The sequence below is a fragment of the Thamnophis elegans genome, chromosome 8, assembly GCF_009769535.1.
Source record: "Thamnophis elegans isolate rThaEle1 chromosome 8, rThaEle1.pri, whole genome shotgun sequence".
Lineage (NCBI taxonomy): Eukaryota > Metazoa > Chordata > Lepidosauria > Squamata > Colubridae > Thamnophis > Thamnophis elegans.
This window is the reverse complement of record NC_045548.1, coordinates 50,405,232-50,549,410: the sequence shown is the minus strand read 5'-3', so window position 1 is coordinate 50,549,410 and position 144,179 is coordinate 50,405,232. Positions and strand designations below refer to the sequence as shown.

Here is a 144,179-nt window from a genome sequence, read left to right as displayed (position 1 = left end):
CTCATGTAGATGTTAAATAGGAGGAAAAAAACAGCAACCCAGGGAGTGCACCACATATAGGGGCCAAGGGCAGAATCTTTGTTCCCCAATCATCACCAACAGGAATTAACCCTGAAAACCAGCAATACATCATGCCACTGTCTCTCAGTCTTTTGAGTCAATCCAGAGAGATACCATGGTTGATGGTACTGAAAGCTGCTAAAAGGTCAAGTAAGGTAAGAATGGATGCACATCCACCATCACACCCATACCAGAGATCATCCAAAATCGCAACCAATGCTGTTTCCATTCCACTCCCAGGCCTGAATCCTGATTGAAAAGGATCCAGGTAATTAAAATATACCATTATAAAGGAACATGAAACTGAAAGGCAGGAGCTCAGAAAAGCATGTGTTGCTGGGCTGATGCCATGGCTCTTTCCTTCTGAAATTTTTCTCCTACATTTTTTTTAAAAAAGATACTCAGTATAAAACACAAGCCAAGATAATGACAATGTAATTCTACCCCATGTCCACTTCTGTAGTCAGATGAGAATGTCTACTTTATTAAGATTTCATTTCCCTATTTCAATGTCAAAGTCAATTAAGAGAAATGCAACCAGTGAATGAATTTATAGGCAGAACTGTACAAAAGCATTGTGCACTTCATCCCCAAGGCAAGCACCAAACAGGATAAAAGTCATGTGATATGGATTGACCCACTACTATGGCCTTCTAGCTATGGAAAAAATATTTGAATTTAAAAAATCAGTATTTCCAACATATCAATAGAATTCTTCTCTCCATTTGCACTCAATTGAACTGCCAAGAGCTATCATTTCACAGAACTGCTTCCTGCACAATTAGGTCTCTATGTATTGCATTTTGTTTTAGATGCAGTCATGAGATTAAGGTTAAGGTTCCCCTTGCATATACATGCTAGTCGTTCCCAACTCTAGGGGTGATGCTCATCTCCGTTTCAAAGCCAAAGAGCCAATGCTCTCTGAAGATGTCTCCGTGGTCATGTGGCCGGCATGACTAAATGCCAAAGGTGCACGGAATGCTGTTACCTTCCCACCCAATAGAAAAGTGGTGCCTATTTTTCTACTTGCATATTTTACATGCTTTCAAACTGCTAGGTTGGCAGAAACTGGGACAAGTAATGGGAGCTCACTCCGTTATGTGGCACTAGGCATTCGAACCGTCAAATTGCCTACTTTTCTGATCGACAAGCTCGGCATCTTAGCCGCTGAGCCACCATGTCCCTTTTTTCATGAGGTTACCTAAGTAATTTCTAAAATACTCATAACTTCTCTTAGTACTTATGTCTAATTTTTCACATTTTGATGCCATCATTAGCCATCTATACATCTTTGCAATTATGATTTACTGTGGACTAACTGCCACCAAATTTCCAAAATGTCAGTGACTATCCTTTTTGATGACTTGCTTAAATCTCCCATTAGTTATATGGAAGATTTCTTTTCTTTTCTTTTCTTTTTTGCTTGCTGCTTCTTTAACAGGGAAGAAAGATAAAGAGGCAGCCTTGTGACTTTGTGCTATCTGAATAGAAAAATAACATGGCATCTTCTATATGTATACTAATTCCAATAGCATACACCATCTATTAAATCTGAAGGAAACAGACTATTTTTCAGGGGTATATGCAATTACGTTATCATACTTCTTGCTGTCTGTCACCGGAAGCAAGTATTCCACCTTGCTCACCAATAGGGCCAGCCTTGAAGAGAACAAGGGTAGAAGGGCAATTTTGTTTCAATAGTTCCTTTACCAAGAATATGGAGCTGTGTGATCTGTTTCTTTCTCAATTTTACAACTTTCAAAAGTAAAATAAACAATCCACATGTGTCAAGCATATAGAGATTGTCCTTGCAAACTCAGTCAATGATCATTTCAAGCTTTTATAAAATTGTCCTTTGAATACAGATGAGCATGGTTTCTGGCGGTCCAGTCTTAGATTTCCTTTTATTGTGTTATTATTTTTTAAAGAGTATAAAAGTATCCTTTAATGCATCATTAAAGAAAATTATGCAAATTATATTACATGCACATTTGAATTTATAGTGTATAGGTCTAAGGTAAAGGTAAAGGTTCCTCTTGCACATACAGTATGTGCTAGCTTTTTCCTGACTCATCATTTCAAAACCGAAGAGCCAGCGTTGCCCAAAGACGTCTCCATGGTCATGTGGCTGGCATGACTAAACACCAAAGGCGCACAGAAAGCTGTTACCTTCCCACCAAAGGTGGTTCCTATTTTTCTATTTGCATTTTTACATGCTTTCGAACTGCTAGGTTGGCAGAAGCTGGGACAAGTAACTGGAGCTCGCTCCGTTACGTGGCACTAGGGATTTGAACCGCTAAACTGCCAACCTTTCTGATTGACAGATTTGAACAGTTGATAGAAAAATACATTCACAATATTGAGTAATGCTGAACCAAGTGAATGATATGCCTGTTCCACATGCTATCCAGATGTTAATCATAATAGTAATTGTCAAGGTCAATCCACTCCTGTTTATAGGAGGTAAGATAAATAGTCCTTCATACAGAAGATGTCTTCAAACAGCAGACTATTCTCTGTAAAAAATAAATAGGCAAATACTCCACTACAACGGTTTGTCAAAGCTAAGCCAATTTGATCAAAATCACAGAAAACCCAACATCATACTGTAAGCAACAACTCTATTATGCTAGGACCTGCAACTTCCTCATTAACTCATTTCACCCAGTTTTAAATCCTATTCAGTTCAATTCAGACCTGCAGAATTCACTGATATCCAATGTGGTGGTAGCCACCAATTTAGACATTTTTAAAGGAATAGAAAAGATAGGTGTATAAATGGGTATTTTATTTTCTGATTCATAGGCAACATACTTGTAAGCCTGTTGCAAAGGAGACATGGTGAAAAAGTACTCTTCTGTCCATCCTGTAGAGTTGTTTAATGTACTTGATTGGCTATTATTTATTTGTATAAAAATAAAAGTCAATGCTCCATTCTTCAGGCATGGAATAAATGCTATTAATAAATGCTCATCTATTGTCCTCACAGCAAAAGAGAATTCAAACATTTTTCTTAACTGCAACATTATTATGACAATAGTCTAGGTCAGTAGTCCCCAACCTTTTTGGCACCAGGGATAGTTTCATGGAAGACAATTTTTCCATTGAGGGAGGGGGGTAGGAGGAGTGTGTAACCTAGATCCTTTGTGTGCACTTTACAGTAGGCTTTGTACTCCTATGAAAATCTAATGCCTGATGATTTTAGGTGGAGCTAAGGTGGCGATGCTAGCATTGGAGAGTGGCTGTAAATACAGATGAAGTTTTACTCACTCACCTGTCACTCACCTCCAGTTGTACAGGCCCATTTCTAACAGCTCACGGACTGCTAGTGGCCTGGGGGTTGTGGGACCTCTGGTCTAGGTCACATTAAAAAACAATTTTTTGAAAGCCGTGTTTTTTAAACTATAGTACTCTAGTTCAGAGGGACGTGGTGGCTCAGTGACTAAGATGCTGAGCTTGTCGATCAGAAAGGTCAGCAGTTCAGCGGTTTGAATCCCTAGCGCCTCATAATGGAGTGAGCCCCCGTTACTTGTCCCAGCTTCTCCCAACCTAGCAGTTCGAAAGCATGTAAAAATGCTAGTAGAAAAATAGGAACCACCTTTGGTGGGAAGGTAACAGTGTTCCATGCACCTTTGGCATTTAGTCATGCCGGCCACATGACCACGGAGACATCTTCAGACAGCTCCAGCTCTTCGGCTTTGGAATGAAGAGGAGCACTACCCCCTAGAGTCGTGAACGACTAGCACATATGTGCGAGGGGAACCTTTACTCTAGTTCAGTCAGTTCCTAACAAAAATGTACAACACTGAATAGTATTGTGTGAGGAGGACCTTGAAAATTCATTATTTAAAAAAATCCTTAGTACATTGTGTTTTCAGTGAAGGGCACAATATGCAGATCAGGAAAAACAATTTTCAATCTTAGATACCGGCAATCTTTAGTAAAACTAATGAAAGCCTCTATGACCAGCTTATAGAGCAGTATCCCTCTTCAAATATAATTGAGTTTTCCTTACAAATGGGATATTCATCAATACATAATTGACCAAGCCAGGAATGTTATCCCTCTTCACATAAAGTTGTGGGAAGGCCACACTATATTGATACAAAGGTTTGAAAAGCTTCATATATTGTCAGGTTTTCAGCGACAGGTGACAATCACAAGTGAAAACAAAGGAAGTTCAGCCCTCCCCTAAGTACAAGTGAGGGTTTAGCAGTTTTGTTTTATGATTTAAAAAAAAAAACCAGTATAACACAGTTGGCCATGTCAATAACAATGCAATTAACAGGTTCAAGAATAAATATGCCGTTGGCATGTTCTTTGAAATAACGGACAGTAAAGTCAGTTATGAACATTGGACAACGATACGATGGACTTTTCTGAGATGAAAATGCCTAACTAAAATACTGCTCATTTTCATAATGGCAAAGAGTGCCATTTATTTCATGAATTCAGGTCATGTTGAATTCAAAGAGAAGAGATTATTCCAGTGTAGCATTCTGGAAGCAATCTCAGTTTTGACCTAAAATGCCCCTGCCCATAAGTTTTAACTCCAGGCCTCCAGTGATACTAACCACACATTCTTTTGCAGCCTAAAAAGGAGAAAGCACCCGACTCCTGTGGGCAGAAAGCCGATCGCTGCCGCAATCCCAGAGGGCCTTTGTTTGAAGCAACATTCAAGTCCTTTGACTGCCAGCAATAGCATGGAATTCCAGAGTTAATGCTACCGCAGAGCTCAACCTTTTGTGTCAGAGTATTGCTGGTCTCTCATCAGTGATTAATATCTATGTACTCGAATACCCAAGGATAAAAGTATGTTAAGGCATAGGGCAAAAGGCTTAGCTTTGTCTTTTCTTTAGCTGGCATTGTGATGTTGGCCAACTCAGAACACCATCTTTCCTTTTCAGTTTTGGAATTCTGTTCATTTTGATTGGGATTATTGAAGCACCCAGACAAAAGGACATCATAATCAATTAAATGTAACAATGCAAAAAAAATCCAAGGACTACAATACATGAAAAATGAATGCGTTCTGTTGCAGCCATACAATGCAAGGAAACAAGCGAACAAAAAGGCACATGGTTTGTTCCTTCTCACAACAGCATGAATAGTAGACACTCCAATGAAAAAGATGCAACCTTATAGCCAAGAACTACTCCAACAAGAGAATAGATAAAAACCGTCAAAGAGAACCATCACAAAATACAAATATTAAATTGGCACTGCAGCAACACACACACACACACACACAAGTAAGTACATTTCTGTACTGTACATGAGTGCGAGGAGGTTCTAAACATTTGAAAGCAATTACAGTTCAGGAGAACTGTATCTTACCTGTGCTGTTAAAACAAATCTTAAAATCGTATCACTACTCCAAGTATGGTCTGTGTTCCTACATTTTGTTTAAAAGCAAAAAGCTGCTGTTCTGCAACTCCTTTTCCATTTTCTGAGAAAAGACTATTGTAAAAGACCCTATGCTAGGAAATGAAAATCAACTTCATGGAAAATTCCATGGGCTAATGAGAACATTTTGATATTCAACTACGGATGCACATGGAAAGAATCGTGCTGATCACAGTAAAATGTCATTCTTGTAATCTGTTTTCATGTGAATTGCAAGTTTAATCCAATCAAATACTGTGGCAGCAAAGCAGTGGTGGGTTTCAAATTTTTTTAGAACCTCTTCTGTAGGTGTGGCCTGCTTTGTGGGAATGGCTTGCCGTCCATGTGACCGAGTGAGAGTGGCTTGCCATCCATGTGACTGGGTGGGCGTGGCTAACTTGTAAAATGTGGTGAAACTAACTTAACAATGCTCTTGCTTAGCAACCAAAATGTTGGCTCAGGAACTCTGGCATTGAAGCACATAAGTCTTAAATCTGTCAAATCATAAGACCCCTGCACCCCTAACCCTTTAGAAAAAAAACCAGGGGTGTTCAAACTTGACAGCTTTAAGACTTGTAGATTTCAACTCCCAGAATTCCTCCTCTCACTCTTCATCTTGATGATGTGTGGATGGGTGGGGGGAGGGAACTGGAACCGGTTCTAAACGGCACTGTAGATTTGTGGAACCTCTTCTATAGAAGAGGTTAAAACTGGCAGAAATCCACCCCTGCAGCAAAGACTAACATCCCCACTCATCTTAAAGGTTTTTAAATAGTTGAATGAAACGATTGGAAATATAGAGTAGGATTCATTCCAAGCAAGCAGAACCTGAATTTCCCCTAGAAGTGATATACAATTTGGCTGTTTGGAATTTTTGCTGACTAGGATTGTTTATTGCATTTATCTAATTGTTCACTATAAAACTTATTTTATGTTTTTATTTTTAAATTTCTTTGTGCCCTGGTGACTTGTTTCTTGCTTTATGATTGCTTTGTAAGCAGATTTACCCTTTTTTGGATAGAAAAGTGATTTATTTCATTTCTTTTTGTATAAACAAATTATATAAATTTCCATGAGGAGAAAAAGGAGAGAAAGGAGGTAGAGACAAGAAAAAATATATAGGAAAATTATAATTGATAAGGTTCTAATTAAAAAGGCTGGAAAAGGTAAAAAGAAAGAGAAAAATGACTACCAAAGGTGAATGGACTCAGTTACAAAAGCAATGAATGTAAGGAGATAATGAATGATCAGATTAGGGACGGACCATCATCAAGGGAATTGAACTATGCAGTTGCTAAGAGTCAACAATGACTTTATGGCATATTATCAATTAGCCTGACTTGGTAGCATAACAACCAAGTACAGTAATGCTTATAGAAGAATGCTTTTTGATAAGATTGATGGCTAGTGGCTTCCTATGTGAGTTGGTGAATGGGGAGTTGGAGCCAGTTTTTGTATTCCTGGTAACTGTCTGAATAAATCCCTGCAGTTTTAAAGTGGTTTCCCATTGTTTCCTTCCTAGAGAGGAGAACTGGTCCCAGGTCACCTAACTTGTTTTGTGCATAAGAACTCACATTCTTAGGGTTTCTAATCTGATACCTTAACTACTAACCATACTGGCTCTTTACTTTAGGTAAAGGTTCCCTCACACCTATGTGCTAATTGTTCCCGACTCTAGGGGGCGATGCTCATCTCTGTTTCAAAGCCGAAGAACCAGCGCTGTCAAAAGACATCTCTGTGGTCATGTGGCCAGCATGACTCAACACCAAAGTCACACAAAACGCTTTGGTGGCCTTCCCACCAAAGTTGGTTCCTGTTTTTCTACTTGCATTTTTACATGCTTTTGAACTGCTAGGTTGGCAGACGCTGGGACAAATAACAGGAGTTCACTCCGTTAAGCAGCACTGGGGATTCGAACCGCCGAACTGTTGACCTTTCTGATTGACAAGCTCAGTGTCTTAGCCACTGAGCCACAGCATCCTTTTAATACACTTCAACTCTTAAATTACATGACTGACAAATACTTTCCAGCATGATCTACCCTTCATGTGATCAGATTGGGATGCAAAACCAGGAGGACTGCACCTATCATTCTACAACAGAATAAAGACTGAAGAGCAAAACAGTAACAAAATCCCAACTTTGCTGAAAAGCATTGAGTTTCAAAATGATTGCAGACTTTCTGTAAATTGGTTGTTGACATGGATGGCATATCTCTCGAAATTGGAAGAATATTCCGAGGGGCAGAGGAAAGTAAATAATCCAACCAGCACAATACGCAACAAATCACTCATCTCCCCCCAGCTGTTCCTGTGTTCAGGGAGATGAAGCCTTCCTTAGAAGATCATTTCACAACAAGGATTTTGTAGGCTTAACCCTGATTACTTTAGGCTTACAAGTATATTTGCAAACATTTACCAAAGTAAACTTACCTGAACGATCAAAAGTATCATCAAATGCAATCCGCAATGTTTTCCCGGTGTTTCTTATGTTCTTAGCTGCACCTGGATCGTAGCCGGTAAACCAAGGCAAAAGAGCAGGATCTTTGAAGGTATCTTTGCTAAGAATTGCAACAGGTGACTGATTGTTCCCTTTGGCTAATGGGTAAGATGTATGCCAGGTATCAGGTCCTGGGAGGGAAACATGCCAAGGCAAAGGTGCATCATATCCTGTGCCATATGACAGCCATTTTCAACAAGTTGCCCTTCAGCTATTTTGTTTTTTTAACCCCAGATGCCCATTCCAATACCTGAAGGATATGAGGCTGGAAAAGTCAAATGAACAATGTTGAGCCCTACCTGATCCCAAGATGATTTAGTCTTTTTGAATTACTTTAAATTACCTTTTAAAGAGTCTTTAAATCTTGGAGGCAAGGATTAGTGTTACAGTTTCAACTACTCTTTCTATTCCTCATTAGAAAACAAGAAATTAAAACTAGCTCTGAATTTAAAACATAGCCCCCAGTCCTGCATAACCTAACAGAAAATCTCACCAAATTCAGTGAGGTTACCTTCATGTATAGATTCGTGTAGAAAAAAAATTAAAAGCATACAGTGCTATTGATAATTTTGACACTGCATAAACTTTTGCTAATTAGAAGCAAAATGGGTGAAGTTGCTAAATATATTCCACCAACTTTCTGCTATAGGAAAACTTTCATTTATTTAAACTTCAAAGAAAATCGTTAAGGCTGTATGACCCTCATAGGAACTACAGACTATAAGGATTCTGCTTAGATTTCTTCCTCAAGCCCACTTTTTATAGTAAAGTTAAAAAAATCTGTTTGGAAATCAGTTCTGTATCTATGCAGTACAAAGTTCCAAGGTGAGTCCCTGGAAATCTTAACACAACAATCTTTTGCATGTCTACTATAAATAGGTCACATTAAAGCCAAAGGGGCTTTTATTCAATTGCCTTTCAAGTTATTTACTTTAGAACAGGTAGGAAAGCAAAACTATATATTTCTAAGAAATGGCAGCGTTACTATAGTACCACTTAATTGTAGGCAGAGGCACAGTGTTATACAAAGCTGTGAATCATGTTTTTTATTGCTCTATATCTCAAGCCTGGGATCTAAGGTTCTGGGATGTCATTCTGAGTGCACAGACTAATTCTACTCCTCATGGGGTACCCTTCAGAGATTTTTTCCTGCTGATTGAGAATGACAAGAGTGCTACCAGAGTGGATAAAGGTGTTACGTATTCAGAAGAGTTATTATTGGGCAGGGAATGATTAACTGGGGAGAATGGAGTTCCCACATGGAAGATTTTCTGCCTCTTTTTAAATTTAAACATATCTGCCAAAGCCACTTGCATCCCCTTCTCTCAGGAACAATTATAGCAAGGGGAAAAAACTTATTTTATCCATCAGGCAGTTGCCACAATAGACCTCCTGAAAGCCTTTTCTATTTGAATTGCATATATTGAATTCCAGACTCATAAGCAAAACAGGGTCCTATTTTTCTTTCTTTTTCTTTCTCTTCCAGTTTTACTCCGTTATTTGAGTCCATGGAAATTTATATAATACCAACTGGAGATTATTGATACTCTCATATTTAAATAATTTAAACTTTTAAAAATAAATTTGTTTATATCAGTATTAATTATCATTTCTAAAATGCCCATCCTGATACCAATACTGTCATAAAGTTGTTTAAATTAAAGCTGAACATCGTATTAAGAACAAATACAAAATACACCAAACCATTTGTTATACATAGCGTAATGTATATTATATATGTATGTAGATGTTTCTTATGCATAGCATTAAGTATTAAGCTTCAATCTTAAACGTAATACTTGAATACTGCAGTCTCCACTGTGTTGTTACATATGATTATTTGAGCAAGACTGTTTTTCTTCAGTACTATTCAGACTTTGAAATGTTAAAGCACTCTACATTATTCTCATTAATTTATACTAATCATTGTTAAAAACAATAACAACATAGAATGCTTTTCACATTTCAGGCATATTATTATTAATAGTATTATTCTACTAACAAAAAGAACAAAAGCAACCGTACTGGGATATACACCCTCATTTGCACCTGCACACAACAGGGTTAGGCAAGTTGAACCCTGCATATATTTTAATCTCCAAATTGCCATGAGTCTCAGCCAGCAAGGGCAACAGCAGGGAGCCATGGAGATTATAATCCAACAAATTTGCAACCATTTTAGGGGGGGGGGGGGTGTCACACTATATATTAGTCATTCATAAAAAATATGGTCTGCTCTTAGATTTCAACAGATTACAGCCTGAAGTCTTTCCTTCCACAGGGAAGGAGTCAGAAAGATGGCAGCCATATCAAACGATCAAAAGCCCGTCTTTTTTTACATGGGTCACGATGCCCATAAAAAGGGGGCAAGATTTGATTGCATGTTTGTGGTCACTATCTTGTCTTTTTCAAGACACGTGCATGTGTGCACCCCAGCTACCCTGTCTGGAACATATCACCTCTTATAGTGAATGTACTGCTATAGGATACAGCAGGTGAATGACAGGAAATCTCTAGTGTGTCCAAGCACTAGAAGAAAGCTGTGATAAGCACATTGATTTTTTAAGAAACTAGAGTCTTCTGTGCTTTTCCTACGATAATAAATAAAAATAAAAATTGTTCTTCTTCCAGCCAGGAAATTTTATAATGAATGCAAAAAGGGGCTATTTTCAGTCTTTGGTATCCTCAGTTACTAACAAGGATGAGGCAACGAACAATGAGAGTCTTCCATCAAAAATCCAGAAAAGTCCAAAATTCAATCCTGAGATAGATAAGCAAACAATCTGATTAATTTGGCTTCCCAAATACATATTCAACCTAAGGAAGAATCACTTAGCCTTGCAAGTTGCTTTCAAGTTATCACCCCCAGAAACATTTCTTAAACATCCTTCACTGCAACCCTCCAGATGTGTCGAGCAAGAATTCCAATAAATCTACAGCCAAGTTTTCAGTGGGGATGATGGGAGTTGTGGTCCATCATACCTGCAATGCATCCCAAAAAGGAAAGCCTGATGGGGGGGGAAGTATATTTGAGAACTTATGCCCTATTTGATAGCATCAAAAAAGAATGGAATGACCAGGTAAGGCGGCCTCTCGGAGACACATGAATCCCACGCCCGAGAGTTTGGAAAAACGCTTCTTCCCCAGTTCGGTTGAATGCTGCGGGGGACCACGGAGCTGCGAGGGAAACTCCTGCCCCAAATAGCCCTGCTCGATTGGGATGTGTGCGCAGTTAGAGGAGCGAGGCAGGATGGCTGGGGACTTCTTCCCACTCACCATTTTCCTTGCTATAGCCCCAGGTCAGGGCTTCGCCGGTGGACTGCTTGCGCATCGTCCTCTCTCGCGGGCTTCAGCACCGCTGGCCGCGAACTTCTGACGCCCGAGCCATTTATAAGGCTCAGCGGACTCCAGCCTTGGGACAGCCCGGCGTCGGAGGCGCCCAAAGATCATTTACAGCCGGAGGCCGGAAGGGGGAGCTACGCACCAGCGCGGGTTTCCCCTATAACTTGGATCGTCCAGCCGACAGATCCGGCGGCTGGAAGAACGATCAGCTTAAGAGAAGTGGAGCTCACCCGATTTCTCGGTATCTTCCTTATGATCCGGATCTTAGAAGTTGATGCTTGTCAGATAGTGGTTCCTCATACTTTTCCATATTCCGTGTCAGAATTAGTTGACATTTGCACATTGTGGAAAGGATCCTTTGCTTCCTTCCTTCCTTCCTTCCTTCCTTCCTTCCCTTCCTTCCTTTTCTCCCTCTCTCCCTTCCACATGTATATGTGCTATTGAAGACTAACACATGTATGGCCATACTAAATTTTGTAATTAAAACACTTGATGAAGTTGATTTTATTTCAAGAGACTAACTTCCTTACCACTCTGGAAACAGAATTAACATTGGGATTGGTGACAGATATATAGACGGTACTCTTTGCTTATTTCCAATGGGAAATTATACCTTCATGAAATATCTCTAGCACAGTTAGTGCTTCCTTTATAAAATCTATATAAAATGTAAAGAGCAGAATATATTGCAAGATAATATTGTACTTATGATATCACTTTAAAAACATTACTGAAATACAAAGAAACCAAATAATCCTCTTGGTCTTGATGTACAGCATTAATATTACTTTATCACTTTTTCAGCTTTTCAATTAATTCATGAACACATTTCAGAGAGTCCGTTTGGTATAATGGCTAAGACATCAAGCTAAAGACTAAGATACTGCGAGTTTGAGTCCTGCCTTAAGCACAAAGCCAGCAGGATGACCTTTGGCCAGTCATTTTTTCTCAACCCTAGGAAGAATGCAATGGCAAGCAACTTTAAAAACTTGCCAAGAATATCCCAGCAGGATTAAGTCACCTGGAATCAAGACTAACATGAAATCTACATTTATATTTACATCTGTCCATATGTATGTTTCTGAGGTCATTTGAGTGAATTTAGCTACTTTGTAGGTTAAAACCAAGGACATGGTGCCTCAGTGGCTAAGACCCTGAGTTTGTCGATCAGAAAGGTCGGCAGTTCAGCAGTTCGAATCCCTAGTGCTGTGTAATGGAGTGAGCTCCTGTTACTTGTCCCAGCTTCTGCCAACCTATCAGTTCAAAAGCATGTAAAAATGCAAGTAGAAAAATAGGGACCACCTTTGGTGGGAAGGTGCCTTCGGCATTTAATCATGCCGGCCACATGACCACAGAGACGTCTTCGGACAGCACTGGCTCTTCAGCTTTGAAACAAAGATGAGCACCGATCCCTAGAGTCGGGGACGACTAGTACATAGGTGCAAGGGGACCCTTTATCTTTACCTTTAGGCTAAAACAGATCAGTCCCTATAGTGCAAGCTAAAATGTTGCAGGGCAATTATGCATCCTTGTTTTAAAAATAATGATGACAATAAGCAACACAGCAGTGCAATGAAACAGAGAAAGGGGTCAAATCAGAAATGACTTCTATACTGTACTTGGATAAGAGATGCCTGTCATTCACCTGGGTACAAATACTCTTCTCACTTGCCTTTTAACAGCAGCACAAACTTTTCCAGGCATTTTTTTCCTCCTATGACCCCTTGATAATTGCCCTTATCTCTTCTACAGCCCTTGAGTGATCGAGACAGGATTATGTCATGCTTAGTTGTACCTCTGTTAAAGTAGTTTTTTCCCTCTGAAACACGACACCATTCCAGAACAATCTCAAGGTATATAAAAAAAATCTATTAGACTTTGTCACCTGTTACCTTGGAGGGAAGACAAGTGACCCACAGTGACTGGAAACAGGCAATAAAAGCAACATAGCAGCTACCAGTGACAGGACAGGAAAGTTCACAGTGATGGTTTTCTGATTCAAGAATGTATGGAGAGAAATTTAACTCAACTGCCTTACGTTCTACTCTATTTCTTTTATTTATTTAGTTAGTTAGTTTGTCAAACATGTATGAGATAACAGGTATAAATATAAACATGGACATGAACAAAGGAAATGAGTACAAATAAATGGGGGCAGTAGGACAGGGACACTAGGCATGCTGGTGCGCTTATACACGCCCCCTACTGACCTCTTAGGAAAGGGCTGAGGTTCAGGCTATACAGTTTAAGGTTAAAGTTACAGGGGTTTAATTGAATCACATAAATTTACAGTTCCAAACTATGTATTTTATATAAATGTAAATTTCATTTTAATTGTCTCGGTCTCAAGAATAGAAAATCTGACATCCATATCAATCAGTACCTTCAGGCTTTTTAATTCCTTTTTAGCACATTGGTTTAATTAATGTCGTAGGGCAGAATGAAAAAGGAAATTGTAACAATCTTCTCTTCAAATGAATAATCCTTTTTGCTGCATTTCCAGACAGATTTACATATGAATAAGAATAGAGGAACAAATGTGTGCTCCTGTAACTATTAGAGGCATGTTAATCTTATTCCAATTGAGCATGTTTAAGATGATTTTTGTGACCTTATTATATGTTCCACTCATTTCCTGCTATTTCTTAATTTGTCTATCCAGATTTCATTTATTCATTAATAATAATATAATTAATAATAATTTATTGAATTTATTGAATTTATATACCACCAGACCCCCTCCCCTCCCCCAACAACTCTGAGGGAGTTCAATTGTTAACATTGTTAAAATATTTTGAAAATTGAGACTACTACTAAAAAAAACAAGCACAAAACAAAGGAACAACTACAAAGAAAACAAACTCAGAGGAGAACAGAAAGGAAGAAAGGAACATTTTGACAGATTAAAACAACCTTCCAAATTTGATTCCTTCCAAGAGTGTTGGATTAAGATGACCAGCACTGTAGGCCAACTCAATTATAGATACTGGACTGGGAATATTGCTAAAATTCAAGACGTTTATTTATACAGTATATCACAATTGTATGGCACATAATTTTCTCTTGACATCAACCACCTACAGTAAGCTTGTCTTTGCCATGAGCATCTGTGAGGACAGCAGGCAAGTGACAAAACAAGTATGACAACATAAGCAAACCAATGCCTCTGCTTATACCCTTGTGTCAGATGTTGAGACACAAGAGAAATATTTGCATAATGAGATCATTACTCATCTGTTGCCATTTTGATATCATTGGGGTTTGCTGTGAGTGCCGCTGATCTTGACCTTGAAATTTTTGGAAATTGTTGATTGAGAGTCATTGCCAATGAGAGGTAATAGGACTTACGGAAACAAACTTTCACACAGGAGACAAACTTGGCATGGAATTCTCTTTCTAAAAAGCATCATCAGGCACAGATTTGTTTAATCTATTTTCTTTCCCCCAACCTGTGATTTTGCACTGTTACACTTTTAATATTCTTGGAAAAAATGTTCCATTTTGTGCAATGTTTTCTTGCAATTAACTTCCTTTGTTTGTTTTAAAAGAAGTTTCAGTTATGTTCTTTTTAGTTTAAGCAAAAGGTTTTTTGATTGAGAGAAGCTACTTTACTGGCTGCAGTTTGCAGCTGAAAAATTCGGCCCTAAAATAGGTTGCAGGGAAATTTGTGAATCTACGTCAGGTGGAGCTAAACACAGCACTTGGGGTGACTTTAGAAGGGAAAGAGGTGAGAAAAATCTCTGGTGGAATCTAACCTTTGTCCCCTTTCCTCAATTTACCTGGCTAAAGAATTCAATCAGGATCAAAATACACTCCGCAGAACTTTTGAATAATTTTTAAAAAAGCATTTGCTATGCAAAATATCCTTCAGTGTTGTAAATAGTGGTTGATTATAGTTGGTCAGTTAGGTTCTTTTTTTTTAAGTTAAAGCAATGCTTCACATGATCATTTACTTTTTCCACTCCCTGATCAAAACGGTTGTATCTATATTAGTTTTTCCCCTGTCCGGAATGTCATCTGATGTCATGCCGCAAATTGACAAGAGTTCTATGATTGCAATGCAAAATGACTCAAGCCATCACCAATATATCCCATAAAGTGACACTGACACCTTTTGTCCCACCCAGCCCGGCCCTCTTTTGACTACTTCATGTCCCATGAAGCAACAGCAGCACCTTGTTAACCACTTCCTTCTTTTATTCAGAGCCCCAAATGATATTATTCTCCCGTCTTTAATGACAGCTGTCCTTTTCATTTGTCTTGTGTTAACAGGAGACCAAGGGAGATAGACAATAGAGAGGTAGTTTGAAACCCCAGCACTGCTTGTTAGCTTAAATGCAAGGAGTGTGGAAAGAAAAGCATGGTAAAGTCAGCTACACGAGAAATGTGATTAACAGCCCAGACCTTCGGGGAAAAGTCCTCTTTGATTTATCAAGGTTCACTCGCCAGAGAATATAGTTAGGCTTAACTGCCTAAACTCACCAAAGATCACGTTACATAATGAAAGTGTTTCCACATTTTGCAGTAACAAAAACATATTAGAATAGAATAGAATAGAATAGAATAACCAAGTTGGAAGAGACCTCCCTACACAGGCAGGAAACCCTATGCCATTTCAGACAAATGGTTGTTCAATCTCTTCTTAAAAACTTCCATTGTTGGAGCATTCACGACTTCTGGAAGCAAGTTGTTCTACTGATTAATTTTTCTAACTGTCATTAAATTTCTTCTTACAGTACTTCTATATTGCTTTTCCCCTTGATTCGTTTCCATCCATTGCTTCTTGTCCTGCCCTCAGGTACTCTGGAGAATAGATTGATTCCCTCTTCTTTTGGCAACCCCTGAGATATTTAGGGGCTGTTAGGGACTGGATGAGGGCTAACAAACTCGTGCTCAACCCGGATAAGACCGAGTGGCTATTGTGCTTCCCTCCCGCCAATTTGGCAAGTATTCCATCGCTCAGGCTGGGGGGGGTCCAACATTACACCCCTCAGACAGGGTCCGCAACTTGGGAGTCCTCCTGGACCCACAGCTGACTTTCGAACACCATTTGTCACCTGTGACCAGGGGGGCATTTGCCCAGGTTCGCCTGGTGCGCCAGTTGCGCCCCTACCTGAACCAGGAGGCTCTCACAACGGTCACTCGTGCCCTTGTGACCTCTAGGCTGGAGTACTGCAATGTGCTCTACATGGGGCTGCCCTTGAAGAGTATTCGGTGACTTCAGCTAGTCCAGAATGCAACCACGCGAGCGATTGTGGGTGCACCTCGTTTCACCCACGTAACACCTATCCTCCGCGAGCTGCACTGGCTACCTGTCGATCTCCGGATACACTTCAAGGTGCTACTTGCCACCCATAAAGCCCTCCATGGTAGTGGATCTGGGTACTTGAGAGACCGCCTACTGCCGATCACCTCCACACGACCTATCAGATCTCATCGATTAGGCTTCCTCCGAGTTCCATCCGTTGGCCAATGCCGATTGGCAACCACGCGGAGGAGAGCCTTCTCGGTGGTAGCTCCAACCCAATGGAACAATCTCCCCGTGGGGATTCGTACCCTCACCACCCTCCAGACCTTCCGCACAGCCCTTAGAATCTGGCTATCCCGTCAGGCCTGGGGCTAAAGATTGTAACCCGCCCGAATGGTATGAATGTTGTGTTTTAATCATGTATTGTTTTATATGTAAAAGTCTGTTTCCCCCCTTTCCTTTGGATTGTGAGCCGCCCTGAGTCCCCCCAGGGAAAAGGGCGGCATATAAATAAACCTCTAATCTAATCTAATCTAATATTGGAACACTGCTATCACGTCACCCCTAAGTCCTTCTTTTCACTTAACCAAACATACCCAATGTCTATTTGTAGCATAATGCTGGAAGTTGCTGTAAAACTGGCAATCAGTTACACAATACATAGTTGTAAAAAGACCATGCATATTGTATATCTAGATTAGATATGTGACCATTATAAGTGGTGTCTGCCTTATGGAACATTCTTCCTCCAAAGTGAGATCATTTTCGTCTCTATTTATTTTCTGGAAGCCCCTCAAGACTTGTGTATGTCATTTGGCCTGGGGCCTCAGGGGGCTGGCGAAATCTCAAAGTGCCTCCCTTTCTGGTCTAATCTGTTGTGGTTTTTATGCTTTTAAAACTTTTTTTTTACTGCTTTTGACATGTTACTGTTCTTTTTTCTTTCTTTTTTTTTTGCTGTACGTTGCTGGAATAATTTTTTGTGGGATGGGTGGCCATATAAAGTTGATAAATAAATAAAAATATCCAGTGTGTGTAAATAACTTAAGGCCTGATAGTGGATTCAGCAGTTTCAGAGATTCGGCCTATTTTTTGTGTTATTTCCTATGAAGGACTATAATGCTAATTCTACTACAGATCTGAAATGACAGGTAGCAGTAAGAATAAAACTTCTGGGTATTGCATATGTGTTCTTCTGCAAGTAGATCTCAGACCATATAGTATTTTAAACAGTCACAGTAAAATTTGCCATCTACTATGATTATTATTGATTGTATTTGTATCCTATCCTTACAACAAAGATGTACTTCACCAAGGAGACAAAGTCAATACCTGCTCCTCAAACTCAATTTCATTGACGGCTGCATTAGGGTTGTGTTTGACCTTGGGGAATGGACTGGGTGTGGCCAGGGTGGGTGTGTGGCCACCTCAACATCACCAAGGGCACCTGTGGTGGCCCGATGCTCTGCCAGCAAAAACAGATTCCCAAGTTCCATTTTCAGCTGCAGTGGCTTCCTGCAACCCTCTGCCAGTCACTCACAGCCCTCCTGAGCTCCCGAGTTTGGTTTTCACTGGCAGAGACACCGTGGGCCAGTCCTTCACTTTTTCCAGGCCCCACAGGCCAGTTCTAAGCACCCCATGGGCCGGATCCAGCCCACAGACTTTGAGTTTGACACCCCTGCTCTAACAGTTGCAGCTGTATATCAGATTAAGCATGATCTTGTGTCATTTTGTTTTTACATTTCCCAAAAAATGAAGATGTGCATTTAAAATATGAATATATAAATAGAATAAGATATACCAAATCATATTTAAAAATATTTGAAGTGCAAGGGATATAATAGTGATGTATGTACAATTATTTTCTACTTTTCAAATATTTGACTGCAGTTCCGCTTATGATCAAACAGCTTCATAATTGCTTCACTCATCAGGTGGGTATCATTGACAATTTTAAGTTGTGTGGCACGAATAGATCAGCCAGAAGCCTATTCCAAATATGAAAGCTTGAGTTACACAATATGCTTTTATGAACTCTGGCATAGTGTGGCTCAAAAAAAAAAAAAAAAACCCTGCAGGAATGAAAATCTGCCTTAAGCCATTTGCTTTTATAACCTTGAGGTGTGTCTCCACTGAAATTCCCAAAGATTGGCAATTCATTCTTGGCATCAGATGATCTTCTGATTCTGCTGACCTTGACATGCTGACCTAAGGTGAATGATCAAATAATGAAAAACAACTAAAGTCATAGAGTAGAAAAAGTAAAGGTCGCTACTGAAAGTACCATATAAGATGAAGTCGCTGAAATTCCTGCTGATGTTGCTATTGTTATTGATCCTGCGGATATTGATAATTGATATTGAGATGTTGCTAGTCTTGAAGAACCACAAAATCATTGTGATTTTTGCTTAATCAAATAAATGTGATTGCTTTACAACCTCCATCCACAAAATTTTGCAGTGAAGCAATTTTGCTAATCCTGATAATTTCTGTTAAAGGGAAATATATGGTTTGGTACTGGAGTATCTGCTTTCTATGGAACAGTCCCAAGTCTGGCCAGATAGTACTAAAGAAAAGAAATGATAATATTAAATTGGTATGACTTGGATACAGTCCTCTGTGCTGTATTTTACTGCTGCTGGTAAGGCCTACAAGTTAGGGAAGGTAGGATAGCACAAGGAATAAATGGGGTTGTAGGCCTTGGTTGTAACATCCTGGGAAGTGGTAACATTTTATATACATTCGAAGATTTGGGGCAAGAAATAAACATAGGCTGATAAATGGGGCAGTTTGATGTAAAGCTGCTAGAAAGGTTGAAAGCGCCAGTAGAACGACATTTGTTTATTTTTTCTTGGAAGTACAAAACACATAAGACTGCCCAATTTTCTTAGCAACTTATAAGCCATCCTATGTGTCCAACATTTTCCTTACAAGATTTGGGACAAGCAGCAGCTTTAATGTCCTATCTTGCTCCAGTTGGGAATTGACTATCTATGCGCCCACCTTTAAGTCAGTGTTGATACCTAGCAACTGCCTGAAGAAGTACCTGCAGGTATCTTGGCAAGATTTCAGAAGTGATCTGCCATTGCCTCCGCCTTCTCTCTTATCTCAAAGTAATAACTACTACTACAACAACTTGTGAGCTTGTTGACTAACTTTCTATGTCAGTGTTCGAATTCAGGAATTCAGAGTCAGGAGTTGTGGGTCATGATGAAACCACGATTCTAGTGCTATGGCTTGGCTTCACAAACTGAATATGTTGAAAATTGGTACGGCTTTTGCTTGTTTTTGTGTCCTTTTTTGGTTGAAGTCCCATGATAAGAAGTTAATGAATATGACAATTGCTTTTAAGTGAATTCAATAGTAATCCTGCATGCCAGCTAAGGAACTCCTCTATCTCATAAAAAGTCTTGAGATATGTCCCAATGAATCCAGGGGTGGGTTCCTACCAGCTGAACAATCGGTTCGCTTCACTCATGTGCATGCCAGATGTGCGCTGTGTGTACCTGCACAGTTTAGCAAAAATTGAACTTCCGCATTGCAAACAAGGAAAGGAGCAAGGAAAACAGATGAGGGGCAGCAATTCAATCTGCCGCCACGGATCTTCAGTGAGCTTCCAGGCTTCAGAAGCAGAAATAAAGGTTGGTATAACTCAGGGGCGGGCAGGCGGGCCCACTTTCACAGAAACAGAGAACCGGCTCGCTTGTGGCTTGCACTCAGAGCTTACAGTTCATCCAAACCGGTCCGGACTGGTAGAAACTCACCACTGAATGAATCCTATGGAATCCTAGTGAGAGTTCTTTATTCTTTCATTCTCCTAGGTATCTAGAGTCTATTGTGGCTGCAAACTACATGAATATTGATAAATGTGCAAAGATCTGTGGGATTCTCTGGAACATAACTGAAATCTGTGGAATTAGTGTACCACAAAATCTAAAAGCAGCCTCAGCTATTTAGGCCAAATGGGAATGGGTTCAGAGAAAGATGCACGCATAACAGCAAATTAATCATTGTTGGAAAGATGTAAAATATTTTCTAGTGTATTTAATCTCCTAGAGGGATTTTAATTGAGAATAGGAGAAAATGGGATTAATGGCTTGGTATCTCACAATATTAAAGCATGTAGACACTTTGGAAAAGGAATGCAAGCACAATGAGCATAGTATACTTTAGCACTATGTTGCCTATTCAGGAGATGGTAACACACTAGTCCCCAAGGAAATATTAGACTGACACGTTTTAATTTAAGAGGAAATAAACACTCCTTGAGAATAATTCCAGACATATAGCATAACAGATGAATATGATAAATATGTAGTACCCTATATAAAGTTAAGTGAAGCATAGGAAATGATGCTATTTATCCCAGCTAAACTGTTAATTTAATTTTCTATGGGGGAAGCAAGCAAAATGGAGATGAGAAAGGCTAACACAGCTGTAAAAATCAGACCCAACACTAGATGGCAGCAAGGAGAGTTTTCTATACTTGTCTATTTCTGTGCTGGCAATACAGATTTTAGTCACCCAGATATGGTATCTCTAATTCACAGCCATTCCTGAAATTCAAACCCCAATCCTTCCTACATCTCTTTTCTTTGCAACATTGGCATTTTCAGTGTAGGGAAACCTTTAAAGGCTGAAAGGAATGAAGGATTTTGCTCCCTAAGCTGAGTACTTCCTTTCTGATTTTGAGGAGAAATCCAATCAGCATTTTTTTTTTTGCCTTCAGGCAATTGCCCATGATCAATAAGATTGCAACTGTATCCTGCATTCAAATATTTCTTTAAAAATTATTTGCCTAGTTAGAAACAAAGCAATATGTGTCAAAGCTTTTTTTTAAATTATTGGTTTGCTAAATCAATGAATCGATGAAACATTGTGCCACTTGTGTCTTTACAAATATGGATGTAGAAAGCTATGGCTTCAAACTCTTGCTGTGTTTCATGCAGAAATAAGAAATGGCAGGGGTAACTTAGCCAGTAGTGGGTTCCTACCGGTTCGGACTGGTTTGCCAAACCTGTAGTGGTTTGGCGGTCTGGGTTACTGGAACCGGCAGTGACCCAGGCCTGCCATGCCCCTGAACCGGTCCTCTAGGCGGCGCTGACAGTGGTGCCATCTTGTTTTTCAGTTCTCCACATGCACAGAACAATTTTAATTGTACTGTGCATACACACGCATGCGGGCCACGCACATGAGCGAACCGGCAGTAATGCCTGCTGGAACCCACTCCTGAACTTAGCTACAGAACACATCTGCAAAAACTGAACCTTTAATCACAGATGTTGATTCTGCAAAATATGAGACAGGGAACAAAATTTGGTGGCATTTCACCTATAACATGACTTTCAGTATATTTGAAAACATGTTGTGCTGTGTTTTGATCGGAGGATGCCAAGATTTTGGTGGTAGTTTGCAGCCAGAAAGCACAGCAGAGTGTCACTTCACAATAGTGCATTCCACTATGACAGGAAGCATGGTTAAACATCTACATGAGACTGTTAGGTGAAATGATCTGATGGTTTGGGGCAAAGTACCAAGATTCAATTTAGTAGTATTTTCCGAAGTTACTACTGAGATACACAACAGCTTATTTATAAAACATCTTCTCAATTACATTACACAATGATTTTCCTATAGCCATTTTTACAAGCACATCATTGGAAGTTACAATTATGAAAATTCTCACAAAAGCTTTTTAAAATTTGTTGGCATAGAACGCTAGAACCTAGATATTTTTTTTTCATATTATCTTGTCTAGATGCCATATAACATTCCATATCTGTGCATTTTTATAGAAAATCACCAGTTGATATGAGGTTTATGCAGTTCAAATCTTTCTATTTAATCACAGCTTTGAGATTTGGTATATAAAAACCATTCTGCTGGTCATTTTTTTCCCCTTGTCTTTCCTTCCACCTTTCTCATCATTATGATCTTTTATAGAGAGCTAAGTCTTCACATAATAAAAACACTTCTAAAAATAGTTGTGGCTACCTTTTTAAATACAAGTCACTAAGTACTGTCATTCACTGTCTTAAAACTGCATTTTCACTACTGGAGTTACAATCCCACTGGTGCAAGGATATATTGAAATTGTTCATAGTTAAAAGGTCCTGGTTAAAACTTGATGACAACTGGGGATTCATAGCAACAAAGATGATTAGGAGACTGGAGGCTCAAACATATAAAGAATGGTTGCTGAAACTAGGTACGTCTAGTTTAATGAAAAGAAGGACTTGAGTGACATGATAGCAGTATTCCAATATCTCAGAAGTTGCACTCAAAGAAGAGTGAGTCAAACTATTCTCCAAAGAAGCAATGGGTGGAAACTAATCAAGGAGAGAAGCAACATAGAACTAAGGAGAAATGTCCTGAAAGAACAATTAATCAATGAAACAAGTTGTGAATGCTCCAACACTGGAAGTTTTTAAGAAGATGTTGGATAACTATTTGTCTGAAGTGTTGTAGTGTGTCCTGCCTAAGCAGGGGATTAGACTTGAAGACCTCCAAGTTCCCTTCCAACTCTGTTATTCTATTTGTGATTCACCAGACTTTATCTAGAAGATCTCAAAGGCTGTTCATTCTGTCCTTCTTATCAGAAAAATGTATTTGTATTACAGGCTATGTTAATTACTAGGCATATTGATCTCTACAATATATATTCCATGAAATTTTTCTTATACTTAGGTCGTGTATTCTGCATTAGTATTCCTCAGTAATCATCAGAGGTAGTCCCACATATAATTTATTTCGGTAACTGAATCTGGATGTTATCAAGGCATGGATACGAGGGCTAGGCTATTTCTGTCCATTAGAGGATCTCGGTTAGCATACTGGCCTTAGTTGGAAAAGGTTTTTCATGCCATAAATACCATCTAGGCAAGCTATCTAAAGCCAGAAGTAGATCTGATGGCACTCCAGTCTATGGAGTTTTTTTAAAAATGAGAATATAACCTAATCCTAAATGACATAAACAAAATTTATTTGCCCAGATGAACTGACTATTAACTAGGATCTCTCTAAGACCCCGCTTACAAACCTCTAAACACAGACCCCACCACCTACCTGGGAAAAACCACCAAATCCAAAATAAAAGCATCTCCCATCAGTGAAGAGATCCAGCAAAGAATCATTCAGAGAGAAATGTTCCAGATGCCCCAAACTCTATGGCCTCCCCAAGATACACAAAGAAGGAACACCACTCAGACCCATAGTCAGCTCCATAGGCTCACCTCTACAGAATCTTGCCAAATTCCTTGCCAAACAACTCCAACCCTACACAGAATCCATTACCTCACACGTACAAAACTCTCTCCACTTCATAGAAACAATAAAGAAACAAAACTTACAACCCAGCTACCTACTCGTGAGTTTCGATGTCATATCCCTCTTCACCCAAGTGCCCATAAAAGAAGCCTTGACAGCTATCCAGAACAAACACAACCTCCCTAAGCACATCCTGGATCTGACCAACCACTGTCTAACCAACACATACTTCATCCATAATGGACAAAGATACAAACAGATAGAAGGAGCACCCATGGGATCACTCCTCTCACCTGTCATCGCAAACTTATACATGGAACATTTTGAAACTAACGCCTTAAATAAATCTGAACACAAACCCAAACTCTGGCTTAGATATGTTGATGACACTTTCATGATTTGGTCACACAGGAAAGAAAAACTGGACAACTTCCTCACACATCTCAACAGCCTACATCCCAAAATACAATTCACCATGGAAATAGAAGCAAACAACCAACTTCCCTTTCTGGATGTCATAACCTACAAAAAACCCAATGGCTCCCTAGGACACACCATCTATCAGGAAAAAAAAACACCAACCGCTACTTAAACGCACAATCCCATCACCACCCTGCACAGATCAACTCTGTAGCCAAGACCCTCATCTCCAGAACCACACACCTAGCTGACAAAGACCACCTGAAAACTGAATTACACACTCTCACAAACGTATTAATCTCCAACGGATTCCAAAGAAAAACAATTACCAACCTAATCCAAAGGGAGACTCCCTCCAAAAAACGAGACACAAAACAGGACAACGGCATCACCCTCCTTCCTTACATCAAAGGCACCACAGATAAAATCAGCAAAATTCTCCACAAACACAATATCAAGACAGCCTTCAACACTGACCAAAAAATAGCCAACATCTTAGAAACCTCAAAGACAAAATCCATCTAGAAAACCAAGGAGTCTACGAAATACCATGCAAAATCTGCCCTGCAACATACATGGGACAAACGTACAGGAGAATAAATGCATGCATCACAGAATACAAGAATGTAGTAAGAAAAAAGAAAAAACTTCCTCCCATTTCCAGCACCTTAAAGCTACAGGACATGAAATTAATTTTGAAGGAACCAGGTTAATTTCCAAAACAGAACACTTCAACAAGATAATAATTATGGAAGCTATCGAAATAGAGAAACACCCCCACAACATGAATAAACGTGACGATACCTCCCACCTACCAGACAACTGGAAACCAGCCCTAGTCAACAAATGAGCCCAACCCACCACCCAGGCCATTACAACATGAAACAACAATAGACACACAGCCAGCACCAATCAGCACCAATCTACCAATCATGATACAACCACACGACCAATCATTCCACTTACTGAAACAAAGCCAGCACTCCACACACACCCCACCAAGATTTATAGAAAGATCGCAGCTCCGATCTCACTTTAAGCCCAAAACCCAGCCTGAAGATGGCGAGTGAGACCTCACTGAAACATTGCATAGATGGGAACAACTAGATTTGTCATTAATGGGAAGAATTTCAGTAATTAAGGTGAACATGCTCCCCAGAATGTTATTTCTTTTCCAAACCATATCTGTATTAATTAAAGATTCTCCTTTTAAACAGTGGCAGAAAGAAATATCCAAATTTATTGGCAAAGCAAAAAACCAAGAATAAAATATAAATACCTACAGGATGCTAAAGAATGAGGAGGTCTGAGTTTGCCGGATCTTAGAACGCATATAAAACCTGTTATTTGGTGTGGTAAAACATTGGATAACATTGAAAAACCCAAAATTATTAGGTCTTGAAAGTTCTGATTTGAGATTTGGGTGTCATGCTTATTTGTGATGTAATAAAGTAAAAGTTAACCCTGGTTTTAAGAATAGTGTTATTAGACAATTGATTGGGCATGTATGGTAAAATCTAAAAGAAGATTGGGTGAAAAAGTGCCTCTTTGGTTATCATTCGATGAAGCACTGCACAGAAAAAAGATACTATTGGATTCTAAATAGATGACATATCAAGTTATACTGTTATTTGAAGAAGAGGGGTTTAATATAAAAACAAGAGAACAATTAGTAAGTGAAGAATTTATGATTGGTTTAATTATTATAGAAATTTTGAAAGATTTAAACTTGATTTTAAAAAAAAGTTTTGTATTTGCAGAAGTTAAATCTGACCTGAATTTATGTTCTGGAGATAACCACATATACACACAAACACACATATAGTGTGTGTGAAGAAATGTTGGATCGATTCAATTATTAGATAATTGTTACTTTATTAGAAAGCATGCATAAGCTCACCATCCCTGTCTTACTGTCCCTATTTACTTGTATTCATTTCCTTTGTTCATGTCCATGTTCATACTTATACCTGCTATCCTGTACAAATAAAATAGATTTCCACATCAGGGATATTTGTTTATGTAATATGGCACTTTTGTTAAATATAGCTGGAAAAGTTTATAACTATTGTAGACACATTATGAAAGGGGAGGGGAAGATATTAGATTTTTGATGTATCTTTCAGCATTCAGCCAGGGTAGGTTCTTTTCTTATGTTTCATGTTAAATGTATTTATATTTGAGGAGGGGGTTGTACACCTCATTTTTTTCCTTTTTGTTGTTAGTGTTAGGTGTTTGTTAGTCTATTTTTTTATTTTTCTTCCTTTTCTTTGTTTTGTACTTTATCTTGGGTGATAAAAGAATAAATGGACATGTTTTTAAAAAAGGAAAAAAGCAGAGTGGTTCTTTGTTTTCCTGCTAATTATTCTTATTATACATAGACGGTTACTATGATTAATCTCTTCTGTTCTCACAGCCCAGACTCCAGAGCATGAGGATTCTAAATCAAATTGAGATCTTTACAGCGAAAGGAAGGCCTTCAGTTACAAGTATGAACAATAAGAAGACCCATGTTGAGCAGGAAGGTGGCATTCAGATAAGAGAAAAAGACAAGTATAGCAATCTTATTTGGACTGAATTTTATTCACATATCACTTATTTCAAACATCTGTTCAAACATCATTCATTGTATTTGAATTTTCCATAAAATAAGTGAGGGCATTTGATATCCATTGGCAGAGCTGGTTTGGTTGGTGAGGGAGTAGAATTGAGAAGTCTCTATGGTTGTTGGTTATTCATTGTGATATTTTAGGCTTTGTACACAGTTTACAGTTTATTAGGATTTTTATGCCGCCCACTCTCGAGAGACTCAGGGTGGTTTACAGATAACGGCAGGAAGGGGGAACATATAAAAATTAAAAAGAACAGACATTAAAATTTTACAACATTCATATAGCTTAGAATGGGGCTGGATAAATCAACAGCCCCGGGTCTGCTGGAACAGCCAGGTCTTAATCGCTTTGCGGAAGGCTGGAAGAGTAGTAAGGGTCCGGATCTCCATGGGGAGATCGTTCCATAGGGCTGGAGCAGCTACAGAGAAGGCCCTACCCCGGGGAGTCGCCAGCTGACATTGACCGGCAGATGGAATCCGGAGGAGGCCTAGTCTGTGTGATTTTATAGGTCTCTGGGAGGTAAAAACAAGTTTTTCTAGGTTAGTGATCTCATTATGGTGAGAACTATACCTTCACTTTTTAACATCATGGTCAAAAGAACTTTTTCCAGACAGCAGAAATTGTACTGAAAGATTAAATAGGAAATGAAATAATCTGTTGGTCCCAAATTATAACTCATATAGTCATACAGTGTGTCTAGATTTTCCCCCCCGCATTATGTTTAGTGGTAATCTGTACACATATAGGCTTAGACCTTTGCACAAAAATGGTTAAACATCTTTCCCAGGGAGTTTACAAGTATCTCATAGATTACTAGGAGTTATATATTACTTATTCATAGGCCATCACAGTTAATAATATAAGTAGTTAAAATCAACCTATGTTTTTAAACCAACAACTAGACGCGTAAAGGTTTGCTATTGTCAGCCAATTCTGACTGTATTAAAAAATCTTTTTCTTCATGTTGATTTTCTTTTAATTCACTGTCTATGGAGATTCTTAGTCATTCAGGCCATGGTTGTCCCAAAGGTGCTTTTTTTTCAAGAGGCAACTGGACTTTCTGATTTTTCTTTGAAGACATTTCACTTCTCATCAAAGAAGCTTCTTCATCCAGTCAGAGCTAAAGAAGCTTCTTGGATGAAAAGCGAAACATCTTAAAATAAAAACCAGAAAGTCCAGTTGCATCTTGGGGTGGGGGGGAGCACCCTTGGGACTTTTAATTCACTATTACTCACAGATAAACTGGACATACTTTCACATTTATTTTTAATATCTCAATTATGATCGCATGATTTAATTCAACTCTTCTTATACATTATACTTAAGTAGCTACAGTTAAGTAGTTATATATTATGTTTAAGTTTAAGTAGAAACAGTCAAGAGAAGAAAATACAGTCATCCTTCTGCCTTGTCTGCTTACTTTTCAAGAGCATTCAGCCACACCCAATGTTCCACTTAGAATGGTTTGGTTTCCCCATCCATGTGCACACAATGTGGCTATGATGATCACACGGAATAGCTGCAATTCCCATGTAATTCATTATCTTAATTGCCAGATTAAACAATCCCACTGGTTTTACTGGCAGTCATTTACACGCACTCTGAAAATACTTTATTGATTTATCTCCGTGTCTATTCTTGCCTTCTTTCCCATCGAGACTCTCTTCAGAAATTCCATTTTTAAAATTCTACAAATTTTCTGCATCTGTTCAGGAAGAGTCCATGCTGTATTCCATGATCCCCAGCATGGAAAGCATTCATTCTGAATTTGTTCCTTTTCCCACAGCCGCATGAACTCAGGATTTCAATTATAGCACTTACGCAAGTTGTTGGGCAACAAGTCAACAGCTGGCATGCCTTCCTCTGTGAGCTTGCAACATTTGTTTAGCCATAAATTCAGAGGTGCTGCAGCTGGTGATAGGCCTGCCACATAGCTCTGCTCTCCTATAATAGGTATGCTTTGATGAGGCATCCCCTTCTCTTGGGTGGACTTTTTAAACAAAGACATTAAAGTGCACAAAGAAGCTTGCAAAATCAAAGTGCACAAGAAGGACTGGCATCCTTTTGAATCCTGAATTAAAGGGATTTAACAGTCACTGAAAAGCATAGCAGATCTTGGACTGGCTTTTCAGCAAAGCACAAATGTCCTGAGTGAAGGAAATATATATATATAATTTCATTGTGCAGTCCTTGAAATCCCACTAGGGAGACCTATAAGGATCATCTGAGCAGTTTTGCTCTAGTTGCTATGAGTTCTTCTTTGGTCAGTGGTGAAATCTAACTGATTATGTGGGTGTGGCTTGGTGGGGGTGGTCATGTGACTGGATGGGCATAGCCATTTTTTTTTTCACCTTCAGCTATTTTTTTTTTGCTTTTTAAAGCATTTTTCCCTGCCGGTTTGCCTGAACCAGCAGAGGAGAAATGCTTTAAAAAGCGGGGGGGAAGCTTCCGACAATTGCGCGGCTCACAACTGAGCTGCACTATCCTCTGAAGCTTTTTCTTTTTACTACTGGTTCGCAAAACCAAGGACAGTCGTTTCTACCGGTTTGGACGAACCAGGCTCAACTGGGCCAAACCAGGAGGATTTCACCCCTCCCTTCAGTGGTTCAGATTCAGTCTTCTCGAGGTCTCTGTCCATATCTCTGCAATGTTCTTCCGGCTGTCTTGAGTTCTTAGTTTGTTTTTTTAGAAAGCATTCTGTATATGTTGACAGCAATAAGTCTATCGTATGCACAAAAATGGAAGGACAGTTCGATCCCTAACATGGATGAGTGGTTGCAGAAGCTGATGGACTTGGCTGAAAAGGCAAATTTGACCATTTTGATTAAAGAAAAGAATATAAGTACTTTTCTTTCCACATGGAGACCGCCTCTCAACTTTGTGCTTGAAATGGAAAAGAATGAAATTTTGATTTTGGCTTTTACCAAGTAGATTGAAAGATCTTTATAGAAATAGCTAGTTTATATTATAATGTAAACGCAAAAAGTTGTGATTTGATGTTAATGCCTTATATTAGTGCAACGGAGAGAGTCAGAAGTCAATGTTTCTTTTTCTTTTTTTCTTATCTTCCCTCACTTCTCTTCCCCCCCACACCATTTTTCTATTTACTTTCATATTTTGTATCTTATTTTATTTTATAACCCAATAAAAATGTTAAACTCAAAAAAAACTCACAAAAAGCATTAACGCACATCTTTCAAATGGGTTTAATATTTTAAATGGTTTTTTTTAATTTATTTTTAATATTCCCTTTTTTAGGTAATGGTAAAGGTTCCCCTTGCACATATGTGCTAGTCATTCCCGACTCTAGGGGGCAGTGCTCATCTCCATTTCAAAGCTAAAGAGCCAGCGCTGTCCAAAGATGTCTCAGTGGTCATGTGGCTGGCATGACTAAATGCTGAAGGCACACAGAACGCTGCTACTGTCCCACCAAAGGTGGTTCCTATTTTTCTACTTGCATTTTTACATGCTTTCGAACTTCTAGGTTGGCAGAAGTTGGGACAAGTAACAGGAGCTCACTCCATTATGCAACACTAGGGATTCAAACTGCCAACCTTTCTGATTGACAAGCTCAGCGTCTTAGCCACTGAGCCACCACGTCCCTTATTCCTGGTTTTAACTTGGGTTTAAAATTTGTATTGTACTTTTATTTTTTATCATCACAACTGGGTGACTGAAACCTTGCTTTTGAATATCTGTTGCATACAATGTATGCATGTACAAAGGGAATGGATTTAAATTACCAGACTGTGTCCATTATTTTGATGTTACTGACTCCTCCCTGCACAGAGAGAGACAGAGAAAGAGATTACATGATTTGTGTACCATCTCAAAATCAGATGCCTTCCTTATGACCAATATTTCCCATCCCCAAGATTCCAAAATACAATGCATAGGAAAATAGTTTGAAACAGATACAGCTATGAATATTTTCATACATTGCTTAGCACGTAAGCAAGTTGCATAAGTGTACCTTGCACATATCTGAAGTGTTTAAATTAGAAGAAAAAATAAATGATGTGTAGGCATTCCTTCTGTGCCAGCCTGCTCACATGCACCATAGAAAAGTCTAGTTGCATATTAACAATTCTCTTTTTGCCCACTTCTATATCTCTAGGATACATTTGCCTTGTAGCCCAGAAGCACTAGCTTAGGGTGGTCACCATCTCCTGTAATCATTCCTCAAAAGTTATGCCAACTTTGATCCAGCTGCCCATAGTCACTTGCCACTGAAAAATGTCATCTCCCCATCCCTCAATGCCCTGTCCACCATGTCATAAACATACATTAGAGATAGGAAAACACATATATTTGCTTACTGAAAAAAGCAGGAAAGGATTATTATACTGCTTGAGCAAAAACAGAAATGATTTCCCTCCTATACCATTTCCTCCAGATAAAGTACTAAAAGCACATTCAGGCAGGGGTGGGTTCCTGACAGTTCTAACCTCTTCTATAGAAGAGGTTCCACAAATCTACCGTGCTGTTTATAACTGGTTCCAGCTCCCTCCCCCCTAGCCGTCCACACCACGCTTGCCCCGCCCACCGCTCACTGATTGGTTGGCTCACTAATCGCCCCGCCTGCCTCTAAGAGTTCTATCTAAACCTTAAAGTCTTAAAGCTGTCAAGTTTGAACATCCCTGAGGGTTTTTTTCTAAAGGGTTAGGGGTGCACGGGTCTTGTAACTTGCCAGAGTTCCTGAGCCAACGTGACTGGAGGAGGAATTCTGGAAGTTGAAGTCCACAAGTCTTAAAGCTGTCAAGTTTGAACACACGGGGTTTTTTTTTCTAAAGGATTAGGGGTGCAAGGCTCTTGTAATTTGACAGCTTTAAGACTTGCATACTTCAAATGCCAGAGTTTCTGAGCCAAGATTTTGGTTGCTAAGCAAGAGCGTTGTTAAGTGAGTTTCACCACATTTTACAAGTTGGCCACATCTACTCAGTCACATGATTGCCAAGCCACTCCCACCCAGTCACATGGCTGGCAAGCCACTCCCACAAAGCAGGCCACAACTGCAGAAGAGGTTCTAAAAATTTTTGAAACCCATCACTGCATTCAGGTAGTTGTTTTTGTTTGTCGAGTCATCCAAAACATTTAATGGTATTGGCTATTCATACAACAAATGCATTTTGGTTTGGTTTGATCTGATTTGTATGACTGTCTATCTCACCTAAGTAATTTTTGCAATTATAATTTAGATCTATAATGACATCTGATTTATCATATATATCTGCACATACAGTAAGCACATATATGCATACACACACATATTAACAAATACATTTATAGAATATTTAGTATATTAAAAAGAAAGCAAGTTTGATGATAATATAATAGCCAATAATACTTAAGGAAAAGGGATTTACAAGATCTTAAATTGCCTACTAGAGATCACATTATACTTTACAAGATTCCAGACTGGATTATCAGATATTAAGTACTGCAAGCAAAGAATGTGCAGGAACTCATATTATTCATTGTCTAAATACTGTAGGAAAAGTTTGTGATGATACATAGAGGTCAAGTCAATGTAATATTTAATATCAGCAACCAATTAGAAATGGAGAGGAGAAATCTGTTTCATTTCCATTTGTTTGCAAGCAGAAAGTCCAATACATTAATTGGACTTTATTATTAATTGAACTTAAAACTTTTCTGATTTTTTTTGTTCATACTTAAAGCCTATCTTTCCTTCAGGAATCTGAGATGTCATACATGGTACTCCTTCCTCCATTTTTTGTCACAACATGAAGGAGAGTGCAAGGAGAAATGATTGACCAGTCATCTGGTGAGCTTCTATGGCTGAGGGTTGGCTTTAATCTAGACCTAGTGATCTAAATCCAACCACTTAAGGCAACTTTCTTCTGCTCCCTTCCATATGGCATGTTCTTTTCTTTTGAATATATCAGCCATTGATAAATAGCTATAAGAAGAATTTCACAGGTTGCAGAAAAACCTGACTCCATTAAAGATGATGACAAGGAGACAGGATCAAGCATTCATTCAAGACAAACATTCAATCCCACTATCTTCCATGAATACACACACACACACACACGTACACACACACACACACACACATATTTTTTTTAGATTTCAGTCCAAATGTGAATTGCATGTTATAGACCACTTAAACCCAACATTTTGAAGGCTTATCCCAGCTGGTAGCTGCCTGGAATTTGTTCTGTGATTATTTAAGTACCTGCCACTTTGATGGATTGTTCCTAATACCTGCCAGGGAATGAGGTAGGAACATAAATGTGGAAAGATTTTTATTTTTTTTTATTCATTGAACTTTCTGACTCCAGCTACATAGCTATCAAGGAAGGGAATTAATTAGGCATTCATCTTACCTGGATGCTCTGTTCTCCATTTTTTCCCCTTTGAATATGGTACTGCAAGGAAGCATTCAGATGCTAGTATTGTTCTGGAAATGATTATTTCCTAAAGTGCCCTAATACTTCTGTTCTAGAAATAAACTTGGGTGTGCAATATTTTTGAATTGGAACTGAATTTGCTCCCTTCCTACGAATACATTAGAAAACTTTAAAAATTGGGTTTATTACAAAATTGTAAGAACTTGTTTTTAATTGTTGGCTCATTGGGGGATAAATAACTTGTTTTACTGTCAGTGTGATTGAGTTCCTACGGTGTTCAAAATCATGGTTTGTTTTATCATTGTTGGTATAACCCACCAAATATTTGGCTGGGATCAAAGGAGCCAGAGCGTCTGTCTCATTCTTGATCTCCTGACAATCCATTTCTTTCTGCTAAGGTCCCTTCTTCTATTTCCAAAACACTATATTTTCTATATATATGGAAAAGGAGTAACTATCGTTGTTCAATTCCAGTGATAATAATTATGAAGCTAGCATAACTAAGGAATCAAATCCATATCATGGATTTTAGCAACTTTAACAAATTGCAGTCACACGAAAATGACAACACATATAATTGTATGATCATGCAAGTATAAAATGACATCATTGTCCATAAATTATTGTTTTCCTTCCACAGATACCTATGGATTGAGCATTGGTCAAAATGCACTAAGATTTTTTCTGATTCCCTGATTAATGTCTTCAACAACTTCACTTCACAGCAATAATCAGAAATTAGGCAGGAAATAGAAATTCAGGTGTAAGTATTCAGCCAATGTATATATGTATGCATTCAGATAAAGTATGGATCATGGTGATGATATCCTATTCATAGGGAAATGAAGACCCTGAAATGTCTCCCTGCTTGACAATATAGTACACATGTGTAACCATACTGAATTCCAGAGAAGGAAGCAATGGGCTGGAACTTTGCAACAGCCTATTGTCACCCCTCTCCCAAATTTCAAATATATGATTATGCTGATGAATAGAATTAAATTATGCTGTAAGTATGATGCATAAAAAGTAAATGTTTATAACAGAAGTGGGTTGCCAATTTTTTTACTACCAGTTTGGGCGCACTGCTGCTCATGCATGTGATGCTTCTGCGCATGTGCAGAAGCGTCCAGGTGGGTTGGTGGAGCCTCCTGACACCGCTACTACTGGTTCGGTTGATCTGGGCTGAACTGGCAGCAACCCACCTCTGGTTTATAATCTTGAAATTGTTGGGCTTCAGCATCCTGTATAATCAAATATTCTATAAAATGGAGAGGTTTTTTTTTTTAAAAAGGAAAACATACATCTCAGGAGATAGCAGGCAGTAACACACACCTCTCCTAAGACTTGCCAATCTCTGTCACAAATGAGAAAACACGCTGTGATTTGCATACTTCTGTAATTGTGAATCCACAGTGTATGCTAATCCTAAATGGTATTGGAGACAATGGACCACGGATTATTATAGACCTTTGATGCAGGATAAGGCTCTCAGTAATTACTAGTCGTAAGCCTGTTTCCAGTATGTTTAATCATAAATTACTGAGGAAGATGAATGGCAGAATTTTATTGTGCTCTTGCATCATCATTTTCCTGTAGTGTACACCCACAACAGCTTCCTGCAGACCCATAACAAAGTCACCATTGCACAACACAATCCTGAGAGTTTCAGTCTCATCCAGCACAGAACTTCCTAAGATTTTCTATTCCTTGCGTGAATATTAAAAATTCCAAGGAATTATATTGGTGTCAATTCTGTTTAGTACTGTTACTATGCTACTTCCATAATATTATAGTTGATTTCAATTAATCTAAATAATGCTTTCAAAAGCGGGGTGATGAATGTGATGTTTGGAATGAAATACCCAAACTGGTGCATAGATGGTGGAAAAATTAACTCCTTTATTAATGATGCCTTTCCAGAAACGATGTTACTTGCCAATACTAATGTTTTAAAAGGGAAACAAACTATATGAGAATGAAAAACAAATATATTAATTTCATTCTTTTAATAAGCTCTCTCACAAAATGGTAACTAGAAATGTTGATGTTTCATTCTTGCCAGTGGTGGAATTCAGGTTTTTTTTTTACTACCGGTTCTGTGGGTATGGCTTTGTGGGAATGGCAAGGAAAGGATACTGCAAAATCCTCATTCCTCTCCACCCCACTAACCTGCTTTCCAGCTCTGTTCTCCTGTTCAGGGCAACAAAAGAAGATCGGCTAGGAGGCTGGGAGGCAGCAGACCGGGGCCAGCCTATTTGCCAGTTCTCTGAACTACTCAAAATTTCCGCTACCGATTCTCCAGAACCTGTCAGAACTGGCTGAATACCACCTCTGATTCTTACGCTGTAAACAATTTTACTTTCATGTCTTTCTTACTTTTCTACTCACTTTCTTCCTAGCAACTCAGGGGAGCCTACAAATTCTTCTTTATCTTCATTAAAAATTCACAATACAGGATGAGATGAAAGAAGACCTGGTCCAGAATCTCCTTGTGAATGTCCTCGTAGGATGGAGACTTGAACCTGGAATTAACTGCAATCCAACATTCTAACCACTACATTTGGATATTATAGATTTATAATATAAGTTTATGATGTATAATATAGAAAAACTACTAGGATATTTCTTCCCTCTGTCACATTAATTGCAATTTTCCCCAATCTGATACATTACCAAGGTCATCATCTGCAGCCAGCAAAGTTTAACTGAATGTGATTTGGTAGAAAGAGCATTTAGGGAAGGGAAGGTGGGGTTTATCTTTGCTATTCTGCCTTCCACCTGCTCATATTCTACCCGGTGCAGCCCAGGACAAATTACCCTGTGGGTTGTCTAAAATGAGCACGTTGTATATTAGATAATTGATTCTGAGAAGGCAATCAACCTAAATAATATCCCTGTCCCACATTGTTCAAAAAGTAATTGAATACTGATTTCTTAGCTCACTCTTATGCAGTGGTGGGTTCCGGATCCCATTGCAACCAGTACAGTTGCAAAGGGGCCCAGCGTCCTCCACATGAACACACGCAGCATGCGCACATGCATCCTACCTTCCAGCGATGCCTCCGCAAGCCTCCATGACACTCTAGCTGCTCAGCGGAGCATCATACAGGCGCTGTATGCACCATGTACATGCGCAGAAGCGCTGAAGAGTTTAAAGACAGGTAAGGATGATGGGTGAACCCTTCAGAGCACCATACCAAAACAGTACCCTGTGCTCCAGGCAGGCACTGGTACGCCCGTACCAGGGCATACCCCCTGCAACCCATCACTGCTCTTATGGCAAGAGAATATCATTAGCCAAACATTTCAGCAAAAAGAAGAAAGGTTGAATGTTGCTGAATTATTGGTAAGTGAAACCTTACATAAGATATTTCAGCCGTATCTGAGGTCATCTTCAGGGGGTTCAAAAAGGTCAAGATAGCAGCTATCGCCACACAATTGAAGTCATGTTCTTTAAATGAATGACGTGTAATAAAGATTGTGATTTTGATGACGCTTGTCATCATCTTAACTTCACTGACCCTGTCTCCCCGAGGTTGCTCCTGGTCATGTGGTCTATAATACAAGGTGAGTTTATGGTGAAATTTTCAAACCTGATATATTTTGTGGCTGAGATGTGTGTATGTCCCTTTGTACCAATTAAGAAACAAAGGACAGTTATTTTCTTTTGCCCTGATTTTTTATGGAGAATCTGACAATGTTCTATCTTCCACTCACTAGCATTGAGTTGCTTTCTCTTTTGGATGGTATAACAAAGGAATGTATTGGGAAAGGTTTATTGGATCAAATCAGCTTCAGATCTTCAAGGCCATAATCACAAAGCTCCATATTGCTGGTATTGCTGTAACTATGGACAGAACTGAAACAATGCACTCTGTCCCATCTAACAGCACATCTTGGGAGCCAATTGTTTGAAAACAAAGTAACAGCACTTATCAAAAGGTTTTATGGACACTGTGATGAAAGTGAGGCATTTCATAGGCAACTTTAACTATCTGCAGCCATATTTAATCCAATCTGTACAAAAGCAATGCTTGCATTTATTTAGGTGGGGAGGGGGGAAAACAATCTCCCTGGGCTGCTCTGGGAACAAAAGTGAGGGAGGTCTCCATAGCAGCCTTCTTGACCTCCTTGACAAAAGGGAGGATGTAAACTTAATATGCAAATAAGTGTGATGTAACCTTACCAATTCTGAATAGCCTAGGTCCCAAACTGTGAAAATTATTTCTAGAAAGTTGACTTCCACATGAATCTCCAGAATCTTGTAGCTTCGGCCTAGTTAAACTAGTTAACCCTGTGCTACTGAGCTGAGTACTTAGTGTTCATGTGTATTATTCATTGCTTTTTTTTTTGCATTTATATCCAACTTTCTTCTCAAAACCTCAAAACATGGTAGTATATGTAATTAATGCAAACTAGTGTAACATCATCCAAAGAGCTTTCTGGCCGTAACAATCATTTAGAATTATATCTTTATATGAATTAGTGCCAAACTATAACCATCAAGAAGTTGGTTATATAGAAGTTGCCACAATTTTTATGTGGCAACAAAACTGGAAAGAATAATGATGCCATCCTTTCAACAACAGACCCAATAGTACCTAAAAACCAACATTTAATTCAAACTATTATAAAAACCTATAGTGGTTTATTGCAAATGCCCTGAGTCACAGTTCACAAGACTCAGGGATAGAGGTAAAAGCAAGAAAGAAAGAATGTAGTTTGGATAGATGGACCAATGAATTATTCTGAAAAGACATGGATTTATTTTTTCATTTTCTGAGGTCCTTAAGCTATGTTTGAAATAGAGTATTTCTATTTCAGCTACTATTTCTTCCCAATAAACACTAGAGGTCAGTATCTACCACTGAAACCCTCCGACAGTATTGTTCTGGTTTTTCTAACTATTTTAAACTTTTGAGAAAAGGCATGATTTAAACAGATTTAAACACTTTAAAAAGTGGCTCTGCCAGTCTAGCTGATACAACAATGAAGTTAGTGCTTTGTTATTCCAACCAATAAATGTGATATTTATAAACATTTAATAGTTTAAGTGTTTAATATACTTTTAAATATTTCAACAACAGGACACCTTGCCAACATAGTCCCTGTTTTTCTACTTGCATTTTTACATGCTTTCGAACTGCTAGGTTGGCAGAAGCTGAGACAAGTAATGGGAGATCACTCTGTACACGGCACTAGGGATTCGAACCACCGAACTGCCAACTTTTCTGATCGACAAGCTCATTGTCTTAGCCACTGAGCCACTACCTCTCACTGAATATTAAGGAGGTACTAATAGCAAAAGAAAACATATTATGCATATAGGGTTCTTTATGTGACAAAAAACATGTCTTATCTAAAAGTCATTCCTGATATGATGTCCCGCAAATGTGTTGGGTGCACAACATTTACTATCCCCATCTGCATTGCTATATAGTCCAGTTAAAAAAAGAAGTAGAAATAAAAACTCCCATAGGTAGTTAAATCCTAAATCCAATGTCTAAAATTTCCAATCATAATAGACATGCATAACTTTCTTTTTTTAAAAAAAAAAATATATATTTTATTCATTTTCACATTCCATTTTACAATCACTTATATACAGGGTATTTGCTATAAGAAAAAAAAAGAAAGATAAAAAAAATAATAAAACAAAATAAAAAAGAAAACACAACTCATCATTCACAACCCCACCTGGCACTTCCATCCTCCATACACCCCATCTACCCCCTCCAACTTTCCTTTCCTCCCTCTAACACTCCCCTCCTACTTCCCTTTCCCCTCAAACCTTCCTTCTCCCCTTACTCCCCACACGCCCTCCTTACATTCCCCTTACTCCTTCCTTACTCCTCCCTCTTCTTTCCCTCTACCTCCCTCCTTGGTGTATGCCTTTATTCAAGTGTTGTTTAATCTGATAAAAAGTAAAATAAACCAAGGAAAAAAAATATAAAGAAAGAAAAGAGAAAAAAAAAAGGAAAAAAAAAACAACCGTATATAAGTGCATTCTTGTTCTTATTGAGACTATGTTAACACCCACCCACCCACCCCCCATAAATCCCCATCCCTAATCCTCCCGACTTCCCAGGGCCCACACCTGGCACTGCCTTCTATCTAAAGTATCTTGTGTTCGTATGGATTAAAAATAAAAGTAATATAATAAAGGAAAGAAAAACAAGAAAAAATAAAGAAAAGAAAAAAGAAAAAAGAAAAAAGGAAAAGGAAAAAAAAGAAAAAGAACTCTTTGTGTTAAGCTCTTTATCTATGCTTAAATAGTGCACGTCATTCTATCTATATTTTATTCTCGTCTCTTGCTTCTTTGTTATTTACCCCAACCTCCTGTAGACTCTCCCGTTCCTCTTCCTTAACCTTGTATTCAGATAAACATTTATACAAATTTGTATAGGCATCAATATACAGTCTAACTCAAAAGTAATCCCTACCAGTAAAATTTAAGCAGCGTGGATCATTCCACATATTCAAATATTACTTTACAGAAAAATAATCAAACTTTCCCTTCTAATAGGATTTAAACAGCGTAAATAATCTTTCTTAACCATATTTTCAAACAGTAATTCAAAATAATCTAACCAAACCTTCCCTTCTTAATAAAATTTAAGCAGCGTGGATCAAGTATTACTTTACACAAAAATCAGTTTACATTCTATCTTAAGATGATCCCGACCGGCTTTCCCTTCTAATAGGATTTAAACAACGTAAATCATTCCGCATGCATTTTACCCTCATCCCTTGCTTGTCTGATATTTACCACTATCAAATTTATGCAGACATTAGTTTAAGATCTAGCTCAAAATAATTTCACCAAACTTTCCCTTCTAATAAGAATTAAATAGCATGGATCATTCCACATATTCAAATAATACTTTCAACAAGAATCAGTTAACCTTCTGTTTTAAAAAAATAATCTCGTCCAGCTTTCCCTTCTAACAGAATTTAAACAACATAAATCATTTTGCATCCTTTTACATATATACATTCAATATCACCCCACCAATATACGTAAATCATTCCGCATGCATTTTACCCTCATCCCTTGCTTCTCTGATATTTACCACTATCAAATTTATGCAGACATTAATTTAAAATCTAACTCAAAATAATTTCACCAAGCTTTCCCTTCTAATAAAAATTAAATAGCATGGATCATTCCACATATTCAAATAATACTTTCAACAAGAATCAGTTTACCTTCTGTTTTAAAGTAATCCCTTCTAACAGAATTTACACAACATAGATCATTCCGCATTCATTTTACATATATACAATCAGTATCACCCCACCAATAAGTTCCGCTTTTTCTACCGGAGAGAGGTCGCAAACCCCCATTCAGTCCACAACTTTGGCAAATATTTTAAAATGTCTAAATCCTCGATCTCCGCTTTTCTGCTTCTCCGAGGGAGGAAAAGCTACCCCCTCCATCTTGCAGCCATGTGGTCTGTTGCTTGCCTTCTCCTTCAGCTTGTCTCTCCTCTTTCCCAAGTGAATCAGGAAGTCCCGCCTTCAAAGTCTTGTAATAGAAATCTCGAGCCTCCGAAACAGAGTTAAGACGAAGTCTTTGATTCTCAAATGTGACCGTAATGCCGGCTGGGGCCTCCCATCTATATTGAATCTGTTGATTTCTAAGCTCTTTTGTTAAAAATGCATAGTCTCTTCTTGCTCTCAACATCTGGAAAGGTATTTCTTTGAAGACAATCAAGTCCTGGTCATCAACTCGCAGACTGTTATGAAACTTTTGCATAATCGCGTTTCTGGATTCTTTTGTGGAAAAATATATAATTATGTCCCTCGGGAGCTGTCGCTGTTCCGCTACCAACGAGTTCTGGCGATAGATTTTCCAAATCTGCCAATCAAAGTTAAGTCCCAGGCTTCCCACCGCATGGCTGAAGGCTTCAACAAAGGTCTGTTTCAGATTCTCTCGCTCCTTTTCGCGGAATCCTCTGACTCTTATTGCGAATGCCTTCTTATTAAAATTTATCATCACGAGCTGTTCTTGAGTGTCTCTAATTTTTTGTTGTAATATTTGAATATTAGTAGTCAAATTAAAATTAGCCTCCTCCAAGCTTTCCAATTTATTCTCTATTTCAGCAGAATAATCTGACAGGGCAGACACGGCTGCAAACGTATTCGCCTTCATTTGGTCAATTTTAGACTTTAAATCATCATATAGCTCCAATACAAATTCCTTAATGTCTTGTTTAAAATCATTAAGCATTTGAAAGAAAAATTCCTGTGTTAAAAATTCTCCAGTAGAGGGCGTAGGAGACAAGGGCTGCGATTCCAGTATAGATTCTTTAGATTCTTTAGGCACATTTGCAGAGAGACGCTTCGATTTTGACCTGGGTGCCATTATAAATAAACAAATAAACAGCGCTTTCGCTCCCCTCTGTTTCCAAAAAAAAAAAAAAAAAATTATTTTGTTAAGGAGCGGTCTGCAGGAAGGTAAAACCGGCTAAGTACATCCCCTATCAGTCACCAACGGAGAGAAATCGCCATTTTGAAGTCTGTTTAAACAAAGAAGGCTCTAAGACAAATGGTGCTGGTATTTAAGATAGTAATAAAAGCATAAATCTCACAGGAGTGGGACCCGCCCGTATTAATCCTAGCTTCAAACAACTTTGCTTTGTCCTGGGGGGGGGGGCTCGCCTGTCTGGGGCTGCAAAAAAGGCAGCTGAGAAGAACTGGCTGGAGATAAAAGCTCCGCTCACGCTGGGTCTAATCTCTGTCCACAGCCAAAAAAAAAGAGAAAGGCTGTGGATTGCGAATAGACCCTAGCACACAGAGCTACTCCCTGCCCCTTTCTTAGCCAAAAAGGGGTGATATCTATGATCTTATTTAGATATACAGACCAGATCTCTGAGAGGAGCTCGGTTGAGCCCTCCTCGGCAACAGGCTCCGCCCCCCCGGCCTCGACATGCATAACTTTCTTCATTGGAGACTGCACTTTTAAAAATCATGATTAGCCTTCTAAGCACAGCTTGGAGTATAATGGTTGCATGTGGTCATCACATAAGTGAGAGAGTCCAATATTTGGGGAGTTGGTCCCTCTCACTTGTGTGCTAACCGCTTGTAACCATTGTGCAGAGTGAACTGAAGACAAAATAGGTGTGTTAAACAGAGCACAACTTCCAGATCTTTTGTAATGGCTTGAAGTGAAAGTGATTCTTTTTCCCAATTTCTATTTAATAAAGTTTACTAAAATGAAAATTGTAGTGATTCAAGAATTCCAGTGTATGAATTGCTTTCAATTTAGAATCAATACTTCTATGTGTACCACAGACTGCAGATTCTTGAGACTTTTCTCCTAGCCTCCTTCTACTCCAGGCAGGAAGCAAGTTTCTTCTGTAGTGAAGAAGAGGCCCACAGCTAATAATGATCTCCATTAATAGTTGCTTGAATTCAAGGCCCCTTTAAGCCAAAGGCTTAAGTGCCAATGGCTAGAGGGTACTAATGCTATCCTACCTTTTGAATCACTCTAAAAATGCAAATTTTCCTTTTTGTGATGTGGCACCATCAGTTATTGTGTCCTAGGGCACCATATGCCCTGGAGCCTGCATTACTTGAATCCATATCAAAGTGAGAACCAACACTTATAAGAAGTTTAACGTACATTTTATCCCTTGGCTGGATTTTCACAACAGATATAATCAAGGGAATTAAAGACCTAGAAGCTATATTTGACCACTTGCTAAGCTTAGGTGGGTTTAGCCCTGATTAGTATGTGTGTTTGTGACTGACTTAATATCATATGCTAATGGGGCATGATTTGTTTACTTATTGTTCAATATAATTCAGTACAACTACAAATCGGTTTCGATTTGTTATGCAAACTCAGGAACTGTACTGTAAAACTGTTCTGTGGAAAAAGGAAAAACGCTCAAGCAGCAGCAAAAATGATGGTGTTGGTTAACCATTCCTGACTTAGATGAAATGGAAGTTTGGGAAATATTTCTTATTCGGGATTAGGTAGATCAATTTCATCTGATATACTGTAGCTTTTAAGTTACACGTGCAAATTTCATGAACCATAGATACACGGTGGTGTTGTGAGACTGTTCTGACCTGAATGTAACAGTTCAAAGCATATCCTTTTCCTCTCTTTAGACAGAGCAAAGATTGCTACTGGATTGTTTGCAAACGTTGGATTAGGATAAAAACAAAAAAAAAAATATCTCAGAGGGCAAAGTATATCAGGGATGAGAATATGATGCAGTTGTTTTGCTTTGGAGCAAACAGAGCAGTTGTTCCATCACTCACAGCAACCCGAGAGAGTCCTAGGATTACTTAAAACCTTGGCAGACAAAACCTAAATGTGCATTATTATAAAGCTGGTTATTCCCCCAAGATCTTTCACAGAGCCAGCAGGATCCTCACTCAGAGTGAGCAAATAAATTGATACCAGAAATTGCCATCCGTTGTGGCAAAGTACACTGAAGTATGTTTTTGCAGATTATTTTTCCTTTTCATCTGTTCATTAGGATACAATTTTTTTTAAACTGGATCTTATTTCTAAGATTGTTGGTCATTATTTTTATTAGGAATTAAAAGTAATCTACCTCACAACTTTTTGCCTTGTATTGTGTAACTGCGTATTTGGATCATATCCTATTGGAATAGGTTACCAAAATTGCTTTAACAGATAATTGACTAAATGCCTTCATTGATCTAGATATCAAAACAGGAACAATAAAATGTTGAAAATGTTGAAAACCTTCAAGAAGCCTCTGTTAGCAAGCTATCTTCAAGTTTAGTAGGCCAGTGTAATTTTTCCTAGTTTTGCAGTTTCTGATATACTTTATCCTTTTTTTTAAAAAAATAGTTTGGCTGTAACACCCATCTTTTTTTAAGAGTTTGGAAAAGGGATAAAATTGTAAAACCAATGCAACAAATAATGGATTTTTAAAGTAATTGAGATATCTCAGTACATTACAATAGCAATTACTATCAATACATTACGAACATTCATTTTTAATATGAGTTTGACAAAACTATCTATAAACATATTGAAATGAATCTGGCCACTCACTTGGTTAGATTCATCCAGTAAGCCACTAAAACCTCAGTCAGGATTAACAAAACACAAACACACACAAATTGCTTTGCTCTAACAGCTAAACAGAAATTAATGGGATCACTTGGTTACACATCCTGAGCCATAAAACAACACATCCTTATTTATGAAGTCTAACATACTGCGACAAGGGAATTATTTGAGTAGTTGTGTATTTGTATCTAAAACTTCCATTTAAACAAATAAGCCCATACCACATCAGGTACGATTGAAAGATTCATTTACTTATTTGACTTTCTGTCAGAAAACTTGCTGTTGAATTTTGAGGGTGTAATCTTTGAAGACTCCAGAAAACACACAACAGGGCCTTGTCTAGAGAAGTTGGCCTACTTGCCAACTATTCATTCCACTGCAATTGTCAGCTCTGCTTTTTGTAAAAACATCTTTGGTCTACCATTTCTTCTTCTGGAAATCCTTTTATCCTTTTATTTGCCCATCCTGGTAATAGACAAATAATAAACATAATAAAATGTCCTGGCTTAAAAACATGACCCCAGAAGAAAGAAATGGCTCCATCATTTGCTCAAAGAGTGGAATATGTTGTAGGGCAAAAATTTGTCTCCCAAAAGGCACTTTCTACTTTTAGCTCACAATATTATTAAACCATATTAAACAAAATATAGCTTGTATTAACTCTCATTTTAGGATTCACCTAGTACTTTTTATATGACTGAATTAGAGAGAAAAACCTGCTCCTTCCTCTTCCTGAATTCCGAACAGGATAACTTTTCTGATCATGGAAGTTTTGTAATTGTTTTGTATTCTTTCTGGAGTTGAAAAGGGGGCAATTTTGTTTTGTACATCAGTTCTCTAGAAGGCTAGAGGACAAAAGGCAGGAAAAATACAATTTCAAAAATAAAAATAGCTCCTGCCTGTCTGTCAAAAGAAGTGCTTGTCTTTTGCTTATAAGGAAGGATTTGATTTAAAAAATGAAAGTGATAGGTATTTAGATTTTATATCCAGTATTTTTCTTCTGGATCACAATGCATGTTCAAAAGAGACAGAGCACATGATTATGGCTAACATCTTGACATTTTTACTCCTTCCTTGCAGACACCTCTGGCTTATATATTTGGACATGAATTTTGTAGAATTTCAAGGTCATTGAACTATGTCAGGACACAATTAAAGAACATTTGGTACATTTTAGGAGAGTACATGTACCCGAACCCACGCCCACACCCCACCCTCAATTTTCCTAGGATGACGACAAATCCTGCTCTGGCTATGATACCCAGGGCTATATCTCCAACTCCTGACCTCATTGAGGAACATGTGTACAAAACTGATACTTGCATCCAGTTTATCCATCAAGAGCAGCCTGTATGAATATCAACTGCCAGTTGTATATGCCTTTTTTTAAAAAACACTCAAGATGCTGGAGGTGTCTTAAATGCCATTTTAAGATTTTAAAATCTACTGATTGGAATTAATGAAGTAGAAGCAAGTGCTTCTTTTGGTGTGTCTTTACCAGGACATGAAATTTCTTAATATCAAAGTTATTATTCCTATTGCATAATAAAAATCCACAATTTGGCTTATAGTTCCATATAATATACAGGTAGTTCTGGACTTACAACAGCTAATTCAATGACAGTTGAAAGTTACAATTGCACTGAAAAAAGTGAGGTATGGCCGTTTTCACACTTACAACCATTGTAGCATCCCCATGGTCACATGATCAAAGTTTAGATAGTTGACAACTGGTTCATATTTACGACGATCACAGTGTTCCATGATCCCCTTTTGCAACCTTCTGACAAGCAAAGTCAATAGGGAAGCCAGATTCACTTAACAACCATGTCACTAAGTTAACAATTGTAGTGATTCACTTACAAATGGGACAAACTCACTTAACAAATGTTTCACTTACCAACATAAATGTTGGGCTCAATTGTGGTTGTAACTTGAGGACTATCTGTATTCGCTCCTACAATAAGCCTAATGAGAAGCCAATTTATAGTGTTTAAATCAGAACATATCTATTAGAAAATAGCTCTTCAATATTCAAATTAGAATATAGTTTTTTACTTTTATCTTACAAAAGAACAGGTTTATATACATTATGTACTGTGGATTTACTTTTGAATAAATATGTCAAGGGCTGCTTTCATAACATCTCCCCTAAATTCTGCATATGCCTGCTATATTTTGACTATAACTTCCAGAATTCCCCAGGAGCATGCTATGAGCTAGGAATTCTGGAAACTGGAATCCTAACAACTTGAAGACAATCAGGTTGGGGATAAGTGCTATGCAATCTATGGCAGTTATTGGAAAAGTTGAGAAGCTTTGCTCTAAGGATAACAAAAATGGTAGTCGGAAAAGGGGAATGGTTGCTGGAATTGGATATGTCTAGTTTAATAAAAAGGACTAAGAATTACAGGGTAGCAGTATTTCAATATCTCAGGGGTTGCCACAAAGAAGAGGGAGTCAAGCTATTCTCCAGAGCACCTGAGGGCAGGGCAAGAAGCAGTGGGTGGAAACTAATCAAGGAGAGAAGCAACTTAGAACTAAGGAGAAATTTCCTGTTAGTTAGAACAATTAATCAATGGAATAACTTGCTTCCAGAAGTTATGAATTCTCCAAAACTGGAAGTTTTTAAGAAGAAATTGGACACCCATTTGTCTAAAATGGTATAGGGTTTCCTGCCTGAGCAGAGAATTGGACTAGAAGACCTCCAAAGTCCTTTCAAACTCTGTTATTCTAAATTCTAAAAACTCCTCCCCCACAAAGTCAGACTCCCTTTATTGCATAAGTAGCAAAAAGACAGTTGTGACTGATCTGGGGAACCAATGTGTTAATGATCTTTGCAAGATAAATGGGTGGGAGAGAAATTGCATGAGGTCCAGGTTTGTTACCTATTACAAGATTTCCTAGGGAGGAAGAAAAGCCTTTCTCCACGCTTTCAGTCTTATCTTGTTGGTTAGCAAGTTGCCTATTACATGACATGTCAGATTTAGTCCAGGTATTTGTTGTTCAACATGCCTAGGAAGCAGGAAGGATTCGTCCTATGCATGGGATGGGACACACCTTTCATTTTATTTTGATGAATAAAATAAAATATTTTCTTAAATATAAAAGTGAGTTCCTAGTATGAAGTAACAACTTGGAAACAAGGAGGAATATAGGAAGCAGTGATGGAAGTAAGGATAATTTATAAGGACAGAAAGCTATGGAGAGATATTTCAAACTAAGTCATAACATTTCCTTTTTTCTTTCATCTCCTGCTTTAATTTTTTTTAACTTATAGTTTCTTACTCATTTTCTGCACTTAGTTGCTTGCTCCAAAAGGGAACAGCATGTATGTATTAAACTGTTCTATGAATATCTTAAGTTGTGGGCAGCAAATTGTTCCCAAGAAATTAGCCAGATCAGAGAAGCCAAAAAGCAGACTCCTTTCTGCATAAAGATGTTTCAGCTGTAGATTCATGCCAACCTTTTAAAAAGATAGCTTTGTACATGCGCATTAAGTCCCACATGTATATATCAGCAGCAGGGGATCTGGAAAATGGCATCTGTTGTTAGCATTTGACTGGCGCCTGGCACTCTATTCTTTTCCAAGCTCTTCGTGGATGTGAAGAGCAAATATTTGGAAGGATTCTGGAAATATTTGTCAAGTAATAGCACTACCATCGCCTATAAATATACTGCTGTTGTTTTGGCTGTGAAAATACAATATCCAACTTGCTTAGGAAAACTAAAGCAGATTGTAGCAGCTTTCTCTGTCTAAAAGCTCTAATGCTAAAATTTAACATGAACGCATTAATGTTATGGTAAATATAGTGCACTTAGAGATGCAGCATATTTAGAACCATTTAGGTACCATCTGATGAGCCCAGAAATACTGTCCCAGGCATAGGTTTCTTGAAGAAGTCATGATGATGGATGCACTTATGGCTATGCTGGCTGGAGAATTCTGGAAGTTGAAGTCCTCAAGTTTTAAAGTTGCCAAGTTTGAAGACCTCTGCTATGAAATGAATTCTGTAATGTATATCAGTTATCGTTTTTTTGATGGCCATGAGATATGATGGCTACATGTGATGTGACTTGCCATCCTTATCCCCCTTCACCAGAGATGCTCATGGTCATCAAGGCTATAGGATTGTTCCATTCAGTTCTTCCCTTCTCAGAATTGAGGGTGTGGCATTGTTCTAACTATAGGAAGGGAAAGTGGATATCAGACTCCTCACCACTCCCATTTCCTGACAGTCCATGACTGGCTTTATCCAAGATCAGGACATCCTAACCTCAGCATTTTCACAAAGTTGGGCCCAAGAAGCTGAGCAAATCAAAAGATCCTCTAGCCACCATTGCCAGCTTCCTTTCATGTGCAAATGATGTCCCAGCAAAACCTTCTCCTTATTCTCATTTATCCTTTCAGAACTCCAGCCAATGTGGGGCTTTAATTTATTGCCCTGTTCCAATTGAGCTTGTTCTGCCAGTGGCATTATTTCCAAAAGAATGAATGAGTAGAATGAGGCTTGCATGCTTCTCTTTAGATCTTTTCTGGTTAGAAACCTCAGACCTTTTCTTTTTTTAACTGAAAGGTAACGATTTATAGACAGACCAGACTTCACCACCACTCTCCTATCCCCATGGTTATTTTAAGAAGGTACAATTTGTTTTAACATAGACAAGCACAAGCCGAAGAAATAACTGCTTGAAATGTCTTGCCGTTGTTTTTAGCTCTTTACAGGATTTGCAAAAATTTAAAACTAGACTCCCAATAATGACGCAACGTCTTGAAAACTCTCATAGAACAAAGTCTCTATGCCAAAGCTATTAAAAGTATAGGCCCATTGAGTAAGTGAGCCTGCATGCTTTGCTAAATGTCAGCATGCAGACAATATTACTATGGAAATTTTGAGGTATTCTTCACTGTTATAGTACTACAAGACCCACCCTGTTTTTCAAGTCACCATTACACAGGCTGTGATCACTGATAACACAAGACTATTCACTCCTTTTTCAGTTAGAGGGAGAGGTGCTAGTTATTTCTTAAATAAAGCTCTATTTGTTTAAAGCTCTCAGTTTCACTGTTTAAATGAATTGATTTCACATTGCAAGCATACTCAGACAAGGAAGAACCTTAGACTCTAATTGAGAGAGCAGAGGCAGACCCATTTTGATGCTTGTAATCTGAAACAAGTGGGTGTCATTGTTATTTGCACATGATCTTATTTTTACACTTACTAGATTCATTTCCTATTACATCTGCATTAACCTCTGCACTCACCTAGGTTTTTGAATAAACTCAGAAGGCTGCTTAGCATTTCCACTCATATGTTTATACTTAGGCAGGTTATCTAGTTTTACCTCTAAATAAAACATCTGAACAGAAAGTAGAGGATATTGAAGAGTGGATAGTGTTTTGCTCCTGAATCTTGAATAGTGTTTAAATGAATCACGACATCACTTCGGTGGCGTCACTTCCATGGGGGCGAAGAAATAGTAGTTCTACTAGCTTTGCTTGAGTTTCTGTGGTGAAGATCCTGAAAAAGGACAAGTTGAACCTGGAGGGATCAACAGGAGAGTGGGGGAGCCCGGGCGCCGAAGGAGGAAGCAAGCAACTTCCCTATCAGATGAGGTGAAAACCCCTTAAAATCACTGGAGAAGAAATTGGTGTCCATGGCCAATTTTGGGTGGTGACTGCTGCACATGAGGGAGAGAAAATAGCAACACAGCAGCATTGGTGAGAATATTTAAAACAACTAAAAAGGTATAAACTCTATTAAAGACTCATTGAGCTAGAATTTCAAAGCTTTGAAGCTAGCTGGATACAGCTTAATATCAGCAGCTATAAGAGGAGAAGCAGCAAGCGATTTCCTGTAGCAATAGAAGGTTTGGAGTGACTTGAGAATAGAACGCAACAAGGATGGGGAGAGGATTGTTGGAGCGATTTGGACAATAAACAGAAATTGGAGCAAGACAAAACAGTGACAATTGTGAAGAAGGGGAGTGAACTATTTTAGAATGCTCGAGAGAAAGTGGGATATAGAGAAGCGAACATCGGACTTTTGATCCAACTTCTAAGGAAAAGCAAAAGCCTATAAGAAAGAAGATTAACAACGCCATCTAGTGGAGAAAGAAATAAGAATTAAATAACAGTATACAGGATAAGCCTGCTGATGCAATCTGAGGAAAAAAACTTTTTTTTTCTGTGATCTCTGAAATCGGATTTTAAAAAATTGAAGGAGAACATTGAAAGAAGAAATATAAATGTAAATTGAACTGTGGTGAGATAAAATATTGTTAAATGGTATTGAACCATATTGTATTCGGAAGATAGAGTGTAGAGGATATATGAACTATCAGTGATACTTTGAAATTATCAACGTTATAAATAGAGGACATAATATTATATAAGAATTAAAATTAAGGATTTATTAGCCTAAACATACCTAGAGAATAGCAAAAAAAATAGTAATATAGTTTTGAAGGAGGGGTGTTAGTTTGTAATTATTAAAGAGACAATATAAGATTGTGTACTGAATCAAATTAAGAACGTGTTAGGTTAAATATATTCAATATTGCATGAATATTGTGTGGATTGACTTGCATACTAATCTGAATATATAGAAATTAAGTTGGTAGATTGTAGGATTGAATGATATTGAATTGAATTGAAATGTGCATGGAAGAGGAAAAGTTTAAAGACTGAAGGGGCTGGTATAAGAGAGTGGAAACAAGTAGTGGGCAGAGAGAAGTATATGTTATTGTGGGGAAAAATTGTAAGGAAATTAAAATCAAAAATGACAAGTACAACAACAATTAGTAAAATGAATAGGAAGGCAGTATCCAATTCGGCATCAGCAACATCTTCACCCTCAAACCAGCACACAATTGAGAGCACACATGGTCTAGAGAAAGCAATGCCTTAGCAATGATAACAAGAAACAATGCTGAAAACACAAGAAACAATTACAAAAAATCATGAAGAAACTAGGAGAAATGAAAAAAATAAACTAGAAATGGGAGAAATGAAGAGTGAGATTACAAGAATAAATGATAGAATAGGGAAAATAAATTTAATAAATAAATAATCAAATACAATATTTCATGAATTAAAAATAAATTATTGCTTTACGACAGAGTACAGAATCATAGCATTAATAATTGAATTACTATAATGTGGCATTGTCCAGGCACATCAGTACTTTAAACTTGAGTTGGTGGTTCTTACTCAAGAAAAAAAAATCAATGCTATTATAATTTTTGATATTGTCATCTCTGCATATTGCAATACTAAATGGATATTAATCCTGCAGGGTTTTGGTAGATATGACTTACAGCTCAGATCAACTATAGGAGCCAGTGCATGGCAGGAGTGATAAAATTGTTCAACTATGACACACAAACTAGGCTATAGCCGCCTCCCCCTGCTCCCCTCCCACCCAGTATCAGCCACAACAGGTTTACACAATGTTTACAGCACATATTTGATATTAGAACTCAGTGTTCCAGCTGACTCCTCAAGGCTTAAAATCAGGAGTCTGATAGCACCTTTTCCAGTTAACACATTTTATTAAACGGCATAAGGTTTCTTAAGCTCACTTCATGCATCTGATGACATTTAGACTCAGTCTCCTGTGGGTTTTTTTTTACCATACACTAATACAGTCTCCTCCTAGAATGTCCTCAAGGCTTCCAATCTTATGAAAATGTATTTACCCCCATGATCTTCATGGGTAGGAATCAGATAGTGCAAATGTGTGATATCTGTTCCTTAACAAGCTGAACCCAACCTAGTGCCTTTCAGATACACTGGGTTACAAAACTGTGTTTATGTTGGCAGTAGTCTAACATATCTGGAGGACACCAAGTGGCCTGTGAATTCCTTCACACTTGGAGGTTCTGCTCCATTGTCCAAAGTACTTTGGAAAAAAGATATGCATTTATTGCAGAAAACACACACCACCTTCTCTTTCTGTCTCTTACAGAAATTGATATGGTAGCCTGCTCTTCATCTAAGTTGTTCAATGTGGCAAACATAAAAGAAAGACCAAGCTCCCTTGATCATGTTTGGGTTTTTTGAAGACCATAAACATCTGCAGGATAGGGTAAGAGAGGCAATAAAACATGTATCACAGCATCATCAGGCCCACTCTGTTCTCTTGAGCATTTGTTCCAACACAAGAGGAACTTGTGCTGGGCAATGTGACATTTTGTTCTTTTGGTATCACTGAGGATGGAAACAGATGCATAGGCATTTAGGGATGAAAATACGTTCAAATCTCTCTCACAGAGAGAAAAAAAGTGACTGAAGCCCAGGCCTTCATTTCAGTGGTGAAATTCAATTTTTTTTTTACTACCGGTTCTGTGGGCTTGGCAGGGGAAGGATACTGCAAAATCTCCATTCCCACCCCATTCCAGGGGAAGGATACTACAAAATCCCCACCCCACCCCTCATTCCTGTGGGAAGATATTGCAAAATCTCCATTCCCACCTCACTCTGAGGCCAGCCAGAGGTGGTATTTGCCAGTTCTGTGAACTACTCAAAATTTCCGCTACCGGTTCTCCAAAACCTGTCAGAACCTGCTAAAGTTCACTCCTGCTTCATTTGTAAGTGTGATACTGTGCTGGGGGAGAGAAGGAAACAACAAAAATAAGCTGAAATGATAAATCTCTATAACAATGTTTCTCAAAGTTGGCAACTTTAGACTTCAAGTCCTAGCTGCTGGTTGTAGAATTCTGAGAGTTGAAGTACACATGTCTTAAAGTTTCCAAGTTTGACGAACAGTGATCTAGAGGGTGAACTTTCTCATCCCATACGAACTAAATAGGTTCTGTTTTCTGGAGATGATACTTGTCAGAACTCAATAGCAACACAGAGAGAAAAGTCACAATAGTTTGCAGCTTTATGAAAAGGGAATGTTTTAAATGATCTCCAAATAAATGTGAAAAACTTGAACACACATTGTGCTCCTTCAAGCTAAGATTGCAAGACACATTATGGTGTGCAATCATAGTTTAAAAGGCTCAATCTAACACTAACATTTTTTTTATAATGGCAAACAATGGATATTATACAAAACAAAATCACCTCTGGATTTCTGTAATTTATTATGATAGCAGTATTTGAAAGCTGAGCCAATTTATTTCTGGCACCATGTTGTCTATTTGAAATTTCAATAAACTACTGTAATGTTTTCTCTGAAATGCTGCACCCATGTGGTTCTTGTAAATATTTCATTTCCTTTTCTGTCCATAAGTCCCAGTTTCTTGGCTGCAGGAGGCTTATCCACTCTCTCAAATGGAAAATTGGCTTGATAGCTTTGCAATTCTAGCTGATATTAGGGTTGCTCAGATTTGAGTTATACATGTGAAAAAGCAAATGTTCTGTAAGGCCTAGTAAACAAGGTTAAGAACTATGGAAAAAATGAGAAATATAAATAAGGTAAACTAATGATAACAGATGTAGTAACCAGTTTGAGAATGGGCAATGAAGATACTGAATTGGTGGACAACATCTGCCTTCTAGGATCAACAATTAACAATAAATAAACCAGCAATCAAGAAATATGCCACAGGCTAATGATTGGTAAGGTAATGACGAAAGCTTGCAAAAGATATTCAGATACCTGTCTGTACTACAAAGATTAGAATCATGCAGGCAATACTTTTCTTTGTGACACTCTATGAAAGCAAAATGGATGCTTTGAGATATAGATGACCAAATTATCATATATTGGACACATTATGCAACGACCCAGATTTGTTGAGAAGCCTATAAATGCTGAAAAAAGTAAAAGGAAAGAAGAGGATGACCGCAGCATAGGCTTAATGGGTGCGCCAATTTAAAAAAAAACCTGTAGGGCCAGGTTGGAGATAAAGTTTTATCTATGTGGTTGCTAAAAGATAATATTGATCTGATAATAACAAACATTCAGCCAATAGCCAAACAAATATAGTACGAGGGAAAGTTGTAGAAGAGAGGTATGATCCAGTGGTGGGATTCAATTTTTTTTTTAATTACCGGTTCTGTGGACGTGGCTTAGTGGGCATGGCATGGCTTGGTGGGCTTGGCTTGGTGGGCTTGGCAAGGGAAGGATGCTGTAAAATCTCCATTCCCACCCCATTCCAGGGGAAGAATACTGTAAAATCTCCATTCCCTCCCCACTCCAAGGGAAGATTACGGGAAAATCCCCATTCCCTCCTGATCAGCTGTGACTCAGGAGGCAGAGAATAGATGGGGGCAGGGCCAGTCAGAGTTGGTATTTACCGGTTCTCTGAATTACTCAAAATTTCTGCTATCAGTTCTCAGAACTGGTCAGAACCTGCTGAATACCATCTCTGATGTGATCACAAGCTACAGTATTTCTGCACAACATATGATGAGGTTTTGTTTGTTTCCTGAGGAACAGTACAACTTTGCACAGGGGAATAATTTTTCTTCTTGTTCTCAGCTTTACAAGGTTAGTAAATTAGAACATGACCACTGATCATCTTCGAACTGCTTTTGTGCAATTGGGATGAAACCAGAGAAGGCATTATCCTCCAAGCTGATGTTCTCACAGGATGAAAAGAGATGAGTAGGTTAAAACCAGCAGTAGGATTCACTTACCTTCCCTACAGGTTCGCAAATGTGAGCGCATGCATGCATTACATCGAGGTGGGTGGAAGCGGGCCTCCTGCAGCCGCCCCTACCGGTTCGCCCGAACCAGAAAGAACCGACTGAATACCACCTCTGGTTAAAACTCATTGTAGAACATAGAATAATAAAATTGGGACCTTGAGATCTTTTAGTCCAGCCCTCTGCACAAGCAGGAGACCTTATACCATTTTGATAATATTTTGGTATATATTTCTTAAGGAAGACAAGACAGTGGAAAAATTGAACAGAATGAATTTGTATAGTGCCTGAAAATGAGGGAGGATAGTTCAAGAGTGATAGGATAGGATATTGAATTTTTATTTTAGTGAATCTTCTGCTTTGTGGGAATGCTTGTTTTCCTCCAGGTTTGTATTCAGAGCTGACTTTGGTCTAAGACCCTGTAGGTATTGGTCTACGATGCCAAAGCTTAGGAAGCAACAAAATTAACCCTCCTTCCAAATCATTGTAAAAATGCAGATTTTCATACCAGCAAGAGGTGGTTCTATCAATCAATGTCATCTGGGGCATCATATTTTCTTGATTTGCAACTATTTGTATTCATAAGTAAAGCACAGAAGACAGCTTAACCATTCTCAGTATCTCCAGTGTTCTGTTCCATTTTTTTCTTTTTCTGTTATTTAAAAAACATTAAAAACATTTTATTATATAATTATATATTGTTCTGACAACATACTCTGTCAGTGATGGCTAACCTTTTTAAAGGTGTGCCCAAACTGTGTGTGTGCACACTATCACACGTGTGCGTGCCCACCCACCTGCGCATGGGCAAGTGACCCCTCCACCTGTACATGCATGAGCGACATCCCCCCCCATGCATGCATGCACGATCCCTGCATGGGGGAGTGGATTTTCACCATTCCAAGGCTCTGGAGACTTTCCTGAAGCGTGAGGAGGCCATTTTCACCTTCCCCAGGTTTCAGGAAAGCCTCCGGAGCCTGGGGAGGGCGAAAAACAGGTCCAACAGGCCAACTGGAAGTTCGGAAATAGTTCAATATGCTGTGGAAACTTTCAATATGTCTTGCTTGATTCTTTTTGAAGGGGAATGATGATACTCTACAGCCGGGATGGGGAACCTATGGCACGCATGCCATAGGTGGCACGCAGAGCCATTTGTCAGGGCACCCTTTTTAAAAGCCATTTTTCGCCCTCTTCAGGCTCCAGAGGCTTTATAGAAGCCTGAGGAGGGAGAAAAGAGGCTCCCCTCCTCAGAGGCTCTCTGGAGGCTTCATGAGCTTCCCTGAAGCCTCCAGAGCGCAAAAATACTGCCCCTATGGGCAAACTGGAAGTTCAGGAACGGACTTCCGGTTTGCTCAGAGGGTCATTTTGACTGCTCCGGAGGCTTCAGGGAAGCCTCCTGAAGGTCCCTGAAGCCTCCGGAGGACCTCCGGGAGGGGGCTGATTTCGTCCTCCCCAGGCCTCTGGAGCCTGGGGTGGGCACAAAAAGCATGCAAAAAATGGGAGGTCATGCCTATAGTGCGTGCATGTGCACTGGGGGGGTCGCACATTGCATTATGGGTGGGGCACACCTGCACACGACCCCCCCCTGCACTCCCCCCACTTATGGCACGGGAGCCAAAAAAGGTTCACCATCGCTGTTCTAGGGGGACTATCAGAGTGGAAGTTGCAGCTAAAGAGTCTGACAATATAGCTATTAAAATTACAATGGGACGACTTGGTTGCACACTGTCTTTAGCTTGTCAGCACATCTGAAGCTGTATTTCTCATATTTCTTTGTAAACGAGTGCGTTTTCAACCCATCATATTTGAAACTTTCAGAGACAGCATCAAAATGAACATTGTGCCAAAAATTTCTTCTCTCTTCCCAGTTCATTTGATGGGGAGATAAAATGTCTTCAATATATTTCCTTCAAAGGAGAAAAAAATGTTGTTAGGCAGTTTTTGGACATCTTGCGTTACAAAGTGGCTAATGAACAAAGTTCTTTTTAAGTTGTATAATCATATTCCATTGGTCTAAGGCCTGACTGGATTCCTGCGCTTCAATTAAATCGTAGAAATTTTTTTCTATGGGCTTTTTCACTTCATAAAGCTGTCCGCTGAGACGTATCCAGAATGGAAAGGAATTGGGGTAGAGAAGGAAAAGCTACAGCATCCACAACAAATGCTAAAGCTCAAAAATACCATCAGAAAGACTAGTGAAATGCTCTGTGAGAATGATATTTTCCTATATCATTTTTTGGACATCTTTCCTATATCATTTTTTGAAGCATCTTTCCTGTAGGAAGAAAATTTCCAGGAAATTTTGGAGAACAGATTCAGTCCGGTATATGTTCAAAGTATCATTTCATCTTGCAGTCTGCACAGTCAAATTGACAGTGGTGCTTTCCCAACCTGAATAAACTTCCTAATAAAAGATGAAACTGGCTATTTTCAATCACTGTTTTAGACTCTGAGCCAAGTTTAAGATATTTTTTGTGAAGTGTTCTCATCATTGATATTCACTATTGATATACTCAGTTGTTCATAATTTCCAGCCATAAAACTGTTGGACAAATTATTGATCAAATCTATTTGTTTCAGTAGTTATGTTTTTTAGATCACAGCTATCCAAAGCCAAATCATGTTTTCATTACTTAACCAAATCCTAAGAGATTAATGTATTTGGGTTGATGTAATCAATCATGTAATAATTCAGATCCGGATTTCTATTGAGGGGAACTATCTAATGAGTGCTCAGGCTAAATAATCATTGTGCAATAAAACCCAACTCTACAATAAACTTTTCCCAATGCTAGACACCCATCCTTGAACTGGCGAAAATTAGACTTGCCATATGTTGTAGTAGATATCACTGACCCCAGGGGTGGGTTCCAGCCGGCACTACTGCCGGTTCGTTCATGTGTTTCGGGCATGTGCGCTTGATGTGTGCACATGCACAGTGCAATTAAAATTGTTCTGTGCATGTGCAGAACTGAAAAACTAGATGGCGCCATTGGCGTCGACTGGCGAACAAGTTCGGGGTGTGGCATGCCTGGGTCACTGCCAGTTCCAGTGACCCGGGCTGCCAAACCACTACCGATTTCGCCAAACCAGTTGGAACCCACCACTGACTGACACCCTTCCCAGCAGATGTCCCTGCTGGTTTGTATCTTGCCTCAGTTGTTTTTGTTCTGACTTCCTGGAGAATGGCACTTTCTTGATTAGAGGCTAACAAAAGGATTGATTCATTCTTCCAGCTTCATCTCTTTCCCAACTCACAACTGAGGGAGTTTAGTCTTTTCCAGAGCTTCTTACTTATTTATCTAGCGTATGGCAAATACATGGATTTATAGTGGTTCAGATGTTAATGTTCAGCGTGGGTGAATTCAGAGTGTGATGGAGCCAATCATCGAAAGACTCCAGAACTTCTAGTTTTAAAGTAATGTTTTCTCTTTTATTCTGGCACAATGGACATATTTAGTTATTTGCCACATTTCAATCATTCATGTTTACTTATTCGAAAGCTGTAGCTCTTTTATCCTGTAAAAATCATTTTAATGGTTTCAGATAACATCTTAACATTACTTTGCTTATAATGACACCTACTGGTCAGAAAAGCTAAAAAGAAATTACTGCCTCCAGTTCATCAATCCTTTATTTTGAACTCTCAATTTTTAGAGTAATGTTTGGGGAAAGCATTTTAAAATCCTTATATAGTTAATTATTTTATTTTAATTTAATTAATTTAATTTTAATTTATTTTATTTATATATCTCCCATCTTGCTGTCCAAAGTGACTTATGCTGCATAGAAGATTGGCATTTCCAAAGCGGATAATATAAAAATTCTGGCATAAGGAATAGGGCTTGGACAAAATGTATATGAAAATATGAATTTACCAATATCAATGAATGTTCATTTTAAATATACAATATTCTAGTCAATATTTGCTTTAGTTGATAGTTCTACTACTAGTTCTACTAATTAAGCAGCACGGGTTTAACATCACTATCCTGAACACCAGTTATTATTTTTTCCATTGTGTTAATTATGCAATATCCTAATTTGGCTTTAGTTGATAGTTCTATTATCAGTTCTATTTAGTTCTATTAATCAAACAGTACAGGTTTAACATCACTATTCTGAACAACACAGTTATTATTGTTTCTACTGTGTTGTTCAACCAGCTAGTCCTGATGTCAGTCTCTGCTTCGCTACTTGCTTTCGGCTGCCATTGAAACGGGGGAGGCATGGTATTTGGGAGGGGAAGTTTTTTTTTTTTTTAAGTAATTATACAGCCTTTTGTATCGGCATTCATTAGTTATACATTTTTTTAAGAGTAAAACATACAAATACAATTTTAAACATACAACCCCCCTCCCCTCCCCCCCCCCACGGTGACAGTCATTCACAGCCCAGCTTTTTTCTTTCCTTCCTCATTGTTAGGTCTCTAAGCCACATCTTCTCATTACAAAGTTCAGGGATCTATTACAATACCCATGTTCACTTTTAACTTTCCCCATTTTAAGTCCCTGCTGTTCTCCTTGTCGCCCACATATACCATAAGTTCCAGCTAAGATAATGTTCCGTTTCTCCTTTGTCCCTCAGCCAACCCGTCATTCTGTACATTTCTGCACATTCATAGATCTTTTTAATTGTAGCATCTTCCGACGGTATGGTAGTGGATTTCCAAAATTGTGCATAAGTTATCTTGCGGCCACAATTATATGTAGGCTCAAATGCCATATTGAACTGCTTATGTTTTCTGGTTTAATGCTTAGTAGAAGGTTCTCAGGTCTCCATTCCATGTTTGCCCCAGTAACCTCTTTTAGCCATTTTTTAATCCTTTTCCAATATTTCGTGGCTTCAGTACAGAGGGGAAGTTTTCAGTATAGGAGTGATTGTAAAAAAGGAGTTTGTTCTCACCATCTACTGCACATGCTGCAGATAGTGGATTTGCCGCCAAGGCCAACTGTCCAGCATACCAACCTGATGATGCTTTTTGAAGATGAAACCCACATGACACCTGAGGGGTGTGCGGATTGGACTATGGGATGGGGTTACCAGGGGGAGGGAGTTGGGTCACATATTGATATCTATGATTACGCACACTTTTGCCTCAGATCTTGCTTTGCTTAGCTGCTATCTACTCATAACCAGTAAAAGTACTCTTAATTCTGCAAAATGGAGTTGAGTGGTTTCTTTCTTGGTTACTGAGGGAGGCTACCCTGACACCTGACCTATTTCAAAAACTGGATGTCAATTACCAGCAACTGGGGCATTAGGGAGTTTTGCAGCCAAGATGACAGCCACAGTGGTGTGATCAAAGCTTCACCCATTTTTATGGCAAATATTTTGAGTTTGGGGACTATATTCTGTGGACTATCCTTGTAGGAAACTGGGCTTGTATTGAGACTTCTTTTTGGCATCTTCCCAACAGCAAATCATGAAGTTGTCATTTCCTGTCCTACTAGCTTTTTTCTTCCCAAGATAGGCTGGAAAACACACAAAGATACACTGCCACACACACATACAGAAACAGTGTATGTATCATGCATTTTTCCATGATTCGACCTGTTTCTCTATTTTTAATTCCCCTTAAAACAATGGAATGTCTTGAGAGACCTATTTTTCTACATCTTCTTGGCCTCAGAAAAGATTAACTGAACCATAGTCAGCATTTTTCCTGATGTAGCTTAATGGAAGGAGTTAAGCCTCATGAATAGACTACAGGTTTTTTTTGAGATTTTTTTGGGGTTTGTTGATTGATCCCACTGACTGCACTCTAATTTGAAAACTAAATAAACATGTGTTTGAGGAAGAGCCTCAAATCAAGGCTATCTATATTTATGGAATTCTATGCTAAAGTGAGCTCCATTACATTCAATGGGAAGTGTTGTGACAGCAGAAGTTTGCTGTGAGTTGAGTCGGGATGCAGGAATAACAATGCAGCTGGGGCTCGTTAGTATTGTCTTCTGGAGATAAAAGGATTGATGGTGCCACACCCTGGTTGCAGAAGTCAACATTCATCGTTCATTCGTGGGTCGTTGTTTGTTTATGGAGAATTCAGTTCCGTTCCTGTTTGAGTTTGTGAGACACTTGGATAACTGATTTTGCTTCTTGAAAACTTGGTGCTGTAAGAGTTTTGTTTCTGCATTCTGCTGCGTAATCCTTGTTTGAAAGAGACTTTATCAAGGTTTATTTTGGGATCGCAGCCAGCATGAGCCGAGACTGATAAAGTTATTTCCTTTTAAGTCTGTCTGACTATTGTCTGTTAACGAGCGAGGAAGGGGGTCAGAACAGGAACTTTGCAGGAAAATGTAATTAGAATAAAATGCTGATTGTGGTTCAATTAATCTTGTTCTTAATTGTAAAATTACATTTAATCCCATTATAGTTTCAAATTGGATCTAGTTTCATATATTTTATTGCAATTGCTAAATTAAGAGCAATTAGTCTCTCTTTCCATATGTACAAATTTAAAAATATGTAAATTTGAAAAGATTAAAATGATTAGCTATTATTTGAAATAATGGTTAAACACACTGTTAGAAGAAAACTTAATTTATTGTCAGTAAACGTTTCTTTAAAAAATGTCTAATATAAGAGCATAGACCAATATTGTTCATTTACTCCTTGCCTTGATTCAAAATTACTGCTGACTCCTTAACAATGCTTTAATAAAATTATTTAAATAGCATGAAAATATTAAGACCCTTAGTTTTAAAAAATATGAAACAATGCCATCTCCAAATCATCATTCACAACCTTATGTAACCAATTAGCATACAGATTATATAACTCAACGAGCACATTTCAATTCAAAATTCACTTCTGAATGGAAGCAAAAACCCTTGTTTTATCACTGATAAAAAGATTTTAAAAAAGAAACGTGTTGCCATCATTATATTTTTAGTTGTTTGAATTTTTTAAGTGTCTTGCTATTCTTGCTTTCTAGTCTAATTAGCTGAATAATTTCCTATTGAGTTTCTTCAATTCCTAGGATGTTTTGAAGACAAATTGTTAGAATCCCAGAGTGGAAGACTAAATCATTTAATCTTCTGCCTAGTTAGGTCATTTCATTCACAAACCCTAAATTACATCTATTGAATCCTCGTCACTCAAACTTAACATGCTACACCACAATCAAATAACAGCACAATCAAATAACAGCATGACGCTCATTCAGACCACAAAATGTAATATTAATATTAACTACAACTCAGAATAAATTTGATTGATTATATCATATTGCAATCCAATTACATCTTATGTTATTAATTATATTCTTAATAAAAAGGGAGTGCCTTGACTCTCTAGCATAGTCAAACTGCAAAAAAATCTATTTAAAATAGTGAATCAAATATTGAACAAAAATATTGTATCACTAAAACATAGTAATATTTATCATTATATAAAGATATTTATTATAGTGGTTATATCCTGATTATCCTTATATTAAAATATAAGTATTTTAGTTCCTGTTCTATTTCTCCTTATCATCTCACTACTTACACATACTTTGCATTTACTGTTATTTTATACAAATCCCTAGATTTTTATTTGGGATTTATATTGTAGGGGCAAGATTATATATTGTAATTGTCAGGAATCATAATAATGGCTACTCTACTCTACTCTACTCTACTCTACTCTACTCTACTCACAAATATTTCCATAAAAATTCCTACAATTTAAAAATAAAAGCTTCAAATTAAAATATCTTTTTTAAAAAATAAGATCAATATTTTAAATGGGTTTTGCATCCATAACAGTGGTCAACTACTATCACAAATTATCCTTCCTTTAATTTCTTCTTACTTCCCGCCCCCTTAAAGGCTGTGGTGGTCTGAAGTTTTTCAGCATGCAATAGGCATGCTCTCCTTCACCAGTACACAGGAGGTTGCGAAATTTGGCCAGCTGTGGATAAAAAAGATACAATATTCAGCAAGAATTAATGCAAAAATGCACTCCACATGTACATACTTTTCTTCCTGGTGACACATATTAGTATAACCCTGTGCTTTTTTATGAGCAATTATTTATAATTGAGCCCCACAAAGATATAACAACTGAACAACAACAGAGTTAATGAATGACGAGCTATTATGAAACAATGCCTACATAATATTTGTAAACATAAACTGAATGTATTTAATTTGTACTGTAACATTTAAGCACTTTTAGTATGTACAAGCCTCAAGAACATATTTACTATCTCACCATTTTGACAAGCCACCTAAATAAAATGAACCGAAATAGAATATAGGAGTTCTTAATTATACTTGCACCTTAATGGTTAATATTGATTGATTAAATATGTCAATGTCGACTCTTATAAGTCACATAGATATATTTTCTCTATTGACTGAGTGGTTAAAATAGTTGGATTTTAATAGGTGATCCATGTAGACTCCTGATATCAGAATATAACAAATGGCAAACCTTCATGAGAACTCCTTTAAATAGAGATTTCAAATGGGAAAATAAACATACCTGTTCAGAGCAAACACTTATAGGTTCCCTAAGGATGATCCAAATGACACTCTCGAGAAGTGGAGGGACTGTGAGAGACCCAAGGTATGTCCAGTAGTCCAGTGAATGAGGGAGAAGACAGGAAGGATCAAAATTGGTGAACCTGTGTTGTTTACCCTGAAGTAAAGAAAGATAGAAGGAATTAGCAAATGCCCTCTTCAGCCTCATTGTGTGGCATATAACTTCCACTGTTGATTCTTCTTTCTGTGACATGCTTCCTGCTTCCAAAATATACCTTTCCTTCTCCAGTTTTGCCTCCATGAGTATAGAGATTTTTAGATTTATTCTGTGGTTGTTCTTACATTTGGGCTGAAAATATATAGACAATACCTATAGGGCAGAATTAGCATTTTCTGTATCCTCTCTACTTCCACCTAAAGGTTTTGCATGTTTTGCTGCCAAAATATGGTAGCTTTTAATGCTTTTAAAGGTAGTCCTCATTTAGGACTGCCTTGAACAGCAACTGTTTGCCGTTAATGACAGTGATGAAAAAGTAACCATTTTGTGATTTATCACAGCATTTATGATCTTCGCAGGTCTGTTAAGCAATGGAAAGCTGAAGTAAGATCATGAGCCGTTACAGTTTTACCACTTTGCTTAAAATGGAGTTGCCAGTCCCAACAGTGGCCGTTAAACAAAGACTATCCGTAAATGGCAAGAGACAGTGTCCTTGTGAGAGGTTTAAAGCACTTCATTTGTATGGAGAACCTTAGAAATTATTACACAGTACTCTTATTAAAGCAGCTGAGAGGAACAGGAAAGAGAACATGCACATTTAGCATTTTGATTCATCATCTGTACTTATAGAGATTCTGTGTCTTCCACACTACCAGCAAAGGAATCATAACTCTGTGAATCAATAAAAAGTGTAGACAGGTCTGCCATCTATGATCTGAAACAGTTTTTTTTAATAGTAAAGCTTCCATTGCAATCCCAATAAGAATATACAGAACTAGGACCTGGTCTGCCTTACCTTCATTTTAATGGTATCCAGTTCGTCTGTGATTTTTTTGAGTTGTGAATTGCATTCACCCAACTGTAAATATAAATATAAGATCATTTCTTTGGCTGAGAGAAAATGAAGTTTTATTGACTTTAAACTTTATTTACTGGTTTTTATCATTAACTTTTGTCAGCAAAAGGATTATCTGGAAAGTTTAAAAATTATCTCGAAAGTTTAAAAAGAAAGGAAATATATGGGATTTGGGGGTTCTCCGAACTGCACATTATCTTAGCTAGAGGTTCTCCCGAACCCCTGCGAACCGCCAGAAGCCCACCCCTGGATAGTCTGATCTTTTGCATCCTACATTTTAAATGAAAATATATATATATCATTTTATTTCCTTACTTTTAAGAAAACAGCCATGACTGCTAACCCATCAGGTTGCTGGGCAGCTTCAACGAAGCTGGGGTATTTATCTGCATTCCAATGCACCACATGAAGCTGAAAAGCAAGAAATCAAGTACAATTAATCATCACTTTATGAAGTTAGCCATATGTAACATATGATGGAGTGTTGGGAGCTAGGTGATTGGTTTTTTTTTTTACAAGAAGCCAAAAGCCATCTTGATGCATGTAGTCCTTTGGAAGCTCCACACGCGTTGGTCCAAAGCTCTGAAGATCCACTCTAGCCAGTCCTAGTTTGGGGCATGTTTATAAAAATAATAAGAGTCTGTGGCAGATGCCAGTCCCTCCCACCAGCTGTGTTCCCACCCTCATTTTGCTTTCACAAATACTTAGGTTCACACGCACTGGATCAAGGGCTTTAACATCCTTGCAGGAGAGCTGCTTTGTAGGTGCAAATTATTATGAATAAAATCTAGAAGTTCTAATGGCTCAGTTTACTTAATCTGGAATCTTAAGGTGTCAACACTCACACACTTTAAAAATCTGGACAATATATATCTCCTGAAATATTGTGAACATTTTACAAAAAGGAAACCAATGCTTTCAACAGGAATGGCTTTTATTGTAGATTAATGAAAAATAACAAACAAGAAAGGACACGAGAAAATCCTGAAACACTGTGGGGGAGGCCCATCCCAATGGCCCGTGGCTTCTCTTTTAAAGGATGAATGTACTGTATCTTGTCTTACCACCGCTCTTGAACCACAGCTTGTTGGAGAAATCTTTTAAGGACTGTTTCTTTTATGCATCATCCTCAGCAGTCCTGTACCGCAGCCTGTTGGAAACACCTGGGTCCAGGAGATAGGCTGCCTCAGATTAACAGGACTTTGGATCCACAGAGATCATCTGCCAGAGGAACAGTGTTGTCTTCTGTCTGAAGAGCAGCTCTTTCTTCCTGCATATGCCAATTTGGCAGAGGTGCGTTCTTGAGCCAAAGAGCGTTTTCTTCCTGGATCTCAATACCGTACATCTGTTCACTGAGCTTTTGGGCATGTCTCCAACCATATGATCAGCCTGACACTCTCTCAAATCCAAGGTCTCTCCCCCCCCAATCAAGAGAGTTTCTAGTGGGTTCTTGATAATCAGCAGAGGGAAAACTTTTTAAACTGACTAAACATTCTTAAATATTTTCTCCTTCCATTTGGTTTCTTAGATGGAACTTATTTCTTTCCAGCTATATATCTGTTTTCTAAGCACCTCTTATTAATTCGTTATATTCCATCTCACCTGGTTCCTGTGAAAAACATAAGTCTTTAAACACTGCAAATGTCATTTCCCCCCAACTGATTCCCCCCCCTTAATTTTAGGCATTTTTCCATCTTCCTTTATTTTATCAAGGAAATTATTTCTCTGAATCTTCAGTTCTTGCATTATAGAAACATGTGCTTCTATTTCAAACTACTATTCCATTTCAGAAATATTTTTAAAAAAACACCACAGAAAAGTGTCCCTCTTAATGTTAGTTAACTAGAAGCAATTTATACTTTTTGAGGACTTCATGTTGAGAAAAGCAATCATTGGAAATGTTAATGTATTAGTAATGCCTTTTCCATTTAGCATTTTTGCAATTCCATTTCAACATGGAAAACACATTAAAATAAATTGGCAGAGATTGTAACCAGATTATACTTTCTATCTGAAAGAATTGTTTCAGTACTATAAAAACAGAACATTTACAGTGTTTGAATTTGGTTCTATAATGTACCTCACTTCATCTCCACCCAGCATGGTCTCAATCCCATCCAGTACACCAATAAATCAGCCAACAGGGAAATAGTGTTATTTCCCTTGGTTTTTTTGAAAACATCAACAGAAAGCATTTTAATCTGTTTTACTAAGAGTTTTAGTCTCTCTGACACAAATACTGTGGAAAAATATAAAAGGAAAGGCTTAGTATCTATAGGTTAGGCATTCTCAGATGCTTAATTGACCCGCATTTTCCTCCAGCAAGTTTATGCTGCTTAGGCGGCTTAGTAAACCGTAAGGTCAATTTGAGATCAGTACATACTTCCCAAGTACTGAGAAGTGAAGTGAAAAGAAGAAAAACAAAAAAATATTAAACCTAATGGAAATCTTGGAATTTAAATGCAAAAGATTGAGTCAAGCCCTATTATTTCAGAGCATCTTTAGAATACTAGTTATATTTTCAGTGGACAAGAAGGTTTTACAATAGTTATTCCCAAAGAAGAAAATGATATGCAATACAGCATGGGTGTCACACCTGCGGCATCATGTTGCCATCACATGACTTTTGTCATATTTTTTTTCTCTCTTCGCAGAGCTAGGGGTGGACATGGCCTGCATGTGACACATCCAGTTCACAGCAGCCAGTTTGACACCCCTGCAATATAGTTTTATTTGTTCTGATGTTCACCAATATGAACCCAAAGAGCTGATTAATTCTGGGGCCTCCATGTTTTACACCACAGTTTTACCATGTCACTGGACAGTGAACACTGGAATATTTTAAAGGAAAATTTGCATCCATAGCAGTTGTGTCTGAGAGGGTCAGAATATTGGATAACTCCCCATGTTTGTCCACCTGCTTTTGGCAAAAGGTACATTCCTTTAAAAATTTCAGTGTCCAAAGACATGTGGCAAGCCGAGAAAATAAATCTACAATGGGCTACAAATGCCCTAGTAGCAAAATAACTAAAAACATACTGTGCATTAAACATAAATGAAAGGCAATATGGAAATGTTACTGAGAACACACAAAAACACTTTCCACAGCAACCAGAAATAATCAAAAGCATAGGTTTTAATTAAAGAAAACCCCACTGATGTGCAATTCTAAGCAGATGTGATTGGGAGTAATTCCCATGGAAATCCATGGAATTTACTATCAAGGATATGATCAATATACAAGATTCAGTAAAAATGTCCCAGCCAGACTAGTTTTAAATTACAAAATTTACTTTTTAGGAACTAAAGTTTTCCAACTAAATAATAAATTCATCATATAGTGCTATATTTTCCTGCCTGAACTTGACCAACTACATTTTTGGTTGGCCAATATCACTAAACACATGCATCAAACACATGCAACTATGGTAAAAATTTACCATTGGAAATTAATATTTTTTACTGTTGAAATCACACCAGTCATCTCAGAAAGGACAGCTTTAATTATGCTGCAAAAATAAATCCTGTTGCTTCAGAACAGATCAGAGGAGTACTTTACCTCTGCTGGGAATTTTGCTCCATCCACAGTATGTTCAGAACCAATGTCATCATTAGCCCCCCAGTGGAAGTGGATTTGTCGCAGCCTATAATTTCCAGTGAGTGGACCCCCACTTAGCACTGTAAAAAAATAATGATAATTCTTATTGTTAAACAGAGAATGGGAAACTTTTAACGTTTAAGCATATTTTCAGACTACTTGAAGGCCAACACAAAACTGATGTAAAAAACCATGATTGAATGTTAAATAGGTTCCAGCTTAGCACTAGAAAGCTAGCATCTCCCCTGCATGCTTTTTTTCCTTCTAAATAACTGTCCTGAAAATTGCTATTCACTCTACAGAGGAAAAAAAAGGCAAGCAAAAAAACTCTTGTGACTACAAAGGAAATGTGAACTGTTCCCATGAAATGAGAGCAACATAAAACTAACAATGCCAAAGATGAGAGAAAGCCATGTTTGAGAAAGGAATTTAGCCCACTTTAAATAGGGCTTTTAGGAAGCTATCCAATTTTCTGTACCCAATCAGATAAAATCATATTCAAGAAAGATGTGGACAGCTCATTTGAATGCAAACATATTTAGACAATTACAAGTAACTGAAAGTCCCTCAAGTGATAAGGTAAAAGGATCTTCTTTGGAGAATAGCTGCCTTATAATTTAGATACAATTTAGAGGATTAAATCAGACAGATTTGCTAGAAAACAAACCTGATTTATTTTCAGTGTCATCAAATTCCACACTGGTGGAGTGTCCATTATTGAGTATGACTTTAGCAGAGGAAGGATCATAGCTGGGGCTGAGGGGAAGCAGGTTGGGGTCATATTTAGTCTCTTCAGTGTGAATATCAATGGGAGATTGACGGTCTCCATCAGCAATGGGGAAAATTTCCTTCCAGTGAGTAGGTCCTAGAATACATTACAGTAAAAACATTGTTTACAGAATATCATTTGGTACAGTCAGACAAACAAAGAAATTGTCATATAAGAAAATGCACAAGAACCTACCTGGATTTTCTTATTTTTCTTTTTTAAAAAAATATATAAAATAAATAAAAATGGTTGGATTTAAAAGGATGGAATGTATACCACCCCATCATCTTTTAAGGGCTGAAAGACAGCCCTCTGCATAAATATCTTAAGTCTAATGAATTGAATACCCAAGGATGCAGGTTAGAACACTAGAGCTGTTCATTTTCTGCCTACTTCCAGGCATTCTGGTCATTAGGAATGCAGCAAACACCTGAAATTAACACACATGCAATAGATTCAGAGAACATTTACCCATCAGATGATTTAATCTGTCATTCACACAACTATAATGCTTTACTTTGGTTCAGTAACATGGAAAGCACTTTATTCAGAGACAGAGATTAATAATGGTTCATCAAAGTTTCAGATAAGGTTGTAAAAGATGCTCTGCCTAGTTAGGAAGCCCACATACTGATCTCCAAACTTGACATAGTACAGCCACTTTGAAAAGAGAATAGTTCAACATCACAAAAGAACTGATTTATATATGCAATACAGCAAGATAGAATTGTGGTACTAGACTATAGTATATGACAGAAATGCTAAGAACAGTTTTAAAAATTGCATTCTCACTAGTACATATAGTTTATATACATTTTTTTTCAAATGTAGAAGGTGATTTCCTAAGTTTGCCAACAGAACCTGTATCAACCACATTTGCCCCCTAAAATACCTGAGTGACTTATTCCAAAATAACAAGGCCTCAGTCTACCAGTCATTATCATATGTGCAAAATCAGAATTTTGACTTATGAACATACTTCTTAAAACAGGAGTTAAATTTTCAAAGTACCAAACTTTACAAATACCAATCTAGGGCAGAAAATAAAATAAAACCAAAGTACTCAGCATATTAATTGCATATACTTGTTATCCTAGTTTAATTGTCACAGCTTTTTTCAAAAGATATGAAAGAATTATAAGGTAATAAAAATGTTAGGCATTGTGATGTTATGATAAACGAAAAAGCATTATAAAACAATAGCTGTACAACTCTTGGAAAAAGAGAGATATCTATTAGTTACAGCTATTGATCCTAATAATATTTTAAGTACCTGACATTTAGATCAGTTTTACAAACTAGCCATAATATGAAATGTTACTTAAAAATATACCGTGAATGGCAGCCTTGCTTACTCTGAAATAGCCCACCATAATAGCTGATTACAATTAATGGGAATTCTAGGAAGTGTAATCTCAACACAAATGAAGAGCAATAGATTATGGAGTTATGGTTGTTATTCTTTTTCATTCAGTGAAGAATTCTGCCTTGGGAAAGGATTAACAGAAAATGCTTCTGTTATTTCAGCCAGTCAGAAATGCTTCTAGCCAAATTTGGAATTTGGTGAGATTTTACCACATTACAGTTGTTAGTTGATAAGTCATTTGTAACCTATTTTACCTGCACTGTGACACGCATCTGCATAATTACCTCTGTACACACACACACACTTTCCTCCTCTGCCTTATTCTGATTTTAATGCAACACCAGTAGGTCACACAAACTTTGAATTTGTTTTAAGTTTATCTCCTTCAGCAGGAATGAGAGGGATCTTGGAGTCTTAGTGGACAACCATTTAAATATGAGCCAGCAGTGTGCAGCAGCTGCCAAAAAAACCAACACAGTTCTAGGCTGCATAAACAGAGGGATAGAATCAAGATCACGTGAAGTGTTAACACCACTTTATAATGCCTTGGTAAGGCCACACTTGGAATACTGCATTCAGTTTTGGTCGCCACAATATAGAAAAGATGTGGAGACGCTAGAGAGTGCAGAGAAGAGCAACAAAGATGATTAGGGGCCTGGAGATTAAAACATGAAGAACGATTGCAGGAACTAGGTATGTCTAGTTTAATGAAAAGAAGGACTAGGGGAGACATGATAGTAGTGTTCCAATATCTCAGGGGTTGCCACAAAGAAGAGGGAGTCAAACTATTCTGCAAGGCACCTGAGGGTAGAACAAGAAGTAATGTGTAGAAACTAATCAAGGAGAGAAGCAACTTAGAACTGAGGAGAAATTTCCTGACAGTTAGAACAATTAATCAGTGGAACAGCTTGCCTCCAGAAGTTGTGAATGCCCCAACACTGGAAGTCTTTAAGAAGATGTTGGATAGCCATTTGTTCTGGAACTGTATAGGGTTTCCTGCCTAGGCAGGGGGTTGGACTAGAAGACCTCCAAGGTTCTTTCCAACTCTGCTATTGTATTGTAATGCAAAATCAGCTTGCCATTAAGCCCTTTGGAGTGGTACCAAAAAATTAGGGCCTTTCTCTTTTTTTTCATTATTAAGAGATAAAATGACTGATTGGGGAATGGATCGTAATCCTAACACCCCACACCCCACGCCCCAAATAGAGTCGGTCCTACCTACTTTGGAATTAAGTTCTTGAAAAACTGTACAGCATGTAATCCAATTCTCAAACCAAGAAAAAAATGTACTCAGCCTACATGTTTTCTCCATTTCCTTGAAATAGCTCGTAATATTTTTTGGAAATGACTAAAATCAGTTTTTAATTAATCTACTATCTTAAGTCTTCAAAGCAAGATTTCTATCTAAACACAAGATTCCTTCATAGAGTTTTAATCACAAGGAATTCTGTTTGGTTTGTCAAATATTGATAGGGAATTATGAAATCCCCAAACCTATGTTTGTATTTCCCAACACAAGAAAACCCAATTCATGCTTAATATTTTATATTACTCTGGTCAGAATTTATCAGCAATATCGTTCAGAAATTGTTCAAAATTTTTCATCAAGATCTTAGTAAGATAGATGAGATGAGAGATTATTGGCTTGCCTAAAGTCCTTTAGTCTAATAAAATAGTATCTTAACCTTCTGTACTTCTAATTCTGGAAGAAAAAATACATTATCAAATTCCTTATCACCTCTTGGACACACTGTCTGTTTTACGTCAACCATATTTCTGTCCCACCAAGATTATCTTTTGCATTGTTTCATACCATTACGCAATGTCAAACCGTACTTCAAAAAGAGTCAGCTATTTTGTTTTACATTCTTGAAAGATCATTTATATCATTTACTATTTATCATTCAGTATCAAAAAAAGATATACAGAAGCTTAGTGTACTGATTGCTTAAGTAATTTTATGCTTGCATATGTGTATCAAATAAGGAATAGGCAACCAAATACTTGCTCACCAAATACTTTAAATTTACTAAATCTTAAATGCCAGCATGCTGATTTAGAAGCCAATCCTATGGAGATTTTATTCAAGAGGAATTTCCAGGGTGTTTACTAAAAATGATAATAGGAATGGTTTGCCACAAACTTTTTAATTCAATGAAAGCATGATGTTATTAATCTGGGTAATTACAATGAGAATGTAGTGATAATTTATTCGCCAAGGAATAAATGTGAATGGAAAAATGTATACAAGTGAATAGTTATAAAAGCTAATATAAATCTTCCTTCCAATAAGTAGCCACAACCTAAGTAATATAAAACATCTAAGTATAGGAAATTAATGTGGAACTTCCAAAAATGCTTTGTGTGTTTGTATGATCACAACAACACAACTGGAGTCGCTGATATTAAAAAGACAAAGTTTTACAAAGCTTTGATATTGTTAAATTCTCAAACCTAGGAACGCCACCATATTAAAAGTGGCGCCCCTACTGAGAGTGGAAATAAATTGACATGTTAACTGTTGGATAATCTTGATATGCATCAACTATTTAGTCCACCAAAGCAATGTCTCTTAGATGTAGCACCCAGACTTCTAATAACCTTTCAAAGTTCTTCCTTATGAAGCAGGACACAAAGTTCTGGAAGATTATCTTTAACGCTTTGCTTCTTAAACAGACGTCATCCAACATGCTGTATCATCGAGATTAGACAACAACATCCCAAATTGAAGTCTTTCATTAGCTGTATTAATGTAGTATGTACATATCCAGTAAGCCATGGTACATTTTAAAAAGTCTTTCTAAATCTGTTACTAAAACCTGTCCATCACAGACAGCAAGAGAGTACCCAAAATCAGAGTTGTTCTAAACTCGTCAACAAAACACCCAGAAACTTAGAACCCCTCCAAAAATATATTTGTACCGGAAAAATCAAAGAGGTCTTTACAGAAGAAACATTTGAGGGTGATGACAATATATTAATAATAGAATATTTAATAAATGTTTCATGAATCTTTCGTGTATTCCTTCAACATTGTTCAAAATCACTTTCAGGTTTCAACAGCTCCAAATGCACCATGTTTTTAATTTGCTTTGGTTCTAACGTAGAAGTAACTAAAAAGCAGTATTGATGATAATATGCATTTCTCTTTTGAAATACAACATGAACAAAATTCACATGTGACATTTAAGAACTGGAGCTGAACTAAAATGAAATTTAAGAATATCTGTGAACTCAGTTTAATATTTTCCCTGCCCTGATATTAATTTTAATGGAATAAGTTCTGAAGTACAGAGATAGAACAGAAACATAGAATGTGCAAATCATGAACTTTGAGATTTAATCCAAATATCATTAATACAACTCTCTATTGAAGAATATTTATTGTGATTCTTAACATTACATATAGCAAAAAAAGAATCAAAATATGGGAGAACAATAAATTGCCTTATCTCACTTAGCATATCTTAAATGCTCCAAACCACTCGGGTGAACAGTATAATGCTGTTTCTTTCTCTTTTTAGGAACAATAGAGTAAGGGCAATTTTAAAAATCAAGATTTTTGATATTTCTTTAATATTGGAGCAATTTAAGGTAACTTATGATTTAGTCTCTCCACAGATCCCTGGAGATCACTGGTGAACATTCTTTTTTCCTCCAAAATTATGGCTAAATAGAAAAGAATTAGATGATTGAGTGAGAAAAATAATTTGTTATGCAATATCCTTAAAACACATTTTTACATTTTGTTCTAATTTTGAAGCTTTAAATTTATGATTAAGAAATTTCATCATGATCAAGAAATTTCCTTTAATCTCAAAAGATATCCAGACTCAGGCAAAATGTACTCTAACTCACAAAAACTAAGACACCTGCAAAACTTTTAGAAATTTGGCTTCCAAAGGAATAACGGAGGGAGGGAGGGAGAAAGAAAGAAAGAGAGGAAGAGAGGGGGGGAGAGAGAGAGAGAAAGGGAGGAAGGAAAGAAAGAAAGAAAGAAAGAAAGAAATGTTCATTTCGCGGTTGTAATAAATTCCATTGGTACTTTTTGGGAAGTAAACCCCGTCCCATTGGAAAACAGGCGTTCTCCCGAGGAAACACGCGAAATGGAAGAGAGAGAGGTCGCACGTCTAGTGGAAGTTGCTCGAAGGCGCAACGGCCTAGGAAGGGAACCCCTTCTACCTTCTCCCATCCAACAGAAGGAAAGAAGTGGGCATGTGAGGAGCAGAAAGGTGGTGGTGGTGATCTTCAGCAGAGCCTCTCCTGTCCTGGCCCTCGGGCACAGTCTCCCGACAGCCCACCCGCTACATCTATTTCCCCCAGAGAGCCACTAGCTCTCCTCCTCACCGTTGTCTTCCTCGTATCCCCAGTGTAACATGACTTTAGTCTGCTTAACGGGATGGAGGCGTTGCAGAAAGGCGAATACCCGTCTCGGTGTCAAATGGGTGCAGACCAGGAGCGGCGGCAGCGGCAGCAGCAGGAGGAGGACGATTCTCCCCGGGGTGAGAAGCTCGTGCCCAGCAAAGCCCCGCGACGCCCTTTTATCTCCCTCGTGCCAGCCGTCGCTGCGCCGCCGCCTTTGGCCTCCAGGTGGGCCGGTCAGCGAGCAGCCCCCATTCGGGCAACGTCACTTGGGAAGGGAGTTACGCGGCTCGGGAAAGGAAGGCACCCCAGGCTACACGGCTTACGCGGGTGCTGCGTTCGGGGTCCCAGTTCTTCAGACGCGCTCTTTTCCAAAAGCCAGGGGGAGGGGAGTCCAAGTTTAGATAGCCTTTATTATTATTTATTATTTATTTGTCAAATTTAGATACCGCCCATCTCACTCACCGAGCTAGTGAGCTTTTGCATCGCAGCATCTAAAACATGCTGCGTGTTAAGGAAAAAGTGCGGTGCAACCTTCGGAATCAGATCGGATTGTGCCCTGTCTTCTCGAGATAGGAGCTCCCAGGGTCCTGAAAGAAAAACAGAAGGGATTGAAAGATTGTTTTCTTTTTTGCAAAATCCCAAGAAATCAATACAGGTAGTACTTGACTTACAACAGTTTGTTTAGTGACCGTTTGAAGTTAAACAGCACTGAAAAAGTGACTTATGACTAATTTTTCACATTTATGACCATTGCAGCATCCCCATGGTCAGGTGATTTACAATTGGATGCTTGAAAATTGGTTCATATTTATGAAGGTTATGAGTGTCCTGGGCTGCAACCTTCTGACAAGCAAAGTCTTTTGTGACCTTCTGACAAGCAAAATCAATGGGGAAGCCAGATTCACTTAACAATCATGTTTAACAATCATAATTTAACAACTGCAATGATTCAGGTAACAAATGTGGCAAGAAAACTCGTAAAATGGAGCAAAATTCACTTAATCAATTTCTCACTTACCAACCTAAATTCTGGGCTCAATTGTGGTCGTAAGTCGAGGACTACCTATATTTACAGACCTGCATTCCCCACATTCTCCAACATTGTTAGACTACAATAGACTACAACTCCCGTCATCTTGGCCAACTAGGAATAACGGAGATTTCTTAACAAAGGGAGACCACCAGGTTGGGGAAGGTAAGGCTGATGTATGCCACTGAAGGGCATGCAGGAGTTCGGAGAGTCTAAAGGCTACTGTCGGACAGTTTTTTCTCCCCTTTCCTCACAAATTGTCTACATTTCATCTCTCTAGCTGGCAAGAACTCCCAAACTCTCAACCAATGCATAATTATATCAGTATACCATGACTGGCTTTATAGAAATCAACACAGGCAGGGATTCCATGTTAATTAGTGCACCCAGTTTGGTCGAGATAAGGTAAACCATGATGTAGGACACCTTCAACTCTCCTTCCCCACCTTTTCTTCAACTGCCTCTACTCTTCCTACTTGCAGCAGCTGTCAGTTCTAGCTAGGAACAAATTATAAGCCTTATTTTAAAAGGACTTTTATAGCGGATTTAATTTTGTCAGAGTTTATGGTATATTTGTCACTTGCAGTTGAGATAATTTTTTCTGCTTCTAGAAATCAGTTTTTACACAAAAGTTGGATGTTGGCAATATTTATTTCATCTCCTTTGCAATAGGTGCACCATTACCCATATGATCCTTTCTGGTTTAGAAAATGAGAACATTGATTAGATTATATGTCTGATATAGCTTGTGGGCAATGTTTGCAGCTAGTTTGTTAGGTTACGTAATATCCATGTGCATATATAATATACTGCACAACATTGCAGGTAGTTTTATATTTGCCTATCTGGATTAAGAAAGATATATTATCATGCATACATATTATATATTGTTCTACAATCTACGTGAAGGTTTAGCATCAATTCTGTTTGGAAATATGGTTATGTATGAATTGCAATCATTTTTCATGTTGAATGAGATTTATAAAGGTCATCCAGTCGACTTTAAACTTCTATTCTAAATGGAGTTTTATTTCTGCAATCTATCTAGTTCAGACAAAACAGTTATACAGCAGGTGCTGAGTAGCTCTTGCAGATCGAACAGCTTGCATTGTGTATGCATGAAATGAACACAGTCAACCAGAGGTTTATTGCTGGGTGTTGTTTTATCTCTTCCACAGTTCTAAGACAGCTAGAGGGAGATAATTGTTAAGGATACAGATATAAAGGGACACATGAGAACGATAAGATAATGTGCAAAATATTGGCCGGAGAGATAAGACTGACTTGTCCACTCCCTTTCGTTTTAATATTCTAATTGGTGCTACAATAGGAAACCGGGGTTGACCAAACAATCATGAAATACCAGAATTGCTTATTTCAGTGTTAAATCTTAATGCAGTTTCTTTGATTTTGGCATTGTGTAGTACAAGATTTCACTCATAATTTTTTTCTTTGTACTACGGTTAGCCGACCAGAACTCAACATGTCTCTAAAACCCTTGCTTAGGATGTGTAATGTATGAAACTCAGCAGTACAGGTAGTCCTTGACTTATGACTATAATTAGTCCAACATTTCTGTTGTTAAGTGAGACATTTGTTAAGTTAGTTTTGTCCCATTTAATGACCTTTCCTGCCTCAATTGTTAAGTGAATCACTGCAGTTGATAGGTAAGTAACTTGTTAAGTGAATCTGGCTTTTCCATTTATTTGCTTGTCAGGAGGTTGCAAAAGGGGGTCACATGACCTTGGGACACAGCAACGGTCATAAATATGAACCAGTTGCCAAGCATTTGAATTTTGATCGCATGATCATGGGATGCTGCAAAGGTCATAACTGTGAAAAATGGTCATAAATAACTTTTTTCAGTGCCACCGTAACTTTGAACAATCACTAAACTACTGTTGTAAGGCGAGGACTACTTGTATTGTGCAACACTAATATGTGTGTGTGTGTGTGTGTGTGTGTGTGTGTGTGTGTGTGTGTCTTCTTAAAGTAAAACACTAAAACGTCCTGGCCTTCTTATATTTCTCAATTTTAAAATCAGGAGGAGTCTGATAACACCTTTTCAGATTAACAAATTGTCTGAGAAGTCATAAGCTTTTATGAGCCATAGGTCACTTCATCAGATGCAATGTCATGACTAGACTGATTTGGTGTAGTATTTAAATTGGGATAAGGTGAGGGGCAGAGAAGGGGGCAGAAGGTAGAGTGGTTACACAGGCACAGGTTATACATAAAACAAATTATAAATACCTGATTAATTGTAATGTGCTAAAAATGCATTATATATGTTGAGGATTATTGTTTGCTTGTGTAGGAAAACCCAATTTAGCATTTCAAATGCTTCGGCATATATGATGATGATTAACCAATTGTCGTATTGACAGCTTGCAGTTTGTTGAGTGAACTAAAATCCTTACAGGTTAGGAATGCATTTCTTTTGTATCATAATACAAAATCCAATGGCCACTAACTCTAGGACTCTGTTCTCTTGGTATGGTAATGAAAAAAGAAAAAAACCTGGGAGATCCTCATTCTTCGCTCCCTGTAGGGGTGGGTTCCGGCAGGCACTACTGCTGGTTTCCTCATGCGCGCGCTATGGGTGGATGCACAGCGCAATTAAAATTGTTCTGCGCATTGGAAGATCTGAAAAACAAGATGGCGGCGCCTACGGTGCTGCCTGGGAACCAGTTCAGGGGCGTGGCAGGCCTGGGTCACTGCCAGTTCCAGTGACCCAGGCCACCAAACCATTACCGGTTCGGCCAAACCAGTCTGAACCGATAGGAACCCACCATTAACTCCCAGAGGGACCTTCCTAAATGAAACTCTGCTTTGTGCTAAAATCAGAAGAGGGGAGAGCAGTTCAAGCTGTAGTGATTTGTCCTAGGCTTGTTCTCAATTGCCCTGTGATCCCTTAAGTCTTTGATGTTGCACTTCTCTCCTGTTACAGTGAGAGTTGTAAGAGAAATACATCTGAAAGCTGTCCTTACTTTCAGTGCTCCTTTTCTTCTATTATCACAAGGGTCCCACTGTCACACTGGAGATCTTCGAAATAAGAAAATTTCTTTGAAAGCGGCAGCAGGAGTACACTGCTTAAATAAGATGATCTTAGCAGAGTAGGTGGTCTTTTAGTGGAAGAGAATAAGGAAAAATAACCTTAACTGGCTCAAACATTTGGATAGCAGACAAGAAGGCATTCAGGGTAGCTAGGAAGTATTTCATCCAGGTCAAGAATTCAGGATCTTTGTTCTTTCTCAGTGCTCTTGAATTTCTTCCACGACAGAGTCCTAAATTCTGCTTCGTGCCTGAAATATTTTGAAGTAAGTGAGATTTTACCACATTACAATTGTTAGTTGATAAGTCATTTGTAACCTATTTTACATGTATTGTGACCTACATTTGCATAATTACCTCTGTTCCCCACACACTTTCCTCCTCTGCCTTATCCTGATTTTAATGCATCACCAATAAGTCACTCTGTGCATCTGACAAAGTGAGCTGTCGCTCACAAAAGCTTTGCTTTTAATTCCATTAAATTATATAGTTCTGAACAGTCATTACCAAACTTCTAATTTTTGGCTAACTGTCCTCTTATGATGTCCATGGTTTTTAGAATCTGTCAAAAGCTTCCCTTAAGTGGTTATGTAAATTAAGGCTACCTTTATTTTAAATACAGATATCAAATGATACAAATAAAATAATATCTGTATTTTAAGAATAGGAAGTTTAGAGAACCAGTTTGGTTTATGGATTAAGGCATAGAAGACTAGAAACCAGGAGAATTCCAGTCACTCTCTCAGCCTAGTCCACCTTACAGGTTTGTTCTTGGGAAAAATGGGAGGAGGAAGGTATATTTGCTGCTTTATTTATAAAATAATAAATGCAGGATAAAAATTAATTAAAAATTAAATAAAAGGAGAGTTAGTTGGGGCAGTAGTTAAGCAGCCAGACTAATACTAAGATTAGTATTAGATTAGACTAATACTTAGATTAGACTAATATTACTTTAGTAATCTATGACATAGACCAGTCTAATGGGAGACAAAGGTAAGAACAATATGATACACTGAAAAATCCTAAATGCTAAATTTAAAAACTCAATCCACATCTTATTCTGGCTGAAAAATAAACTAAATTCAAAGGTATACTGAGGTACTTACTTGAGGACTGATGACAAAGCAGACTGAGGATAGAGGCAGAGGTGAGCTGCTCCTGGTTCGGCCCAGATAGGGCGAACTGGTAGTAGCAGCGGTGGAAGGCTCTGCCCACCCGCTGGGACACCTCTGCGTAGTAAAAAAAAATGGCAACTCACCACTGGATAGAGGAGGCATCACAACTTTTTGGATACTTTTTAAAAATGCATTTCCAACACGTAGAAACTAGCATGATAAGGAATGAGAAAGCATGTTTCTTCTTTTCAAAGTTTTGATGTATTTAAATGTGCCATTCCTTGTCTGCAGTCTAAATTTATATTCAGTTCTTTTATCAGCTGATTCCACAGCACACCTTGACTCAGACTATTATAACCAAATTGGATTTTCATTTATGGCATAATGCAATGGAATACCAGTCCTCTCCCCACTTATAAGGCAGCAATGGGGAAAACTAAATGTCTTACTGCCCTATTTGTGAGTGATATCTGGTCTCTACATGTAAAACAATGATGGACAACATGGAAGTTGGTCTGAGCCACAAGCCCCAAGAATTGTAACTTAGGCATTTATCGCCATCTTCAGTTTGCTATTAATATTGCAATCAGTTCTAGCTCTGATAATGTTACTGTATCTAGTTTGGTACACCCCTAGTTTGGGTAAGAAAACAACCAATCTCAGAGAGGACCAAGAACCCCTCATTTCAACCCTGTGCTACAAATATTCTCCTGTATTGATTTTGCAATGTGAACATAGATTTTAAAGCCATCTTATCAAAACAACTACTGTACTGAGATTACCAAATATTTTATTACGTATAGTCCTTATTCAATCTGCTATTTGACAAGCATATCTTTTAATATGAACAGCTTGCCAGCTGTATATTAAATTAGCATGACTGATATTCATATAAGATATAATTTTAATTGTAATGCTGTATCATCATAAAAAGTTATTAATAATGTGGGCTTTGCAGGAAGATTTTATGGTTAGTAACAAATAAAATTGATGACCTATTCCGCAATAATTAACCCTATGCCCACAGAGAACTCACAGGAAGGTCAGAAGATTGATAACCTTTCACACAAAAACATACATGGACAGATTGAACATGAAAGTTAGTGATGAGCACAAGAGATTGTTGGTAAAGAATATTGTACATGTTTTATGAACGTTGCAATACTTGAGGAAAGTCTGGAGCTCCTCATATCCCATTAAAGGACTGATGTCGCAGAGCCTCATGGTGATTACAGCAGATGAAAACATCCAGTTTTCTGACTTAGAAGGAAGGTGTGCTCAACAGATGGTGATAACTCAGAAGCCAGAGGAGACAAAATGGCCCACAAGTCTGTTTAGGTATCCAGCCAAAGGTCTACTGTTTGGCCACACTTTTCAACTCGATTCAATATTTTATCTTCAATTTGTATAGCAGCCCCATCTCTCATACATGACTCTTAGTGTGTAGCTACTTAGTGCTGGACTGGAGATGTTGCCAATCAGATTACAATACACTAGTGATGTGGTGGAAGCAGAACTGGTGTTAACTTTCAGCCAGTTGGCAACAACAGCAGCAAATTTGGCTGCAAGTGATCCTTTTCTAGCAACAGCATCCTCTGCTTGGAGGACACGGTGACAGTGATTCAGGGTGCCTGGTTTCAGGATTCCAGATTTCTCTGCAACCGGAAGGCTGGTAGCGACTGAGAGTGGGAACAGAATTGGGCCAATTATTGTGCAGTATTAACCCTATGGTTGTTGTAGAGCTCCCATACTCTGGACTTTTTCCCCCTTTTCCAAAAATGGGCACATGACGCATCCGGAGGTCACAAATTTGACATCCCTGCTCCAATAAGTTAAATGATATGAAGGTTGTGTTGACCAGCATAATTCACTTCATTGTGTGTGCATAATGCATAACGTGGAGTGCTTTGATATGGATGAATGTACAGAATAACAATAACATTTGGCACACATCTATGCTTTGGCAAATTAAAATTAGACATGAATTTTCCTCTTCCCTTTATCATTTATTGGTCTGTATAATTCAGGCACATGTTACATTATATGTAAATAACATAGGAATCCAGGATATTCTTAAGTGCATTTTTCTACAATTTAAACCCACATATCTGTCTTGTATCAGGTAGAACCACTGAGGCCCAACCCATTGTTTTATGGTCCAGATTTCCGCAATCTACAACATTCATGACATGATAAAGCAGGATTCTGATTATGGCATCTGTTCCAGCTGCCTCTAACAGCTGCGAGCCCAGATGGATACGGCTGGCAGCTCTTCCATTAACACCCGCGTCCTTTCCCTCACTCGCAGTCGGAGCCGAGGCCTGTGTCACCCGGCCCCGCCGAAGAGGGACAAGGCAACCCCGAAGAGGTTCAACAACCAGGCTTGGAGGGGGGAGGGGGAGGAGAAGAACCCGTCGCACTGGAATGACGGAGGCGGTTGTGCAGCGTCTCTTGGCCGAGTCCGAGGAGGCGGACCTTCACGTCCACGTGCACCGGCTTCCGGAGGGTGTCCCGTGGGTTGCGTACGTCTCTAAAGTCAAAGAAGAGCTACATTGTAAGGGAAGCGGATTTGAACATTGCCCCCCGCTTGGGGTTTCCTCGCTTGCAATTCCCTTTCTCCTCGGACATCATAAAAAGGTGAGTTTGCTAGATGGTAAATTGCGTTTTATGGCAAACGGTGCGGCATTGGTTTTACTGCCCAGGTCAGAAGTCTTCAAACTTGGCAACTTTAAGACTTGTGAACTTCAACTCCCAGAATTCTCCAGCCAGCATAGCTTAAAGTTGCCAGGTTTGGGAACCCCTGGCCCAGAAAATGCTGTGACTCGGGCCAGCATGGATAATAATAGCCCTTGCTCTGCCCCTGGAACGCTTTTCCCCCTAGATCTCCTGTCCTTCCCAAGGACCCTTAAAACCTGGCTTCTTCCCCCAGGCGATGGAGTAAGGCGAGGCCAGAGTGGTTTGTGAATGAAGGGGAGCACTAGAGAAGTGTGGCTGTGGGGCCAGGTTTTTCCGTTTTAATTGATTTTCTATTAAATACATTTCATTGTGCTTTATAAACATCGTATTGTTTGGGTATTTAATTTGCATAACAATACAAATTACATTCTTAACCTCCACCCCTTTTTTCCAACCATTGGTAAAATAAATTGCATCTCTGATAGTATTCGAAGTCCTCTTCCTGCTTAATTGTCCATGTCAATCCTATCCATTTCTGCACAATCTAATATCTTCTTAACTATTTCTTCATCTGGTGGTATAACTTCATTTTTCCAGTAATGTGCAAAAATAATCCACATTTCTGTTTAATTTTCATTGCTGATTTTTATATAGTTAGAACAATTTGCCTCCAGAAGTTGTGGGTGCTCCAACACTGGAAGTTTTTAGGAAGAAATTGGACAACCATTTGTCTGAAATGTTATAGGGTTTCCTGCCTGACCAGGGGGTTGGAATAAAAGATCTCTAAAGTACCTTCCAACTCTTGTTCAATTTTATACTGTTTTACAGTTTTATGGTTAACATGTTTTAAATAAATATGAGCAACTATATAAATAAATAGGCCTGTTCAATGACAGTTAGTTTGGGGATCAACTCTTGGCAAATGCACCTTTCAACCCTTGGGGTTGGAATCTGTATACTGTAGATTATGGCCTGTTGTGTCTCTCATTTCACCTGGGCTCTTAATTCACTCTGTTTGTGAGTTGCCCCAGAGCTGTTGTTAAAGCCAGTCAGCAGGAAGAGTGAGCATTACCTTTTCTAGTCAACTCTGTATTATCCAGAAGGCTGATAAGTTGTTAGGTTAACTTTGCCATCTGTTGTCAGCAAAGTATGGCAGCTTTGCAGAAATGTGATTACAGGGTTCCGCCACAAAACCGCGGTAGACTAAAGCGCGCTCGACGAAAGCTTGTACCTGACGTCATCACAGCGCAATGAAAACATCACGCTGTGAGCGGTAAAGTTAAAATTAACGCGAAAACCTTACCCTAACCCCCCCAAACCTAAACCTAACCCTAACCCTTAACCTAACGCTAACCCTTAACCTAACCCTAATCCTTACCTTTACGTGAATCGGCTTGCTTTAAAAGCGCTTTTTAAAGCGCCCTTTTTTCTCCGCGGTTGTATTTGTCGCGCTGCTGATGACGTCAGGTACGCGCTTTAATCGGGCGCGCTTTAGTGGACCGCGGTTTTGTCGTGCCACGGATTACAGTACTCTGTATATTCCCACTTCTGTTAAGTTTTAAAGCTTTTGTGTCCCTCCCACAGCCACAGAAGGGGGATAAACAAGGGTCAAAGAAAGGTAGGGATGGGTAAGCCCTAACCACTTGTTATATGCTGATTCTGAATTTTTTTTAAAAAAAAACCCCACCTTCTATGGAGATAAACAAAATGTTTATTGGTGGATGGTCAACAAAATGATTATTCAGTTTAGTCATTAGAAAACATACCATGAATACATAGAAATGTCAGTCATGTGTCCAAATGACTTTATTGCATGTTAAAAGGTGCAATGGTATCAATATTATAGAACGCTGTTTTCTTTCATGCAGGTTTTAATTTTTCTTACAATTAACTTAGGAAGTCTCTTTAGTTGTGTTAGTGAATAAAGTCAATATCAGTGTTATTATTAAAGATGACAAAAGATCTAGCTCATTGCCCAGAACTAGAACAAAGGAACCTCCTTATGGAGAAATAGGCACAACAGATAATATATTTATAATAAAAAAGTAGATCACAACAAGCAGCAATTGATGAAAGAAGTCTGCTTCTGAAAATGCATCCTTCAATAATTCATTCAATAATGAATATACTAATGGTATATTCCAACTAGTGAAATAGATGTTATTTAAATAATCACCTTGAATGTTTGACTAATAATTACAAAAATTTAAAATATTTACTTACTTTAGGTCATGGGCAAGAATAAGGCAAAAGGATTGAAACAGGCCAATGTATTCCATATAGCCAATAAAAAAATACTAAAGGCTAAAAGTAAAACAAAACCAGTGGCAACCAATCTAAAAAAGGTATGTACTAGATGATTATGTGATACTTTTAAAAAATGTATGCCTGTGCTGTACACATTAGAGTTAAAAAAAATTAAGACTTTTGTTATTTAGCTATACGAGCTTTGTTCCCAGGTGTATATAAAGTCACTTTTCTTGGTGGAATGTTTCTTGTAAGAATTCTGACAATTGAAATCCCATGCATCAAGAACACCGGCTATGGGAATGCTCCAAAAGTGAATAAAATGCATTCTCCATGCTTTCTCTAGAGTGGAACTCTATGTGTGATTGAGAAGGTTGCTATGATGTTGAACCCATTGTAATAGTTGGGAAAAACACATTTTGTGTTGGGATTTCTTAGTCAAACTAATTGATAAGAGCATTGCCAAGTTATATACGAAACTATGCTATATTTATGTATGCAGTTGGATAGCAACATGTAGAGAATCTACAGAATAAGCAGTTTGAATCATCAACCTGTGTAGCAGCAAAGAAAATGAAGTATTATAGCATGTGGAGTGAAAGTATTATGCATTTCATTTATTCATTCCTTTGGCTACTTAGGACTCTAATTTTTAAACATCAAATATTTAACTGTTTCTGCTAAAGAAAACAACTAAAATGTGGGAATGCTTATCTTGATTATTTGCTTCTTTGTGTCCTAAACCTTTACACTGATTTATTGTAAGTTAATGAAGATTAAAGAATTTCATTAGAGTAGTTATACTTTTCAGTTTCATCGTGATATTAAAAAGGCCAAATTGTTTTTCTTTTTTCTCAAAAGATAAATATAGTGAATGATGAAAAAGTTCACAAGATAGATAAGGTATTTACAGAAATACAGAGAAATGTTAAGCAGTTGTCCAAAACTGTTCCATCAGATTCTTCAAAGAAACTTCAGGTAAGAATTCGTTCATATAGAAACAAATTCTGATCCGTGTATCTTTTTTGGGGAGAACAGGATGATTTAACCAAAGGTTGTTTAAACACGTCTGATCCTTTCTGATAAAAATAGTCAACACAGCAGAAAGGAGTGGTGTTTCTTGCCTTCGTCCCCCCGTTCCCCCCCCCCAAGTAAAATGTTTTTGCAAACCAAATACATTCTCTTACCTTTTGGACAGATTATGTGAATCTTCACATACTTCCTGATCCTATGTCTGAGAGTCAAGGGGATAGGCAGCCATTTGTATAGGGTTTTTTTGAGCTTTCTAATTTCTAGAAGTTGGAAATTTGACCAATCATATTGTTCCTGGGACATTGAGGTCTTGATATATTGCATCTATGGTTTTGTCCACATCCTTGCTAAAATGTGTATGTTGCACCTCAGAACAAGTCATCTCAATTATTATTTAGGCAAGGGGAGGAAAGCATTCTAAAATATTCTCTAATCCTTAGGTTGATAAACAAATTTTCCCAACTGCAAAGATTATCTGGTGCTCTTCTTATAGTATTCACATAGTCTATTTTTCTGTAGCAATATTTTAAAATGTATTTCTGTAAACTGTAGTGTTCCCCCCCCCCACCAACTCCTATCAATTGGTAATTAAGGCAGACATAAAAAACCCCTACTTCATGCATTTCTGCAGTCTGAGCAGAATCAGCCTAAAAAGCATTGAGTTGCTTATTCCAAAATATGTTATGTACCATATTTTTCAGACTATAAGATGCACCGGAGTAAAAGATACACCTAAAATTTGAAGAAAAAAAAAACCATTTTTGGCCTTCACAAAAAAGGGGCCCATTTTTAACCTCCCGATCCCCCCCATCCACTTTTGGCCCTCCCCAGGAGCACTCTGCAACCCTTCACCAAAAACAGAATGCGCGGGGGGGAGGAGGGTTTCCGGGAGGCCAACAACAGGGCCATATTTGGTCTTTAAGATGCACAGACATTTTCACCCACTTTTGTTGGGGGGGTGGTGCGTCTTATAGTCCAAAAAATACAGTAAATGTTTTGATGATTGTATCCCCAAGAAAAGCCCATATTAGCTGAAATCTTTAGTACTCAGAACATTTCAAGGTGCATATGTTTCCTTCTTCAGATTCCAAACTGTCAGGAAGACAAACCGGCTAATGTGGATGCTGCTGCGAACTTACTTTCTCAGTTGTGACACTAAACAATATAGCGATGTGAAAATTACATCTTTTGGTATGTCACAAGCAATCTTTTGTATAGTTTTTATTTTTTTAAAAATCTTGTTAATATACAAGTATTGGTGTTCTTTAATAGGAACTACAAATAGTGCTTTCCTTAGTCTAGGAATGTGAGAAATAAAGGGGAAAAGATATTTAAAGTGCTAATAAAGAAGGCACTCCACAGAATGTTTTTGGGGTTCACCCAAGGAAACTGGGAGAGAAACAACCTAAAAAATCATCCTTTACTTTACAAATGGCAGTGGAAGTTTGAAATATATGGCCAAAACTTCAGAATGATTATAGGGAGTTCCTAAGGGACCAGATTTTTGCTAGCTCTAATGGAAGCAGAGAAGCAGCATTAAGAATTTTGCTTCCTAAAAGAAAAATGAAAAAATAGGCATACAAGTAACTGTACTGAGATACTCTAACAGTTCTTTAAGTATTAACTCTGCATTTCATTACATCTAGAAACTCTTCATAATAACAGTTTAAAAAAAATGTATGCCCAGCATTGGTCATTCATGGAGTTTTGCATTCATTATTTTAAATACTTGAATTATAAAACTGCATCTACTGTATTACATAGTTAGAGGTAGATAAGGAAATCTGGTTGCATCAAATCTAGTAGTTCAAGATCTGAACATCGAAGAGATCACAGACTCCTTCATTATCATCCAGGTTGAAGCTGTAGTCATCTCCAGGTGTTGGAGACAGCCGTAGCAGAGGAAAAACTGTAAGACAGTATCTTAAGTTATACTTGGTTAATATTCAGGCCCAGTAAGCATAATTATATTGATTCACTAATATGTGTGAGTGCAAGAGGAGTATTCCCCTTCTCCTTTCAGGTTCCAGCACCACTAATACTACATAGTTCCATTATCTAGTCTCAAGTTTTGAAATATGAATCTTGCTCCTATTCTAGAATTTGGAAGATCTTATGCCACTAGTTCAGAGGTGGGCTGCACATATTTTAACAACCAGCTTGTCGAAAATGTGATCATGCACTCCTGCTTCACACTTGTGTGCTGTGCGTGAGTGCCTTCCACACTTGCGCACAACACTTAAAACGAGACTTTTTCGATGAGAGTGGTGCGCAAATCAGCTTGGCTGCGGGGTGGGGCGAGCAAGTGGGAAAGTGAGATATCTAGAACCGGATAGCCGGAAAGGGGGGGGGCAACCAGTGCTCGGAACTACCAGTTCAGGTGAACTGGCAGCAGCCCACCACTGCACTAGCTCCTGGAATATTTATGATGTTCATATGCCTTTCTATCAAGTTAATGTAACAAGTAATGAAACAGAGTTCACAGACTTGACAGACTTAAAAAAACCCCACACAATTCAGAATTTGCCTCATTTATAAATGGTGAGAAATGATTCAGAAACCAAACAAGTAAAATACAATATAACATTCTGGATGCACATGTCATCATTGCTAAACAATAATGGGAATGTTAGTGGTGGGAAAAGATTAAATTAATATGTAAGATTATACTTAAAGAAAAACTAGTGTAAGATATTTATCACTGGTATATATTATTCTACTATCAAATACATTTTTCCCTTAGTTCATTTTTGTCTATCTTTTCCTTTTGCTTAAAAATACTCAGTAAAGATATTTTTTAAAAGCATAGTTCACAAATTTCCTGTGATTAATAAATACTGCTATTAAGTTGTTTCAATTCTAGTTTTTTAATTTTAAATTCAAACAAAATAAATGATTCTTCACAGTAAATACCTTTACAATGCAGTTGTACGTGTGTCTAATGTGCAAGTACAAGTAAATTATTAAGCCAGTATTATCTATTTAAGGAACAAGTAAAAAGTAAAGGATGAGGCTGATGTTTGGCCAGACCTCCAAAGACTTATTTCTTTGTGACATGGATTTTTAGATATTTCATAGTAACTTCCAACCAAAAGCTTAATACAAAGCATTAAGGAATTCTTGGCTTTCCATCTTTTCATAGGTTTTTACCTGTTATCATTTTAAAATGTGTTTTTTATGCATAACCTTTGAAGTAATAGTAAGAATGATATTTGAATATCTTTATAGTAAAAATGGTTTTCCTTTGTCTCTTTTTTATTCCAGATACAGAATGGAACACATAGCTTTCAACACTGGAAATCTATTTGTCTAAGTGTATACAATAACATTGGAAGGAATACCAGGATTTCATATAATGACTTGGAAAACTAATACTCTCCAAAGTGGCCCTAGTTTAGCAATTGAGGAAATATTCCAAGGTGGTTTTTTAAATATATATATAATCTCTTTAGAGTCTACGCATAGCTAAGAGCCAAATTATTTATCAACAGAGAGCTGGATTTGGGACATTGATCTATACTTTACTAGCTGAAATTATAATTTCAAGTGAAATTGTGATTTAAATACTTAAATCACTATTGTCTAATGTTATTGATCAAGTTTCTCTCAGTACTTTTTAAAATGTAAGATAAAAGGATTCTGTACATTAAATATAATTATATTTCTTTGCTGTAGACAGAATAAATTTTGGACATTCAAAATTTTACATAATGGGTGGAAAAATAATAGGAAAAGAAACAAAAATATGTACTTTAACATTGAACTGAATTCTTTTGTTTGAACAAGTGCCAGAGGTTACTAAATCCCTTACTTTAATTTGCCCCAGAATATGGAATTACTGTTTAAATTTGGGCAATATAAAAATTTTGGCTTGGATTTTGACTAACTATATTAAAGTAACAGATGTTTTCATTTTCACCCTCCTCCAAAATGCAGCTTGGTATTTAAAAAATAAAAATGAGTACAGCAATAGCACTTAGACTTCAGTTCTTTACAGCCCTCTCTAAGTGGTTTACAGAGTCAATATATTGCCCCCAACAATCTGGGTCCTCATTTTATCAAGGATGGAAGGCTGAGTCAATCGTGAGCCAGTCATGATCAAAGTCCTGGAGTGAGCAGTGAGTGCAGTACTGCATTCTAACCACTGCACTACCATGGCTCCGTATATCTTAATACTGCTGTAATAGTACCATTTCATCTATTAAATTATTCAATTTAGACCATAGGTTTGAATGAGGCAGTCTTCTATAAGTAAGCGGAGACTTTTTTCAGCAACTCCACTTTGACCAAGTTGAGTTATCTTACTAGATAATGACAGTGTTTACCAGATTCTCCTTTCTCCTAGAATTCCTCATGCTCCTCCAATCAAGAGCTAAAAAAATTTGAAAGCTTGCCTTGAAAAAGGAGAAAATTGATTCCAAGGACTATAAAAGAAGGAAGAAACTGGCCAAAATTGCTTGCTTCCTGTTTTCATCAGGAGTATTCTGTGTAAAAATCTACTATCAGTAGCCCTCAACTTACGACTACAATTGACTCTGGAATTGTGGTTGAGAGTTGTGGTTGTTAAGCAAGGCACCCATGTAATTGCCTCGCTCAACAATTACAATCCCGGCTCTCCCCACTGCAATTAAGCAGAATGTGGGTACCTAGAGTGGATGTGTGTGGGGGGTGGGGTGTGTGGAGACGACACAGCAAAGTTCCAGGAGCCCATTGCAGCTTCCCCCAAATCACATGTGCTTATGTTGGGCCTCTTAGTGCCTTCCCCAGCTTCTGAGGCACCCCATGCACATCTTCTCACACAGCTGGATCCCCACAGGCCGTAGGCCTGCTTTCCATCTCTCTGGGTCCTATAGCATTGGATCTCCTCCCTGCCTTGAGAAGCTCACACCTTTTAAAGAAATTGCAAGAATGGCAATAGTTTCCAGAATGATGTAAGGCAGCCTCTGCAGGAAGGCTTCACATTGCATTGGCTAGGTGCTCTTTTAGGAAGTCAATCTTCAGAACAGGTAATTAGACCAAGGCATGACAGGGCAGGGAGGCAAGCAAGGTGGAACATCCTAAGCCTTAGACTCAGATTTATTTGAAGTGTAAATGTTTCAAAAACAAATACTAGCTTTCCACAGGTATTGTTTTGTTTGTTAACTTTAGTCACACATACTTGACATGCAAGTGGTACTGCATGAAGTTCAATGCAATGGATGTACTGACAAAGTGATAAATGGTTTTCTGTAAGAGGATGTGCTGGCTACAGCCTGGCTGGCTTCAAAAAAGATTGGGCTAATTCATGAAGATCAGAGGCTATTAGCCTTGATGGAAGTGTGATTTCCTCTGAAAGCCTTCTGCTGGAAAACTAGTGGGCTTCCATTTACAGTTAGTTGACCACTGTGAGAAAAGATTGCTGGACTAGATGGAGCAGGGGTTTGCTTCAGCAGGAACCTGCTGAGTTGTGTTAAAAGAGATAATTAAGTCTTCACGGATCTAGGCACAATAGCTACTAATGGCCTTCAGCGTAGTATTTCTATGTCTACTGCTGAGAAGTGTGCTACTAATTCACAGCCTGTTAATAACCTACAGCAGGTTGGTTGGACTACAGGTGCTTCCTCGCAAATGTCAGGACATTAGTTTTAATTGAAGTAATAAATATAGATGCCACTAGTTAAGTGGAAAATTCAGTGACCAAATCTTTTACACCAATGAATGAAATTCTGATTTTTACTGGTGTACATCCATCCAAAAATGGAATCATGAACTAACACATGTACTAACTTGTAAAGTGTAATTTTTATATTTTTACATCACATTTTATAAGAAACTTACCATCGGAGGACATCAGTTCATCAATGATATCACTGTTAGTAACACCTGTTGACAAAGGTAAATTCACAACTATGCATATAGAGAAATGGCAAACCAAAATGCCTAAGAAAAATCAAAACATCTCATTTAACATCCCCTAATTTCTACTGTAATGCCAAAAAAGTGAAAACATAAAATACTATATTGAGTCCGACAAATCTAACACACACATTTTATTAAACAAACTTATTAACCTTCAAACCTCCACAAAGCCTTTTTCACACTCAAAAAGATAAACCTGCCTCAGCATGTGGGATATGAATTTAGCTAATGAATTAAAGAAAGTTATAAGATTATGATCTATTTTTAATAAAATATAGTTTTCAGGTAATCTAGTTTCAATTAATTTCTTCAAAACTTTCTTTTGGACTTCTAATATTTCATATAAGCTGCTCTTGGTGAAATGAACACAAAGCTGTGCCACACCCAATGCTGTGATCTCAAGTTACAAGGACGGGGATTAAAAAAAAATCTAACCACATGGCAGTTATGAAGAGTACTCTAGGAAAAACTAAGCCAGCAACCAGAAGCATCAACTAGGAGACAATCAAAAACTACTTTAAATCATTTTCATAAAGCACAGAGTTTGAGAAGTACTTTATCAAAATGTGTCAGGAATATTGGCAATCCTTCTAGCCTTACAAATGTTTTCAAAAATTGTGGGCATAACATGTTCAAGTAGTATAATGTTTTTAATGTCACTGTTGATTCCAACAAGTGAGTGTTAAGATTATTTAAAATACTATTCTCTTTATGCTATATCCACTTAGATACAAGGTTAACCTAAAATAGGAAGGTCTCATTCTTAGCCACAATCTTCTCTTTCTCTGTACTTCCCTTTCCAAAGATTTATCTATAAAGCATAATGAAAGATTTGGAGAGAAGCGGAAAGCAGGATGTTGCTGAAATGAACAGATAGAAGTTCTTCCATTTTATTACTACCAGAATGAGGACAAGCATTTGCGTATTGTATCTGGACCACTACAATAGCTGCTAGCCATCTGGGTATCTCTAGTGTCATAAAGGAAAAGCTAGTTAAACAGATATTGGCAGTAAGAATTATCCTTGAGATGTAATATATTGCACTCTAGATGCAAGAAATTGGCTATATTAACCTGTCTAGTCACCCATGGACTTTTGGCTCAGTACCATATGCAGTGATTATAAAATAGCTATAGATGAAAAGGCTTGTCCCCAGAAATAAGGTCAATTATAAGACTTCTATTTTTTTTTTAAAAAATAAAGCAGCTAAGCATTTTTACTAAACAAGGAAGGTACAACTTATTCTTTTCAAGTTTTGGATTTCTGGATACTGCCCAATTAACACTAAATGGTTAGTTTGATTTAGTGTGATTTAGTGGTTAAGGCACCAGACTAGAAACCAGGAGACAAGAGTTCTAGTGCCACTTTAGGCATGAAAACTAGCTGAGTGATCTAGGGTTACTCACCCTCTTTCAGCCCAACCTATTTCACAGGGCTGTTGTGGGGGGAAATAGGAGGAGGAAGGAGTATTAGGTATGTTTTCTGCCCGAGTTATTTATAAACAATAAAGGAAGGAGTTTAAAAAAATCAAATAACTAAATGTAAGATGATCTTTACCTCCAGGGTCATCCATCTTTGCTATGTCAAATGTGTTCGACTTTAGAATACTATTGACATCCAGTGGAAGGAAAGAAGAAGGAAGGATTGTTGAGCTAGGCGTGGTTTCGGTTACAAGGCTATCATACAACTCGGAATCTGGAATACTGGCACACAGTGTTTCAGGAGCTGGGCTTCCTTGTAAAGTGATATCTAGAGTAGTGGAAATTTTTCAAGTTAAAATCCAACATGATAGTTCAGTGCAATAAACAAATATTGAAAAAGAGCACAGGTTGGCAACCTCTGTTTATTCATCTATATGGCCGCTCATCTCGCAGAAAGCAATTCTGGAAGATGCACAACAATCCAATAAAATAATATCTCAAGAGGTTATGAAATCCTGCAAGATTTCAGCATGTTCCCATATTATTTCAGTCAAAAACTAAAATCCCATCAAATTTGGCATTTTTCCAAGAGGCAAGTGTTGTTTAAATTTTTATATATATATTTTGTGATTTATGCCACCTCATAATTACTAGTATCAACAAAAGATACGTTTATAGAGATAAGCCATTTCTTTACACCAGCTAGTATAAGTATAATCTTTATTGTCATTGTACTTAAATACAACGAAATTAGTACATAAGTAACTAGTTAGCTAATTGCACTACCTAGTAATTCAAAATGTGTGTTTGTTTTTTCCCCCACCTTTATTGTTTTATAATTCAAGGCAGAGAACATACTTAGTATTGCAAGATTTTTATTTATACAGACTCATGTTATTTTCTTGATAATAGAAAACAAATTATGTTTCCAGTTAGCTATTTTTCACATTTTGTTCAGAACAAGTTGGAATTTTAAAACAAATTTGAAAGACTGGTTTAAGGTCATTAATTCTAAAGTTGGAAACTATAATATCTCAGCTTGGGTAGAAGGCAAAGCCATGGGTATAGCCTCATTTCATTTCAGTGCAGATCAAATAGAATACCATGCTTAAACCTCATCGTGTATGAAGATATTCTTACACTCAAGCATGAATAAAGAATTTTGATTTACAGCCTTACTCTCAATACTGTTTTTTAGAATGAGAAAACCATTGAGACCTTGTCAAGCTGCCCACTAAAGTAATAACTATTATCTACTCACGGTAGTCTGCTTTTAAACTGCTGGGTCAGCAGCAGCTGGAGTGATTGACGGGAACTCATCCCACGGCAGTATCTAGGTCTCAAACACAAGCCTGCCAATCATCAGCCCAGCATCCTAACCACATAAGCCACCATGCTTCACTAGCTTAGAGTTCCCTCTTTAGCAAATATATTATTTTTCTAGGATTATTATCCTAATTGTTTACTTAGATAGGACACAAATATAAATTTCAGAAATCTAGTCTGTAAATAACCTAGTTAGTCTAAATAATTATACAGGATACAACCACATCCCTTAAGAAAAGAGTACAAAAAAATCTAAACAATGGTATCAAGTTTTCTGGGCAAATTTCTGAGAAGGAAAAGTGTTTCTATACCCACCTGTTGGTATATCTGTCACTGGAGTTTGTGGAAGGGGTTGCTTCTGATTAAGGTCTGAAGGCTCTTGTAATCTCTGGGGATCTGCATTTGGTTTAGGGGAAGTCAGTGGAACTGCAGACTGCAGGAGATCATCTGGTGGAGGTACTGGGAAAACAACCGGTTTGGAAGAACTGGACTCTTTGTTAATGAGCAATACATGGATAGGTCCCAGACTACTCTTCAGATTAATCTGGTATTTCTTTTGTCCCTTTAGAGAGAGTAAAATGAAAGTTTTAACATGCTTTATATCAAAACAGAAATATTAATCAATAGTCAAAACTGTTGTGGCCCAGCAGGAGCCGTTGGAGCTGCCACTAGACTCCGACAGTGAGGGGCCCTGGAGGATGTGGAGGACCCTGGACAGGGTTCCGACTCCGAGCAGAGCCTGGTTGGCCACCAGGTGGCGCCTGAGCCTTTGACCAGTGGGGAGGAGAAAAGGGAGAGTGATCCTGAAGCCAGCAGTGAGTTGTTCCTGGATGCACACCATCAAAGAGCTACTAGGCATCAGGAACAATTATGCAATTACAGGAGGTGTTTGTACTCAGCTGATGGTCATTAGGCTCCTCTCCAGACTATAAAAGCTACTTGTGCACACGGCCCTCTTTGAAGAAGTCAACGCAGGATTGAATGTTGGAGGACAGTACTGTGAGTTTGGCAAGCTGGATTCTGCCAAGCCTTATCTGTGTTTATTGCTCGCTGAGTTTGTCTGAGTTACTGCCAAGGTCCTTATCTGTTTGTTTTGCTTGGCTTTCAGCCACCGAGGTTTTGGTGTTTTGCTAATTAAAGTACATTCTAGTTAAGCTTGTCTCAGCATTAGTTACTGGACAGAGGAGTTGGACAGAACAAAAACTGATTCCATTCAAAATTATAAATGAAAGTTTTGAACTGCCAACACTAGGGAATCAGTTTGCTAACATACTTTCTTTCTTTAGTTAACACTCATTTTGTTCAATATGGGATTGGCATTTTTATAAAATTATTTTTACAAAACATTTACTTATTTAGCAGTTTAATGGAGTAAAATATTACAAACAAGTAAAATGCACAACCACTAAGCAAAATTCTTCAATAATAAAAGTATTTTATATTTACATATCTAATATTTTCACAGGAAGGCAAAAAGAGAACTCTATTTCAAAATAAATTGAAATACAGTGAATTCTGTGGCTAATCACAGAAGGAGCTACCAGCTAAACATATGGTTCTGGAATGATATAACATTTTAACATTTTATAGTTAAGTGCAATGTAGTGATTTCTTCAGCAGTATACAGGCTTCAAACTGAAGTTGATGAATAAAGACAAATACTATTCAATTGAATCATTATCTTCACATCACCAAGCTGCAATTTAAATAATCCTTACATCATTTGCAATCATTTAGATGGATAATTGAATTACTGAATACTGCATCTTTTTAAACAATTTGTGAGACTAACCAATAGTTGAACCTTATAAAACTGATATAAAACAGATAACAATTTTAAATTATATGCTTTGTGCAATGGATATTCAATAAATTCTGTTCCAATTAAATCAAAATGGTTATTTCTACATACCACATGTGGCACAGGAACTTCTAACTGTGTACCAGAAGGTGCTTGAATTGCTAGTAGTGTATCTCCTGTTTATGGAGAAACAGTCAAATCTTAATTGAATACATTCTGTTTATATTTTTATATGCACTCTTTCAGTTCAATGTCAATTCAGTCTGAAACTCCATGTTTTAATGCACATGGCAAATAAGGCATGGCAACAGCTCTGTAAACCATAAGTCATGCTTTAATGAGAAGACAGTCCTATTTGATTCTACATTGGCCATTTTATTTTCCTGTGTGTTCTTCAAGTTTCATTACTGTCCCATCTGGGTGCTGTTTCCTACTGCTCTGATCTTTGGACAGAAATCCTAATGTGCTCTACTCTGAAAAGGAATTAAGGATACAGAGCAGATTATATATTACAGTACTAATTGACAGCACACTGCACTGTGACTAGCAGATGTTATTGTTATATGTTATTAGATAAAAGGCTCCTGAGGATTTCATGAGGCAAGATCTCTGGAAAAACAACTGCTATATGCTTAAATTATCACTAATCACACATCTGTGTGTCTCATGTAGGAAACATAATTTGTAAGCAGACTTAAATCTTTTATCTTACCACTGAAGCAGTCACAAATGTCTTCATGAGTGATATATGAAAAAGTGGGTCTTGTCAAGGAATTGTTTAAAATAAATTGAGTACATATAGTTGGTGAGATTTTAAAAGAGGTATAACTAGTAGTTCAAATATTCTGGGTGGCATTCATCACCCATGAGTGAAATTGCATCATTCAAAAATAATGAAATGGTTTCTCTCATTTTAATATGACTTTGCGAACCACCGGACTGAAAGTGATGATTTTTTTAACAGGGAACTGTCTCAAGCAAATGTGCCATTCTGTAGTTTTATAACTCTGGGGGAAAAAAATTCTATAAACCATTCAAATTCAGTGCAATGCCAAATATCCTACAGATACTCTAGACCAGTGGTTCTCAATCTGACTCCACAGACTCCTTGGGGGGGGGGGGCACTATGTGACCCGCGAAGGCTTGAAGAAATGTTATGATTTAAATCTTGAGTCAAGTCTTGGGGTTCCGTAGCCAATATGGTCTATGGCCACAAAAGGTATTTAAAGGGCTCCATGGTGAAGAAACAGTTGAGAACCTCTGCTCTAGACTAACATAACCTGGGTTGTGGAGGCAACAAATGTGAAATTAATATACAGGTGATGCAACAGGAACAGAAATATACTTATGAACTGGGGCATCCTATTGCAGTTCCTACGTCTTCTGCCCCAATCTCATCTCTAGTCTCTAGAATTAATGTTAAAGATACAGAAGGGCCCAGGGGAAGGCTTGTCCTACTCTAATAAATTATAAAAACGGTAAAAGGTAAAGGTTCCCCTTGCACATGTGTACTAGTTGTTCCTGACTAATTATACAATTTATACAAAATATATAAATTATACCACATATCAAAGGATATCGTTTATTGATGGAATCTTCCTTAACATTTTTTATACTTTGTTGCAACCACAGTTTCTGCTGATCCAGTTCCTTTTCTTTTATTTCTAGCTCTTCAATTTCTGCTTCAAGGTATCTCAGTCTCTCGATGACCTCCTTTGTATTACAACCAGCCCCTACACCTCTTAAGAGAAAAAAGTTAATGATATTGGGAAATGACAAAAAGCAGATTTTCAGTCTTTCAAGCTGTTCAGCTGGGCCTGAAAGTGCCAGTTTTCCTTTCCAGCCCAAGTGATAGAATGGTTCAATAGTGTTTTCATCTTTTTCATCTGATTTTAGCACGTGAGACAAAGAGTTTAATATTGCTATTATATTTTATACTACTCCTTAATATAAAAATGTTAAGTGTCATACTAAGGAAGAAAAATATTTGAAAGAAACTATTTTCATATATTATATCCTCAGCATGTATCGTAAAATTGAAAATTTTATATTACCCAATTCCTAATAATCGGGGGGGGGGGAGTTTTTAATGGGCATTGGCATAAAATGTATGTCCTATTGCTGATGTTTCTTACTGTGTGAAATATGCTGCCTGCCAAAAATACACAAATTGGTAATCGCTGGTAGATATTATTGAGAACTGAATAGTAAGGTCTATCAGGAATGCCAATTTAATGTGCTTTATTGGCAAGCAATTTGCACTGTGGAAAGGTGAAATAGGACAACCTCAATTTTTATAAATTCTTTCTTTGTTCATTAATTGATTTTTATTTGGATATAATCATAATATATTTCTTGTTCATCTCATGGTTTGAGGTGACTTATGGTGGGTGCCCAGTCTTGTAGGCTTTAAAATCGCCTGAAGCTCACAGGACTTAATTTGCATTGTTGAGTCTTTTACCCTGATTGGTCAGGATATTTACATATTGTTATGGTTTTACAAGATAGATTAAAAGTTTCTATTGTAAACTCTTGAATTTATCTGTAAAGCATAGCTTGGAAGTCTCCCAATAAATAAAATAGACAAAATAAATTCAAATCCCTTTAAAAGTCATACATTCATCACATTCATGGAAGAAAGTTACTCTTCAAATTTTCAGTATGCATATAAAAGTATCCATCAACTAATTCTCTTACTTCCACTGGATGCTATTTTTTGACTTTTTTTCAATAAGATCTATCCCTTCCAAAACATTGGTGATGTCATAGATCCGCCTTTTCTGCCGTACAGCCAATGTATCAGCAGCCTGGGAAGAGAAAGGAGAAAAAAGAACAATGCATGGAGATGAAGGGCAAAAGGCGAGGCTCATTAGGCAGCTGCAGTGCATTTGTACAAGCCTCCTAGGGAATATTAATCACAACCTTCCAAGGAGACAGATGCACAATTAGAGACCTCGGACCACCCTCCCTGCCTGTGGAACAGGGGCAATCAAACAAAATGCCTATACAAGTGACCTCCTGAAAACATGCCTATGGAACTCCCCATGTGGAAAGAAATTCTTTTGGCGTTAGCCATGCATGAGTCCAGTGGGTGAGAGGGAGTGGAGGAGTCAAAAAGATGGTGGAACCCTCTTGAAGAGGACTCAGAAGAATAATGTATCATTTTCATCTAAGAAAAGGGCTGGAAAAGAACCAAAAATGGCAAGTCACTGTTGCAAAGACAGGTAACTCCATCTTTTGTGTATCAGAAGTGTAAAGTTTACCATGGATATTATTTTGCCAAATTTTAAAGGAAAGAGTCATACTATTCTCCAAGGCACCTGAGGGTAGAACAAGAAGCAATGGGTGGAAACTAATCAAGGAGAGAAGCAATTTAGAACTGAGGAGAAATTTCCTGACAGTTCGAACAATTAATCAGTGGAACAGCTTGCCTCCAGAAGTTGTGAATGCCCCAACACTGGAAGTCTTTAAGAAGATGTTGGATAGCCATTTGTCTGGAACGGTATAGGGTTTCCTGCCTAGGCAGGGGGTTGGACTAGAAGACCTCCAAGGTCCCTTCCAACTCTGCAATTGTATTGTATTATTGTATAAAGGCATATATGGATTTCACCAGCTCAGTCCCATGTGAGTATTATGTACCTTATGGGTAAAAAAAATGAAACCACATTACTCAAATGCTATCATTACAGATATTCTTAGCCACATGGTACCTTACTTCATTCCGAGTTCTACTAAAAACAAGGCAGAAAGAAAGTGAAGTTCAGTCTGCAAGCAGTAGTCAAAATAATTAGCAGCCTAAGATTTAAGCCAGTAATTTTTATATTGGCATGGATCCAATGTAAACCCTTGAAAGAGCAGGCTGCCTAAATTTTCTCAATAAAAGGAAAGTAGATTTTACTTTAATACTATTTTAATGACTCACTGGATGAAACATATCTTTTTTGCTCCTTCAATTAATGGTGTTATATTTCATATTGTAACCAAAATAAGTAGTAAAAGATTATTTTATATTGCAGCAGGTTTCAGGTACCTAACACATGTAAAATGAGAATCAGTCTGATGTAGACTAGAAACCAAGAGATTTTGTGCTTTAGGCGCAAAACCAACTCCGTAACTTTAAGCTAGTCACTCTCTCTTAACCCCAGGAAGAAGATAATGGCATCTACTGCTAAAAATCCTACCTAGAAAATTGCAGCAACTAGTCCAAGCCTTTGCCAGATCCACCCATTTATTTATGTAAATCATGTTATTTATCTGATTGAAAATTGATCTGAGGTTCAACTTGTTTTATATCATATGTGAACTGGCAGCCATTGGTGTAGTGATTAAGACATCAGGTTAGAAACCAGGAGACTATGCATTCGAATCCAACCCTTGCCACAAAGCCAGCTGAGTGACATTGGACAGTCATTTTTTTTCAGCTGTAGTTAGGAGGCAGTGGCAAACTATTTCTGAAAAATTTTGCCAATAAAATTACAGGAACTTGTCCAAGCAGTGTCAGAAAATTGGGCACGATTGAATGGAAGAGGGAAGTAATGTTAACACATAGAGAAACTCTCTAGCATGTAAAAATGATCTACTACTAAGCAAGTGTCTAGGCTTGTTTCCCTCCCTCCCCAGGAACACTCTGCAAGCTCCCTAAAGGCTAGTCATGCCTTTTGGGGGGGAAAGCGGGCCCGTTTTTGGGAAGTTTGCAGAGTGCAAAAACTTTTTTAAAAATTTTCCTCTTCAAAATCTTGCTGCGTCTTATACTCTGGTGCATCTTATACTCTGAAAAATACGGTACCTATTTGGGAAACTATATTGCAGTACTCCAATTCAAAATGGCGAATGTCAGTTTTCCGCAATCCTGATTTAAAAAGCAGGTGTTTGGGGCCACTGATTATTTATTTCTGCCTTAGACAGGATATAATCAAGACTAAGCTGAGTATCAATGCTAGTTGGTGCCTGGCTTGTACCCTGAAAGTAATTTCACTCTTTCAACACTAGATCAATCTACTTTACCAAGCAGAACTTGATTAATTTAATTTGAAAATAAGTTTCCCTGCATTCACCCAAGCTTATTTCTTGATAAAGCCGCAAATGTTTAGGCCGCAATCCTACCTGCATATTTTCTCAGGAACAAAGGAACATTCATTGTTCCACTGCTTACCCAGGGAGAATTAATAGCATAACAACCCTTACATCTCTTACCATATTTATCTTGAATATGGGCACAAGCTTTCAGAGAAGTGTGGCATTAGCATCTTAATTCACCACACACAGAATGGAGAGAAAAGGGTGATTTACAGACGGAAGAAAGGCCTGACTGTAAATCTCTGCTCAGCCTACAGCAAAGTATTATATGCCTTATGGCCAGAAACTTTATTGCAGGCTAACCCAACCTCTCAGGTTTGTTTGCATAAGTGAAAAGGGGGATTAAAGGAAGGAGGGACTTTGAAAAAAAAAAGCTCTTGAGGAGGAAAGGGTGGCTTTGCCTCAAAAATGATAATGCAAGTTAATACAGGTGTAAATCAGGAAAAGCCTTCTCCCCAACCCACCGTACAAGACTGTTTTAAAAATAAAATAGACATGATGGAGAAAAGTGGCCACCAACTGCATAACCTGAACACGTTTTTTTCTGGTGCATTTGGTGACACGGGTGTGATAACTATTCAGGATGTATGCTTGCTTGTTTTTCTGTTTGTTTGTTTTAAACCTTTGTTTTAAGAGTGAAGGGTGGGAACGGGCAGTTTTGAAAAAACACGAGTTACCCTTTCCCGACCCCGCAATTTCCAGTTCTTTTTCCTTGCAGACCCCAGGTAGGAAGCTGCTAGGGGAGGAAAAAGCTCCCGCGGGGAGGAGAGGCTTGATCTTTCAGACCTCCTTAGTTCCCTTTCCAGCCTCCTCCACCAGCACCCCACCTCTCAGCTCACCGCCTTCAGGTCGAGCACGCCGTCCTTGGCTTCCTGCAGCAGCGACACAAACTTGGTGGTGAGCAGCCCCAGACTCTTCTCGTGTCGGCTGCTGCTGTTGCCGCTGCCGCTGGAACCCCCGCTGCCGTCCAGGCTCCCGCCGCTGCTAGAAACCGCTTCGGCCAGAGCCGCCGCGGCCATGCTGCATCGCTCCAGCCTCCTGGGCTAGTGGGTTTCCCCGGCAGCGGCGGCCCCACGTGGCCCTCGCGGACGGCCTCCTCTCCTCCCCGGCCACCAGCGAACACAGCTGGCCCTGAATGGAGCAGCTCCGGGCCTCGCAGCCTTGCTTGCTGGGTTGGGGGGGGGAGGAGGAAGTGACGCTGCCTCTGAGTTGCTGGGAGACAAAGTTTTGTGTAGGGAAGGGGGAGAAAAAAAGAGGTTTGTTTTCTTCGAGGAGGAAACGTTTGCAACCCGCCTTTTCAGCTTAGCAAGCTCCCCCACAGTCCGACGGATCTCTCTTCCCCGCCCCCTCCCCACTTGTGTTGAAATGAAACTTTCTCCAATTGGCAACGGTGGAACTTTCTGCAACCACAATTCCCATCATTCTAGCTGAACAGCTAGGACCTATTGTATAGTTCTGGGTCTGCCTTGAAGGACGATCATCTTAAGATCCAGAAATCAATTATTTCTATAAAATGACTAGAAAATAAAATATATAAATTGACTAGAAGTCCCTAGACTTGAGCTTTCAAGCTTGTACAAAACTTGAACATTCCTACCCTTGCAGAGGATGATTCTTAATTCTGACTAGAGGGTTCTGGTTCTTCGGGTGTCCGTTTTCACACAGAAAGGTGTAGGAAGTTTTAAATTGTTAGCATGTTTCCATTCAGCCCTGGTTGAATTATATAGAACATGGGCGACTTTCCCTTCAAGGGATGAGTCAAGCAGATATTAAGACTCATCTGTCAGTGATGCTTTTATGTGGATTACTATAATGAGTGAACAATTGAATTTGATTACCTAATTGGGGCCTTCAAAGTGTTCTTTAAATGCTTATATTTAAAAAAGTATTGCTTTTTAAAGGGTGCTAATAAAGATGGTTCATAAGTACTGTGTAAATTTGGCAAAGACTTGACAATGGCTTTCAATAGAAGAAATAATGGCAAAGGTACCTGAACTGAATAATCCTTTCAAGTAGGGAAAGTATAGGCAATAAAACCATAAAAGAAGTTGTAAAAAAAGAAATCAAAATTCATACTGTACCTTACAGATATTTCAGAATCTCAGATTTATACATATAATTTCTATTCAAACATGTAATAAAAAAGAAACTATTTCATCCTCTTAGAATTATAAAATAGCAACAATGATAGATACCATTTTATTTTCCTTATTTATATATCAAATTTAGAGACCAGCCATCTCAGTCACAGAGAAACTTTGGGCATTTTGGTTTCAGGGGTTGCCAATGTCTGCTCTTTTGAGTTTATTGACAGTAGTTCTAATGATTTTCATAAAGCTATTTTCACAATAATCAATCAAACATAGGATTGTAATACCTAAATCCTTTTGATGCAATGTCGCCATTTTTAAGGCTATATAGCAGTGATTCGCAAACTTGGCAACTTTAAGACTTGTGGACTTCAACTCCCAGAATTCTCCAGCCAGCAGATCAGAGCTGGCTGGAGAATTCTGGGAGTTGAAGTCCACAAGTCTTAAAGTTGCCAAGTTTGGGAACCACTGCTATATAGCCTTTAAGGCAGTGTTTCTCAACCTTGGCAACTTGAAGATGTCCGGACTTCAACTCCCAGAATTCCCCAGCCAGCATTCGCATTTGCTGGCTGGGGAATTCTGGGAGTTGAAGTCCGGACATCTTCAAGTTGCCAAGGTTGAGAAACACTGCTTTAAGGAATAAAATTCAGTCCTTTTAATCACCTCCAATCTCCTAATTCTAATATATTATACTGTTTAGCTTTAACGTTTGATGTAGTGAATTTTTAATGGAAACTTTAGAAGGTCATTGAGAGTTTAACAAAAGTTAACTTTTATTCTGAAAATATTTACATAAAGTACAAATATAACTTATGGCAACAGGCAGCATTTCATATCATCAAACTATCTGTAATGATGGTTACAAATGCCAAGTATGCTATAGATGTATCTCAGAGTCCTTGCTGAATATCACTCAAAGCAACTGTTAGCCATTTTATTTTCTCTTCCATAGTCTTTTTATTCTTTGCAGTTTCTTGTAGTAACTGACGCATTTCTTCTTCAACCTGGTAAACCTGAAATAAATATTGTTGATAAGGTTATTATGTATCAATAAACCCAAGTCTGAAATCAGCTGAAGATATACCATGGAGGCAGAAAAGTATAGAGTTGCCTACAGTATGTTTTCTAGAGACCACATACAAGTAATCTTCATTTGGCAACTGACTGGCCTTTGCAGTGACCATTCGTAGTAACAAAGTTACAAAAAGTAACTTTGCAAACAGTCTTCCCATTTACAATCTTTTCAGGCCTGTAAAGCAGCAGTTCCCTAACCTTTTCTGACTTGGCAGAAGGCGGGAGAGAGGGGGGATGATTTTGTGTGTGTGGCAGGTGGCGCTTGGAGCTCCATTTGTGCAAGTGGTGGGCCCGGCACTGTTTTGCTTTTCCTAGTCAACATCTAACCTTTCTATTAACCTAACTGAACAATTTCACAGACAAAAAAGCTGCCAAGTACTTTCCTTGATACTTCTTTCTATTCAAGAATCCACCAATTCTTGAATTCGAAACTTTTTTTTTCAAAGGGAAAAGTGCAGGCAACAGTTTAAAAAGGTAAACATTTGATCACTTTTGCCAGCAAACTCATTTGATTAACATATAACTGATTTCAACTGCTTAGCACAGTCACCTTTTCATTGGCTGCCGCAACTTGTTTCTGTTTTTCATTTGCTAGCTGTAGCAGTTCTGCTTGATGTGCTGCAATGGTTGATTCATGTTGTCTTCGGAAAGCATCATCCACAGAATGCAGTTTTTCCATCATAATCCTAAACAAGATACATTCTTAAATTTCCTCTATCCCATCATAATTTTCTATTGCTGATATTGTTTGTATCTATTAAGTAAAATCCAATGATGCCTATGTATCAGAAAGCAAAAAATTATATAATCCCCTCCACCTTACAGCAACCCAGGTGCCTCACATAAAGGCTTTTTGAAATAGATTTGGGAAGGCACAGAAAAGAAAATATACATGCTGTAACATAAACTTATTTCCTACAATAAAGGATAATTCTGTGTGTGTGTGTGTGTGTATCTGCCTTTGAATTTGAAAACATACTATAGTATTACCATTTTCTCAAGACTGTTTACAAATGCCATTTTTAAATCCATATTATTTAAAATCACATTAAAAGAGAAAACTTAATTTTAATATACCATATTTTCCATGAAAGCTGGTAAAAAAGAATAACACGTATTTGTTCTTTTAAAGAAAAAGGGGTGAGAAATACAGAAATTGCTTTGCTTCAAGTAAAGCTGTTTCTCCAAAGATAATAGCAAGAATGGAAGTAAACTAATAGGTGACTTATTTCTATAAAGGTGCAACTCAAGCTAAGTAACCATTCCTAGAGGATATAAAAAAAACTGTGCTCAAAAACTGCTCCCTAATTTAATCTGATCCTTTGAAAGTCTATTTCAAAAATATAAAAACAGACAGCAAACCAAACTTTGGTTGCAGTCTTTATTAATTACACTACAAACAATTCCTTTCTCTAAAATTGCATATGGGATCTAATGAATTCTGAATGGTAAGTATATGGCATAAAATACACTTTAACAAAGCAGAAAAGCATACACAATCAGTTCATTCCCATATAAAACAAAGGCTCTAGTTTATTAAACCATCATGTGAACAAATTGCATACAACATCTTCATATAACTTTCTAACTTTCAAATTGAAACAGAAACAAGCCGCAAAATACCTCTCACTTCTATAAACTAGAAGTAATGTTTTGGCCAAAGCAACTCAGCCTTTTATTGAGTTAAATAAAATAAACTACAGAGTTTGTGACTAAGCTTGATTTTTTTGGGCTAATTAGTATACAGTTTCTTCATCACCTGTGGTTTAATAAGCTAAAACGTTACCTTAACATTGTGTATTGACCTTATCAAAATACTTACTTCTGAGCTTGAAGACTTTTATCTCTTTCCTCTCTCAGCTGCTGTTCTCTGATATCAAAGTTTTCTTTCATTTGTTTAACTTGTGCTTCCAACTTGCTCAGCAATCCTCCTTTATCTTGCCATTTTTTATTCATCACACTGAAATATAATAAATATTCTAAGTGGCTTTGGAGATTGCCTTTAGTCCATGAAAAATCCTACTTAAATTTATTAATTTTAAGACAGGCTTTCCACCAGCCAATCGCAAGGATTATAAATGGGAACGGCGCTTATAGTTTAACTTTATTTTCTCTTCCCATCATGAATGATATAAGTGCCGTTCTCATCCATATTGATTTTAAGCACCTATAACTGTGATGGCGAACTTGTGGCACATGGAGCACTCTCTGCGGGCACGCAAGCAGTCACCCAGCACAGCTCCACTCCACATGTGCACGTGCCTCCCACCAGGCAGCTGATTTTTTGGTCTCTGCAGCGCATGTGGGAGAAACACACGTGTTGGGGCATGGGGGTTGCACACCCATGCACAGGGAGCGTTGGGAGCGTTGGGGGGGGTGGCACTCCCACCTCTTCCGCTGTGGCCAATTTTTGGTTTCAGGAGGCTTCAGGGACAACTGCTAGGCCCAAAATGGGCCGTGGGCGGTGTTGTGTGCATGCATTGGGGGGAGGGGTTAACGGTCACACACATGTGCGGGGGGGTGGGACGCATTGCATTGTGGGTGTGGGCAGGTGGACGCGATTTCAGCATGAGAGGACAAAAAGGTTGGCTATCACTGACCTATACGATTCTTTGATGTCATTGAGCTCAGCATCCTTTTCTTGCAATTGATGCTTCAGTTCTTCTTTTCTCTCATTTTGCCTTTCTAATTTTTCCAATAAATTATCTAACTGCGCATCTTTTTCCTGAAGTTGTACTTGAAGTCTCTTTTGCATTTCAATATTGTCTTCACGAAGCTTTCTTATTTGCTCATCTCGGTTCTGTGAGGCCTTCAAAGTAAAATGTTTTAATCACATACTTAGAGTAAAATGAATTTAAAATTTCTTATTCATCACCTAACTTACATAATTGAAAAGGAATAACAGGAAATTTTTACCTTATTACGAACACAACCTCAAAAATTCCTGAGATTCAATCTAAACTAAATCTTTAAACTACTTTTTCTATTTAATACTTATCCTTGCACTCAGCAAAACTGTTTTTAATCATGATGTGATTGACTCCAAGTATTATTTATAAAGACTTTTTATTTAACAGCATTTATGTATTTTATATTGCTGTTTCGGCTAATGACTGGGCAGCTTTCATAAAATAAAAGCCACTAAAACTAATTACCACGGTGAATTAAAACAATGTAAAGTTGATATTGGTACCAAACTGTAAAAAAAAGTGTTAGTATCTACACCAATTTCTCTCTGTAACAATGGACAATACACAACAGAAAGACAGCAAATAAAAAATAAAAACAGTATTCAATTTGTTCATGAAGCTATACCATCATGACAATTGCAGCTTTCCAATGCCCCAAAATAAAAGTATAAATCTCTGTTGTATCTATATCCCTGCTTTATAATTGTCACGGTTCACACAGTTCATTGATCGATTTCATTTTGGATTAGCATATTGTGACCCAACCATGTCTTATTCAATAATCAAGGCTTAAACTGAAATATGATCTAATCTAAACTGTTATTTACAACAGCTACAAAAAAGAAGAGCAACCTTACTTCTTTTAGCTTTCTAATGGTTTCGGTTTGATCTTCCACAATTTTAGACTTAATCTGCAAAGCATCATTGAGAGATTCATTTTGTTTTTTCAAAGCTTCAGTCTCACTAGTTAGAACTTCTATTTTGGCTTCCATTTTTCCCCGATCTTGAGCAAGAGCAGCTCCTGGAAAAGCAAAGACATCAATGATTGTGGTGTAGTAAACACTGGAAATATATAAGAAAGTTCATGGAGATAGGATCACTGCTGATCTGCAGCTTGGTTTTAAGTACCGGATTCATTTATTATTCAGATTGTGGCTTGCACTTCTGATTTTACAGGTAATCAATCTGTTTAGAAATGTAACCATAACTGGGCTACAGGCTGGGAGTATATAGAAGTCTACATATACGCCTCATAAGCTATCAGAAAACCAAAACGAATGAAAGCAAATATACGTGTCCCAGGATAGTTGCAGGATTCAATCTGGGTTGGTCACCGGGACCAGAGACTTAGTCTTCTTAATTTTCAGACTCATGCTGGAGCCTATCTTCAGGGAACGTCGGCTACCTTAAACACTCAGAGAGCCATTTGGACCCATTTCCCACAAAAAAGAAAACACTGGGAGCCATAAAAGTCATCCTGTGCTATTTCCTGAGCGGCCACAATACTAACATATATAGTTGAATTAAAGATTCTGTTTTCTTCTGGGACTTTTCTTTTCTTGGATTTATCCATGGTTGGCCTACTGGGGGTCAAAAAGCTTAATAAATTGCATGTAGGTGGGTGTCGCACATTGGCTGTTGTGACACATATTTTGAGCAACAGGGAGCCACAGCAGAGGGATGAAAGTGTCACAGGGGCTCCAGAGCCGTGCTGACCCCTGCCTAGAAGAATGTGTGTGAGAAACATTCTTTTAGAAGTTGCCAGAAGATGGGCTCTAGCACAAGTCCAAAAGCTCGGAAGATTAAATCTCTGATCCAGATTTGATCCTACAGAAAAATAAAAATTTAGCATTCCCATTTTTATTCGTGAAAATAGTAGACTTAAACAGGTAATTAGATCCTTCTCTGACTTTTTGGGTTCAGGTCTATCTAAACTGTTCTGACCCACCTTCTCCGTCTAGGAACGAAAGCCGAAACAAACGTAAATGAGAATATTTTTTAATCAGTCCAGACTCTCGTTGGCTGCAAGCCACATAAACAAAGAGATAAGCACTCTGGCAGCAAGCCCTACAAACCTAGGCAGCAATGCAAACAAACTCTGGCAGCAATCCAGCCTGCCAAGTTTGTTTCTTGTTAGTCCTTAATGTTGACTTCTGTAAGAAGGGCATGGCACAAGCAGTCTCTTTTATAATCAGGAGAGGATCTGAATGAGCATCAGCTGAGTGTAATTATGTAGTTGGTCTTGACGCCAAGTAGCCCTTCGATGGCGTGCATCCCGGAACAACTCACAGGTGGTTTCTGGATCATTCACTCTTGTCTCCTCCTCACTGATCCAAGGCTCAGGTGCCACCTGGTGGCCAACCAGTCTCCCTGCGCCCTGCTCGGAGTCAGAACCCTGTCCAGGGTCCTCCACCTCCTCCAGGGCCGTCTCATAAGACCCCTCGCTGTCGGAGTCTGGTGACAGCTCCAACGGCTCCTGCCGGCCACAACACTAACCCTTCCTAGAATTGCTAAAACCAAACAGCCACTTTCTTAAACATTGCATGATATGATGGGTCATCAGTGAATGATGATTATTGCTAGAATTATTTTCCTTAGTGTGTCAGCAGGTAGGAAACTGATTGCCATTGAGGTCATTTACTTCATTTACTCTAAGCTGTTTTGGGATTTGAAGAGAAGTAAATGTTACTATTTATGTCAGGGGTGTCAAACTTGCGTCATCACAGTGGCGTCACATGGCGTATCATGACTTTTCCGCTTTTGCTAAACCAGGTGTGGGTATGGCCAGTGTGTGACACATCCGACACACGGGCTGCAAGTTTCACAGCCCTGATTTATGCCAACCTATATTGTGATGTGAAAACACATCCAAGTCTTGTCAAAAGAACTACCATATTTTTCAGAGTATAAGATATACCTTTTTCCCCCAAAAGAGGATGAAAATCTGGGTGCATCTTATATACTGAATACAGCATTTTTGGCTTACCAAACCCCCGCCCACTTTGCAAAAATGGATGTCCAGAGGGTTTGGGAGGCTTGCAAAGTGCTCCTGGGGACTGGGGAAGGCAAAAATGAGCAACAAATGGGCCATTTTTGCTCATTTTTGCCCCCCCACCAAGTCCCCAGGAGCACTCTACAAGTCTCCCAAAGCTCTGCATGCCCCCATCTTTTTTTGCAAAAAACAAGGTGTGCAGAGGGTTTGGGAGGCGTGCAGAGTGCGAAAACGTTTTTTAGAAAAATACCTCTTCAAAATTATGGTGCATCTTATACTCTGGTACATCTTATAATCAGAAAAATACGGTATCTCGTATTACAAATAATGGCCTGGAAAGCTGTATCTAGGGGAATCGTGGTATTTCTAAATGTTCCCTTTAGACCAGTGTTTCTCAACTTCAAAAATATGCTGGCCTGGGAATTCTGGGAGTTAAAAGTCCCTGCATCTTAAAGTTGTTAAGGATGAGAAAGCCTTAGAGATATTTTAAAAAATAGAAGCCCTCAGTTTACAGAGTCTCTGCTTCTGGTGTGAAAAAGCATCTTGGGGAAGTATATTTTAACTGTGTGGACCACTGCAAACATAATAGCACAATCCAAGAGAAATTATCCCCAAAATAGGTGTATATGCTGTACAACTGAGTTATATAACATATTGTATTCTGATGCCATATTCAGACAATTTTTGTTTCTCAAAGCAGTTCACCAAGCAAGATTTTTGAGATATTTTTTCCCCCTGGCAAATGTAAGGGGAATATGTTGCTTTCTCTCTGCTTTGGCTATCTTTCAGGAAGGCAGGGATATAAAATCTTCTATGTATAGTATTAGACTTTAGTTTTGTGGTTTTTATAGAGGATTAGGTACATAATGATAAACTGGTTGCTTCTAGCAGGGGATAGATAAAGGATAAAAGACTGAGTAGTTACCTTGCTGTGCCAGCTCCTCTCCCCATATTTTTCTTTCTGCTTTTAATCCATCAATTACAGACTCCTGAGCTGTTACTTGTGAGATAAGTTTTGACTTTTCCTGCTTAAGAAGCTCAAGTTGAATAGTCTTTTGTTGGTCTTCCTCTACCATATTTTCAAGCGTTTGTATCCGGCTCTTTACATAAAAGTAAAAAGAAAAAATAGAAACCAACAAACTTTAAAGCAGCTAAAAATTCTAAAAACAAACATCTTTATATACATATTGCAGCATATTTATAATCAGTTGTTGCTGACAGTAGTAAGACCTCTAGCTGTGACTTCTAAGCGAATCTAATGTCACTGAAAGGGAACATCTATTGTATCTATTAATTGAACTCCTTTGACCTTAATTGTAGGCGATTCAGAAAAGTAAGTAACCCGATGAAGCATTTAATCAAGGGCAATGAAGTGGTGAAAAGCTAAAGAAGGATAAAAAGAAATCCTAAAGAATAAAAAAATCAAGATAGTTAAGTTAACAAGCCAAAGCATGGACTACTTATCTTCTATTCAGAATTAAATTCCAGGAGCGTTGTTTATTGCAGTTTACTGTGAAATATAGGAGACTAGTTCAATCAGGACCAGAAATCATGGTTCTGCAATTACTGAAAAAATGATAGTGAACTATAAACTTCCAGTTTTCACCATTCGAACGTGTTCTCCATGTAGGTCAAAGCTACCTTTTGCTGTCCAGGTTGAAAAGTAAATATTTCCCAAGTTTTTAAACATACACCACCTTACCCAACTCCCATGATGGCGAACCTTTGGCACGCATGCCTGAAGTGACATGCGGAGCCATATTGCCTGGCACGTGTGGTGTCACCTGTTCCTCTTCTGGGTTTCTGGTGCACATGCGTGCACAATGATCAGCTGGTCGTCCGTGCGGCAGTGCTGGTCTTCCATTTTCTGGCGGAGCATGGGCACCAACCAGTTGATTGTCACACACACATGTGCGTCATTAACCTGAAGACTAGCTGACGGAAACCAGAAGTTCATTTTACAGCATGCGCATGCACACTGGGCAGCTCTTCTTCTGGTTCGCGTCCCAGATGAGCGTCAGCCCTCCCTTTTCGGCACTCAGGGACGAAAAGGTTCACCATCACTGCCCTACTCTACTCTTCTCCATCCAGGCAATAGATTCATCTTTATTAATTAGACATTTCTGCCTGATACATACTCTTTACTTATTTTCTTTTCTGCACCTGCTTTCAGGACAGAAACTTTACGTGTTGTCTCTGTCTGTGCTCCCTTCAAAAGAATATGTTTCATCATGGAAAAGCTTTTCATCACCAGTTTATGATCATGAATGATGAGAGATGGGAAGATGAAGCATGCAAATTTAAATGTTCTTGTGGCACATCATAGTAAGAAACCATGTTTTTGCTACATGTGAATGACAGTGGTTGAATTATTATTTTTTCTTAATTATTTCAGATAAAACTATCTCCTTGAACTTTTTAGCATGATTACTTACTCATTGATCATACAAAAAGCTTTCATTGCATTGAGTTGGAATCAAATCTAAAGTACAGCATCACAAAATGTTTTGTTATTATTATTAAAGTGTTTCTGATTCATCACAAAATACAATGTATAGAACACAATATATAAGATATATCTAAAAAGCCATACTTTCAAGTTGTACACTATGTCTTGCTTTGATTTGATTACTTCTGTGATTTTATCTTTTTGTTCTTTCACCACAGATGTCAGCTCATGGATCAAACTAGCAGATTGCTTTTCCTTTTGCTGAGACTGGAGAAGAACTTGTTTATGTTCTGCCAGCTCAGCAGTAAGTCTATCAAAGCCTTCTTTAACCTATTTTAGTAAGAAAACAAAAGATTCAAATAAGGTGTTCAGCATTAACATTTCAATGAATGACAGTTCAATTTAAAAATGCATTCACTAAGCAATATTAATTTGCACCGACAAAAGAACAATTCAGGAGGCCATCTATTAATTTAAAACATATCAGAATAAGACACATTTAAACAAATCAAACTGATTGTCTTTTAAATTTTTACTTGCAAAATTACTTGCAATACATTTCTTTTAAAATCTACCGTTTTAAAGTTACATGAATAAGTTTATTTTCTTATAACTGAATAAAGTTTTTCTTCTAAATGGCTGGGGTTTTTGCTTGCTTTGTTCTATTTTTGAGAAAATACTGTTCAGAAATCATAGTCATATTTTTGGAACTGAGGGGACCAAGCAGACAGTATACATTTTCCAAGGTGTTCTAAAGAAAATAATTCCACTGACCTACAGGACGGTCTTTCAATGGTTATACTATTTCTTCATAGCTAGATCCTCAATGATTTATCCAAGTTTCTAAGAAGCATTATTAAGAATGAGAAGGATGAAGCTAAGAGCTTTATAAAACTGAAGGACATTTGAAGAATAACTGAAGCCAATAGCAAAGTTGTTTTAAAATTTAGTGAGACTTAAGTCAATTGTCTTTCTTACACTTGAATCATTGTGGTGTACACATGCATTTGTTCTTAATTCAGAATGACTTCATTACTATTTAATGAACTTTAATCCTGGTTAGAAAGACAGAATTAATATACAAAAATCTACCTAGAACAGTGATGGCTAACCTTTTTCTCGTGTGCCGAAATCACACAGGCATGAGCAACAGCATGTGTACCAACACCCATAATGCAATGCACCCTGCCTTCCTGTGCATGCACACATGACCCCCCCTCCCATGCATGCACACAACGCCCCGTGCATGTGCGCGACCCCCACACTCCATTTTGAGCCTAGCTGGTTCCTAAACCTCCTAGGACCAAGGAGGGTATGTGGGACAGTGGGGGGTGCCACACACCCCCACGCTTCCCCCCGCCCTCCAGCCAGCTGGTGGGCAGGAAGCACATGCACGGTTAAGCTGAGCTGGGCGAAGGCTCACGTGTCCACAGAGAGGGCTCTGCGTGCCACCTGTGGCACATGCCATAGGTTCGCCATCATGCACCTAGAACTATAAACCTGGGGTGTAGCAAAGGACCCAGAGGAGAACACATAGACTGTATTAGAAGAACCCAAATCACTTTATTTTCATCCTTCACCTACACACCTACACACATTAAAAAATATTTTTGTAATCTCAGTTAAGGGAGATCCTTCAAGAGGAGAATATTCTAAGCATCTCTTAATCTTTTCGACAAAGGCTGTTGAAAAAGACTGCAGCTTTATTATATAACACTACAGTGGTGGAATTCAATTTTTTTTTACTACTGGTTCCGTGGGCATGGCTTGGTGGGTATGGCAGGGGAAGGGTAATGCAAAATCTCCATTCCCACCCCACTCTGGGGACAGCCAGAGGTGGTATCTGCTGGTTCTCTGAACTACTCAAAATTTCCGCTACCAGTTCTCCAGAACCTGTCAGAACCTACTGAATTTCATTCCTGTAACTCTTGTACAAATGCCAATTTAACATCTGCACTATTGGTAATAATATTGGAAGCTTATTAATATGGACCTTAGGTTTTGAAAGCTTTAAAATAAAGCACATTTTTCATAAAATAGAATCATCGACCTCAACCTTACATGTTTTCAATGTAGTTAAATCATTTCAGTATCTACCTAAATTGAAGAGCAAAATAACTCTTATGGTTTCTTTTTCCATATATTTTCCTCTTCTTACCTCTGAAAATCTTTTTGCCTCTATAGTTAAGGCTATCCGGAACTCATCTTCTAGATCCTTATATTTCTGGTTTAATAGATGACGTTTTTCCTGTAATTCTTTAATATGGTCTTTATGTCTCTGTTCTTCTCTGGCTACTTCTTTTGACAGAGCTTCTTGAAATTCTGAGCCATGTAATGTAACTCTGGTTTCCAGTTCTTTTCTGGAACAATAAGACAGAATAGCAAAAGCACTTAGACTTATATACCGCTTTACAGTGCTTTACAACCCTAAGCGTTTTACAGTCAGCATATTGCCCCCAACAATTTGGGTCCTCAGAAGGATAGAAGGCTGAGTCATCCTTCAGCCTGGTGAGAGTCAAACTGACAAACTGCAGGCAGCCGGCAGTCAGCAGAAGTAGCCTGCAGTACTGTACTCTAACCACTGTGCCACTGCAGCTCTACATTAAGATGAACAGAAATTGCTTCTCATAAGCAAAATTCTGTACTTCTAAGAAGCCCATATTTAATGTGGAGGCACAAAGTACAGTCCAGGATTTCATAAAAAAATCCAATTGGATAGATTACAATTCCATTATAGAACCACCATTTTTGCCATAAGGACTTTCGGTCTTCTTTCAAATTTACATGCCAGCCTTTAAAAAAGAAGGGCATATATATTTTTGGCTGGCAAACTAAGCAGAACCAAAACAAAATAAACAGTATAAAAGCCAGACCAGTATAAAACAAAAATATAATTAATCCAGTTTTCACTCAATTCATTACAGTTAATGGAGAGTCAGTTTGGTCTAGTGATTAAGGCACCCGTCTAGAAAGCAGATCATGAGCTCACGTTCTTAGCCATAAAAGCCAGCTGGATGACTTTGGGCCAGCTCTCTTTCTCAGCCAAACCCACCTCACAGGGTTGTTGTGGGGAGAATAGGAAGAGGAAGGTGCGTTGGATGTTTTCATCATTTTGAATTATTTGTAAAAGCAATAAATGCAGGAAATAACATAACTTTTAACCCCCCCAGAATCACCTTATGGAGTAATGGGGTGCACAATAATTTAATAAGTAAGTAAGTAAGTAAGTAAGTAAGTAAGTAAGTAAATAAGAAAATAAATAAAAATATGAGCACTGAATTTATTGAGATAAATGTCCCAGTTCTATCATGTTAAAAATAATTATTGGTTAATAGCTTCTGGAAGAATTCTGGTAGTTTCTCCCAAAGTCATCAGGAACCCCAAGTTGTGCAGCTTTTTAAAAAGATACAATACACAAACGAGTTCAAGTGAAATTAAGACAGTTTTAGGTACAAAGTTCTACCCTAAAATGCTTAAATTGACCCCTTCTTTATTTTCTGAGACATTGACAATTTTTCAATTTAAATCTATATTGTATATAATATTTTGATTGTTGATTTTTACAAAAAATGATTTGGAACTGCCACATAATAATCTATTCTACAAAAGGTTTGTAGAAAGGTTAATCTGTTCAGGATTTATTCAGTGAAGACATCTGATGTTTAAAACTTGAAAAAATTTAGGAACATTTTTTAAAATTAGGTATTTATTAAAAGTTTCAAAAATGTAAAATGAGCTGTTTCTCACATACTCAACAATGCTATATATCTTTGCTGGATTGTTAGAAAACATGTACCTGTGTTCCTGCTCTCTTAGCCTTAGGAGTTCATGGACTTGTTCCACCTTTTCTTTTTGTTGCTGGAGAGAGATTCGAAGTAACTGCACTTCTCTCTCAGCTGCTGATGCTTTAAGTTCTGCAGTTTGAATCCTTTTCATCTGTAGTGTTTGAAATAACAGCAAGAGAAATGACCACAATTTCAAAGTTTGATAGCACAAGCAGATATTCTTCAGCAGTAGCATGTTTTCCCAGTGTACAATTAAGATTTTTAAAAAAGTTTTCACAAATAATTATCTGGTTTCAGTATAAAGCACAATACAGAAGCATTAGAGAGTAACTCTTGGCCAGTGCGGAAGCAATAACTTAAAGTTTTTGGACTGAATCGGCAAAGCTACTTTGATCCAATATCAAAACACACACACCATTGACTCTTTATCATTCTGACGAACCTATCTTAAAACATGCTCCAAAAATCAGTATATGTAATTCATTTGACAACATTGAAGGAAGAACAGAGCTATTTTTTATATATCAAGTAAAATTCTGGTCGTATTAAAAAAAATTCAAAAAGCAAAAAAAAAAAAAATGTTTAAGTGCAATATTAACACAACAAATCTACCTCTGAAGCTTGCTGATGTGCTTTTTGTGACTCCAGCTTGGAGAGAGCTTCTTCTAAAGTCTGGAGAGCCTTGTGTTGATCCTCTTCTTTTTGTTTGGACCGCTCTAGCTCCTTACCAAGTTTTTCAGCTTCTTCTTTCACTTGCCGAATATCAATCTGAAGTCTCGTCTTTGCATTTCTTTCTCTCAAAATCAGCTCCCTTAGCCTGAGAAATATATATGTGGATGGTGTATTTATTTACTTATCTATATTCCACTCCATTATTTTTAGAAATAACTCAAGGTGATGAACATATCAAACACACTTTCCTCCTATTTTCCCCACAACAACTTCATTATTTTACTTCAAACTGTTATTTAAACTGAGCAAATGAAGGGATGTCAGAACAATTATTTGGGTCAAGGCATATCTGAACTCAGATGTTCTTGAATCACAATTTACAACAGGTATATCCAATCCATGGCCCACAGGCTACCTATGGCCCTGGACAGCTAGAAAAGAATCTCACAAGTTAATAAAAATATAAAAAATAAAATTTGTTATTTATAGCAATAGCACTTACTCTTATATATCGCTTCATAGTGCTTTACAGCCCTCTCTAAGTGGAGTCAGCATATTGCCCCCAACAATCTGGGTCCTCATTTTATCAACCTCGGAAGGATGGAAGGCTGAGTCAACCTTGAGCCTGGTGATATATTTTATATGCAACCCCAGATAATTCTGTTCACTCAATGCAGCCCAGGTAAGTCAAAAGGATGGACAATCATAATTCAGACATACATCTTCCTTGTCTTGTGTTTAGGGCAGCCAAGCAGTTAGTATCCTCTCCTCTAGATGTGTCAAGACTACAACTCCCAGATTTCTCATACAAAAGGCCATACTACTACTACTACTACTACTACTAGTAGTAGTAGTAGTAGTAGTAATAATAATAATAATAATAATAATAATAATAATAATTACTTACTATACTTCTATGCTGCACAACTCTTAATGACTTTGGATAGCTCATAAATAATCAAAACAAAGAAATTACAATAAAACTAATAGAAGAAAAAAGAAAGAAAAAGATGGCAAGAATGACAGATTGGATGGAAACAAAGATCTGAGCGAAGAGTCTTGGCTTCATAACTCTTTGAAACAATGGCACAGCATGGGCTATCCAGATCTCGGAGAGAACCTCATTCCAGAGGATAAGCATTACTATAGTTCCAGGGTCCTGATTTATATTACATAGGTTTAATTGAAGACATTTGGGGTATATCGGACCAACCCTGCAAGATCAAATTGGCCAGGAAGTTACTTTCAAATCAAGTAAGTCACTGAAGTTCTATGGCTCAGGATTAACTTGCTCTGCCATTCTTAGGCCACTTTCTTACCTAGGTAATATCCATCAAATTCACTGAAAGAAACATCAAAAGACATGTCACTTAGAATGAGTTCTATGTCACTTAGTGAGTTCAACTGATTTGCTAGTGTATATATACCCACAAGTAATGATCATATTTTACTGCTCTCAAGAGCTTAAGAATGTAAGAATGAACAAATTCTTTCCATGTGAATTGCAACCAACATTGCCAACTTAAAAGAAATTATGCAGTATACTAATACTCACCTATCTGTAGTGTAAACAGCTACGCTTTGAATATCTTTTTCTTCTTTGGCCTGATTCTGCAGCTGCTTAATGCTTTCACTCAGTTTCTTTTCAGCTTGTTCAGCTTTCCATCGCTTCTCTCTCTCCTGATCTAGTTCTTGAATTAGTGCCTAAAGAAGAAAATGTCTTTTTCTGAAACAAGCTAGTAATGTATCAAAAGTCCCTTGCTTCTATTAAACAAAAGCTATCGCAATTTAAAGTTTATGTCAATACTATATAGCAAAAATGAAAATCCCTCAGGCACATATCACTTCAGAATAAATATATCTACCCTGTAAGTGAATTCTTCTTGAATACCAGAATCCACATTCAGTGTTTTCATTTGACTTTTCAGCCCACTCAGTTTCTTCGATGTTTTCCCCACTATTTTCAAACTTGCAATTTCTGAAGCTGGGCTTGAACTTTCTTGCTCTTTGATATGAGATTCTTGAAATTTAGGCTTGATGAAATCTTTCTCTTGTTCTCTAAGTGAAACAAAAATTGAATTTGCATACTAGAATGGATAAAAGCTTACCAGAATATCAAGTGGGTATCATTTAAAGGGTTCCAAAGTAATTAGAAGGGTATTAAAAGTTATAAAACTATCCCACATGTAAATTTATGCAAACAACCATCCTATCTACAGTTTCTAGAAAAATACATCTGGACTAGATTTTTAGGCAGTAAATAAAATGATTCTAAAATTTTAATTCATTTTCAGCAGTTACATTTGATTTTTAACTTTATTGTCCAAGTCAGAAAAGAAAGTAGAAATTATTTATAGAAAGGATCAAAGATGAACTCCATCACCATTAAGCTTCATCATTAATTAGTCTTATTTTCATGAAAACCAGGTTACATTCAATTCTGCAGATTACTGTATATACTCGAGTATAAGCCTAGTTTTTCAGCCCACTTTTTGGGCTGAAAAAAGCCGCCTCGGCTTATACTCGAGTCAGTGAAAAATTTGCCCGAAATGGAGGAGAAAAAGGGGCGGGGCCATGCCGCTGGGTGACACTCGTGAATGGCCCAGTGCCCCTGTGAGTTTCCCCTCCCTCTGTGTCAGTTTGCCGCGCAGCGCGCACCGCACCATCCCCCCTCCTCACGTTCTAATGTAATGCAGGGCTGTCTTACGATTCCCCTTCCTCCCACTCCTGCCACTCTGCAACGATGTCCCACCTCCTCCTTGTTATGGCAAGCAGCCACATAGCGATGTCCCACCTCCTCTGGTACAGTGATCCAATGATAGGAATCACTGTGCCGTGTGTCATAGGAGGCGGGACATCGCTCCCGCGGCTGCACGGGACATCATCATCACAGCGGGACATCAGCATCATGAGGTGAGTGAAGTATTTCATTGAATACACCGCTAGTTTACTGTTTTTCTTTGAAATAAATATTCAAAAACATTATTGGTATCTATTTTTATTTTTGAAATTTACCGGTAGCTGCTGCATTTCCCACCCTAGGCTTATACTCGAGTCAATAACTTTTCCAGTTTTTTGTGGTAAAATTAGGTGCCTCGGCTTATATTCGGGTCGGCCTATACTCGAGTATATACGGTACTAATCTTCATAAAGAGTAACAGACTACATGTGAATATGAAAGCACTGATAGCTGAATTAAGACTAAGATATCATACCTGGCTGACAGTTTGCCTCTTTGAGAACGGAACTTGGTTGATAAAGTGCTTTTCCGATAATTAGGCAACTTGCTCCTTTTAGTAGCTTTTCTATTCTCTTTTCCACTTTCACTACCACTGTCTGAGGTAAAATCTGTTTCTTTTTTGGCTTTCACAGTCACATCAGCTTTTGAAGAATTAGTAACCTGAAAATAAGCAAATATGCTGATGAAGAACTCTTATCTGTTCACTTTTGCTATTGTCTCCTCTGCTGATCCAAGAAAATAAATGTTATTAGAAATTAAAAACACATTGAAAAACAAACACTAAGTATTCCATTATCAAAGAAACAACCCAATCTCCCACAACAGCTAAGAACATTATTCAGACAAATAATCAGAACACCAGACGAAGGAATAACAACCAACACATCTTTCAACAAAATGGCTTAACCCTGAGCTGCATATATTGTCCTCTATTGGGATAATGTGATGCAATAAAAATACATCAACAAATATTTATCAAGCTAAACTAAAAAAAACATTAAGTTACTACCTTTTGCAGGAGGTGAGATATCTGTTCTTCTAGTTTTTTTATTCTTGAGTCATTATCAAATTTAATTTTTTCTGGTTCAGAAGATGACATTATTTCAGTGGAAGAGCTAGTGGTAGTGCAAGGTAATATTTTTGTCCTCTGGCGAAACTGGGCTAATACTTGATCAATACGCGGTGTCATTATTGGCAAATTAACATCGGTCTATTAAAAAGAAATTAAAAATTCTAAGTCATACAAAAAGAAGTTCAAACTAACTTTGCAGACTTCAAATAAAAGCAAAAATATATTAATTTACAGCACCTCTTCTTCATCTGTATAACTGGAAACTAAACAGCTTAAGAGATCTTCCAAGCACTTCAAATCAGATGAGTTTGGTTCCATTAAATTAATCGGTTCTCCAAATATATTCTTCCCATCCAAGATGGTCAGCTGAGGTAAAGCCTGAAGGAGAATCTCTCTGTAGCCTTCAAATAATAAAAGAAATTATTTTATAACTGCCTTGTGTAAAGCCTCCAAATGCTTTTCCAAATTAGTTTCATTTGCACTAGATTGTATCCTATCCACTTGAACAATTGCAGCACTTTTTACCTCTTTTGGCACACACGGGGTTACTTTTTCCATTTTTCTCCAAAGTAAGATTAGTCAAGTATTGCAGTCCACTAAGGCACTGAAGTAAATGGTTAACATTATTTACACAATTGCTGTGAAGTTCAATATGATTAATTTTATAGTCGTGTCCTCGAAGATGTAGAAGTCCTGGAAAAATACAAATCAATAATAAAAATAAAAAATCATTTATCTAAGTACAGTTTAATTAAAATAGGGGGGGGGAGTTCCTTCTTTTGTAAAGTATTCCAAATTTATTTTTTTATTAAGAAAAGGGTTGTGCCTATCTCCATAAAACAACTATGATTGCGCAAAACCAAGGAATAGAGGAAAGTCAGACTAATTCATTTAGACACTAAAACTGACTATTTGTCAATGCATTATGAGATCATCACAGAGCAGGCACCATTTGGATTTCCAGCCATTGTAACAGTGTATGGGAATGGCTTTGGGACAGGAAGAGCCACAGTCAGGACAAGTCAGATAAGAGGCAGCTTATCTTTCAGAAGGAATGTGGATATGGCAAGCTACCTAATTCTTGGGCTGTAAAGGAAATGGGGCGAGAAATGTCCTCGCAGACTTGCAAGATTCTATTAATGCAGAGGTGGGCTTCTGCCAGTTCGGACTGGTTCAGGTAAACCGGCAGTTCCAACCACTGGCTCCACCCACCCACCCTATATATCTCACTCTCTGGCTCGCTCACCCTGCCCACACAGCCCAGCTGATTTCCGCCCCTTGACCGCTCTACTCACCGTGGCTTCCCAAGAAGGTATGCTGGAAGCTGCAAGCAGGAAATCACCATGTGTTTGAAGCCACGTGCAAGCACGGACAGCACACACAAGCGAAGCAAGCATGTATGTGCTCGCTCACGTTTTCGGTTCTGCACTAGGCGAACCAGTTGTTAAATTATGTAAAGCCCACCTCTGGGTTGTTGTTATTGTACAATAAAGCAGAGCTAGTACATCAGGGTGTCCTTCTTGCCTGGAATACCTTGTAAGGCTGATAGCTACAGATAGAAGAACATATTGAGCTAGTCCTGCTGATAAATTGCCTTCTTCTCTGAAAGTTCTAACGACCTCCAAAACTGCAGTGTCACAAACACATTCAGGGGTGTCAACATCCTTGGGCTCAAAATTGTGCGTGCATCCGGGTAATCCTAATCCTACTCTTTTTAAATTATGCGCCAAATGCATTGCACCCACATAAAAAGAGGTGAGGTAACCGTCAACTGGTTGTGTCCATAATTTTGAAGCCTATGACTGTCACTGTGTTAGGCTCTCCGCATATGGATTTCCAAATAAGTTCTTCAAAGTCAGTAATGCTTGGGTTTGAATAGATGGAGCTGAAAATATCTTACCTGAAAGATCATCTATACGGTTGTAAGATAAATTCAGTTTCATTAAATTATATAGCTTTTCCAGCCCTAGGGAAGAGACATTTTTTTAAATGAAAGCAACTATATAGACAAACAATCTGAAGTTAGTCCAATACATATTTCAATACTTCTTTTAAGACTTCTAGCCATTCTGTGCACATTGTACTACCACCTCCAATTAGTCAGCATTCTGTGCTTAAACTTTAAGGAGCTATTGTTCTGACAGCTTTATCTTTTTTATGTATCCTTTACAAATCCTGGCTAAGCATGCTGCCTCTTTCTTCATTTATAAATGGATCATAAGTTAGCATTAGGATAATTACCAAGGTCCATTAATTTAGGGTAGCCTTGGTAGCCAAGCCAAAGCTTATGATTCCCTGAACTCTTCATCTTTTATTCGTGATCTCATTGTGTACTTTTAATTGTGAACCTCAGCACAGCCATTTTAGTCTTCTGGTTCAATTATAGATGGTTTGGCATTAGGCTGCTGAATAACTCAAAACATACTGGAAATCTTGTGGGTGGGGGTAGGGATGGAGGAAGGGAGAGAGAAATGCAACATGAACACAGTTTTCTTGTAGCAGCAGTATACTTCTGATATCATTGCAAAGTCATACCTACTGCAAATGAATCCTTACTACACATCTAATCTGGAGTCCCCTTATCTCAGCTATCACAACAAGGACTATTGAATATTTTATACATATTTAAATAGCTGCTCATCTCACAGATTTGTGACTCTGGGCAACGTACAATAAAAAAAGTATTACTGAACCATTACTGTCAAATAGGCACAGGCCATTAAAAATGCTAAATCTCTACAGGCATCCTTTTAATGAGTCAAGTGTACAAAAATGCTATAAATCTCCAACATTCAGGAACTGTAATTAAAGGGGGAAAAGGGAATGGGAATATGACAGGTCTTAAGAGCCATTTTTATTTCAGCCTCCATTATTAAATGATGTGGCAGAGTGCTTTAGGCAAGTAAATATATTTCAGTATATTCAAAATGTTCTGTGGTTGACCGCACATTCTATGGAGAAGTAGACAAAGTTACTATTTCTCCAGTTTCAGAAATATAAATTTCAGCTATTATTGTAAAAATGGTTTTCCTAATAAATAAATCTTCAAGCTTGGGAAAGTTCAAAAAGGCTTGATCCAGTTTTTCTACAACTAGTATTACATATTGCATTAGATCTGTGTTTCTCAACCTTGTCAACTTGAAGTTCTAAGGACTTAAATTCCCAGAATTTCCTACCCAATATGCTGAGGGAATTTTGTGAGGTGAAGTCAACACATCTTCAAAACATTGGTCTAGACCAGTGTTTCTCAACCTTGGCAACTTGAAGATGTCGGGACTTCAACTCCCAGAATTCCCCAGAAAGCTTTTCCCCAGCTTTTGCTGTCTGGGGAATTCTGGGAGTTGAAGTCCAGACATCTTCAAGTTGCCAAGGTTGAGAAACACTGGTCTAGACATTTCCCTTGGAGAAGCTCTAGGAAGGGGGAATCTGCACTATTAATTCTTTTGTCTGGGGGTCTTGAACCTTGAGAAGCCATTCAGAACAGTAGGAGAGATAGCACTGGCGTCAGCAAAGAAATCAACAAAAGTCCTTTAGTAAGTTTTCTTTAACCTAGAAATTCTGAACCTTTTTCTGTCATGAATCCCTTTGAGAATTTGGTGAAACCTATGGACATTGTTTCAGAAAAATGTCTGAAAAATTCGTAAAAATTTAAATGCAACATAAGCCAATTATGCCCAAGTATGGCTACCAAAATGTTTTTTAAAAATAACAATTATAGCAATATAGATGCTTCTTTATTAATCAGTTAAATGTATAAAAATGTATTTTTAAGGTATAATTTTAGATGAGAGTTTTATTAAAGTGAAAACTTTTGAAATCTGGAGATCCTAAATCAGGTTGTTGCTGACGTATGTTACTGAATGAAAAAAAACAGTAAATAAAGTTGCAATATTTTCCCCATCCATGTACACAGATTCCCTGAAATTTATTTACAGACCACAGTTAAGAATCCCACTCTGCGCAGAGCTTCCCAATCATGGTCACTTGAAGATGTGTGAACTTCCTAGAATTGCCTATCCCAAGGCAATTCTAGGCCTTAAGTCAACACATCTGGTAGTTGGCAAGGTTGGGAAACATTGTTTTCTACTTCCTTCCCACAAATGGAAGAAAACCTATATTAATCCAATATCAAGCCTTGATCTAAGGACTGACCTTCGACTTTTGTTATCAAGTTGCAAGCCAAATTTAAGGTACGCAGGTTTGCAAGGCAGCTTAGGCCTTCAATCCAATGTATACGATTTGATGAGAGATCTAGATGTTGTAAGTTCAACAGGTGATCAAGACTTTCAATTCTGGCGATCAGGTTACAGTGCAAGTTGAGTGTGTGAAGTTCTGAACTTAAAGGAAGCTCCGCTAAACTATAAATGAAAAACATATGACAAAACATTGGTTTTTAACAATATGTAGAACCTTTGAAGTACATGCAGCCCTTGACTTACAACAGTTCATTTAGTGACTACTCGAAGTTACGATGGCACTGGAAAAAGTGACATGACATTTTTTTTCACACTTATGACCATTGCAGCATCCTTATGGTCACACGATCAAAATTCAGATGCTTGCCACCTGACTCATATTTATGATGGTTGCAGTGTTCCAGGATCATGTGATCATCTTTTGTGATGTCAATGGGGAAGCCAGATTTACTTAATAATCATGTTACTAATTTAAAAGCGGCACTGATTTACTTAACAACTCAGGCAAGAAAGTTCAGAAAATGGGCAAATATGTAAGTTGCACTTGACAACTATCTTGCTTAGCCACAGAAATTTGGGGTTTAATTGGGTTCGGAAGGTTGAGAGTTCAATCCTAGGTAGCAGATGATTTTTCTCTTTAAGGTGCAAATACATACATACATATATATATATATATATCAGATATGAACTCCGTGCAGTGTCAGGAAGGACATCCAACTAGGACTCCATCCAGTCGCTGTGACTCTACCCCAAATTAAGGTATTACAGAGTCATAAAAAGGGGAGTTTTGTGGTCATAAGTCAAGGACTACTTATAACAAGTAACAAGTATTCAAGCCCATGAAAACCACACCGTATACAAGGTACACCAGTATTTTCATGATTCTCTGGATAAAAATGTTAGTATTAAAAATACTTAATTGTGCCAAGTCAAACTTCTTGGTGCAGTCATCTAATCTTATCCTAGCGCTTCGAGGAAAAGCCAGATATTCAAAGCTGAATCTCAGAGGCAGAATGTTCCACGGGGCTGCCCTGGAAAAGGCATGCCTCCTAACTCCAATCAAATAGCAAAATTTAAGGGAAGGTGCTAGGAGTGTGCCCACCATATCTGACCCTATAGGATAAGTATTCGTCCTTCGAGAAAGGCAGTCCTACAGATAACCTGGCCCTGGTCCAGACAGGGCTTTAAAGTGATGGCTAACATTTTGAATTGCACCTGGAAAGAAACCAGAAGCTAGTGCAGCTTCTAACAAAGGTGTTACAAGAGCAAACTAGGGCCCCCATTACTGTGCACACTGTTGCATTCTGGACCAATTGAAATTTTAGGTAGTCTTCAAGGGCATCCCCATGTACAGTGCATTGCAGTAATCCAAATTAATATTAAATGCTGGTATGTATTAATGAATAAAATATGTATCATGACTTGCAGCTGTTGATAATTTTTTCTCCACCAAAGCGAAGAAAGCTACACTATCAATTTAATGATAGCTGACCTTATGGTAGCAGTCTGTAAATTAAATTATACATTATGGAAAGACTTTTTTTTTTGCACGGGATAGCCTCAACTTGCTTACCATCTTCTTCCACATAAAAAGACCACACATTCCGTGGAGCATCCCTTTTAAATTTCTTCCAATAATTTAAGACTAAATAGCCTTTGGCTAACAATTCAGGCTTGTCGTCTCCCGGTCTACTTTAAAAGGGGCGGGGGATGGAGAGAAAAAAACCCCAAAGGTGGAGCTGTGACCCCAAATTACTCCAGCACTTCTGCATGACACCCAAGGAAGGACAAGGGGAAGCAACTCCTAAGTGTGCAAAAAATGATGCAACCTCGCAGTAGAGCAACACCTGAGACGGCTTTGGAAAAAGCTCAGGGACTCCCCTATGCAGGGCTTCCTCTGCCTCCTGGTAGCCTCTCACCTCTTGATGCCTTTATCCATTAGGCTGAGCTCCCCTGAAGTTGCGCAGACCGCCGCCATCCCGCTCCGCTTAGCGACCTCTCCCCTCCCAGCCTGAACCGCGGTAATTGCCGCCCTCCGCTTTGAACCCCGCCCACCAGGCCCTCCTCCCTGTGACTGCGCCAACGGCACCGCTGGGCATGACGGGAGGAATGTGGGCTGCTGCCGCTCCGCTTCCCAGCGGCTGCGAAACGAAGGCGCTGCGGTTGCAAGGCAGGCATAGGAAAGAAGGAAAGTTTCGGTGTCCCTCTCTACTCCAGGGGCGGAAGACGGGGGGAAAAAAACCCCGCCTAAAACGTTTAGAAAGTGATTTGTACTTGTGGACGCAGGATAGGAAAGAGTAAGTTATGAGCAAGGCAGCCCCGGCTGTTGTTACTCATTCCACAGCTGCACGTGGAAACACATTTATGGTACTTAACTATGGTACTATTTCAATATTAAAAATAAAACCCAGTCCGGAAATGCAGCTCCCGCCTGTTATTTTCATAATATGAACCCGATAAGATTGGCTATTTTTATTGGGGGGAGAGGTGAAAGAAAGGCAGGGCGCTAAGGAAAAAGTGTGAATTGGCTTGCTGTTTTGTTTTTTTGCATTTTGAGCAGCTCTTTTATTTATTGGGCTTGACATGGAAACTCAGTGAGGCGAAAGGACTTCTAAGCGAGGGCGAATAGAGTAACTAACTGGGTTTGAAAATTCGAGTTTACGTTCCTAGAGGCGTAAAACAATTGATGAGGCCTTGGGAGAATTTTGGAGAACAAGATTAGGATTGCGTTGGACTGAGATTCATACGACCACCAGATGGCAGCGGAAAGTTACAATACCTCTTAGTTGAGGTCTGGCGATATCTGGGAGGTTTGCAGCCGTATTCGATAGCCCCAACTTGCAGGTGCAGATATTTTGTATTTCGAATGAAATGTGCCTTGATTCAAAGTCCAAACCACTTTCTCTGAAAGAGCGAGAGCATTTATTTAAATCGCAATCCTGAGGATTGCTTACAGCTACAATGCAAAGTACAACCTCAGAGTTCAAACTTTTTTTTAATTTAATGTGTAAAAAGCTAATAGTACTGCACTACAGCGTTGGAGGTATACCTTTTTTACTGTTTCAGTAAAAAATATCTTGAAAGTCTTAAGTGCTATTGCTATAATAAACATTGCATAATGCAGGTACAATAAGCTTTGACATGCTTTTGGGGGGATTCTAATGCAATCCAATATATTTACTGGTACTGCCTTGAATATTCTTGTCTGGCAATGATAATATTTCTGAATTCTATTTGCGTTGCCAGTGGAAATCGGAAAAAAATCTTTCAAAACAAGGAAATCCCATGGCTCAAGGCACCATTTAAAATGGCATTTGAAGGAGAAAAATCAGAAAGGGATATGTCTACCTGTCAAATTGGAAATGACACAGTTAGGAGTAACCACTTCTCAGAAGAGTCCACAGTAAATTTCAGGAGCAATGTCAAAATAGCAGATGTTGATAATGTCATCAATTACAAATGCCTTAATTGTGTACCTACATTCCTGCTACAGGCACATAAAGTTGAAGCTGTTGTCCTCTTCCTGCGTTCCATCTTTTGCCACCCTTAACATCCTTCCCATTTCTTCCATTTCTACTTTTCTTGGTAATTGCTAGGAGTCTGACCAGATGGTTAAAATTAAATTATTCTCAAGTCAAAAGCACAACTATAATATTTTCAGTGGGACACTTTTACCTTCTGCAGGTGATGAGAAATTATTTCATCGTTTTCAAAAATTTTTCTAGCGCTACCACATTGCCATGGCATAAGCCTTAGGTAGCATCAAAGAGAGAGAGAAAACTCCTTGCTTTGCCTTACTTTCATCCTCACCCCTTACCTGAGGCAGCTTAAAAGTCACCCTTAGTTGTCTGAATGTTAAATACTGTTTTCCCCCTTAAGCAGAAAACGAGCTGTGGCAGCTTCACTGTGTGTCTCATTGACCATCCAGTTGGTGTTATAATCGAGGATCATTAGGAGGTAGACCCTGCAGATAACAGAATTACAGATTGGAAGGGACCTTTAGACACCTTATAAGCTAACCCCCTGCTAAAGCAGTAGATCTTGCACCATTTTAGACAAATAGGTGTCTACTCTTTTTAAAATCTTCCAGTGTTGCAATGTGCACTTTGGCACTTGAATTAAGCACACACATCCCATTTCTGTGGTTTTGGGGTGTTGTCTTCCAACGCCGCTTGCTTTGGGAATGTGAGAATTGTTCTTTCAAACCTTACTGTCTCCATTTCCTTGCCAAGTCTCTGGAGATTCCCTGGCTTAGAGTCTTGAAAAAAGTCTGCTGTTGTGGCCTGCCAGTGGAGTTGGCAGCAGATTTGGACAGTGAGGAGGTTGGGGAGGAACATGGGCTAGTCCTGGAGTCTGGGGAAGACCCTGATGAGGACTCTGTCGGAGAAAGAGAAGGGGACAGAGCCATATGCCAGTTATCAGCTGCCTTCAGAGTCAGAGACCAGTGAGGCAGATGAACAGCTGAAGCCTGTTCTCAGTGTGCTCATTCACAGAGTTGCCAGACGAAAGGAACAGCTAAAGAACGGGTTGACTTGGGAGTAAGGTCACAGGTGGATGATGAATGGCCCCTCCCAGAGGAAATAAAAGAAGAGCGAAAGAGGAGCCGAGTTTGCAGGAGATAATTAGTTCACTTAATTGGTTTGTGACTCCATGAGACTCCTTGCCAAATTTTGCAGATATCAGCCTGGCAGCTCTCCAAGCCAGATAAGGTCTTTGTCTTTCCTCCAATGAAAGACTTTGCTGGATGTGAATGAGCAGAATTCACAGTAAATTAATAAAAGGGTTATTTTGTCAGGCCCAGGAGTTCACTTCATGCTCTTGGGAAGTCTAGGTCAGCACAATGGTGAAGAGAGAGAGAGAGAAGCAGCCCTGGTGCTGCTTTCTGGTACCACATTCCTCATACCTGCTTTCAAACAGGTTTGACTCTATAATCCTTAGGCTAACTGAATGTAGCTGCACAAAACCAGGATGGGTTTTGTCAAATGGATAAAAATGCCACTTTATCCATTTTCTCCTCAACCCCAACCACCCCAAAGAGGGTTTCTATTGGTTGTTTCCAATATCTAGTGCACAGGTGTCAAACTCACTGCATCACGTTTCTGTCACAGGATGTTTTGCAGCGTTTTTCCCATTCTCAGAGTTGGGATGGATGTGATGCATCCAGCCTCAGGCCACCAGTTTGACACCCCAATTTTCTAGTGGCTTTGCATGAAAGGACAAGTAAATAAATGTGGTAGAAAACTGTCAAAGTGCTTGTCCGTAATATGTCTTAACTCTATGCATAATAAAAACTGCATTATTTGCTGACAACATTTCTGTAACAAGACAAAAGTCACTACAGTTAGGAAAAATTATACCAGTGTGGGTTTTTTCGCTGTCTTAGGAGTGGTAAGTAGCACTTCAACTTGACTGTGAAAGCGAGCCTATGATTGGCTAATAAACTCAGAAGCTGTTCTCCCACAGTGTTTACTTTTGCAATACTCCTGTGACAATTATCGCACAAGACATTGTGACTGCTAACAAGCAACTTGTGAGTTTCAGAAGCTAAATTTGAACTTGGGCCTCCCTATCATAGTTCAGCACTTTAATTGTTGCATCCCATCTTCTGACTTACCACAAAAAAACAGAACAGATGCTCAGATTTTAGTTGGGAGGGATAATGTAAGTAATTGAAATAATTATGAAGTGATCTACTAGCTACTTTTTGTCTTCCTCTTTTGGCCATTTCTGATCTTGGAAGCTAAAGAGGATCAGGTTAGATAGTAGACACAGAAAGGTGTTGTCTAGTGTATGAAGTTGAATAAAGTCAATGGCAAACCCCTTCCATATTGCTACCAAGAAAATTGCATGAAAAAGTCTGTAAAATAACTAGAGCTCCTGCTTGACTTGACTTCTTTAGGTTTACTTTATTGTAAATTTAAGTTTATTCATCTTTTATATTCTGGAACAAGATTTCAACTGCACACATTTCCCAGAATATAGTTTTACACCTGATGGTTTTGTGCTAGCTTGACAATTATGCATACATTTTCTTGCCATCTGTTGTAATTATTTTTTAAACATTAACAAAAAGACAGTGTTGGCACCCCCTAAGAAAATATGGATGCTCTCTGGTAAGGCATATGTACAGATACTTGTCAGTTTCCAGAAATGGATAAAGTGCTACATCATTAATCTGAAGAACATGCTTGTCTCCAAAGAGGAATGCCATCTGTGATTATTCTAAATTTGTTGGGATATTAGCTACTAGCTAGTTTTCTTAATCCTGTTTGCCAATCAGCAGAAGTCAATCTATAGATTCTGTTTGAGTCCTGGTTTGTTTTCATTCTAAGTTTTAATAGTTTTGTTACTACACAAAGACTTCGTAACCATCTGTAATTTTGAAATTAATTAAGGAAAAAAATGACATGACTAGTTCATCATGCTATTAACAGGTTGTTTCGCAGGGACGCCATATCAAATTATGTTGCTGTTAGTTGCGAAGTTGTATCCGACCTGTTGTGACCCCATGGACAATGTTCCTCCAGGCCTCCTTATCTTCTACAATCCTCTGGAGTCCATTTAAAATCAGGCCTACTGCTTCAGTGACTCCATCCAGCCACCTCATTCTCTGTCGTCCCCTTTCTCTTTTGCCCTCAATCGTTTCCAGCATTAGGCTCGTCACTAGTGAGTCCTTCCTTCTCATTAGGTGGCCAAAGGATTTGAGTTTCATCTTCAGGATCTGGCCTTCTAAAGAGCAGTCAGGGTTGATCTCCTCTAGGACTGACCGGTTGGATTGCCTTGCAGTCCAAGGGACTCGCAGGAATCTTCTCCAGCACTATAGTGCAAAGGCCTCAATTTTTTGGCGCTCAGCCTTTTTTATGGTCCAGTTTTCTCAGCCATACATTGCAACTGGAAAAACCATAGCTGTGACTATGCACTTTTGTTGGCAGGGTGATGTCTCTGCTTTTTAGTCTGCTGTCTAGATTTGCCATGGCTTTCCTCCCCAGGAGCAAGCATCTTTTAGGTTCTTGGCTGCAGTCTCCATCTGCGGTGATCTTGGAGCCCAGGAAAATAAAATCTCTCACTACCTCCATTTCTTCCCCATCTATTTGCCAGGAATTGAGAGGGCCAGATGCCATGACCTTAGTTTTTTTAAATACTGAGTTTCAAGCCAACGTTTGCACTCTCTTCACCCGCACCAAGAGGCTCTTTAGTTCCTCTTCACTTTATGCTGTTAGAGTTTAATTTAATTATACATAAATTTAATTCCAGTAACTAGTAGAAAAGGGAACTCATGGAAACCTTAAGGGTTACTGAGTTGTTTAGTTATATTGTGGTTTGGTGATCAAGTCTGAAGTGGGGCAGGGGGAGCAAAACAAAATGTAATTTTTGGTCAGTTTGCTACATTTCCTTATATTCACTGTCCTAGTTATTCTTCTGCCTTCTTCCCAGGAGCTGGCAACTAGGAATAAAAACACTGCTCAGTCCCTCAATTTTTATTTTAATCATTTCCACAGATTGGATGCAGAGCCTAAGAAGGCAATTTGTCTTTAAATCTCTCTGGTCCCTGCCCAGAGCACAGATGCACTGGGGCAAAATATAATTGGCAGATGCAACAATTCACATTGTGTTGATATTTGACCTGCTTGACCCATTGGCAGCTACATCACACTCCCTTCGGCTCCTGTTTATTTGGAGTCCCCTGGCTACGTGGCTCCAGATTCCAGTCCTAATGATGGAAATGATTTCAAATGGAAAAGGACAAGTATAACTCTTTCCATTCTTGTGTTTTCTTTGTATTTGTGAATACAGGTAGTCCTCAACTTACAACAGTTCATTTAGTGACTGTTCAAAGTATCCCATCTTCTGACTTACTACCAAACAACAACAACAACAACAACAACAAAACCAGGACAGAGATTGAGACTTTTGTTGGGAAGAACAATGAAAATAATTGAAATAATTGTGAAGTGATCTGCTAGCTCCTTTTTGTCTTCCTCTTTTGGCCAGTTCAGTTCAAACGACACTGAAAAAAGTGACCACCTATTACACTTATGACCATTGCAGCATCTCCATGGTCACATCATTTACATTATGATGCTTGTCAACTAGTTCACGTTTATAACAGTTGCAGTGTACATGGGTGATGGGATAATCTTTTGCGACCTTCCGACAAGCAAAGTCAACGTGGAAGCCGCATTCACTTAACTACCGTTGTACTAATTTAACAACTGCAGTGATTCACCTAACAAATATGGCAAGAAAAGTCATTAAATGGAGCAAAACAAATTTAACAAATTTCTCACTTAGCAACATAAATTCTGGGCTCAATTGTGGTCGTCAAACAAGGACTATCTGTGCCTTGATTTGGTCTATGTCAGCGATGGCAAACATTTTGGTCTTTGATGTGTCAAAAACTTGAAAAATGCCTAATTTGACTCTGCTGGCATGTCACCCCGCCCCTGAACAAAAGAGAAACAATTCTTTTATGTATTTGTTTATTTAAACAAAATACAGTCCAATCATCTGTGTGACGCCCAGAATCTGCTGCAAAGTGCTTGCCTTCAGGTGGAGCTTTCATTCCTTTGACAGATTCAGAGGTGGTATTCAGCTGGTTCTCTCCGGTCTGGGCAAACCAGTAGCGGCGGGTGCGGGAGGCTCTGTTCACCTACCCCAACGTAATGCTCAAGCACTGTTCATGCGCAGAAGGCGATGCGCATACGCAGACACAGTATGTGCGAGTGAAGCGAGCGCCCATGTGTGGTCACATTCGCAAACTGGTAGGGAAGGTAAGCGAATCCCACCACTGGACAGACCCCTGAAACCACCCTGAAACAGCTCCAGGTTGCATGAGATCTTGGTTTCTTGAAACGACTTTGAAGAATGCTCTTCTGTGGCATTTGCAGCCATGTGAAAGCATGCTCCATTCTCGAATGTTTTTTAGAGGGCCCAGAAGCTGCACAAGAGTCTGGCATTCTCAAGTGGCATTTAAATATACATAAATGATTTTAAGAATAGTTGTTGGGTATTGGTCGACGCTGGCATGTTACCTTTGACATGTGTCATAGGTTCACCATCACATGGTCTAAGTTGTTCCAGACTGAGGAATTGTGTGGATTCTCTGAAATGCCCTGACACAAAGATCTCTGTGGTGCATAAATAAGGCCGCTCTTAGATCTATTATTGCTTAAACCAAGTATAAAGAAAGGCAGTCCTTCCAAAAACCTTTGTTTACGCTACATCTGTTATCTTTTACAATAACAGATTTTGTATTTAGTAAGTTTCATCCGAATTTTCTATCCATGTTGTCTCAAAGAGCAAAGGTGAAAGAAAAGGCTGTCAGCCCAGCTGCTTGCCTATCGCTTGTGTTTGTTTTGAAAGCATCCAAACAATGCTAAACTGCTGAGAGTAGCGTGTACTCTACAGAAAAATATCTACTGCCAACAGTTTGTAGGTCTTAGACTGCAATATTAAATCTGTCTGTTTGGTTATAATGGCATTTTGTATTGTACTTGTTAGGAATATAATCTAACGGTTGGGTTGGCAATATATAAATGATGTAACAATGTTGTACCTTTTTCTTTAAATAATACTGTAAAATGTGATTGGTTGCCGTTTTCCTCAATTGGCCATAAGAGGGAGCCAGAATTGCAAGCACATGACTGCAGAAATGATGTGTGATGGTCATACCTTTGAGGATAGGGGGTAGATCAGTTTCCAGGCCGTTGTATCTCCATCCCTAAACAACATGGTCAAAAAGCAAAAACAAAACCCAATTGATTTACAATGGCAGTTCAAGTGCATTTGTTAAGCAAATCCCATGTGTTAAACGGCATCATTGCGATTATTACCTTCTCCCAGCTTTAATTTGCTTGTTAGAAGCTGGCAGTGAAGGCTTCAAATAGTGATCATGTGACTACAAGAAACTGCAACCATCATAGTGCCCGAATTGCAACTGCAGGGATTCTGTGATGGCCACAGCTCTGAAAACTGCCTACATGTCTCCTTGTTTAGTGCCATTGTAACTTCAGTCACTGAACAAGTGGTTATTGAGTGAGGACGTCTTTTATATGATTGGGGAGTAAAGACAGTAAAAATGGCTGGTGAACAGTTTCATTTTAAAAGTTTTAAAATACTAAAAGCCAGCAGATAAAATCTCTAGGAATTTTCTTTGGGCTTTTTTTTTTGACAAACCAAATACGTGAAGGAGTTGTAGCATTGCCTCAGTCCAGGGTAACAGTTTGCTAAATCATTAAAGAACCAGTAAAGTTTTATGGCCATATGCTTCATTTAATGAGTAATCTGGGAGAATATTGAGAAGCACTTCATTTTGATTAACCAGGTACTTAGATTTGGTAGCAGACTTTGAGTAAAATATGTAGGAGGAAAATTAACATTCTGTCCTACAGATAGTCTTTTATCCTGTGCAATCTAGTGGAACATTAGAAAGAAATTATGTAAAGAAGGTTGGGACTCTGTTCATTTGTCTGCCCAAAACAGAATAGAATGAGATCCAATCTCATGTAAAATGAGAAGCCACAAAAAGTAAGATTGAATTAGAAAATGTCCAGGATGCTGCAGAGTAATCCTCCCTCCATACCACCACCCTAGTATATTCCTTTGAGAAATTGGGTTGAGGCTCAGAATGCTAGCAAGGGATTGGAAAGAATTCCAGAAGCCATAATTTGGGGGCTTTCTCTACATTGTTTTTTTTTTCTTCTTCCAATGGTAGAAATGGTTCTGTCTAATAGCATATTAGACAGAAATTAAGTGTACAGATTTAGGAATCAGTCTTCCTGCTAACCATCAGCTGATAACTCTCCAAAAACTCAGTGGAACTGGATTATATTTCTTGTGCAGAAAACCCACAGATTGAACTAATTGTTCTTTGCAAAACCTGACCGTCTCCTTTGAACAGACATGGTTAATCATCAACCCCTTTTTTCCCTTTTAAAGTTAAAAGGACAGAGTTCTGAAATCACTTGTTTGCTTTCCACAAGAGAAGGGTGCCAGGTCTTCAGGTTACCATCATTTGCTCACCCAAAAGCACCAAAAGAAAACAGAAACCATGGGGAGAGACCAAGGTAACCAGGCTAAGGATGCAAATGCCGATGAAAACAAGATCCATCTTAAAAGGACAATGGGCTATTTAGAAGGGGTTAGCTTCATAGTAGGCACAATTATAGGTGCAGGAATTTTTGTCTCCCCAACTGGAGTGCTCAAATATTCCTTGCTCAATGTTGGTGTGTCTTTAATAATCTGGACTCTTTCTGGCATCATCTCGCTGATGGGTGCTCTCTGTTACGCAGAGCTCATTATAGCACTGCCGTTTTCTGGAGGGGAATACAGCTACATAAAAAGAGCCCTGGGGTCTCCAGTGGCTTTTATCTTTTTATGGACCGCCATGTTTAATAGACCAGCCTCAAATGCCGCTCGAGCCTTGCTGTTTGCCGAATATGCCATTCAACCTTTTTATGGAGCGTGCCCAGCTCCTGAGATGGCAAAGAAATGTTTGGCTTTGGCTGTTCTCTTGTTCCTTGGGATTCTCAATGGGCGAAGTATCAAGATGGCTGCCTGGGTGCAGATCGTTTTCACCTTTCTCAAAATGATGGCTCTCTCCATTATTGCAATCAGTGGAATAGTCCTGTTGATCAGAGGAAAGACAAAGAACACAGCCAGATTCGAAAATGCTTTCAGTGGTGAGATTCCAGATGCTGTGCAGATCTCAGAAGCATTTTTCCAAGGGTTGTATGCATACGGTGGCTGGTGGTCCCTCAGCTACTTAGCAGGTATGTCTTCCATTTTCTTTGCCAAATCACTTGCTGTGCTGTCAATGAAATCTTGACTCCAGCTAGCCCTTCACTTACCAATCTTTATTCAATGACCATTTGAAGTTTATGCTGAACAAATTGTAGTTATGGCTGGTCCTTGGAGTTCTGGCTGTTCTAACCTTCCCGCAGTTATGTGATTATGAACTGGGCACTTGACAGATCATACTTAGGATGGTGTAGACCCCATGGTCATGTGGTTGTCATTTGAGAACTTCCCTGCCAGCTTCCCCAGTAAGTCAATAGGGAAGCCGGCAGGGGAAGATTGCAAGTTGCTGAGGTAAATCCCCTCCACTCTTCTACCCTCCCTCAGCCACTTCATGCTCATGCCATGCCACCCATCCTGACCTCACTTTGCCTCCCTCATACACCCTCTCTAACGCTTGCTGTGCCCTTATACATTTTCCTCAAACCTCGCCATTTGAAAAAAGATGTGTTTCTTGCTGCTCCATTCAGTTCTCAGCCTGAACCCATTCTCCCATTTAATTTAAATCCATTCAGTATACTGCCTCATTTATCACAGAACTGTATAAAAATAAACTGGCCAATTTCATTAAGGCCAGTTTATTTTCACACAGTTCTGTGAGTCTAAAATAGGCCAATTCTTATTAATCCTGGTACCAGTACATTCTTTTTGCAAATAAATTGAGAAAAATCCATATTGCGCAGAAACAACTTCCAGCTTCATCTTAATTTCTAAGAGTGATTGTAGTATATAATTTGTATGGCAGTGCTTTGACTGGAAATGTATAAAGGTAAAGGTTTCCCTCACACATATGTGCTAGTTGTTCCTGATTTTAGGGGGTGGTGCTCATCTCCGTTACAAAGCCGAAGGGCCAGTGTTGTCTGAGGACGTCTCTGTGGTCATGTGACCGGCATGACTAAATGCCGAAGGCACACAGAATGCTGTTACCTTCCCACCAAAGGTGGTCCCTAATTTTCTACTTGCAATTTTATATGCTTTCGAACTGCTAGGTTGGCAGAAACTGGGACAAGTAACGGGCGCTCACTCCGTTATGTGGCACTAGGGATTCAAACCGCTGAACTGCTGACCTTTCTGATTGACAAGCTCAGTGTCTTAGCCACTGAGCCACTGCATCCCTTCAGAAATGTATACATCGTAGAGCTAGCCAAAAAGTCTAATAAATCAATAATAAAATAGAAATGCTTTGCATGAGAAGCCATTTACATTTGTTCATGTATTTCCTGTACCACTGTTCAGGACACAGCAGTGATAAATTATTAATGATGATGTTTGATTTGAAATGAAATTTAAAGCATTACAACAAAAACGGTGATGACTAAAAGTAGTAAATTCAGGGGCACTGAACACTGCTTTATATATGCAGCATTTCAGAGTCCATGAATCTGAAAATGTTTCTGGACTGTTTCCAAATTGCTTTTAAAAACCTGACAAAAGGATATGGGAAAAGCAGGAAAGCTTTTTTTTTTTTTTTGAGAAAAATTACAGAAAAAAATGTTTTTAGTAAATACTTGGGATTGTACATTTTCTTTCTGTATAAATAGATACGTTTGAGTAATTTCTATTTTATGTCTTGCAGAGGAGATTAAAAATCCAAGCAGAAACATTCTTTGGACTGTGTTGACTGCACTTCCTTTGGTCATTATTTTCTATTTGCTGGTTAACATTTCATATCTGACAGTTCTCACACCGCAGGAAATTGTTTCCTCAGGTATGGCTGGGTAGTCTATATATAATCGATACAACAAAGAATTCACTACATAAGCTCAGATGAATCACGGGCAATGCATCCACATGCAGTAAATTATGGCACAAATCTTCTGACTGCCTTTATAGGATACCACTTTCAGTGCACCTCCAATCCATAAAACTGACTTAAATTGTTCTTGGTTTAACAACACAGTGCAACAACAGTTGTTGCAAAGCTATCCATCCACCCCAATGGAAGTAAAATCAGATGACCAGTTGTTGGTGAAAGCCTATGTTGAAAATTGGTTTATGTGGACATGCCTCCTTCTCCTCCCCTACAGTCTCAGTCAGGCTGGCCTGCCACCATTCTACTAGTACAGGGGTCGGCAACCTTAAACATTGAAATAGCCACAAAGGTCCTAACTGGAAGCCCCCCCCCTCTATTCTGGAGCCAGCCTGAAGTCTGGTTACCCCACTGTAAAGTTTCCTCCTAGCACAGCATCCTTTTTCCTTTACCTGTCCTAACCGAAAGCCCTATCAATTGTGGAGTCAACCGACAACAGGGAGCTGCAGCAGAGGGATGAAAGAACCACATGTGGCTCCAGAGCCAAGGGTTGCTGATCTCTGTACTAGTATCTTCCTGCGGAGCTGTGTGGTGTAGAACAGGGTTTCTACTGGAGGTCCCTTGAGATTTCAACAAGAAAGAAAGGATGTTTTAGTATTGAGGTTTCTTTTGTTTTGTATTGCCAATCCTGCTTCAGCTGGTTTATGTAGGCACACATCTCTCTGCACATGAGGGTATTTGATTGTCACCATTTTGCATCCTCAATTAAATGATGGGTGGTAAATTTAAAGGGTGGCCTTTCAGAATTGCATTGTAGTACTAAACTATTCAGCCAACAGTATTGCAAGCAATTTGATTGCCTTCATCTCTCCATTGTATGGCTCAAAGAACTAAATGTTGAAATGACAAGACTTCATTCCTTCATTGCTTCCCAAACATAACATGGAGGAATTAAGAAGTTGGCATTTGTTTATCTACCTCCCTACCTACCTCCCTACCTACCTACCATCTATTCTGAATGACTAGAATGATATATTCTATGTAGAACTGCTGCTTATGTTTCCTTGGACTCCCTTAATGTTTCCAAACTGTTTTTCTTTTACCTTGATTCATTACATGGATTTTTATAGAAGGAACTGAAAAGGGCTCAGGAAGGAACCTAGAGATTAATCCAGACACCCACTTCCTACTGTGGTGTGTGTGTGTGTGTGTGTGTGAGAGAGAGAGAGAGAGAGAGAGAGAGTGAGTGTGTGTGTGTGTGTGTGTGTGTGTGTGAGAGAGAGAGAGAGAGAGAGAGAGAGAGAGAGAGAGAGAGAGAGAGAGAGAGAGAGAGAGAGAGAGAGAAAGAAAGAGAGAAATGCTTTTCCCATTGACTGGAATTATGTTGAAGAGGGAGGGCAGCAAAGCGAAAGGATTAAGCTAATTACTTTGCTTAAACCTGTGCATGTTTGATAGTGTGCCAAAAGACAGGGCTCGGTAATGTGGTCAGCAAACTTCATGCCGGAATAACATATTAAAAATTATTGGTGTTTTATTAAAGATGTAATTGGTCCAGTTGAAGGTTTTACAAAACAGCTCTAGGCATTTAGTTTCTATTACCTCTGCAATATGAATACAATATGTTGCATCTTTGCAATTGGACCTTGCATTCTGTCTGCCAACCTATTCCATTGCCATCATTACTTGAACTCTACAGAATTCCAGCAGATGTTTTCTCCAGGACAACCTCAAATAGAAATTATGTAATGAAAATTTCCCACAAGCCATCTAGGATTCTGAGTGAACACAAAGTTCCATACAAGTTTTTTTTTTAATAACACTGTGGAAGTACTTTGCCATTGCTGCCTTCTAAAATAGATTTTCTTAAAAAGTCAATCTAATGGCCAGACATGAGAATACCTGGTGGTTTTCCTTCCAGCAAGATTACCTAATGATGGTTACTTGCTACAGGTATCACTTTCTTAGAGCTATGAAAAAGCAAAAGATCGCTGAGTTTTATTCAGACTTGCAGCTTCAAACAATGTTGCTTTAGTCACTCTGGAACCAAATCTTATTTGTTCTCCAAAGTTCACTAAAGTATATTAAGGTTCATTAATATACGAATCTGTGTGTGATATATTAAGGAAAGCTGTTTAGCCTTTGCACATAATCTGTTAACAATGCTGACATTTCCTTTCAGTTGTTGTAGCAGTGATGTGGGCTGAGAGAGTGATCCCTTCATTTGCTTGGATAATTCCTGCATCTGTGGCTATTTCTATATTTGGTGCCCTCAACGGCAGCGTATTCACTCTTGGACGGTTGAGCTACGCTGCGAGTCAGTCTGGACAGTTGCCCATTATAGTATCCATGCTTAATATCCACCATTCTACTCCAGCACCAGCCATGATTTTGTCCACCGTTATTGCAACTGCTTTCCTCATTTCATCTGATCTAATTGCATTAATGAATTATTTTGGATTCTCCATTTGGCTTATGACTGGACTAACATGCGCTAGTGTCATTGTCCTCCGATATCGAGAGCCTGATCTACTCAGACCATACAAGGTACATAGAAAGGAATGGAAATATGTAACTAAATTTTTAACTTGTATTTTGTATTTTATTAGTTTGTCAAACATGTACAAGATAGCAGGTATTATATAAACATGCACATGAATGAAAGAAATGAACACAAATAAATGGGAACAGTAGGACAGAGATGGTGGGCACAGTGGTGCGCTTATGCACGCCCCCTTTATGACCTCTAAGGAATGGGGGGAGGTCCACAGGAGACAGTTTAAGGTTGAAGCTGAGAGGGTTAGAGGATGTAACAATGGAGTCAGGTTGCTGCTACAGTGGGCTTTGGGGCTTAAATTGTTTGAGATGAGTACTCCTACGTCCTTGACAGAGTGAGGGTTGTCTACAAGATCATATCCGCCCAGCTTGTATCCTGTTGTACATAATGTTTGGGTCTGGTAATCTTTGAAAGGTCAGTCGGTCACCCTAAGCAGGCCCAGTGCCAATTTTACCAGTGGAATAGATAAACAAAGGAAGCTGCTTTATACTGAATCAGGTTACACAACAATCAAATCCCAGCAGTGTTTATTTTGATTGGCAATTACAAGTCCCCAGGTTCTCAATATTTTCCATTCCCTGATTCTGAGAAGCACATTCAACCTTGCTCTGCTGGGTTTGTACAATGAGTAAATTCTGTTTGGATGATAGAGAATGTGGAAGAAAAACATCACAGCCAATGCTGATTTTGCATTCATGAAAGTCACCTTTTTAAAAAATAGCTTAATAGCTCGGTACTATATATAGTGGCCATATGCAAGATTGAGTGAATTCAGGCAAATTACTGTAAGATGATTACTTAAGCCTCACAGTTAAAGAAAGTGTCTTCAGAGTTATTTATGGATCTCCTAGTGACCATCAGCTGATTGTATGTACTCAGAAAATCATAAGAAATAGTTGTCTAATGCAGCTCTGGCAAGATTGTGCCTAAAGTTGATTCATGTTCATGTATGAAATGTAATTTTTTGTGTGCATTTATTTCTTGCTTGTTCATCTATTTAACACCTGTTGTTTTAACTCTGTCTTTATATTTTACAGGTTTGTTTACCAGTTGCCTTTGGAATGGTGGCCATTTCCTTGTTCTTAGTTTTGGTTCCTATAATTTGGTCCCCGAAAGTGCAGTATTTATATGCTTTCCTTTTCATGGTTGGTGGGATTTTTTTATACCTACCCTTTATACATTTTCAAATACATTTTGAGTGGCTTGATAAAATGACTTGCTATCTGCAGCTGCTGCTCCAGGTTTCTCCTGCTAATTATAAATCTGAGTAATGCCAACATTTTAAACTGTGCAGTAGGAATAATACGTTCCTTGTGCAGCACAGCGACAGCTTCTGATATCTCCCTTCTTGCTATATATATATATATATATATATATGTATATGCATGTTTCTGAAATATATGTAGTTTTGTACATATACACAAGTGGCTTTTCATGAAAAGATTTTGACTGAATAAACCCTGCAGCTCAGTGTTTTCAACCTTGGCAGTATTAAGATGTGTGAACTTCAACTTCCAAGCTGCTGACTGGGGAATTCTGGGAGTTGAAGTTTGCACATTTTAAAGTTACCAAGGTTGAAAAATATTGCTGTAGCTTTTTCCAAATCATCTGAAAAACCTTCTTGGAGTCTAGGAGACTCAGGGGGATATAGTGGAAGAAGATTTAAAATAAAAATAAGACTTTAAAAAACCCCAAAAGAATTTAACATTGATTGTATTTGCCAAGTAAAAAATGAAAATACCTTTAACATAATTAAGGAGAAAAATCCTTAAAACCCCGAACAACTTTTAACAAATCCTTTGTTAAATAACAACTTTGTTATCCTTTATTAAAAGTTGGCATCATCATTATCAGGCTCATTATCATTATATGGCATTGATTTTTTTCTGTGGTTACTTCTACATCAACACTGTTTGGTTATTTTTCAAATGCCTTTTGTGCCTCTATCCCATGGGTGCCAAACTCGCAACATTACACTGCCTTCATGTGATGTATCACAATTCCTCCCCCCACCCTTTTGCTGAACTGGGGTGGGCATGGCCTGCATGTGCTGCATCCAGCCCCGTCGGCCACCAGTTTGATACCCCTGCAAGTCTATCCCATCTCAGTTACAGTAGTTTTCACCTGCCACTAAAGATCAAGTGTCCTACTTGACACAATCTTAGTAGGGATTGTGCTATGTTCACACATTATGTGTCAGGCCTGGAAGCCATGTTAGGCCTTGGATCTTCAGGCCAGCCACATTTCATGCTGTGGGAAACTGGGTGACGGAATTACATGGAGCTGGGGAGAGATATAGTCAAAATAACATTCCTTTCTCCCAGAGTCCGGATGTTAACATTCTGAGAAGCATGGCTATCCTTACCACCAGTGGTGGGATTCAAATAATTTAACAACCGGTTCTCTGCCCTAATGACCGGCTGGGCCATGGTGGACATGGCCAGAGGGGTGATAGGCAGCACTTGGCCTCCCTGCAGCTGCCTGGAAGCAAAAAAGGGCCATGGCAAGCCCCCCCCACCCCAAGCCCTATTTTGGGCCTAGTAGGCCTCCATGCACTTACCTGGGAGCCAAAACAGGGCAGGAAGGGGCTTGGCCAGCCAGCAATTTAACAACTGGTTCACTAGAACCATCCCAAACTGGCTGAATCGCACCACTGCTTACCACACCACGCCCTTGTTGAGGGCTAATGAATGAAACTTCCACCTTCTGCAATTAACTACCTGCTACTCTAATCTCTCTCTTTTTTTTTTTTTTTTTTCAAAATATTTTATTCAATTTTCACATTCCATTTGCAATCATTTATATACAGGGTATTTACTATAAGAAAAGAAAAAAAGAAAAAAAAAGAAAAAGGGAAAACGAACAAGTAAAAAGGAAACACAACTCATCATTCACAACCCCACCTCCTCCATACACCCCATCTACCCCCTCCAACTTTCCTTTCTCCCTCTAACACTCCCCTCCTACTTCCCTTTCCCCTCAAACCTTCCTTCTCCCCTTACTCCCCAGACACCCTCCTTACATTCCCCTTACTCCTTACATTCCCCTTACTCCTTCCTTACTCCTCCCTCTTCCTTCCCTCTACCTCCCTCCTTGGTGTATGCCTTTATTCGAGTGTTGTTTG

At 38.4% G+C, this 144,179-nt stretch overlaps 6 protein-coding genes across 7 annotated transcripts in view; 2 read left to right on the top strand and 4 right to left on the bottom strand.

Annotated features, from left to right (window-relative positions):
* LOC116512610 (carbonic anhydrase 3-like) overlaps window positions 1–11,305 on the bottom strand; it is a 22,471-nt gene extending 11,166 nt beyond the window's left edge. The window contains exons 1-2 of the mRNA XM_032223199.1: window positions 11,221–11,305; window positions 7,878–8,075 (exon numbers count right to left, since the gene is read on the bottom strand). Coding sequence (XP_032079090.1) covers window positions 7,878–8,075; window positions 11,221–11,275 — 253 coding nt within the window. The 5' untranslated portion in view covers window positions 11,276–11,305. The remainder of the gene's footprint in view (window positions 1–7,877; window positions 8,076–11,220) is intronic.
* Window positions 11,306–61,401: 50,096 nt separating this feature from the next.
* LOC116512286 (carbonic anhydrase 13-like) lies at window positions 61,402–74,705 on the bottom strand. Its single transcript, XM_032222699.1, has 7 exons — window positions 74,502–74,705; window positions 68,687–68,884; window positions 67,981–68,099; window positions 64,737–64,832; window positions 64,362–64,424; window positions 63,350–63,505; window positions 61,402–62,773 (listed from the first exon to the last, which is right to left on the bottom strand). Exons 1-7 carry the CDS (start codon window positions 74,530–74,532, stop codon window positions 62,660–62,662), a joined length of 777 nt encoding a protein of 258 aa, XP_032078590.1. The 5' UTR covers window positions 74,533–74,705; the 3' UTR covers window positions 61,402–62,659.
* Window positions 74,706–82,191: 7,486 nt separating this feature from the next.
* On the top strand, window positions 82,192–89,645 carry RBIS (ribosomal biogenesis factor). Its single transcript, XM_032223151.1, has 5 exons — window positions 82,192–82,355; window positions 84,623–84,739; window positions 85,503–85,619; window positions 86,758–86,864; window positions 88,938–89,645. The coding sequence occupies exons 2-4, from the start codon at window positions 84,626–84,628 to the stop codon at window positions 86,824–86,826; spliced, it is 300 nt and encodes a 99-aa protein (XP_032079042.1). The 5' UTR covers window positions 82,192–82,355; window positions 84,623–84,625; the 3' UTR covers window positions 86,827–86,864; window positions 88,938–89,645.
* E2F5 (E2F transcription factor 5) lies at window positions 86,880–102,368 on the bottom strand. The gene is made up of 9 exons (XM_032223149.1): window positions 102,035–102,368; window positions 98,817–98,926; window positions 97,699–97,860; window positions 96,832–96,875; window positions 96,231–96,295; window positions 94,634–94,880; window positions 93,129–93,320; window positions 91,491–91,535; window positions 86,880–87,582 (listed from the first exon to the last, which is right to left on the bottom strand). Exons 1-9 carry the CDS (start codon window positions 102,212–102,214, stop codon window positions 87,473–87,475), a joined length of 1,155 nt encoding a protein of 384 aa, XP_032079040.1. The 5' UTR covers window positions 102,215–102,368; the 3' UTR covers window positions 86,880–87,472.
* A 1,646-nt stretch (window positions 102,369–104,014) lies between these two features.
* Window positions 104,015–126,990, bottom strand: LRRCC1 (leucine rich repeat and coiled-coil centrosomal protein 1). 2 transcript variants are annotated; one of them, XM_032223225.1, is made up of 19 exons: window positions 126,875–126,990; window positions 124,912–125,117; window positions 122,660–122,725; window positions 121,285–121,452; window positions 120,997–121,160; window positions 120,697–120,897; window positions 120,163–120,347; window positions 118,813–119,005; window positions 118,503–118,651; window positions 116,888–117,092; window positions 116,287–116,426; window positions 114,649–114,850; window positions 112,635–112,820; window positions 110,967–111,141; window positions 107,907–108,070; window positions 106,960–107,168; window positions 106,182–106,319; window positions 104,910–105,045; window positions 104,015–104,298 (listed from the first exon to the last, which is right to left on the bottom strand). In XM_032223225.1, exons 1-19 carry the CDS (start codon window positions 126,931–126,933, stop codon window positions 104,176–104,178), a joined length of 3,069 nt encoding a protein of 1,022 aa, XP_032079116.1. In that variant the 5' UTR covers window positions 126,934–126,990; the 3' UTR covers window positions 104,015–104,175. The 2 variants fall into 2 exon arrangements, with proteins under 2 accessions (XP_032079116.1, XP_032079117.1); XM_032223226.1 differs by lacking the exon at window positions 112,635–112,820.
* An 8,919-nt stretch (window positions 126,991–135,909) lies between these two features.
* SLC7A13 (solute carrier family 7 member 13) lies at window positions 135,910–142,905 on the top strand. Its single transcript, XM_032222751.1, has 4 exons — window positions 135,910–136,726; window positions 138,328–138,459; window positions 140,681–141,045; window positions 142,093–142,905. The coding sequence occupies exons 1-4, from the start codon at window positions 136,006–136,008 to the stop codon at window positions 142,324–142,326; spliced, it is 1,452 nt and encodes a 483-aa protein (XP_032078642.1). The 5' UTR covers window positions 135,910–136,005; the 3' UTR covers window positions 142,327–142,905.
* The last annotated feature ends 1,274 nt before the right edge of the window (window positions 142,906–144,179 follow it).

What these genes read in the sequence shown, in the direction of transcription:
- SLC7A13 (XM_032222751.1), top strand. Translation starts at nt 136,006, where the DNA reads ATGGGGAGAGACCAAGGTAACCAGGCTAAGGATGCAAATGCCGATGAA. An exon ending in GTCCCTCAGCTACTTAGCAG is followed by an intron (nt 136,727 to 138,327) that starts GTATGTCTTCCA and finishes TATGTCTTGCAG; the next exon opens with AGGAGATTAAAAATCCAAGC. An exon ending in ATCTACTCAGACCATACAAG is followed by an intron (nt 141,046 to 142,092) that starts GTACATAGAAAG and finishes TATATTTTACAG; the next exon opens with GTTTGTTTACCAGTTGCCTT.
- LOC116512286 (XM_032222699.1), bottom strand. Translation starts at nt 74,532, where the DNA reads ATGTTACACTGGGGATACGAGGAAGACAACG. An exon ending in TGACACTGAAAATAAATCAG is followed by an intron (nt 68,100 to 68,686) that starts GTTTGTTTTCTA and finishes ATTTTTTTACAG; the next exon opens with TGCTAAGTGGGGGTCCACTC. An exon ending in TCATGGCTGTTTTCTTAAAA is followed by an intron (nt 64,425 to 64,736) that starts GTAAGGAAATAA and finishes TTATATTTACAG; the next exon opens with TTGGGTGAATGCAATTCACA.
- RBIS (XM_032223151.1), top strand. Translation starts at nt 84,626, where the DNA reads ATGGGCAAGAATAAGGCAAAAGGATTGAAACAGGCCAATGTATTCCAT. An exon ending in TGGCAACCAATCTAAAAAAG is followed by an intron (nt 84,740 to 85,502) that starts GTATGTACTAGA and finishes TTTTCTCAAAAG; the next exon opens with ATAAATATAGTGAATGATGA. An exon ending in ATTCTTCAAAGAAACTTCAG is followed by an intron (nt 85,620 to 86,757) that starts GTAAGAATTCGT and finishes TTCCTTCTTCAG; the next exon opens with ATTCCAAACTGTCAGGAAGA.
- LRRCC1 (XM_032223225.1), bottom strand. Translation starts at nt 126,933, where the DNA reads ATGGCGGCGGTCTGCGCAACTTCAGGGGAGCTCAGCCTAATGGATAAA. An exon ending in CACATCAGCAAGCTTCAGAG is followed by an intron (nt 116,427 to 116,887) that starts GTAGATTTGTTG and finishes CAAACACTACAG; the next exon opens with ATGAAAAGGATTCAAACTGC. An exon ending in CTAAGAGAGCAGGAACACAG is followed by an intron (nt 114,851 to 116,286) that starts GTACATGTTTTC and finishes TTATTGTTCCAG; the next exon opens with AAAAGAACTGGAAACCAGAG.
- E2F5 (XM_032223149.1), bottom strand. Translation starts at nt 102,214, where the DNA reads ATGGCCGCGGCGGCTCTGGCCGAAGCGGTTTCTAGCAGCGGCGGGAGC. An exon ending in GAAGATTCCATCAATAAACG is followed by an intron (nt 96,876 to 97,698) that starts ATATCCTTTGAT and finishes GACAAGACCCAC; the next exon opens with TTTTTCATATATCACTCATG. An exon ending in AGTGACAGATATACCAACAG is followed by an intron (nt 93,321 to 94,633) that starts GTGGGTATAGAA and finishes CCACTACTCTAG; the next exon opens with ATATCACTTTACAAGGAAGC.